This window comes from Aulostomus chinensis, chromosome 6 (assembly GCF_037954235.1).
Source record: "Aulostomus chinensis isolate RoL2024-O1b breed Wild chromosome 6, RoL_Achi_v1.0, whole genome shotgun sequence".
NCBI lineage: Eukaryota > Metazoa > Chordata > Actinopteri > Syngnathiformes > Aulostomidae > Aulostomus > Aulostomus chinensis.
This window is the reverse complement of record NC_141325.1, coordinates 27,981,708-28,125,886: the sequence shown is the minus strand read 5'-3', so window position 1 is coordinate 28,125,886 and position 144,179 is coordinate 27,981,708. Positions and strand designations below refer to the sequence as shown.

The 144,179-nt window shown below is 42.9% G+C and overlaps 1 protein-coding gene and 1 long non-coding RNA gene across 8 annotated transcripts; one reads left to right on the top strand and one right to left on the bottom strand.

The window, feature by feature from the left end:
- Positions 1–25,304: 25,304 nt before the first annotated feature.
- LOC147260644 (uncharacterized) lies at positions 25,305–135,819 on the bottom strand. The gene is made up of 3 exons (XR_015116647.1): positions 135,712–135,819; positions 27,880–28,038; positions 25,305–27,759 (listed from the first exon to the last, which is right to left on the bottom strand). It is a non-coding gene; the product is annotated as an uncharacterized LOC147260644 (long non-coding RNA).
- pbx3b (pre-B-cell leukemia homeobox 3b) lies at positions 29,127–86,656 on the top strand. Of its 7 annotated transcripts, none has more exons than XM_086207329.1 (11): positions 29,127–30,699; positions 31,180–31,259; positions 73,367–73,608; positions 74,966–75,156; positions 76,087–76,222; positions 76,965–76,994; positions 81,179–81,344; positions 81,938–82,015; positions 82,473–82,585; positions 83,330–83,419; positions 84,973–86,656. In XM_086207329.1, the coding sequence occupies exons 1-11, from the start codon at positions 30,452–30,454 to the stop codon at positions 85,063–85,065; spliced, it is 1,467 nt and encodes a 488-aa protein (XP_086063455.1). In that variant the 5' UTR covers positions 29,127–30,451; the 3' UTR covers positions 85,066–86,656. The 7 variants fall into 7 exon arrangements, with proteins under 7 accessions (XP_086063455.1, XP_086063457.1, XP_086063456.1 ...); XM_086207330.1 differs by having other exon boundaries at positions 29,128–30,699; positions 31,186–31,259; XM_086207331.1 differs by lacking the exon at positions 76,965–76,994.
- Positions 135,820–144,179: the final 8,360 nt, after the last annotated feature.

Below are 144,179 nucleotides of genomic sequence, written 5' to 3'. Positions count from 1 at the left end.
GTAGCAGGCCGAGGAGAAAGCAAACAGAGTTCATGCCAGCTCATCCCCCCACTCGACATCTCACCGCTTCCTCCTTGTCTAACTTTGCCAAAGTCCTTGGAACTTGCCAAATCCGGTCATGCCTGCTTAGCTTGCTGGACTGATTGTGCCAGAAAAGAAAATAAGACACAGATGTATACAAACTCTTGGTAGTGCCAGTGAAGAGACAGCTAATGGCTTCATCTCGACCCTCCCCTTGTAGCCGGGCACAGGTGGGGATAATTAGAGCTCACTCCCTCCACTCGAGCTGCTTTTTTCTTTCTCTTTTCGAAAAACAAAAGGATGCAAGGATGCTGCCCCTCCCATCAGCTCCTCAGCCCCGCTGCAACCTCAGTAAGATCAAGAAAAATCAGCGATGCAATTGTGACAACGGTGGACCCTGCCTACCGATGGTTTGTGTTAGCAACAATGGAGGAGTTTTCCAAACAGACACTTTAGCCAAGAGACATCTCTCTGGAAAGAAAGAGCCTGAGCAGACCTTCTCCTGTCAGACGGGTTGTGTCACAGCAGTGGAAGAAATGTAGCTAAACCACAGACTCAGAGACTGCTGGGAGGCTTCATAGCCCGAAAAATAATCTACTACTCAAAACAGCTCAAGCTCTGAGGACATAATAAGTAAAAAAATATTGACAAGAAGTGTAGTGTTCTCAGCCCTTGCAAACCTTCATCATGAAAAACCGTTAGGTGTCTCTCTCCAGATTGCTGCCTCGTTTAATAATTTATGTTTCTTAACTCCAGATGTTTGAATGAGCTCCAAAGTGTGACCCCTGCCCTCTCTCCAGGAGACGTGTAATGAAATAATCCCGCATGAGCAATTCCCGATGCTAAGCACAGTACCATCATATACAGCCCAGGTGCTTCAAAAGGCTCGGGAGCCCTTTTCCCTCTGTTAGCCTGAGTGACAGCAGAGAGACATGTGTCTTCAGATGAGAGGAGGCGAGTCTCATTACGGCGTATTTGGTTGACACTGAGTGATTCAAGTGTTCCTGGACAATTCAGACACACTGATATAAAACACATTAAATGTCTTTCACAGCACTTTACCTGACACTGTTCATCTGCGCTCATCTGTTATCCCTGACGAGACGGCTTTTGTTGCCGCTTCAAGTCTTGGATCAGGACCGCGGTGAGCAGCCAGTAGAAAGGAGCTGTAATGTAATATAGAAACAAAGAGAAAAAAAGAGATAAAATAAGAAGCCTGAGTGGTTGGTTCTCAAGGCAAGTTTCGAAATAATATTCAGCTAAAACTATGATACAACCTGGGGGCGGCATGGCTCGCAGGTTGAGTGGCCGTCTCGCAACCGAAGGGTCGATGGTTCGATCCCCTGTGTCCTTGAGCAAAATACTGAACCCTGTAAATGGATGGATGGATGATACAGCCTTCGTGCAGTACACCAGATATAAATGGAACTTGTAAAATAGGAAATATACGGCGAACACCAGTGAGTGCTTTGTCAAACGTGATTGACCACATGCTGATAAAGTCAAACATATTGTAATATTAGTCGACACGTGTGGCTGTCTCACAAGGTAAACCATACCCAAAAATGATATTTCATGGTGAGCCGTAATCATACATGACACACCATAATATTATTTTGACATCCGGCGATGGAGAAAAAAAAAAGAACAGGCATGTATATGATGTACAGTTGCTGAAGGAGTGACAGGCATGGAGACACAACTGAACTGAGAAACCTGAAAGACAATCACCGTGACAACCAGGATTTACAGCTCAGTCAGAATGAAGATGAAGCTCCGCCTTCTACATATTTGGTACAAATCTGTCAATTAACACTACAGCTGCAGAACAAAGACGGAGAGGTGTGTGGCTGGTGAGAGTGGAGTGGGCAGCTGCACGATGCATACACATGCACAACGTTCATGAGTGAAGTAAGTAATAACAGCCACTTACATTTCAAGAGAGGGTTTGTCAGACGGGACGTTTATTAAAAAAAACAACAGCATACCGAAAGCACTACCTGCGACCCCGTCCTCCCTTTAGACGCAGAGACGTTGATCCTCATTCTCGCCACAAAGATTGTGATGTGAGGGTGAGGCGAGGACAGAGATATGGTGGAGGTGTTGATAGGGCAGGTGAGTGGAGAAGATGCCAAGCCCAGTGGTCAGCGGCTAACAGGGAGAAGGCGGCTGTCACATCCTGCTGACTTAGCCAAGACAGATGAGACAATCAGCATCCCGAGACCTGGACATCTCTTCAACCCTGCCTGCTTCTGATGTTTTCAGGCTCTCCACAACATCTCAACCTCACTTCCATTTTCCTTCACCGGGGAGCTGAGGCCACTGATAGCCTGGCTACAGAAATGTCTGCAAAACTCATTATGAATGAGTTAAGCAGATTAATGAATTAGAAAAGTACTTCGCTGCTCTGTACGAAATATATGACAAATAAAACTTAAGAACTCTGCCTTTAATGTGCTCTGTTTTGCAAATGCTAATGCTATTGTAGCGGACCCCAATTAATAATCCACATTTGCAGTCAAAAATAATGCCAATGTTTTTAGTGATTTTGGTAATAGTTTGTTATTTTAGAGAGACATCACATCACACGCGCTCTCTGTTAATGGCTTGTTTCATTGACAGTGGCTAGCATGCTGCTACACTGCTGGTTTTACATGGTCTAGACACCAAATATTCTGTGTTAGCGAGAAGAGCAATGACCACACCTGCAGCTAATGGTCAGTGACATTTGCAGGTATAATTACATGCTGTTTAATGTGCAGCAGCTAAGCAGCTAATTAGCTATCTAGCCTGCATGCTGACATTAGCACTTCTGCTTTCTCGATGTTTGTTTGTTTGTTTACTTATTAGATGAGTCAAAGAGCAGAACAGGACAAGTGTTTGTGAGGGAATAAAGAGACCTCAGGAAAGCTGGAACAGGTTGTTCAGAGTCTGTTCTACCTATGACATCATCACGTCCTGTAATTTATGCTTCACTGGAGTGGTGAGACATTTCATCTAATTGATGCATTATTGGTAAACAGAAATACATCAGTTCCTGTCGACAAGGCTGGTGGTTAAAGTCTGGTTAACTAAATCCTAACCAGACTGTGACCACCAGCCTCATCACATCAGGTGGCGCTAATGAGCCGTCGAGTCTGAAATGCTTACGTTGTTACTGGTACACGACGGTTTCTGTCAGTGAGGACACAAAAAAATGGATCACCTGAGATTTGGCAGAGTCACCTGACCAACAATGTTACAACATGCAATTTGACTTTTCGGATTTTACTCACCTGTTCCTCAAAACTTTTGACATTAATTGAGGGTAATTGGAAATCATAAAGTGACTGTAAATGTCGGACGCGGGCATTCACCAGGTGACAATATGTTTCTGTGTTGTCCTGCCTATATTTTTTACCTCTTGCATGAATCAACTCTCATCACAAACAAGGTCAGTTTCATGACTTAAATGTGCTAAATGTTTGATCACCGTGTGTCGTTTTGCCTTGATGTTACGAAAGAAAAGGAAATGATTATCTTTCCAGTTCAAACAGACAATGGAGCAAGTCTTCTTGTTGATGACAGAGAGTGAGCTGAGTGAAAGCTGGTGACAGCATGTAAACGAGAGCAGAAACAAAAGGGTTTGTGGGAAATGTGGTCTTAATTTTGATGAACGCTAACATCAATAAAGGTGGCGTGAGACGGGGGCAAGCAATCATCTGGAACCTTGTCTCATTTGTTTGTGGTAATTATACTTGATTATACTCGGTGTCACGATTAATTTGACAATGACATATTGATGTTTTAAAAACACCACATACTGCACCTTTAAACACGAGGGCTTCAGTTTTACTTACTGAACACGCAGTGTTACAGCCAACTGCTAATTACCGTACACCCCGACATACCGCTCCAAAACCAAAAAACTGTGCATCTGTGTGTGAGCGTATGTGTAAATATTTCCTAAAGACCACGCTGGACCCCAGGCCAGCTTCCAGCCTCTTTCCTAATTGCATTGATTTTTAGCACATGAATCTCGCTGTGTCACAATCTTCACTCCCCAGGCTTGATGTACTGCTCCACAGCCAGTCTGTGCGTCTGCACCCAAACTTGCTGGCTTAAATTTTGAACCCTAATGCTGTGATTAATGGTTAAATTAATTAATTGCTAAATGTATGCTAATTGCTTAATTGGTTGCCTGATCTATATAAGATCATTTATAAATTAAATGAGTTGATTTACAAAGTTTATTGATTAAATGTGACAATGAGTTATACGACTGACTACCTGATTTGCAATTTTCCCAATTAAATTCACAAAGCTCTTTAAAGTGTGGTTTTGCAAAGTGTGCCCTATCCCGGTGATCTATACCAGACCTGACACTGCTGTACTTATTTATGAAACTAGACAGCTGATAATGATGCATTAATATTAATGTCAACTGTAAATTTTCATATTGCTCCGCAGAAACCAATCCAGCAACGTTTGTCATAGTAAATCCATCTGTATTTCACATTTTTAATGCAAATGAAAGTGGAGGTCTCCAATAAGGTCAAGTAGCTGGGATGAATCACAGGTTTTTGGTTGTGTGTGCTACAGGTGAATGGGGGGACACCTCAAGGACGATTCGAAGAACACCTTCAGTGATAAAATGAAAACTTCTTATTTGCAGGTTAAACAGTGCAACACTTCGCGAATGTATTCACCCCAGCGTTGGCCCACTCTACCGAGGACCCGCAGACAAAATTCACTCTCAAAAGCTCCATGTGAGATAATCTTTATCGATATTTATTTACAAGGCCTACGGTGATGGATGTAGATTTGCTGGCTGCCTCTGCAGGGCTGATTTATACAAGCTGCTTTATGATATAATCCAGATAAGCTCTCAAAGTGTTTATATCCTCTCAATAAAACAGACCAGAGGGAGGGAGCTGAAGAAAACACACTGACATCCTGCCGGCGGAAATGACAACCAGTGCAACACAACGCCTCCTTTCCAGGTGTTGGAGGAGGATGTGGGTGTGTTTGTCCAGCTAATTGCAACTGAACAGCAAAATTTAAAAAAAGCAAAATCAACTAAAACAATCAGTACAATATCCGTCCATCCATCCATCCAATCATCCATCCAATCATCCATCCATCCATCCATCCATCCATCCATCCATCCCCAAGGATCCCCAACCCTTTGCATGGTCACGTAAACTGTCTGACTGGGTGATCCCAGGCTTGTGTGTCCCTATAGCTGGACCTGCCTGGAGCACCTCTCTAGGGAGCCCCCCTACCTGGCATCCTGACTAGATGCCTGAACCACCTCAAGTGGCTCCTTTGGAGCCCAAGGTGCAGGGGCTCCTCACGGATGACTGAGCTTCTCACCTTCCCTCCCGAGGGAGACAGCAGCCACCCTCTGGAGGGAAGCCATTTCAGCTGTTGTATCTGCAGGGACTAATTATATAGGCTACATTAGGATTCTGCAGTTATAGAATTTAATATTTATAGCGTATAGAACACAATAGGTTAACATAAACTGACAGGGGGCCAAGCTTTCCCAGTGTTTGTTGGAGCCCTCCCCCACATTAGCTCCTAAACATCATCGCATTATTATTCTTGTCAGAGAGGTTGATGTGAAGCATCTTTTAGTTTTAGAAACCTTGAGATCGTAGAAATGTGTGGTTTGCAGAGCTGTATGATGTCAATGTTGGCTCTGGTGACAGAGACGCCAAAACTAATGATACATTATTAGGGAGTCATTTTGTATCATCTTTGAGTGCCACTGCTTGATAGCATTAAACTGATTACTCTGCCATCAACTGTAACTCACAGTTAACTTGTTTTTGCTGTGTGCTGTTTAGTGTAAGCTGGTGTCTGTGGTTTGTCATATTTCGGGGGGATCAGCAGCATGAAACCGTAGCAGACTCTAGAATTATCCTCCTTGGACTGAATGGAACTGATTTTGGGTTTGTAGTGAAACCAAAACGCTCACAAGTCAACTGAACTCAGCAGTGAACTCGGTCCTCTCACAACACGTGAAAGATGGTGAAGTTCATATTAAAGACAAACTCCAAAACATATTTTTTTGGCAAGAGAGGCAAAAGTAGCTGTGACAAGTTGTGGATCCTGAGCATCATCAGACGACTGAGGACACCCGACAAACTGGACGCTGCCCCTCTACTAGCCTGTAGATGGGATGCAGCTCATCAAACCACTTTGATAAAATTACAAAATAATAAATAGATATAAATACATGTTCTGATTTGGATGAATCAACAAACATGATGAGCAGAAGTATTCCCCTTCATCATGTCAATCAGAAAAAGTTGTCGTCAAACTGCAGGAGAACCAAAGATGAAGATCAAAACACACAATCATAGAAAGACAAACAAGTCCCGGCTAATTCTGGCTAACTTGTTACACACCAGGATGTAAAGCACACATCAACTTTGTCTGGACAAACATTCAAACAGATGACTCTCCAAAATGAGATCCAGGTTTTTGCAGAATTCAGAAGCCAAGAGTCCTACCTTCAGACACATTCATCTTCTTCTTTGTCTTGTCTCCCGCCGTCTGTTTATTCTGGCATTCATCAGCGCCATTACTGCCATGCCCGTCAGATCCCTTCAAGGGAAATGAAAAACAGCAGTCATTTTAAGGTGCGGGCTAAAGGTTAGTTCATGTAGAGGAGGCGGACACGTCATTGATTCCCACATTCTGCTATATTCTGTAGAGCATTTTGCATACCAGAGCAAAAATCACACCTGGAAGTTCATAAAACGCCTCCTGAATTTGGAGTCTGACTTTTAAGAAAAAGGTCGCCATAAAAAAAGGAGAAATTAAAGAAAACTGCAGCCACCTGCCTGAAACAGAAATACAAGAGATGCATTGCAATTACTTTTTTCTTTCTTTCTTTTTTTTTTTTAAAGGACATATCAGCACTTAAAATGCTGCAATGATCCATTCATGAAGTAAAAAAAAAAAAAAAAAATCCATAAAAAAATCCAAAAATCAACTTCGCCTGTGACACTTGTGAAAAGATTTAATTCTGCAAATCTTTTCATATGGGAGCATTTTTTTTTTTCCTTTTTCAAATTCCTCATTTCTCTTGTGAGTAAATGAAGAGCAATTAACTCGGTGATATTCTCCAAAAAGGCCACGGTGGCAGTAAACTGGAAAGATTGTACAGGTGGCGAACACGCCGCTGTCTTCGGGAGAGGAATGCACTTTTGCTAATGGTGTTGGTCCAGAGGTTACATGGTAGCTAGTGGTGAAAATGTTTTCAGCTTTTTGTAGTTCCTCGGAGGTGATGAATGGCAATGGATAAAGTGCCAGTAGCGATGTCCCTAGAAGTAGCTTATTCTGTGCTGCCAAGCATGATTTATGACAAGAAAGGGGGCGGGGGGGTCTCTGACTTCACCATTTGCCCTCCTGCACTTTTCCATATCATCCAAGAGGAGTTTGGGGGTATTGGATTGACACAGCAACTGCACACATCTGGTTTGGAGATAGAACGCCAGGCCCATTTTTCTAGCCAGCAAACCCATTTGATGGAAATAGGTAGAAATGGAACTATGGAAATATGATGTAGCAAATTATGGAGTAGTATCCATGACAAAGACGATTATAGTTATTTTACATGGCCGGTGCTGGCTTTCAGGACTGGGTTGTCAAGTCTTTTAGGGGAGAAGTGATGGGCTTTAAAGTAAATGTTAGTGGAGGGTTTCTGCGTGTCGACTGATGGACACAAACACAGACCTCACATGGTGTCGAAGTAGTTTGGAGTCTGTTTCCTAAAAATGAAAATGGTCCAAACGTGATGAATCCTCATTAAAAACAACAACAGAACTAAACAATAATTCTATACAGGACAGGGAGGCAGAAGGCAGGCTTCATATGTTAAAGTTAGTTAATGAAGAAACTAGAAATATTACATTACAGATGTGTACGGCCACAATGTGTAGGAGACATCGACCTTTGACGACCAAATCTATCATCTATCCATCCATCTATCTATACACACACACACACACACACACATATATATATACGAGTGTGTATGTGTGTACTATCACCTATGAGATGAGGCCACAGAGCTCCTTGTTACCATAGCAACATAAACTCCCTGTAAGGCCTGTTCCGTTCGTCCGTTTAAACACATCTCAAAACTAACTTGGTTCTGTGAGTCCACTCTCACACACAGCAGCTCTGAGTGACGTCCCTTCAGTCTCAACCGATCCCGGTGGTGCATTTGTGACTCTGATCCGTTGATGTCCACATAAAAGCCACGCAGTTAAAGCCGTCACAGATTTCAACACTGTGACATTCACAAAACTCTCGAAATTCCAGCGAAACGTGGCATCATATTTAGATTTAATAGAAAAGTTTTTAATGAAGCAGATTGGAGAAGGGACCCCTCCCTCCATTACTGGATGATGGATAGCTGAGCCATGATAGCAGCCACTCATTAACAGTCTCTTAAATTAGGAGAGCACTTGCCTCCTCCCTCCCCCTCCCCTCATTTTTTTCCCTTAAATGGGATAAAATAATATTGAAAGGATGAGTGCTGAATCAAGTCCAACCATAATTAAATACACTGATGGGGTTAAAGTGTTCTCTGGTGTTGTGATCATGTGAGGTTCTTTAATCCGCCTGACGTCTGTGGGAGTGTGATGAATGCACGTACAGAGCTATGGGAGGGACAAGAAAACATATTTTAAAGATGTTAGATAGCAAAAACTAAGAATGCGTTGTGATCTAGTGAAACAGACTTTCATTTTCCCCCTTAAACTTACATACCGTGAGGTTCTAATGTTGTTTCCTGGTCAACTTTTATGCCTCTGGATGCATCTCAGATTTGTCCTCATGGCAGGTTAAGAACTGCACGAGCGACGGGGGTAATAGAGCGACTGATAAAAATAGAGGTCATAAGATATTCTTCATTTTGCTGAGTGCTACAGAACTGGAACCACTTGGGATGTTGGTATATAGGACACCCGTTGCTAAAACACTGGCATGCAGCACCATGATTACGACTTGATCCTTCCTCCACTGAAAGCTCCTGCTGACGGAAATCAAGTACCCCGAGGCTTACAGCACGCAGCCCAAGGCCTAAGAGGTAATAACATGAAATATAGATTGGGAGGTGACAGATGTTTACTGTGCGTTGCGAGATGGCATTGAGACACAACACAGCAGCTCCCTCCATTGGAGAGGAACCTGATGAGAGGTATAGTAGGGAGATGGAGTGATATAGGAGGTGCTCCGGCAGTGTTTGCACGCGGATCATTAGGACCCCTCTTTAACTCAACCCTCAGTGACAATCTATTGCTCTCCTCCCCTGTCAGCGGATCATTATGGTCTGATCATTAGTGACATCGCCACATGCCTATCACTCAGGCTGGTGCCATATTGGCAGATGAACAGCCTCAGCCCCAGACCCACTAATCTAGAGACTTCAGACAGGGAGGATGAAGGAATGTTTGCAGAGCATTACAAAGACAGGACGCACTCTTTTCCCTGGCATCAGCATTCGGAGAAGACAGATAGCGAGTTCAAATGAAACGCAGGCAGGTGTGGCCTCTCCACGACATCATGTATTCATATTCTTTTTGACGTTGCAACCAAATCACAAGCCCTCCGGTTATTTATAGAAGTTCAACGCCATGCTAGTCTCCTCTATAATGTGGCTTTCTTATATTATTTTTGTTCACTGCGCACACAAGTGAGAGATCAAAGTCCCAAATGTTAGAAATGTTGATGGTTGCAAACCTGACTCAAACCAGAGTGGCTGCATCAGGCCAAAAAGTGTTCAAACTCACAGAAACATATTTGAAATTGTGTGTCCACGTTAGGATGAAGCATAGATGCGCGCGCACGCACACACACACACACACACACACACACACACACACACACACACACACACACACACACACACACACACACACACACACACACACACACACACACACACACACAGCTTCTTCATCCATTACTGCACAAGATAAATCACGGTGGTATTCATTCAAGCTGCTCTCCAGCTCCAACATATTGCAAAATTAGTGGAAATTTGAAAGTGGATTCCAGCTTCTTTAAAAAAAAAAAAAAAAAAAAAATGCAAAGCACAATTCAATATACTTAAAATAAACCCGACAGAAATGATAATGAATCAATTACGTCAATCCATGGGATTTGTGTATTGACAAGGACATGCGAGTATAAGTACGGACTTTGAAATAAACTCTCATATCCACATGCGACTGATTCAGTTTCACATGTGAACCAAACAATTTGTGCTGTCAGCACCTTTGGCTCACTGTTACACCTTTGCTGTCGCCTGTAATCGGATGGCGTTGTGAGTAAAGTCTCTTGTGCACCCCAATCATCTCAGAAAAGTAATTATCTAGATGATAATACGCATGTTAGGACTGATTTTATGCACGTGTGTGTTTTCCGATGATGGTGCGGTCGGCCTCTGCTCTGTGACCCGTAAATAATTGATAAATCAATTTTCTTGACTAGAACACCAAATAATGAAGCAATGCAATTCTTATCAATTACATTTTCATCTTAATTGTTGACTTCACTTAGCACAAAGCAGCACGGCGAAACACCGCGCCATTTTTCAATTAAAAGCTCCAGATGTTTTCGGAGGCTTCAGTACACACAGGCAGTTGTGAGAAATGCTTTATCTGCATTGTAATAATCACTAGAACATCAGCTCCAGGCTGCATTTATACACTCATGTATTATTCCAGGACCCTTTTTCCTAACGCGCCGCTTAATTATACTGAGCGCAGACAATGTCAGACCCCAATAGCCCCAAATTTATTAATGCGCTATGTGGAGCAGCAGCCATCAAAGCTAGTGCTCCTCATCACAACACACCCCACTCATCACTGCTCTCACACTATAAAACAGACAGCGTCCTCTTAGTGTGGGCCACAGCTCAAGTTCTCAGGTTTTATGACGTATGAATAAAGTTAATGTGTAGCTATAAGATGGCAACAAACGGAATTTTACACTTCAGTCCCATCCACCGTCCCATGTGTGGAATATCTTTGATAGTCTCTCCATCCGCGCTGCAGCGAGCACGTCAGCGTTGTCGTTACCAGCGTGTGATGATTTACCTCGCACGGAGCTGAAAAAATATCCTGGGTTTGTGATGGTTTGGCTACTAAATTTCCGGAAAAATAATACATGAATCAATAAAAAAAAAAAATCAATAAATTCTACTATTTGTTATAGTTTTGGAGGTTCGACACACACTCTAATTAAAGAGGGACGTCGACATCGTCAATTTCACTCTGAACTATGACGTTGCTAGAATGTCTGAGTCATTTGTGGCAAATGTCATCATGCAAATATTTCATTTCATGTAATAATCATTATACAAAAAGGATCCAAGATGAAAGATGATGAAATTGAGTTACTTTAATTAGTCTTCAAAGAAAAAAAAAAAAAAAAGAACTGTTTATTTCCAGCACCTGACTGATGGAGGACTGCTGGAGCCGATACTGATGTCAGGGATGATTCCGTCATCGATACATCTGATGACGTATGTGTTTATTGGTCCGCTCATTAAAAACAGCTGGAGGATATTTTACAGTCCAGAAGGAGGTGGAAGAACACATTGCAATCACATTGGCACGTATCAATCACACGTCTGTGATATTGTCCAATAAATCGATCCAGCTCGTTTACTTCTATCCTTTGCTGTGATGGAAACATGAGAGAGAAAACTTCTGTTCATGTGTATTAATACACACTTGGATACGACTAGGAAACAGCTCTCCTCGTACGTTTGGATTAAAGAGACATCCTTCCCCGCACAGGAGGTACAAATCCCACCTTTTTTAGGGTGGGGTCACATGGTCCTGTTACAGTAACAAGACCCTCCCCCCCCCCCCCCACCACCACCACCACAGCCGTTGCCGAGGGAACAGCCAAGCGTGGAAGAAATATTCTTATTTGGATGTAGGCTGGGTGGGGGCCACAACAGGAGAGGAATACGACGTAGTGGCACGTTTGAGAGTGACTCCATACAGCTTCCTTTAGAGAAGGCAATCAAATCTGGCAGTCATGTGTAAAGATACTTATCTGCCTGGAGAGGATTTCAACGCCGTATTTCTGGGAGAAATGGAAATCAATGCTGACAGCCGCTTGTCAGCGTTATATATTCAGAACATCTGATCTCAATAGAGAAACTTCCCCTGAAAACGGGAATAATGAAGAGATATTTCATAGCAAAAGGTCAACGCTACACGGTGAATAAGGCTAAGAGGGAGAGCTCATGCTGTAAGTATTCAACGCCCTGATGAGTCAAGAAAACATACTCATCTTATTTTCAGGCTTTTACAGCCCATCCCGCCGTCTTGCTTGGAGCACCTCGCACCTCTCCTCTCACATGTATTTACAGAAATGTGATTCAGGCTTGTGTTCTCTTGACATCTATATATTCTGCATCGACACTAACCAGCGTCGCCTCCCGGGGGCCTTGTGAAATATGACAATACTCCAGTAAAGAGATATTTTGGCAAGGACAAAAGCAATTTTATGAGCTGGTATTCCTGCAAATGTGGAATTATTGCTCAACCAGCCACCCAACAAGTTCAGAATTCCAGCGCACGGCGTTAATCAGATTTCCCCACCAGAGCTGTAGTTCATTGTCATTGCTAATGGAGCTTCCTCCGCAGGTTGTTGCTCTTCACTAAATTAGTGTGAAGTCGTACCCAAAAACATTGACTAATACTGCACTTAATCTTAGAAACTCTCAGCTCCAATGAAAAATCTCATCTGGAATGACACTGATGCATCGGAGCGTCTCCCTGGATTGCATTCATCATGTCCCTGACAAAATTAATCTTGATCGACTCAAACCAAATTACACCTGAGTTCACACCCATTGCTCACCACAATCTCCGAATAAATATTTATCAGCGATATGTGTAATTTCCTCTGCGCACAGTGAAGTAGCTCTGTTGATAAGGAAAATCAAGATGAAATTAGAGACGCTCAAAACATCCTGCTGAACATTTTTCCTGTTTGAAATCACATGAAGAAGACGTTCAGAGGCGAAGAGCCGGGGGCTGCTCCTGCAGGTGGAGAGCATGGAGGAGCTTCCGGGAACGATTCTAAAACTTAAGTTTTTGTCCTCACCAGGCCCGAGTTATAAATGATGGCCTCTTGGGACAGCCTTTGAAATGTTTTATCTCAAAGTTTCTTTGGAGAGTTCGTCTGAGAGCCTCTAAGACCCTGTAAACAGTTTGTTATTTTCAGTTAAAGTTACCTAATTCCCAGTTACCAGTCAGCTGCATCAAAAGAAGAAACGGATGAGGTCACAATGACGGTATTTTCAGAATTAATTCAATTTTTTTGTTCTGCAAATATTACAGTTTCATATGAATTATAATCCTTAATATGATACTGTATTAATAACCCAGTCACATTCTTGTTTAAGTAACTTGCGAAATGAAATTCTGTTTTAATGTGCAAATGTTGTGAAAAATACCCGTCTTTAGTCCTGCCAAGCACAAACAGACACGCACAGCTCCAGTTATTCATCTTCCAAATGAAGCCATTTTTCACGAGTAATTAAAACATGTTGCGATGAGAAGGAACAAGGAAGACGAAAAGCTTTTTTTTTTTTTCAAAATTGCGCAGTCATTCATTTCGACGTGTACGTTTGGCTTAAAAGCAAAGTGATGTACGAACACGGAGCAAGTCGCTGTCACTGCCAGTGAGAGGGACTCGTTTGTATCGCTGCGGCGATGCTGACACACGTGCGGATTGAGGAGCCGTGAAAATATTGGAACATTTGCAAACAGTTTTATGATTTAAATAAAAAAAAGATCATTATGTAGCTTCTTTATTAATCTATAACAGCAAACCAAATAGCTTTAGACGAGCCTTTGTGTTCATGATTAATTGAATAAAAAGACGACGTTTCACAAATCATCCCTTTAATTAGTCTGTTAGCATCAGAGTGACGCCGCCGCCGCTGTCTAGGCCGCGGAGGCAGAGGCGGGGGTACCAGCCAGAGCTCCCACAGGGGCCGGAGGCCGTTTGGGGGCTTTGGAGGGGTGTGCTGGGGGGGAGGGGGGACGGGGGGGGGGGTGCAGAGGCTGGGGCAGCCAGCGCAGCCCCAGGCAGCCTGTGCCACACACCCAGGTGCTGCTGTCAGCCGGAGTCCTCCTCCAGCTGCTTGCCAGAGATTGATTTAATTATTTCCCTCCCTCGTCCCTGCATTTCTTTAATTCTTTGTCTTCGCTACCTCGGTCGCTTTTGGATTCTCACTCAGACTTGACTCCCAAATTATATCAAACCCAAACCTCATACTGAAATATATTTAATACATCGTGTATTTTCAAATATCTACATGAGATTTATGTGAGTTCAATCAAAAATGAAGTGTCCATCATTATAGCACATTAAAGCAGCAGCAGCAGCACAGACCAGCAGCAGCAAAGTCACATTTACTGCACCAGTTTCTGACCCTCACATCACTTCATCCACTTCCTTTCATTCGCTTCATTTTCACACATAATGAGCCAGATTCATTTTATAATTACAGATGTACTGCATTGTTACAGTCCATAAGTGCTGAAGGAGATTTCTGCTCGGCTTGCTGTGTTTGAGGTCGTCCGACTTGTGTTATCAATTCTCAATGATTTAAATGACTAAAGTTCTTTTTCTCTTATCTGATCCTTTAAAGGGCAATGAAAAGGCCCATCTTTTCATTGAAACCCATCCTCAATCACTGTTAATGTTAACTCCATGTACACATAAGAGGGCTGATAAAGAATCATTAGTCTCGTTAATGGAATCGCAGGTCCAATCCCTCCATCCTTTTCTATTGAAAAGCGCTCTTTATTTCAAAGTTGTTCTGCTTTATTAAAGCTCATTACCATTTCTCTTTTAATAAGCACTCTTTAAAGTCATTACCTGCAGTGGAGTTAAAGGCTCAGCTATTAAAAGGTTACTTTAATGTGAATAATGGCCTCCCGATATACTCAAGTTAATTACTATTGGATACTGGTTCTGGTTTAATCTAATGCTTAAACCTTAATGAAAGATATGTCACAGTGCAATGAAATGGCAAAATGGTTCCTGATCAACAGAACTATTTGTACTATCTCTCCCTACACAGATAACCTTCCTCCGTCTGCTGCTCCGAAGCTCTACATTCAGTTTCTCTGTGCGCCAGAGTATCACCCAAGCTTCCAATGCTTCCTTTCTCGATCAATCAATATTTCCTGCAATAGGCAGCCGTCGGTAACCTCACTGGAATGATATTTCATTCGAACAACATGTACCCGAGTGAGACGATACCAGTGGGAGAAGGTCAGCAATTAACTTTTTGTTTTTAAACCTGTATGAAGTGCACGTGTGTTGAATTTGACAGATATTAACAGATGCAAGACAAAACGTGTTTAATGTGTTCAGAACTCGGCCTTTATTGCGAAATATCGCTGCTGAGCTTATCAAGAGAAGCGTTAATTGTCTCTGTCCAATGCTGACTTCTGAGTCGTATTTGTCAGTCTGAGATACCTCAGCTGCTACAATAAATGCGGGACGGTCGTTCGTGGTGCCCAGAGGATGTCTCCTCCTGACCTTTGTGACCTCCACTTCACTTAATGATCAAATACCTGCAAAATAAATTGCAAAACTAGTAAATATTTGACTTGAGTGGCCCAGACACGATCGAGACACTGAGCCCAGAACTGCTCCTGATGCGCCATTAGTGCGCGTGTGAACAGGTTAATGTGTTGTAAAGCTCTTTGATTAACGTGCTTCATAAACACAGTCACTGTACGACGGGGAACATTGTAAAGATGACCACCTGCAGGAAATCAGCATACGTGTGGAGGCACGTTAGCTGGCGGATTTTAATGCTTAGCTTCACGGAGCACTGTACGGCTTCCCAGAGCCTCTGGAATGACATCAGGCACATCCGTGACCCGTCTCGTGGGGGGAGGGGTTTTCTCTATTACCTGTCCACCGGCTACACGTGAGCCACGGTGCGTCAATCGGACCTTCCGAGGAGTTTTCTGGTATTTTGTAAACATCAGTGTGAATACACATAGATATTTTAATGTGTAAAAACAACAGACAACATTGGCTCTTACACTGGGGTGTTAATTTGAATGATTTCTAATCACTTTGTGTTTATTTGCAACACAGGTCTTTGGAATTTTTATTTTATTTATCAGTAGGACTGCTTAGGCGTGTGATGAGGAAGGAACAAGTAGATCACATTCTTGATCGGTATGACTGAAGTAATCTGCGACAACGTTGTTATCGTTTCGGCATTTCATCTCAACCATGATTGTTTTCTTACCTTTACTGAACTTCTTTTGTTGCTTCAGGTTCTGAGCGTCTGTGCCTCGGACCCAGACGTCAAACGTGAGCCCTCCAGGCCACAAGGAAACAAATGTTTAAGCAAGAAGGTTCTGTAATCACAGTGGAACTTGCATTCCCCTCATCACTTCCTCCGCCTGCGAATATGCACAATATAAGTGTCCAATAGGAACCCCTGGGTGATGCATCCACGTCACAGAACGAGAGCCCGCAATGAAAAATAGAATTATTCAAAATGCTCCCAATTAACAAAACCCTGCAAGCAATAACATTTCACTCAAAATGTTTCTGGGGACAAAAAATATGCACCATATAAACCTATTTTATAGACATTGTTGCATTCAGTGCAGCAACTAGACTGAATGAAGGCTGCTGAGCACACATATGTGCAAATATTGACGAGAAAAACACATGCACGCCATGCTCTCAGCCCTGCAATATGACACGCCTGAACTCTGGTATCTTTTCTTCGTCGAGGTCAGACGATGAAAGCCGACCTCTTTGTTTCAAACTGTTTTAGCTCACGTGTGAAAAGCCTAATTGCTGAGGCCTGCACAGACATCCAGCAGTAAAAGATCCAGAGTTGATTAACCCTCAGTGACCTCCACACAGGCAGATCTGTGAAGGAAATGTGGGGACATCTAGACACGGCGACTCTGGTGCTGCCGCAGATCCCAAAAAACTGAAATCCCACTTGAACACCAGCCCCTTGAGAGGCTGACGTCCACATCCATAACGCTCCTGCTGAGATCATGAAAATCTCTCAAATCAGCAGTTTCACCTAATTATCACGAGATGAATAACTCCGACCAGGATGATATCATCAGTTAGCAAATTACACTCCACTACTAATTGCTAAAGAGCAGATTCTCTTCATGTTTAAAATACAGAAAAGAATGATTCACTCTTCATTTTTATTTTTGCAGCAGTGGAATATATGTCATATTCACACACAGAATTAATGTGCACCAAATGAACCACATTAGCATTTCCCAGTGATATGTTTCCCTGTCTCTTAAGGTCATGTGGCTTTAACGGGGGGCTTAAGTAAGACTCATGTGCATGTGTATGACCCATTTCATAAATCCCATTGCCTCGTCGGTGAGATAGCGGATACTAAATGTCACAAACCAGTGGGTCATCTCATCCTTTTTCCTCAGCAAACTGCATTAAGACAGTGATAAGGAGCAGTGGTTATAAGCAGCCGTTGTGCTGGAGGGCTTCAAAATTCTTTGATGGCAACAAACATTTTCCATCATGTCAACAAGAAACGGCGTGTGCATGAATAGGATATTTGAGATGTGGTGGACAGATGTTAAAATAGTCATTGGTCTCGGTGGTTGACAGATTATTTGCAGAACTTCAATGTATCTTTGAAGCCCAGGGGTCGCCCACCGCCGTGCAAACCCTGTCACAGACTCGATGGACAGGCGACTTCCATGATGAAAAGACGCTACATTGTTTCTTGATCAAGAGCATGAAGCTGTTATCGAGCACCGGCTTTTAAGATCAAATATTTCAGCAGAAAATTGGCTGTAGCGCAGACTGTATGGTGCCACTTCATAAATATTGTACTGTATGTTTCACATGAATGCCTTGCTAACAAGACGAATGGGACACGGACAGACACACTCACCTGGAGATGTTTGAAGAAGGCTGACAATAAAATGTGTTGTCTTGTGACTTCATAGAGGCTAAAAATAAAGAAATTGCTTTTTGCATGTATTAAAATGCTCCTGATTACACGCACCAGTCTGACTGCTGAGACACACCTGATCTTTCTTTTCTTTTCTTTTTTTCCCATTTTTCTTTTCTTTGAGCTCAGGACACATGAAGAAGACAGATACTGGTGAGCACGGTCACATTCACACCACTGCCTGTCACTGCTGCAACATTAATGAACTCGCTGTTGACATGAAGGTACAATGGGATTATTATTATTTTGTTTTTATATGGTGTGGCGTCATGAGGAGAAATCAATGACATGTTTTTGGTCTATAAAAAAAAATTGTCTGCTGTGTGGTGTCACAGCAAGAACAACTTAGAAAAACAAACCTATTTATTACAACAAAAGCAAATTTCAAGCTAATAGATATGGACAACAGGAGATTGGAGTTAAAAAAAGAAAAATGTCTTTGATTTAATCCAGATCAAAATCACGGAGGCACTCATGGACTACACGTGCCTACTATTCCATTCAAGTCATACCAGACCCAAAAAGTATATTTTGCCTTTAAAGTACTCACAAATAGATTTTTCCACCCGCTGCATCATGTCTTTGAATGCAGAAGGAGCCAGCGATGTGCATTTAGCCTGATGCTAAGAGCAACTGATGCCAAACAACAGCAATACTGTTTGAGAGTGTCCTTTTACAAACTCTGAATGTGGAGTTTGAATGGGTTGGTCAACTGAACATTCCTTAGCGTTGTATCAGAAGTGTTATTGTTTTCCGCTCAAATCAAAGCGTCTGTGGATTACTCACCGCAGGGCTGAATAAATAAGACTTGGATGATACCAGACGATGCTTTTGAGCGTTTTTAAGGGGTCTCCTTTGGGAAGTTCTTCAACTGTTAGCCATCAGTTGCTATTAGATTCAAACTAAATAAACGTAGCTGGCTCTTTCTGCATTCTGGAGTCACATAGAAGAAATGCAGGGGGGAAAAAATGTAGTTTTTTTATAGCCCTAAACAGCAATTTGTGAGCGCTTACAAAGCAAAATTCACTTTCGTGGGTGATTCATTGCTTTAATACAATAGAGGACATTTGGGTGATGTGGAACTAATGGCAAATATGGAACTTTTTGAGGAGTATTTGTGCTTTGTTTTTCTAAACTGTAATTTTACTCCTCTTTAGTCATTTACTCCATTATGCAGTCGACTTAACTATTTTTGAATTAATAATTCAGCAACCCTGACATCGCCAGACCGGAGTCACATCTGCCAGAGCAAATGAAACATGAGCCGGTGGACTCGTCCGGCTCCCTGGTTACCAACAATTATAACCAAAACTTTCATCTGCAGCTCTGCAGCCAAAAAGGCTGTCAGGGGGTTGCAGACGAGCCAATGAAAACCATGAAAGGAGACGTGGGTTTTGGAGGAGCTAATTTCGAGACTGAAGAAAGCAAATGGTTACAGAAGCCAAAAACTTTGGATGGAGTGAAAATGACAAAGTGCCATGATGAGTGTCCATGAGTGCAGAGGCTTCGGAGAAGGTTGGACTGTGTTTTAACGCAGGTCCATTTCACATTTTGAAGTTTTTAACAAAATTCCTACTTCGTCTGAATATTTGTTTAGAAAGCAAATTGTCTTAGTTTCAATAGATTTAAGGAGCATGCAAACCTTGTAGGTTTCAGTGAAAAGTGTATTTGGTGCCTTTTGACAGTGGTATGCTAACCTGCCCATCCACTACCATTCATTATGCTGAGCTAACTATCGTTCAGCTGGTCTCTGGGGTCTCAGCTCCCTAATGCAGCACCGAGGAGGGAGGGCGATCTTTCCTCTTGTCCGGCTCTGGAAAGGATGGACAGAAGGAGTACTTCCTGCATTCACATCATTTGGGTTGTGTTTAACTTTCATGACGAAATAACTATTTGATATTATGAGCTGATATAATTTCACTATCACATTTAGCCAAAACTACTTTGGTGATTGGATGCAGCACCGATCAAGATCGGACTTCTAATAACATTCGGAAATGTGAGAACGCTGAACTTGGAAGTCAAATTATTTTTCCGCATTCAAGTTAGCAGAAGGCAAACTGGAAGTATTAATGTTATTCTTATTCTTATATCATTTATGGTTTATTCCAGAGGGATGGATACTGTAGACAAGGACACGTTGAAAGCAGCCAGCCAATGCGAGTAGAGTTTGTAGCGAATGCTAATTTACAACGCTCGTCCCGCTAAGAGCTTTTATGGAAATAAGACATTGGATAGAGAGATAAAAGGCTAGTAAGTAGAAAACGACAAAATATTTTACAAGTGATTAAAAAGATTAGAGCAGAAGGGAGCAATAAAGCAAGCATTTTTGGACATCTAAAAAGTTAAAGTTAAATTAACCAGGGTTTGGAAACTTTCTTATAAATGCGGAAACCTGCAATGGATTTAAAAAAAACAAAGTAGTAGGTATACATCAAAACACACACACACACACACACACACACACACACACACACACACACACCGCCCGTGCACAGGCAGACCACACAAACCACACACACCAATACCATCTCGTGTGAAGACCTCACTGGCTGCAATGAGCTGAATGAGCACTGTGTGGACTCCTTTGGTGTAACAACGTGTTAGAGGTTCACTCACGTGAAAACAGGATGCATTATGGCTGGAACTACCTTGGATGAATGATACGTTAGCCATATAAAAGTAGGTTTCCGGCTGCTTGAGTAAAGAGATTCAGCATTTTTTTTCCACTCTTGATATTAGGGTAAAAAATCTCTTTCTGAGGTACGGATGGAGATACAGGCTCCCAGCTCTGTGTCCACAGGCAGTAAAGTAACAGAACTTCACTTACTAATCAAGGCGCACAGCTAAACACGCTGTTGTGGGTAAAATCAGAGGTTACATATAAAATCTACATGTATGATTACACATGTGGAGCATTTACTCCCAGTGCATAATCTACTGCACTCTCTCTCTCCGTCATTTGAAAAAAGGAAACCGTGGCAGCCCTGCACCTCATACAAATAATGAAAGTCAGACGCCTGCTGCTTTTCCTGCTTCCAGCAACACTACATTTGAACTGCATGTCGACAAAACAACAAAGTCATCACTATCTGCAGCGAGCGCTTGCATTATGCTGATGAATGGAAAGCCCTGCCAGATTACTTGATTTGATAAGCAGTACAACCCATCGGTAACATAATACATCACAAATTGTTTTGTCAACAATTTATGATACCATTTATCAAATGACCATCGCAGTGGGCTGAGTTATGGTGTCACAGCTGGCATAATGTCAATACTCAAGCTGAGCTGAGGGCAGTCTGGCCACAGTGATTTAGACACGGAACACTGTGACCTCTTCAGAGATTTCTTCTTCATTAGGCCAGCAAAGTCATGTTGGGGAGAAAACAAGTCACGTTTAAGACTGAGAGCTGGACGTTTCTTGAGCTTCTCTCTTTATATGCAAGCGTCTTTTAGGGTAAGCTTGAAATAATCTGAAATATAGAAATAATCCACAGAAATGTAAAGATTTCAAAATTAAATATGACCATGAAGGCAATAAAAAAAAAAAAAAAAAACCCAATACCAACCTGCAAATACATGCATCAGACTTCCAGTGGATGAAGGCAAATCTTTCGTGTTTAAAAAAGGAGAAGGAAGAAGTTGAAGTTATTCTGTCCTACCCTCTTTTTCTCTGTCCTCTGCTTTACCGAAGACCTGAAGAAATAAAAGTTCAGTTAAACGCCACCAGTGATCCTGACTCTCATCTCAGTCGAACATTTTCAAATCAGACAAACAAGTAAGTACAAACCAAACCGGGGAACCAACGGAACAAATTAATCAGGTCGGCAACAAATAAAACAACCCTGATCCATCTCATGTTCACTCAAAATACTTTTAAATAGGCTTCAGATTAAATCTATGAATAAATATGTGGAATGTGCCCAGTGAGAGTAGAACGAAGCTAAATAAATCATATCTCATTATCAAACCATGTTATGATATATACTGTACTTTCTAGTAATTGGCCAAGCATCCGTGTCACAGGCAGGAAACTGTCTACAGAGCAAACCTGAATTTCACAATAAAAGCAATGCAATCAAGGTCAGATTCCATCCTGCATGAGAATCAATTTGGGTTTTCAGCCTGGGTGACGATTCAAATGTAAAGCCTGAACACGGCTGCGCAAGTCAATCTCTGTCTAGTATTGACCAGGATATATGGCCTGTGTCCACGCCACCAGCGCTGGCCAATCTTAAAGGTTACTGCAACCACTACATGTACCCACATTAACAGGACGCTCACCTCTCTGGGTTTATGGCCTGTGTAATAATTTTAAGCAAAGAGAGAAGTGCATGCAGTGGAGACAGTAACAGCGAGAGTCTAGGGAGGACAAGTATAGTATGATTGATCGCGGCGAGCCGTGTAGCTGTGTACCTCTCACCTTCCTCCCTGATTACTGCCTGCTCTTGATCCCTCACATCTGTCTTGACTTCCTCAAGAAACACATTCTCCTGATATGATATTTTTGGGGTTAAATCTTTATCAAGAGGTTGATTTTTTTTCCTTCTTCTTCTTCAAGTAATATGCTGTCTCTCGTGTTATTCAGAAGTGCCCGGTGCGTCCAGAGTGGGGCAGAGTTATGGTATTGATTGGCTGTATTTCAGGGAGTGGCCAACGCTTGTTCTGGGTGTTCATCAGCCATACTTTTCCAGCAGACCGAGACTGTCAAACTACCAAACTACGAAGCCATAAACAGGTAGAAGATGTCTCAACTCCTTAATTGTGCATCTCTTTAGTGTTTAATAGTCTAACTCCCACGTGAATACTTGAAATTATTTAATAACCACAAGGGGAGCCAACAACACAGAAATGTAATATTTCCTTAGCCTATCAACCTTTCAAGTACTCTTGAGAGTGGAGTACATTTACTCACAGTACTTCACTGCGATTTGAAGTTATGAGTGCTTTACCCAAGTATTTTTTATTTCTGATATTTATGCATTGATATTCAATAGCTAAAAGGTACTTTGCACATGAAGAATTACACACAAAACATGTGATCAATGAAACAGGGGGCGTGTAGAAGTGGCCTAGCAAGAATCTGTTGTATTTTGGGGCAGAGTAGTGGTAGTGCCACCTGGTGGTGACAGGAAATGACATCTTTTTCTATTACTTCCATGTTCACAAGGCCAACATTGATATTCAACCATAGAACAGGAACCAGGATCTTTTCCAGACTTTAAAAGATCTGAACATAAGGCCTGAAGACATCTACAGATTCAATTTAGGTCATAGCGCCACCTATTGGTTTCAGGAAATTATCTTGATGTCAAGAACGATTTGATTTACCTCCAAATTCGATTGTTTAGTCTTTGCGGGATTAAAGAAATACTGGTGTATCACCGTCTGTGTATTGCCTTCTTTTGCATTTGTCTTAATGCACCTGGACTTTTACTTGATTTTCTGTTCCAATTTTTTGTTAATAATGTACTTACTTGAACTACAAGATGATTAAATCTAAGTTTAAATTCATAGATTTGTATTTAGTTATAGACCGCACAGTAAAGCACAGTCTCATTTCATTTAAGTTGATCCTTTGAACAATAAAGGCAACGTACAGCAACACAACACGTGGTTCGTGTGTGTCCTCCAGCACAGGAAGTGAGACTGGCACCACAGTGCAGCATTGGTCTGCGTGTTCATGCAAAATCGAAAGAGCATCGAAATATTAAACACAAAAGTGCCAGAGATGGCGAGTTGACTTCAGCGGAGGTGTGTGAGCTCTCGGCACTTTCAGACATGCAGTATAACTCTGACAGGCTCCATCCGCTGCAAAATCTACTACATTTGATATACAGGTGGACAATAAAAATGGAAAACTATATCATTACATTTCATGGTATTTTATTGAGGTAACAATATAAAAATAGATACCATGACACACCTTTTGGCTGCAAGTCCCAACAGCTTATAGTCTTAAGAGCGCTGCAAACACAAACATTGATCCAGAACATTAATCTTGACCATCATCAAACACTAAAACACACGCCGGCTACACAATTAGACTTCAAATCCCATTCCAAATTCAAATACCAGGAACTGTAGGACTGAAAATAAAACAGCAGGATAAACAGTGAAATGATGTAAAACAAATATATATATATATGTATATTTATATACATATGCACATATATGTATATTTATATACATATGCACATATATGTGTGTATATATATGTATATGTGTATATATGTACATATATATGTATATATGTGTATATATATGTACATATATATGTATATGTGTGTGTGTGTGTGTGTGTATATATATATATATATATATATATAAATATATATATATATATATATTGCTCTGTAAAAGAGCAAATACTTCAAAAAAATAGAGCAAATATAATCATAGCGGTCGAGCACTGACAAGATGAAAAATACTTACAACAGCGAGTATTTATAGGAATATATTGTCATGATACACTTTGGTATCCCACTAATTTGATTCTTGAAGTACTTTTGTTGATCACACTCCTGAATTAGAGGTTTTACTGCGTACCTGGCATTACAAAGTTCTGAATAGGAACTCTCATCAACACCTTCTTTATTTCCCTGGATGTTCTCGGATGTGACTGACAGTCATTCTGCATCTTTTAGCTCTCGCATATGCAGCGGTAATGAAGACGGAGCTCCTGCATCGCGGCGACAAATACCGGGATATAAATAAGAATGAAGTATCCAAACCAAATGAAAGACTGTTGGTAATTGGGTTAGTAATGTCTCTGGCACTGTCTGCTCGCTCATTTCCTCCTATCTCTCAGGGGATCATGAAGGCGACACTCAGACCAGGAGGTATTTCACCGCCTGGCTCCAGCATCCTTTCACCGCCATCGTAAACACCACGTCTGATTCAAGGAAGCTCAGAAAAAGATGAGTTTCCTCCTCGGGTGTTAAACACGCCGCCGTCACAAAGCCTGTCATGATTTGTGACCCCTTTGTGGACAGCAAAATTGTGAAATGATGCACCCTTAACTTCTCACTTAATCTGTATTACTCTCATCACAACAGAGCGAGCCACTCTATCAGTAAATGCTAATCTGCTAATTAACAAGCTAATTAGGCAATTACAGCTTTGCTGAAGGATGCCTAAATGAAATATGACAACACAGTCACTTTCTACAGCACCTGTGGGTCTCCTCACATGTCACAATGAGACGCATGATGACAAAGAGTCGTCTCTGCATTCATGGGTGCTTCCTCATTGCTCTGCTTACATCGCGTGTAAAAATATTGCCTTGCTGTTTACCCCAACGTACAGTACATGTGGAGACAACATGTCAAATTACCTCTAATTTATTTCTCCTGGTGGAAACTGACCTGCAGCCTTTTCACATGATTTACCCCGTGATTTTAAGAAAAGCTGGAAACAGCGGGAAGCACAGCCTCGTGGTTATGTAAAGTTGGTTTTGTGAAATAGTGGCGCCGGAGTCTCACCGTAAGGAGCTGTCACGTACAGAAATGAATTATGTTGACATATGGCTGAAAACAATGGTGAATAGGCCCGCGATGCAATGCAATGAAGAATCATGCACTGCAACAGAGGAGAGGAGCCGGAGCTGTACCTTTGAGCCCATCTTGACAGGTATGGAGTGTGACTTGACAGCTCAGTATTTCAATGATAAATGCAGTAGTCTCAGGACTCCCGTTCACTAAACTCAAGAGTGTGTTGCTCCGCCACTTCAAGGTCAAATAAATGAGCAGAACCACACCAACCGCTAAAGACAATCCTCTGTACAAGTTCTATTAGATTAACATCTGAATTGACTACATACATTTTCTGAATACTTCACTTTAAATACGTGAAGCAGATATTTTTATAGATGGAAAAGATCTGCGTCGCCTACAAGCAGTGGAATTTAGCACATTCAATCATTTCTCATTGATTGCGGGACTTTTTTGACTCTCAGTTTCCGAGGTTTCAAACTGTGAATCAGAAGTAGCAGAAGGAGCGGCGCTCACTTTCCAAAAACGATCAGCTCAAGTTTTCCTCAGTAATGACTCACTTTATCATGGTTTCTATTTGAGAAAAAAAAAAACTATTTAAAATGATATGCAATCAGTTTTTATTAGAAAAACTTCTTCAATGGAAATGAATCGACTGACTAAGGTCAGACTCACCGATGAGTCACAGATGAGTCATTTCAAGTCCAGTACTTAAAACCAATCAGAAGACATCTCAACCCCGATCACTCTGAATCTGTCCACTCAGCAAATCTTTGATACCCGCACTGACCAAAAAAATGAACTCTTCCATTAAACACATTTTCATTTCAACCCTGTTTCACTATCAAATCTTCAAAATGAATCCACTTATTTATTTTTTTTCTAAAAATGGAATGAAAGCGTCACATAGTTTAATTAACAACCTATGAGTACACAACTAATGAAGTTGTATGACTTTCTTGACTGGCAGGGAAAAGCAGGACCCGTGGCAGCGACGTGGTGTCAGAAGGATCCTCCACAAACCCTGCAACCTTCCTTCTCCTGCCATGTTTGCTGAGGTTTAACACATTCACATAAACTAAAAAAAAACCATGCTTTACTAAATCTTTTTTTGTTTTGTTCTAATCTTGTTATAAATTAGTTACTTTATATGTTGTTAATTCAGTAGTTTTCCTGTCAAATCTCAGCCAAAGCCCCTGGACGTGAAACACAACACGGAAGCAGCAAAACCGCCGTTTTCTCTAAAATGCACCACAATGCACACGAAGCTCGACTCCCTCTGAGAAAAACACCGTCTCCACAAAGAAAACGGCTGAAAGAGGAAGAAAAACCGCGAGCAGCAGGACCGCAACATGTCAACAGAAATGGTTTGTCAACAACATGGACGCGAAGAACTCTTCTCAAGAGGATCAGGTTTTGCTAAATAAGCGACAGACTGACGTCTGCCTGGGCTCCAGTCTCTGTTTGGCTCATCAGTAGCAGTACAAAAATAGAGGAATGAGACAGAAGAAGACAGAAGTGGAAAGTGTGGCTGTCAGGTTCCTGCTCAAGATCAAATGCACGGACCATTGAACATTTCTCCAAATGGAATATTTGGCTGGGTTTTTTTTTTTTTTAAGCTGAACTGAAGACAGATTGTGACCCGTTGCTGAGTAATTCTACAACACAAATCCATTTGTTGTGTCTGGTCTTGAGTTTTAGAAGCAAAAACATTCACAAAGGTTTTTTTCTTTTTGTGTTCTTTTTCGTTCGGCTCCTGGGGACCTCATCAGCATCTCGACCCGAAGTAGCAGAAACGTCTCATAAAACAAACAACATCCCCGCATGTACAGCAGCTACATGCTACATAACACTTAGTAGGCATTCACCTGAACCTGGTCTCCAAGGAGAAGTATGACGCAACTCCTGGAGCCATCGCTAACCTCTACGAATGATGTCATCCGGGGTAGAAAACATACGGACTTCAAAAAGCAGGGTCCAGTTGTGGCTTCACTGCAGAGAGCGTCAGCTCGATTTCCTCTGGACAGCGGCCGCTAAAGCACAAAGGTCAAACTGCAAACACTGAGATGACTCTGCACCAATCATTCAAATATCTCTCAACAGCTCTAGGATGACATCACGTACAGAGCGGCTGCTCGGGTCAAGAGAGCGGTGCAGAACACAGTCGAGGGGGCTGAACTTGTGCAGAGCTCCAAAAAAAAAGTTGCTTCATCCCTGAAAAGTACAGAAAAATCAAGCCGAGGTTTGCAAACGGCCATTTGGGCCACAGTAAGGGTGTCCTCAGCGCTACCAACGGCCTGCAGAGGCCTGGAGGACTCAGAGTCTGGTACCAACCATGAGATCTGGTGGAGGGTCAGCGACGATGGAGCCTTCAGACCGCCTTCAACCGGAAGAAAACGCACTTCCCTCTGCTCAGCTGCAGGCGGGTCAACCAAAGTGAGGGTGGAGGATCAAGACCCTGTCCCGGCCAGACATGAACCCCTCAGGAAACCTCTGGAATGGGATGAAGAGGAAGCTGGTCAGGAGCCATCAGGCTGTTTGGATGTCGTGCCAGCAGTGGTGGCCCAACGGCGGAGAGACACACTGCTGGCGACACACATGAAAGCTGAGACTGAAAACCAGCGATTCCACCAAGTATTGATTCCTAAAACTCCCGAGTGAATCAGGAGGTAACCTTTAGAATCACGACTCATAAAACTACGGGACAAACCCTCCTCACCAGCACGGCGTCGCTTCCTGTGTTAACGGCTGTCAAACCAATCGTGACCGAGGACTAAAACCAAACATGACTTTGTCGACTAACTGGAAAAAAATAGGTGAGAGGAATAAAAACGACTGGAGGTACATAAAAAAACCACAGAAGAAGGCAAAAAAAAACCAAAACCTTTGTTGTCAAACTAAAGTTACGGCTCCCAGTGACCGATGAGACTAAACTGCTCCGACTTTTAGTCCACCAACAGGCCAATAAAACCAGGAGGGCGACTAATTAGGATAAAGACTAACAGCAGGGGAGTAAGACCATGACAGTTGCTCATCAAGCGGTCACAACATTTCCTCTGACTGGTCCTGATCATTCTGAAGCATTGAGCAGCCAGAACCAAACAACCTCCTCAAAAAGTTCAGCGTCATTCCTGTCTCCGTTTACACCCAACATGAAAAACTCCACATCTGTGTGTGCTTTCAGGGACTATGCATTAAAATAAAAGCAACACACACACACACCCCTTCTTCTCCCTTATTCTTTATCATCCACTAGCCCACTCATTGTCGGAGGGTACAGTATATTTGCTGCCTTGCATCCCAGCTCAACAACTTGTCTGCTGCCATAGCAACTGCGGAGGAGCACGGAGCAGCGCCGCCTGCTTGTGCAGTGAATGTCACTCGTGGCAACCACCAATGAGAAGTTCCCATCCTTTTGTAGGAGCGGTGTGAAGATGGAGGGATGGAGTGGGTGGGCTCTCAGCATCATGCATCTGCCACTAATAGGACACGCGGCTCGTCCGTCTCCGTCAGTCTGCTCGGGGATTGGTCGAGGGGGGGGCTTCACTTTCCAATAATATAAACATGTCTTCTGCTCGCCTGGCTTGAACTAAAAAAGCTTGCAAGGGGGGCTGTGCTATTCTACATCAAACTGTATAAAAGTCTCATTATGTGTGTTGTTGCGGGGCTAAATCTTGATTATTGTTAGGGAATATGCACATAGCTGCACGTGCGCGCGTGAGGAAACGAGGAGCCGCCGCCGCCGCCGCCGCTGCCGCCGCCGCCGCCGCCGCAGGACAGAGAGAGGAGACTCTGCCATTCTTTCATCATTCTAATCACCATCCTAAGTACTAGCTCTTAACATTTTGTTTTTTCGGTGTTCAGGAGAGAAGTGACAAGAACACAGACCCCTCCCCTGCAGGGCGGAGCGTGCATTTTCATTTCGTATTTTGTATTTTTTTTTCTTCTTCTTCTTCTTCTTTTTTTTTTTTTAACTCCCGTTCCTCGCTCTGACACGTCTGCACTGAGTGAGTGGCATTGGCACACTGTCAATCGCTCACTACCGCTGCCATCAAACAACATAAAGCACACACAGGCAGAAGCTGGAGCTCATAAATTTCAGCAGGGCAAGATATTTTTTTTTTGCGCATCGCCTTACAGCGCTTTATTCTAATTAATTTCCTCTCCTTGTTGCTGCTTTTCTCTCTCCCCCCCCCCCCTTAAATAGAAACATCACAACTTTTTTCTACATTTCTTATTTTTTTTTCTATAATTATATTTGGACACCTATGCCGCATCTTTTTCTAAGCTGTCGTGGGATTCATTTCAGCACATTTTTGCAACACCTGCAAGCTTAAGAATATTTTTTATTACGATTATTATTATTATTATTACTGTTATTAAAATTCGTTTCCACTCTGGATATTTTGCTAATTCACAGGAGGATTTGGACATTTTTTTCCCCCCCTTTGGAGAGGAGACGCGTCGGGAATCCCGTGAAGAGCGCTAATAAATGAGAGATCACCAAGGAGCGATTGTGTGTGCAGTCCAGCAGCCGTCAAACCCCCGAGAAGAAAAGACAGATCGGCGTGAGGAGGATCCGCGCTGGATACGATGGACAACGACCCCGTGTTTTGACAGAGAAGTTCGAAGTTGAAGATTTATGATTTTTTTTCTACGAACGCCACCACTCTTGGCACTTTGGACCGCGCGTTAAAAAAAAATAATTAAAAAAAATTATATATAAAGAACAAAAAAGGGTGAGAGGACAACGGCAACTTGGACACAAGATTCACGCTTAAACATAATTTGTTTTGAGTGCAAACGTGTGCGTGTGTGTGTGTGTGTGTTCGCGTTTCATCGCTGAAGAACCACACGAGCCGTCCATCCCCTCGTCTGCGGTGTGTGTTCCAGCCCCATTTCGTATATGAGTTTTTCAATTTGTGTGGCTCAGTGCACAGACTCTTTAGCGGCTACTATGGACGATCAAGCCCGGATCATGCAGTCGATCGGCGGTGTCAGTCTGGCCGGCCACTCGGTACAAGGAGGCATGGCACTGCCGCCTCCGCATGGACACGACGGGACGGACGGAGACGGACGCAAACAAGACATTGGCGACATTCTTCATCAAATAATGACCATAACCGATCAAAGTCTGGACGAGGCGCAAGCAAAGTTGGTTGTTTTATATGTTTTACTAACTTGCCCCCCTCCCTCCTCCAAACATTATTGAGATGTGACCCGCTTAACTTCACTCCCCTACATGCATAACAATAGGCCTGTAATGATAATCTTACACACACACTTACACACACACACTTACACACACACACAGGTGCATTAAGTGCAGCAAAGCTCTCACACTCACGTGAAAGTTTCAGTGAGAGAAGTGCTTGTGTTAAAAAAAAAAAGTTTGTGTGCACATGTTCTTTAGTTGTCACCTTAAACGGCAAATATTGTGTTGCTAAGAAATACAATTAATCTCCGAGGACTCATGAAGCAGATGAATTGTCAGTGGGAATATAAATCTAATCTAATTAGGAGTTATTGTCTGCTTTGAGCAAACCCAGGCTGCTAGGCTGCTTGATAATTCCTGCTGTTCCAGATGTGACTGATCGGTGAACTTACTTCACTATTTTATCTTGTCTCATACTGAAACAGGAAACATGGACTGAACTGTCACAGAATGAAACCAGCACTCTTCAGCGTCCTCTGTGAAATCAAAGAAAAGACAGGTAAGATCCTTGTGGAAGTGTGTTAGGAAAATACCCCCCCCCCCCACCACCCCCACCACCACCACCACCACCACCACCACCATCACCCCCCCCCCCAAAAAAAAAAAATCATACATATACATCACCTGCACAATCAGACAGGTTTAGCTCCCAGCGATCCCACAGCAGTCTGCATCCAGGTTACAGGGGGATTTTGCCCAATTTAATCCATCACTTTTAAATATGAGCCCACAGACGCGTTCCTGTTGCACAGCAGACCAGGAGATTTTTTTTTAATCTTATTCTTTTTTTTTTTTTCTTCTCAGGATGTTTCTGCTGGAGCTTTGGTTGCTTCCATTTAGTGCTCCAGCATTCACCCCAACCAAACAGGATAGAAGGAGGGGAGGGGGGGGGGGGGATCCGTGGCATATGCTCTACATAGCTGAGATCACACAGAATTTATGCTTTATAACCTGACGACAAATTTTTCATATTTAATATATGAAGGCAAAAACATTGTGGAGCAGCTGTTGTAGTGGGACGACAAATGTGGGCCGTTAATTTGGATAAAACTCAAACAGCCATGATTCAAATTTACTGATAAATTACGATCTGTTAAAAAAAAATTACATGTAAAATAGGTTTTGTTGCATGTTACACGCTTGCCCTTGTTCTCGTGTGCACACCTCAATGACAGCTAGTGTGTGTGTGTGTGTGTGTGTGTGTGTGTGTGTGTGTACATGTATCTGAGAAAAATATGAAATTATACTTTGTGCTTTCAACTTTTTCTTGTATGAGTCACGCTCTACTATTCTATATTTTTGAAACAGTCGACACATACAAACACACACTCCTTCCACGATCCCCAGATTATCAACAATGTTACGTTCTTTGAAAGACAAATATTCAGACAGACGGTTTTTATCAATATTAATTTTACTCATTCTCCTGTGATTGTTCTACTCTTATACAGGAAATGTTATGTTACATCCAAGCTTTTGCACATCACTGCGTACTTCCCCTGAGTAGATGTGTGTATTTCTCAGGCAAACGAAGTAAACAACGCAGTAGTGGCTTTGGTGTCATTTAGCAAAGCTTGTCAGATTTGTGACCTTTGTGAGGTTTATGGGGAAATTGGCTGGGGGGGGGGGGTCATAAAAGTTTATGAACTTCCCGAACACAGGTGGCGACCACAGAGGCAGGCGTGTGTGTGTGTGTGTGTGTGTGTGGGGGGGGGTCCACAGTCGAGCTCAGCAGTGTGTGTGTGTGTGTGTGCCTACTGAGTTTATGCGATGCAAGAAATAGAAGAAAGAACAGAAGGTTGAGAACAGGAATTACGCTCTGCGTCCGTTCAGGAATTTCGGTGCATGTGTGACAATGGTTGGATTTTTTTTTTTTTACATTTTCAAATTCACGTGTGCAAATTCATTTTTGGAAACTTGTGTAACGTTTTCAGTTGTCACCTCAATTTAAAAAGCAGATGAAGATGACAAAAGCATAAACACATCCATGAAAGAGTGCTTGGGAATGAGTGTGTGTGTGTGTGTGTGTGTGTGTGTGTGTGTGTTTGACAGGAATACATGTGTGTGTGTGTGTGTGTGTGTGTGTGTGTGCAACCTGCAGTTCAGAGTCACAGCCATTGACAGAGCTCAGCTGGTCTGGTGGCCTTGTTGACCGGCCTGGTTCTCCAGCACACAGCGAGTCTTTCACTGGCTGCTGCAGCTTCGTTCCCTGGGATTCCTTCACCCCTTTCATGTCTGCTCAAATGGCCCAGGGGTGGCTGCCTTTTAGCCACAGAATCCACCGGCTGACACCACTTTTCATAAGAATACTGAAAGAATCCTGAGTGTAATTACACTGCATGCGTGTATCATGTTCTGTGGCGTGTAGCTGGGTTGTGAGGTCAAGGTTCAAAGCATCAGAAGTTTCTGTTGAATTAGGTGATCCGTGGTGAGACAGGCGAGAATGATCTTAATGTAAGAAGAGACGAGCATCTCCCAGTGATAACAGGATATTTTTTTGAAGAGGCAAGTTTCTGACACTTGTGTTTTTGTGGAGCTGCAGCACATTTCTGCATTGCTAATGCCCTAGAAGTATTAATTCACTTTGATATGCTAATTAGAGAGCATTATGCAAGAAATGAGATTAAGTGGCAGCATGAAGTCATTTGCCTGTCACTAAATTGAGTGTTTTTAGCAGGAGGGTTTTTTTTTCTACCACCCCCCCCCCCCAAAAAAAATCTTGCATTTAGATAAGATAAAGATTCCGCTGGCGAGTGGTGCTCTTTGTCTCTCAGCCTGTGATTTTCTTTTGCTGCAAAAAAAAAAAGCTAATTAAAAATGTTTTATTCTCAATTATTTTCAGACAAAAGGCACATTCATTTTGTGCGTTTTCGCCCCAAAGGCTGTATACATACAGTGAATGCATTCAGCGAAAATTGCCTGCGTCTGAGATGAGTTTTACAGTTATTCCTCTGTGCTCTGTTTGTTTTATCCTGCTGGCTACTCCCTTGTCTTGCTTTCATGCTTGGAGGAGAGGCTCACAGCAGCAGCAGCGGGAGCGGCAAGAATAACAAAGGTGAAAGATTACCTCCATATGGTATTTCTGACCAGGAAAAGAGAGGTTCTGTAGCAGGACTCCTCTTTGATGTGAGGTTTAATCAATAGAAAGAGATTACAGAAAACTATTACAGGCTAAATCACGGAGTGCCACAGAGAGGCTTAGCCCTCTCCACAGCTCTCTCAGCTGCATAGCACTACTTTTGGCTGCGTATTGACTTGTTGTTTTCCTGACCTTTGACTCATCAGGTTCAGAAACGTGGGGGTCTGGAGAGGTAGGGAGGGAGAGAGAGAGAGAGGGGGGGGGGAGAGAGAAAGAGAGAGAAAGAGAGAGAGAGAGTATAGCCCCAGATTCAGGCTGATAAAGACCCAGCGTTAGCTGCAGAGGATTGGGGAGGGACGTCACTCACGACCCGGGCCAGTGGCGGCATTCGCTTCGCCCTCTGCAAACAGATAAAGATGTTTTATGTACGTTCATCAAGGTGTACATGTTGTATGTAACGTTCAGCTGGGAAGTTCACTAAATACAGGATGAGCCTGTAATTAACCACAAGCAAGGGCCGACTAAAAGCATTACCTGGAGTAAATAGAGTTAGGAGTGAGGAGGTAAGCATCTCTGAAATCTGCAGGGAGCATTCATATAAATATTCTCTGACAAAGTTAATGAGCCCTCTCATCTAATTGGTTCATTATTATTATTATTATTATTATTCATAATGTTATTATTATTAGTAATGTTAGCATAATCATTATCCTAATTATGAATGCTATATTTATGATATTATTTGAGTGATACAATTACTTATTATTTCATTCATTTTTCTTTGAGTTTTCATGGTTTTATGTACACTGAAAGTGCTCCAGGAGAAGCACTGCAGAGAACAGAAAGCTATTCAGCAGGAAAGACAATTGACTTTGGCTGTTTTTTGTCTGTGAGAGCCCCAGTGATGCGGCTGCAGAGACTAGATAGTGTTGTCGAATGGCTCGCACACAGCTGGGTTCCTGACTGGCTCAATGGCCAGGCCTCTTGTGCTTCCTCCTCTAAAGCACGGGGGGGACTGGGATGATTTGGCTATTATCTAAGTGGCTTCCAAATACCCTCCATTTCTCTATCAGAAACGATGAAATGAAGGAGAGCCAGACAAAGAGGGATGGGGGAAAAAAACAAAGCGTGCCGAGCAGTTTCATCTGGAAGGGTAAATGCTATTGTGCTGGGGAGAGAGATACCTTTGCACCGGTCCAGCCTGATATCTGCATGGCTCCTCAAATCTGGTTTTTGCACGATGATACACTGCTGTACTTCCATCTGCGCGCACGCACACGCGCACCCCCCCCCCCCCCCCACACACACCCGTAGCCACCCACCCAACCTGCTCCGTTGCTGGGAGCGTTTTCTGCAGGCTCCTGCACAATCAACAGCTCATAATTGTTTTTTGCACATACGTTATGCAAATGAGTCTTTATGGCAACTGGCATAACAATTAGCATCCTCCAACAATATTTTAGTAGGTTAATTGCAAAATTTCTGAATTGTACATCTGAGTTGTTAATTAGGCATGACAGAGGTGGTGAAATAGTTATCTTCAGGCGGTGGCAGCCAGCAGAGGCTGCTTGGGATGCAAAGAGGAAGGATTGATTGAAATTAGTTTACAGCAGTCGGAGCCACACTGGTGGAGGTTCCTGAATGGCCCTCGTGCTCTCTAACGCATCGTTCTGTCCCTGAATGTGAGCTTGACAGTTCCGGCGAGGACCTCTGTAGGAATACGCAGCCCTTCTCTGGTGATTTGAAGACGTTTCTGACGTAAATACAGACGTGAGCGATCCATGTTTTCACGTCGCGACCCCGGCGCACGCCGTGTCTTTAAACAATCCCTGTGACTACACTCAAAACAGACAAAGACCTTTGACCTCAAACACTTAAACCATACTTTACTTGTTTGTTTTTTGTGAAGTCGCTACAGGCAGCTTTCACAGAAGTTAGCACGAGGAACATACATTAGTCTATATTTCTGCCCCCCCCAAAAAAAGTTTGTGCTATCAAAGTATGAAAAAAGAAAGCAAAAAAAAATTAATATGATGAATACCTTTGCGTGTGTGTTATTCCTTCAGCTTTAACGTTTTAGTCATCCTGTTCTTTAAGCTGAACTCCTCCCTGCGTGTCCTGTGTGTGATGTTTGTGTCACTGGATGGCTGAGCTATGTAACGCCGCCGAGCCAGTTATTAGAGTAAAAAGGGTTAGAGTGAAAGACTGGAGCAAAGCAAGTCCTCTCTCAGTAATGACTCGGCTATTTATAGGTCCCTATTTCATTAGCTCTAGTGTTTCAGGGAAGAGTTTTCCTCATGGGACAATAGACACCATGATGTTCATTTACTCCGTACACATTACGTGCGGACAACTAAATGACCTATCATTTGTGAGCGTCGGAACACAGAAAACAGTCCCCTTTTTGTTTTTGCTGCTGCTCAAGTAACGTGTCGTCTACGGCCGTGTCTCTTAAATTTTGAACCCTTTAATTGTGTGTGTTTAAGGGGGCGTTACTCCTACAGGTGAGGAATTTTTGCAGCTTAAGTAATGAAGAAATTACAGACAGAAAACTCATTTGTAATTTATATTGTGATACCTTTCCTTTCTTTACCAAAGCTTTGTTTCCCAAAAGCAGAACATCTGTGCTGTTTTCGCTCATTTGCAAACATGGAAATGAAGCCCCCTCTTTCCATTGTTCCACACGCCATTGTTCTACATGTTTCATACATTAGAATGATATATTGAAGGCAGAAATGGGAAAAAGACTGCAATGCAATGAAAATTTAATCAGCGTCTTCTGCTGCTTTAATAAGGCAAATAATTCTTATTGGCTGCTGTGTTAAGATTTCTAATATTTAATTCATAACAAACCTTGCATTATTCTGCTGTAGCCCAAAGACAAGTTGCACTCTGCTGCTGCCAAAAGGCAACAACGGAAGGGAAAAAAAGACATAAAATGAACTGCACACTCAACATTTTTCACTATCGGTTCAGGCAAAATACCATCATATTGTTGTGATGATGTCTGTGAATCAAACTATACATCTAGAGTAGACTTCATGAAGAATTTTACTGGAGCTGAGAGCCGGGGACCTCGATCGACTGCTGATCAATGCAGAAACACTGACATTCCTCTCGTTGTAATTTTGCCAACGCCCGGTAAAGTACGACCGTTCGCTAAGCATACCCTCTTTTTTTTATTTTTGTAAGTCCTTGAAGTTCATTTTTGTGTCTGAAGTAATGGAAAGATGGCAAGGGGCCAGCAGCTAGGTGCTGGCTCATGTTACAGTGAAACAGCGGGCCCTGTTTTCGTCTCTCGGTGAAATGGCTTAATTGGTGTCAGAGCCCCAGGGATAAAGGCCTCTTGCTCTGAAACGCAGCCACACAGGCCCTGTCTTCCCTCAACCAGGAGGAGCGGCCGGCGTCTGCTGGTGAATGAGGACTAAGCCGTGGCTTAACAATACCAAATGATGTTTGGGATGACAGAAATTAATATGCGCTTGCTCCCAGAAAGCTATGATTAATGACGGCGAGCGGCGGAATGCTGTCCTTCCTTTGGCTCCTCTTTGATGGGGATTGAAAAACAAAACAAGAAAGGAAGCTGGTTTCTCCTCTCTTCAGAAAGTGGAGGTCATCCAGAGTACATTACTGCTATCCTTCTCCTCTCCTCAAGCAGGAGGCAGGACAGGAACTCGGTGTTTGTCAGGAATTTTGGAGCGATTTGCCTACATTGTGCAGAGTCCCATTAAGAGGCACACAGCACCTTCAGACAGGGATGCTCAACAATGACCGCACGTCATCACTACCAGCGGATATTGCTCTTTGTTAAATCTACCGAAAGTCGTTTCTTCTTTGAAGAAACAACAATAAAAATATGAGTAATGACCCTTTCCACATATTGAAATAAAGGAAAATTTGGATTTTTTCCAAATGCACAATGTCTACACGTGACTTTCAGTATCTACATGGATTTTTAATATCGTACGAACTTGTTTTTATAGCATAACATGCGTTAACATTGGCTAAATTTGTTCCAACATATCAGCATATTGGATATCTGCAAATATAAACCATCTTATATTGTGAACTTTCTTCATTGGCTATGATATTCACTCATAATTAGAATTACATGTCCAACGAGCACAATGGTGAATACTTTTTTTTCAAAAGCAAGTAGAATTATTCAACATGATAGTTTAGAGGAATAAAGAAGAAGCTCTAATTTTAATCATAGGGGCTTCACATGGAATTTTAGACACACACACACAGGCACACACAGGCACACACACACACACACACTGAGTGGGAGCCAAACGTGTGAACAAAATGGTGGTGTGCTGTTGCCATGATAATGATCTGTATCTGTTGTGTCCTAGGAGGAGACGCATGAATATTTAATTGTGTCTGCTAGAGAGATCCCCAGACCCTTCTGTTCATTTCTTACTTTCTCTAATGTGTTTCCAGCCTCCCAGGTACTTCCTCACTAAGTAATGGAGAATTAAAATGATATAAATTGCAACGAAAGGGATTTCCAAGGACATTTGTCTCTGCACAACGCAGCTGAAAATTCAAATGGCAAGTTTTGACAGCGGACATTCTGCTGACATGGTGTATGTGCTTCATGTTGGCTTCTCAAATGAGCATTTCCCATGTCAGAGTGATTGATATGTCTTAAGTATGCACCTTCTACATCACGCTGCTCTGGAAGATGATGTGGGTGCACGTGTGCGAGTTTTAAACAGTGAGCGACGAGTCTCCGCTTGTATTGATCTATTTGTGTTGCAGGTGCTATATGAAGACTGTGTCAGCTCGTGTCAGTGAGCCGAGCCAACACTCAGCTCGCTTACTGTTTGTCACCGGCGTCTTGATGAATGACGGCACATTGCACTCAAAAAAACCCAAACCAAACAAAACCCAAAACAAAACAAGAAGAAACCTCTAGTTCCTCTGTGAATCAGCATCTTACACTTTTTCCACATATTTATGTTCCTCACAGGAAATGTCCTAAGGGTTGTTTTTGGCTTTTTAATACAATTATGTAAAAGCTTTCCATGTTAATGGAATCAGTTGTTTAGGGACAGGAGGTGTGGTTCGTCTCCTTCTCTAAATATTCAACATTAGTTGTTAACCTGCGTGTGTGTGTGTGTGTGTGTTGGCAGGGTGTGAAGGTGAGGTACGTGATGCTCGGAGCCTCTGTAAGTATGCAGAGCACGACGGGCCTCTCACGGGTGCTGAAGGAGAGCATGGAGTGGCAGAGTTAATTTATTTAATGACTGAGCGTCTTATATCTCCCAAGCCCTGATTAGAATCCATGCTTGATGAGGGAAGCGATAGAGGGGTGTGCACTGCCCCGAGGCCCTAGCACGTACCTTCACGGTTTTTCTTTTCCCCCCACCCCCAATCCACTGGGTTTTACGCTAAAAAAGAAAGAAAGAAGAAAAGAACACCAAAAAGGACCTGTGTGTTGCGATGTTTTGTGATGTTCTAAAGGATTGAGGCTGATTAAATGTGTGTGATTACGTGTGTGTGTGTGTGTGTGTGTGTGTGTGGCGTACTCAGTGATAAAGACGGAGTGCTGTGTGGAGCTCTATGAACGTGGGAAAGCCAAACAGAGTGTGTCACTTTGGCAGCGCGGGCTGTCAGCGATGGGGAGCTGCAGTTGTAAAAACCATGACCTTCCTCTTTGCCAGCATGTCTCTCGCAGAGCCAAAGTGCTGCCCCGTAGATCTGGGCTGGCTGTGGGAGGGAATACAAACACACAGAAAGGACAGACAGTGGAAAAAAACAGTAAGGAGCATAATTGTGAAGGGAAGAGGGGCAAGGGGGGGGGGTGGTTTTGAAGTAATGAAGTAATGAAATACTTCTTGGAGCGATCATGACTGAGAAGGTGAGGGACGGGAAGCAAGAGGGAAAAATACTCCTAACATTTCCACGAGCCATCATCAGTAATGCTGCAGCCGCCTCACAAACCAGAAATTATTTCTTCAGGCGTTGCTGTCAAGTGTTATTCAAATAACACCAGGCTCACATTTGAATAACAGCCGACATTTTGAATTAATTAATCAGACAAGATAGTCTGGGCCTTTTCTCATTAGTCTACAGGTCAGGCTGGGGAAGATATATGCACTGGTGATGATATACTTGTCTTTAATAGTGATTTATGGAGATTTTGGATTGTACTCGATTTGTCAAAGGGCCGGGAGCAGAAAAATAGGACAGTGCATATTTCATTACCTAATCTTTGATACGTTCCACGATGCAGAAAGATACAGTCCTGTTGTTTGGATGCACAGGAAGCGCTTTTACATTCACTCTTCTTGAGTGAAGAGGCACGCGCACGCACACACACACACACTCGCACACACACACACACACACACACACACACACATTTAATCTCCTCTCGTAGACCTCTCCCATTTTACTTTTCCTATGCAATTAAGCGAGGGCTGTAAATTATAACTGTGTCGTACTTTAATTATCATGGTGTAAAAATAGAGTTCCTGTCTTTGAGAGGATTTCATTAACTTACTCAATATTCCATGTCAACTCAGAGATTGCAGGAGGATTTGTATTTAACATGTCGGAAATAGTCCGATTTAAAGATGTTATTTACACTCCGAAACATTCGAAAATGAAGATTTACATATAAATACACACCGTATTTTCATGACTTTAGTATTTATTAGGTTCAGATATGGAGTACATATGGTCACAGATGGATATTTTCTAAAAGGATGCTTGCTCTCATGTGCCTTCCGCTTTATCAGGTGTTAAATAATTAAATAAATTTACACAGGTTTTAATTATCCGACGTAGACATGCAGCACATGCATTTGTGATTTTGTACTTGTTAGTGAGTGTGTGTGTGTGTGCGTGCACACACGTGTCATGAATCTACGAGCTGTTGCCATTCCGGTGAGCAGCCCACACAAAATGCACCAACACCAGTGTGACAAAACATTCAAATAAATTGCTGTCAGGCTGCCGAAACACCAAGTGCAGCGATTTTTATCTGACATGTGGAAGACCCAGACATGCAGTCCTGACACGTAATGCTGGAGCACCTGTGAGAGACGGGCGATAAAAATCAGGATGTGCCTGATCCTCGGCATAACAATACTCATCATTATTTGATATTATTCTTTAAGAGGGACTTCAAGATGGAAAGATAGTGTGCATGTGGTGGCGTCTGGATAATAAATGATCTCAGGTCACTGTTTGCATAAAAGTCGAATGCCACTTCAACAAGAAGTGAACAAGCTTAATATTCATACATTGTTTATTACCGGGAGCAAAGGGCATGTTTTTGTTTGCATGCTCATTGTAAACAAAGTCCAAGGTTAGGACATTAATTTATTCTGTATCCACAGGTGTATCATGTAGTGAACACAGTAAAATACAGATGTACATGGGGAGGGATGCATGTGCTTTTTAAAACGATAAATTGTGCACAAAAACAAACATTTGTTGTTCTGCTTTTGTTTCTGTTGACCGCAGTTTAATTTAGTCCAGAGTCAGAAACACATATTGATGTTATCTTCACGCGGCAGAGCAACATCCAGGCTGTGTGGAATCGACAAAAATTGACTCAGTAAATCTTGAATCCAGTTGAGAAGCGTCACAAAAATCCAAATCCAAATCTTTTTAAAGAAAGTCAGGGACAAAAGCCTGAGCGTGGATGGCGCCATCCATTCTCTGCTGTATTGTTATTTTCTCCCTTATAGGTTACTAATGAGGATTCGGCCCTCATTATGATTTTAAGGATGAGAGAGGAAAGCTTTTAATTAATGATATGTAAATGGTTCTGAATTGATTATGTTAGAATATCAAGAGAGATGGGTAGAAGCTGTGGTGTAATATATTTTAATTAAGAATTAATTAAAAATGATGGCAATTTTATAGAGGCTCACGGAAAATAGAAGAATTTATTCTCTGTCACAAGTAAATCAGCTCTTGATTAAATAAACAGACACATGCTGTATTCACTGAGGAGTTATATTTATATGTTTCCAGGAAGATTATCCTCCATATTAAAAAAAAGGAGGGGGGGTGGTGGGAGGGGTGGGATCAGTGCGGTATGTCAGTGGTGGACCACAAGCTGGGTTCTCTGAGGTTAATGGTGATTTATCTCATTCCTAATTCATGAGATCCTCCTGGTCTGTGTTAGGTGGATCAATAAAGCTGTGTTTCCTATTTGAATTCAGCGTCGACAATTAGATTTGCAACGCGGAACGCAATTATGAGTAAGATACGTGTTTTTATCACATGTGGCAAGTGAATGTGCACCTCAAAAGATATCAATCTGTTTATGGGGTAAAACGATTTGCGTGGAAAAAAAAAAGATGAGTTGTAACGAGACATGCACCCTAGTTAACCTTTTTAATTGCTATCTGCTTTCTTTCATTCATTCTTCGGGGCAGAGGCAACAGAAGACATTAGCTGCATTAATGGCGTGAGCCACTATTAAAGGGAGAGAGGTCTTTGTTTTCTGCTAATGGTGGCATGCTTGCTCTGTGCTAAACTCTGCGATCAATGGCAGAGAGGCTGCTATCACAGCACTCGGAGCAGGCGTAGCTCAAGGGGAGGGAAGAGGGGGGTCCCTGGTGGTTCATTTTGATTGGAGCGCAGAGTTTTGTGTTGAAAGGCGAGGGAGAGACAGGCTGTTGGAAGCAAATCCCCCTGGATCAGTTAGAGCTTTGCAACAAAAACACCTTGATATTCCTGGGAACATTTGCTTTGGAAAAGAATGAATTTAAATAAACAGGCACCAGCGAGTGAGATGATCTAAAGCATTTCTGAAGCTTTGTGTGTTCTGAGAGAGATTGTGTATCTCAGGCTTAGAATTAATTTAGGATTCAAATCACAGTAAATAGCTTCGGCGTGCAAGAGAAGATCTAACTGTATTTTGTCGACACGTTCCTAAAAAGCTTTCTTTAAAACAAATCAAGACGTGCGGTGGCAGAGGTTTGAAGATCTTGATCATGCTGTTGCATAAAGAGCAGACAGAGGATGTGTGTGATTGTCAGCAGAGAGATTTTATGAACTAACCGATGTGTTCCACTGCTCGAGTCAGAGGGAGTGTTGAATGGATTATTAGCCTGAGCGCCCCCCCCACCACCACCACCACACACACACTATACCAGGTCACATGTAGCGGCTCGAAGGCATCATGAACAGTCACACACCTACACGATACGCATTCAGAAGAACACACGGGGGCACAGACGTGTGCATGCATGCATGTACACAGCGCATGCACACCAATGTCTGGCAGAGCATCCTGTTTTTGACACCTGCAACTAGTTGCAATACATCACTGTCAGGATTGCTTTCTCCACCTATCCGCATTTGGGCGTTAGTTATCCGTGGAGGCCTTCGTCAAAAAGTTGAGTAGTCTTGACACCAGCTCCCTAGCGGGAGCAGAAAAGTTGTGCTGGGAGGAGCTGTGGCGGGTGTCATCGCCAGCCTGGAGGCTCAGCACCCACCAGAATCCCAAAGACAACTGAGAAGACAATTAGGGGTTTTTATATATGAATTGAATGGCATGTAACTGGCACGTGAAGGGAAATTCTGTATGATAAAACCAAGTAGCACCAAACCGTCTTTTGGTGCTAGTTTTAATCAGGGATAACACGGATAACTCGCCGTGTTTAATGAATGACGGGGGAATGACAGGTTTTTTTTTTTCCCCGTAGAGTTGCTCGCAGCCGCCGCCGCCGCCGCCGCCGCCGCCACCGCGTGCGATAGTGTAATTGACAATAGTGTGGAGGAGGTGGCCCTGGTAGTGGTGAGCACCGACAGCTCCGGCCACAACAAGAGAGGAGGTGGGGAGTAAGAGAGAAGGGGGGGTGGGGGGGTGGGTCAGCATCTGAACTGGCTGATGGGAGCCAGAACATGAAACAATGCCGGGGGAACGTCTGGTGGGTTCGCTGCACAGAATTACAAGCGAGGGAGCAGGCCTGCTGAGGCAATTACAGCTTAATGGGGTCATTTGGAAGGCAATTGCCAGGGGTTAATGTAGTATGGAGAGATGAGGTGAGATTGAAGTGAAATTTTTGGTTAGAAAATGTGTTCAAATGAAAAGGGAGCAGGCAGACAAGTTGTGCGTTGATGGGGTGGGAGGTTGACTGGGGGAACGTGAGTGCAGGCTGCCACACAGACAGACACACGGACCCATCACCTCTGAACACCAGTGAGGGTACACACACACACACACACACACACACACACACACACACACACACACACACACACACACACAAACACACACACACACACACAGGTGCACTTCAGCTCTTCACCTGAAGGCCAAGCAAAGTTTTCTTGGCCTCCTCTTGCTGGCTTAAACAACATCTCCACTGTTGCTCAGCACGGCCCGTCTGACAGGTGCCGGCGTCTTTAGTCCGGACTCTTAGTGATGTCATGAGCAGGTACCAGACGTCCCGGTGCAGTCCAGGGTTTTTTTTTTTGGTGTTGTCTTTTTTTTTTTTTTAATGATGCAGAGGAAGACGTGTCAGAGAAGCTACGAGAGGCACCTTAGAGAGCGAGGATAAAAAGGTTCATTATACGCTGTTGCGTTAGCCAGTTCATTACCTTAATTGCCCAACATAATCTGGTGTTGGAAGGGTGCACTGGAGCTTTGGGAAGGAATCTTTGCCAGGACCTCCTGGCCCAGGTCTCATCTCCCTGATCCCCTGATTTGTAGCAAGCAGACCAATCATGCTAAAGCTAAACTTTGATCAAAGCCAAACTTGTTTAATGTCAGCCATGTGAAATCCCCTGGGAGCTGCCGTGTGCGCCCAAGCGGACTGTGTTATATAGGAAGTGGTGCACTAGTGTGCCTTGCTGCTGCTGCCTGTGACCGTGCTGGATCACTGGACAGCAATAGAATTATCATCAGCCCTTTCAAGTCTTCAGCATTTTTACGGGATTATGCTCAACACTGGAACTTAACATCCACGGGTGGAGATTCCTTGAGAGTCTCTCGTTCTTGCTCTCACTCCCTCTCTTCCCGTCATCTCTGCGAAGCCCCCGCCCCCCCCCCCCCTTCACAGGGTTTTGGCCAAGAGCCGGCCACTTCAGTGAGGCAGATTTTCCCAGGCTCCCCAAAGGCTATTTTACCAGGATTCCCATTAGGTCTTTACCCATTACCAATGTTCCAAATCATTTACAGAAGAATCTATTTACTTTATGTGGTAATGGATTCATTTGACATGCCTCGCTCTGAAGACACTGAACATTTAACATGCACTTTAACTCAATTACAGCGTTTATTGTACTTTTTATGTTTGTTTGATTTTTATCTCTTTTCATGGCATCCTCACGCTATGTTTTCTATCACAGTGCAATATTTCACAGTGTGGAGGTGGCGGAGCGTTGTGTCACCGCTGCAGGAGAAACAAGTATGATGCAACTCTGTTGTCATTTTAGAGTGACAAATAGACAGTGGCAGACCATCAGAAAGGGGGAGAGAGCGGAATGGTGTCGCTGACAAACTGCTATGACCTTTGGGTCCTTTGGCCTCTAGAGTGCACAGCACATGCAGTGTTTACCTCAGGTCAGCAGCAGTGTGAACATGCCAGGCCTCGGCGGACAGAGGGCCAGCCTATTACACTCATCACATTAGAATCAGTGAAATCAATAATCAGCGAGAGAAGCTAGGCTCAAATGAGACGCATGTTACAGGGCCCGTGTGTGCTCACCGTCATCCTGCTAAATCATCCCAACAAACACTCCATAAAGCAAAAGCTTTATAAAGGCGACTGAGGAGCGTATACCGCCTAAAGCTAGTGAGTCCTCCTCCTGCCCCTATTCCATGTCACCAAAGCATCCCATCAAAGCCTGCCTCCTTCCTGTTGTAAGGTAGAAAAAAATCAATGCTGCAATCTTTTCTTTTTGCCTCCTCCAATCCGTAATTGAAATGGAAAATCAAATGAACGGCAAGCAGATAATTGTTTTATCAATATTCCCTGCCTGCCCTACAAGGGTCAGTGCAGAATGATCATGAGTCGGGGATATGACGAGGACAAAATGTGAAATTGAACAGCTAGGAGGCAATAAATCAGCCTTGACAACTAAGAGTGACCAGCATGTAGCTGCAGCAGGCAGCTCTGCCTTCAGAATATGTCCTAAAGCTGCTCCACTAAATAGGGAATATTCATCTCATTATTGTTGCACTTAATATGGCTATCAAATATGATTCCTAGAGTCCAGACGGGAAGTCAAGGTCACTTGTGCCTTTATTGTTGTCATTCTTGCTGTGTGATATTGAGGGTATAATAGAGGGCAAAGCCATGCGGGCTGCAGGATCATGACGAGACAACCGACACATTTAGTTTGCTTAATTTGTTACAGCGATGTTCTGTTTGGGTTCCTTTTGACTCGTTCTTGACCAGCACTGCTGCGTGTAAATAGCTCAATTTTTTTTAAAGCTACAAACTACCAATTGCTGCATCGTCACCAACAATAACATTTCCTGACAGACGAGCTGCCAGGTCCCTGACACGGACGCGCTTCATCGGGTGCGACTGATATGGGGCCAATGCCGATAATTGAGGCAGAGCACTTTATGATTTAACATTATACAACATGTTCAAATGACCACGATGACATCAGCGCAGCACTGTCTGCACTACTAAAAGTACTCATGTAGGCTAACGTCTGCCAGCTGATGGTTCAGGTGTCGAAATCGTGGTCGTAGTTCTTGGAAACCAGGTTGAATTGATGTGGACAAAACATGAATAATTTATCCTCTGAACTGCAACTCTTCAATTAAATTCGACAGATATTTGTTCGGTGGTAGATTGTTTTTTTGGGTTGTTTTTTTTTTTAAGAAAATAATTTGGTGTAGTATTTAATAGATTTTTTTCTCAAATAAATATTAAATGTCTCATATTTGTAAAACATTCCTCACCAAAATCTTCATGACGTCTGACATCTATCAATCAAACTCCTACAGCTCGAGCACGTTTTCTCACTCTGATGTCTTGAAATGAACCCATCGCGCCGTCCAAGTCTTGTAAAAACTGCAGATAAAACTATTGCCACCAAATCGACATCCTAAGTCATGTGACGTCCTTTTCCATCTGCCTCATCCAGTTGCGAGGCATTGACAAAAATATGAAATTGATTTGGTTGAAGGGTGTTAAAGAGCCGACAGGAGAATGTCACAAACAATGAATGGTCACAGCTTGGAAGAAAATCAATGATGGAGGTTGAAGCCAGTCTCGAGTGCTACTTGGCAACGTTACTCTGTTGCTGGGAAAGAGCTGTCTTCCTGCCTCGGTTGTCTGATCAAAAGCAAAACTTGATGGGTTGAATGAAGGAAGATAGAAGCACACTGACACGTTGCAGAGAAGAGTGTTTGTCTTTGCTTTAGGTGGCGACTTCACGTTTGAAGTTTGTTTGAATTTGCTGCTTTTCATTCTTCATCCACGTGATTGCAGTGTAGAATCACAGCGAAGGGCAGCTTGTAAAGCCAATATCTGATATATGATCTAAATACACAGAGCTGTGGAATATTTGCAGATACGGATGAGAAAAATATCTCTATTTTACTGACAAATTATGGTAATTTCTCAGTCTAGATTTTGATCATTGAGGAGAGAGAACAAAATAATTGGCATAGCATCTTGCAAAATGGACAAAGTGATGAAAATCCCCCCTACTTTGTTGGGATTGCAGTTGTAAGCTTTGCACCATATGCTACTTTCCTCTTTAGCTGGGATTATGCCATCATTATTGCTGATAAAAGCTGTTTACTGCCTTGGCTCCAAATCGATGCTCGGGGCGCTCTGAAACTGGCATCCCCTCTCCAGAAGAGTTCATTCCATGCCAGCTGCTCAGGATTCAACCCCTTTGTTTAAGATTTCACAGTTTTTGTAATGTTTATTTTCTATTTAGCCCCCCCCCCCCCCCCACCACCACCGCCGCCCCTCCCCTAACACAGGAGGGTTTTCCCCGTATTAGCATATGTTTGGAACAATTTGACATTCACATTTGATTTGCTTACAGCAGATTGAAGGTGTCTCGGTTATAAGCAGTTGTGCTCTTGGAGCTACACAGCCTGGTTAACACAGTGATGACATAAGAATGGAGATGTGTTTGCTAGCTTGATATTCAGAACATTAAGGTAAAGGCTCCCTTGTCCCTGTGCTAACAATCAATGCCTTAATCAGTCAGATTCAGGCCGACAGCTGTGTTAAGATAACAACTGGTTCTCATGACTATGGCGGCCTCAATGACCTTGTGCGCCTCAAATTAATAATGCAAAATCAACACAAGACAACCCCCCACCCACCCTGGTTCCCATGCAGGCCATGATGAACTACCTTTTCTCCCTACCATCAAAGGCTGCTCACACTAAGCCATGTTTCAAGTCCATAACGTCACTTTTTTTCTTTCCCGTTTTTTTTTTTTTTTCCGAAACCGAGGCTCCATGTCCCTTAAATAATGTCTCTCACTCTTTCTCTACAGCTCCCCGCTACCCAGGGAAATCATACTGATCAATATTTCCCATTTTAGAGGAACTGCAGCAAACATTCACATAGGATTTACTGTAGCCCTCTGTTAGACTTTAATCAAGCTATAATTTAGATCCCAGCAAACAAAAGATCCTGTTAAAAAATAAACAGAATAATCTATCTGTCTCTCCATGCATCTATCTATATCTATTCATCTATCTATCTGCATTGTTAATGACGTCACAGGACATAAATCAGAACATGCTATCTCAGTACTTCTTCATATCGGTCAAGGGCCATTGGGCAAAACAGCTTAATGCACCTTTAACCATTTCAGCGGGGGCAGGGAGCCTGCTGACTGGCTGGCTGAGGCGAACATCCTCTGCAGTCTGTTTACTGTTGAATCATAAAATGTGTCTGGTGGTCTCACCAGAATAGCAGCGGTGGAGACAGTTATATTTTCAGCGTGCAAGGACGTGAGGTGAGGGTACTGAATACACAAACCTCATGAGCGTGTATGTTGTTTTTTTCATCTAGGACAACAGATGATGAGCGAAGGTATAAATAGAAGCCACTAAACTGATGGCAATTTAAAATAATTGATATCTGCTAATATCGATGATCTGCCAATAGCATTGTGCCTCCCTCATGGAAATCCAGCCTGGTTACTCTTCTGTGCTACTGCTTCTCTTTTGGTGGGCTTTCATCTAGTAACCAAAAGGGTTGCTAGTTCAATCCTCATTTGCCCTGGTGTGTCCTTGAGCAAGGTACTGAACCCCCAATTGCTCCTGGTGTAGTAGGAGGGTGGCACCCTGGCACATGGGTGAAGGAGGCAATATTGTCAATTTCTTTCATGACTGCTAAGGAAGAACTGTGCTGTTGCTCTTATCCTCCGGGTACCAGACTGACGAGCCTCCATCACTACACCGAGTGAATACTTCATATTTTTGATTTGTAAACTGTTTGGTAACTCCCAGATTTCCTTCCAAACCTCATCAATGTCCCTTGTATGAAAAGTGCCGCTCCGCCACCTCTCAACCACGCACATTCATCTCTCACCTTGCTAGCTGTTTGTGAAACAAGTATTGAGTGAAACATGCACATATTTTTTGGCAAAAATAAATAAATAAATAAATAGAGCCAGCAACATGTCACTGACCCATGGAGGAGTTAAACACCACTGATGGTGTGCTAACAGCTCCCCAAAGGTTTGGTTAGTTCAGACAGGATGTGAGGGAGGAATGCAACCGTAGCTTTACATGTGTGCTCGCCGTATATGCAGACAGGAGGAGACATGTGAGAGGGGTTCATAAGGAGGGCTGAGGCGTGTAGGAGGTGCTGAAATTTTTTTTCCTAAGTTAACAGTTGATGCGGTGGGCACTCTTACTGCCAAGGTGTGAAATCTCTGAGAATGTTCTTACAGAACATTTTTGTTTACGAGACATCTGGTTCTCCATTCTGAGTCTCGCTAAAAGTTGTTAGTGGCCGGTTGACCAGAGCGCGGCGTTGACTGCTCGCCATGGCAGGTGGTGACAGAGCATGTGTGGTCCCCATCACAGGTGTGTGCAATTAGCCTGACAGAGGCTAGTCCTGCAATGCCATGAAATAAGACCCTCTACTGTTTATGTGGCTGCTCTTGTGTGCGCGCGCGTGTGTGTGTGTGTGTGTCTGCTCTTGTGCGTACATGTGTGCATGATAGTTACCAGTAAATATAAGCCGCCATGCTTCCGCACAGCCCTTTCATGAAGCATCGCAGCAGTGTAAAATGATGTTACACAGCACACGAGGTCGATCCAAACTGTCTGGCTCTGGTTGCAAGGCTGGAGAATCTGTATGTCATTTATTCAGCCTCCTGTAATGGGAAATGGACTTGGAAGAAAAGAGAGGGTAATGTATTGGAAAATATCCCTTTCAGCACCTCAGCATTACTTGTCATAGGTCAGGCTTAAAACGTATCTTGATACAGTTATTAACTCTAATCCGGGCATAAACACAAATCCTCAAGCACCAGCCCAATTAATAATTTGCATAATTAACATGCATTTTAAATAGGAGCCGGTCTTGTCGTTGCCAAAGCGAGGATGGAGGTAATTAGGGCTAACGGAGCAGCGCCTAGGGCCCTTACCCACGGAAGTGCTGCAGTTGTTTGCAGCGGAGGGATTGACAACTGCAAGACAGGCTCTCTCGGCTTCCAGTGAAACCCCCTTTGACAGAATTAATAGTTGACAAACTGCTCCTAAAGCCCTGGCATTGTTTCTGTCACTTGTTTGGTTTGATGTCACTGTTAGACATTATAAATCAATAGTGTCAGGATTTAGTAATGTTTATAGCCAGCCATGCTTTATTATTTCATGTGACTGTCATGGACAAATAGTATTTATCATAGCTGTCTATAAATTACTGCAGACAGACTGTTGGTTTACCCAAACCCACTCTGCTCTTACAGGGCCCATTCCGACGTCTGCTTACATATTTAGAGTAATTTATTTTCGCAGCCGTAGGCCCACATTAACCCTCTGCTTTCTCACACTCCTCGGGAGACTTATTGTGTCTTGATTGCCGCGCCTCCACTGACACCTCAGCACATCAAAAAAAGCTGATCAAAGCTTCTTCAAAACTGCTCGTCCCATCTTCTTCCCAGGCTCGACATGTTACAGCGGCTTTCCAAAGGTGTTAAATACTGATAAACAAAATTGACAGCCACTTCTTTTCATGTTTTCATAGTTTCACTTGTCTTTCTTCAGCGGGAATAGGTGATTAGATAGGTAGCGTATCATCCAAATGGTCTTAACCTTTGCTTCAGCGCGACACTCATCCAGAACAATTAGTTTTAATGAGATGATTGATTGATTAGTCGGCTCAACGCTTCACTTTGTAAACACACGACACGTGATTGATGCCATCATATCGTTACTTACTGTATATTAACGTGTAGCTTTAGCTCGTTTACATTCTCGGTCATAAAGAGATGTTGCTGTGTTTGGTGCTCAGCGCTCGTCGTTCAGGTGTGTGGCTTCTGTTCAAACGCGCTTTCATCCAACTACTTTAACATATTTTGTAGAAGGATTTTGGTGGAAACTAAAAAGAGACGAGAGCTGAGCTGAAGCGGCCACATTGATCAGCGGTGCCATCGACTATAAGGTCTACTTTCAGCAGGGAGGTCATTAGTTACTCCTGTGTGCTAATTCATCCCCTGGTTGAGGCGTATCCGTTAGAATGCTAATTCACTACTATGATCTGACAGCTGGGGTAAAGAAAGGGGCAAGCAGCCTGCCGCAGAGAGGCTCTGGGAGAGGAGGGGGGTGGGGGCTAGCGGTCTGCTCTTGAATTTTGGTAAATAGGAGGGTTTAGGTACATGGGATGTGGCAGAGTGTGCATGGAAAAAGGGGTGCACAACTGACCCCTGCTGTCTTTGCCCCCTAGCAGTAATGATATAAAAGAAAGATGACATTTGGTGTCCACATTTAACTTGCATTTGCAGTCCACTTGAGAGGTCCAGTATGCGTGACCTACCTTGATTAAGCCCGGGGCTGCCGAGGACTGTACCCTTTAGACTGAAACAAAAAGTGGAAGCTCAGAGGAGAAAGCTGAGCCCGTATAATTGGGCCAAGTAGAGCTGCGGGAGGCAGCCAGTCTCCGCTTTGCCTTTTGTATATTCATGACCCCCCCGACTTGATTGATGGAAGGATAGCATTTGGTGACACTGTCATTTGCAAGTTGAAAAGGTAGTGCAGTGGCTGGAGCGGAGCTGTGGCTGTGCCTTAGAAGGAGCATCGAGAGGAGGCTCATTTCTATGCTGATGATATCCAGCCCCCTCTCATTTTCTTTGTCTCCGTTAGAAGGACATCTGCTGACAACACCGAGTTGAAAAAGAACCAAGTTAAAAATGAAAAGAGGAGAAAGAAACACAGAGCTTTGTGTTTGCATGTGAAAAGCACATGGATGAAGCATGATTTTAATCAGCGCTCAAGTTTGCAATTTCATATCTGCATAATTGTGTCTTACATTTCAGTGAAACGGAGAGGCTCAAAGTAGACGGCTTAGGAAACATATACAGTAATAGGCCTTACGCAGACTGGCTTTTTGATGTGTTGGCTTTGAACTCGTGTTATTTTAGCTGTCAAAGAAACTAATCAATCAGTGCTAAGTGAGGGGAGCTTTGATTTGTACCATCAAAATATCTCACGTGTCTTATTAAACAGCTTCTCCACCCGTATCTCCACATCAGACTAACTAAAGATACTTTGGTGTCTCCAGGCTTTTATTAATTTATAATCTAGATAATCAATGAATGTTGACTTCTTGAACTACTTGAACTCAGCAGAAACACATTAAGCGTAGATTTTATTATGGATGTTAACCACCGATATTACCAGGTCCAGCTGGATCGCACATCAGCTCATGATCACACGCTAATGGTAGTGTAATAGTCCATCTGAACATATATTTATAGCAATAATAATCATTTTTATCATACATACACATGCATACATATATGTTGACTTTTGTAAAACGTTTGGGTTTTCTTCACAACACACCACAACATTCTTTACATTTGATTGCATCGGGATGAAAATTCAAGTGTAAATCTTGAATAGTGTAGAGTGGAGAAGAATTCCAGAATCCCAGTTGTCATGATCCTAACGTATTTTTGTGGCTTGCAGTCTTCCCGTAAATGCACATTGAGTCTGAATATTTAAATTGTGTTTGATTTAACGTGACTCAAGTAAAGCGGTTCCAGATTTCACATCGAAATGCAAAACCATAGACTAATTTAATCCAGAACACACACATTCGTCACGTCTTTACAATTAAGTCTTGAAGTAGTCACTGTGATATCTGACGTCCAAAGGTAAATATCACTGTAAAAGCCAGACCGTGCAAGACATCTTAAGCTGTCTAAATATTTTTCTAGCTGTTCTGCGCTTTCAAAGTGTAAAGAAGGATGACTCTGGTGACAGAAATATCGGTTTCCTGGAGACAGTTTTGCAATCCCCTCAGCACCACAACCCACACTTATCAGAGCCACAATTTATAGCTGCGGTGTGAAGTGTTCGCCTGCAACTCCCATCTTTGTATTTACACCAATTAGCGCATAAACTCTAATCACCGAGATCAAGGCAGCCGGGAGTCCATAAATGCAAAGCGACATGGAGGACTGAGGCAGCTGACAGAGAGGGAAGGTGGCAATAAATAGGGAAGTATCAATTAGGCATCAGTGACGATGATGCATGTGCATGCTGGGAGGTGTCACGCCAAGGGAGTGGGAGTGTGAAATGTGTGGGGGCGGCAGGTTCCACGGAAAGTTACACAGGCGGTGGGGTCCTGCGACTCTCATGGTGACACGTAGCACGGTGACACGTAGCACGGTGACACGTTGACTGTAAAACACGTTTCCATATTAACACCACAGCACAATTAGAAGCTTCTCAGCTAAAACTACTTATCGCAGTATTACGCTTCTTATAAGATAACAATTAATGCATGCTAATGCACAGGGTACGCTGCAGGTCAAGGGGTTTACAACTGAGTGCAGAAAAAGAAGAAACGAGTAAGAGGTGATTAAAGTAGCATCGTAACCGGAGGACAGATTTGATCGTCGTGTTTAATTATAACGACTGAATCCTGAGTCGTCTTATCAAATGGATCACAGGCCACATTCAGATCTCAGGTTAATGCCAATAAAGTGAACTTGATCAAGGAGCGTAGCAGTAAAAAAAAAAAAAAAGAAAAAAAAGTATGGCTCTGCACACTAATCTAACAGCCGCATAAAACAAGGCTGGCTCAGCGCCATAAATTAAACTCTGACTGCAATAATGCTGATCAGGGAAAATTCCGCCAGCATCGGCTCAAGCCACTTCTGGATGTCTGGATTCTTGTTATCCCCTTGTCGCGATCGGGGAAGTTATGTGTTCCCTTCTCCTTGTGCAGCTTGGATTTTGCAGGGTGGCCCAATGCTGGTTTTGGAGGAGGGGGAAAAAAAGCTGTTTACAAGAGATTGTAAAGCATTAAAGAGGCGCCAGAAGGGCCATTAACATAAATGTTTAAATCAGACACACAAACTTATGAGACTGAAATGAAGATGTTTCCTGCATTAATCGGCAACATCTACGTTTGATTCAACCATTACCCCCCCCGCTATGCACCTCTCCCTCAGTGTTTATTAAAAAATTTCATAAAAATGGAACAGCACGCACACACACACACACACGCACACACACACACGATGCTGAGGCAGCAGCTTTCAGAGTCCCCACTAGGATCCCAAAAATAATTGTCAGTCTTGAGTATTATGACAAAGTTTAGCGCTGCTGTGAGGTCTCGAACCTGTGAAGCAGCAGACCGTCCTTCCTTCATCGTCGTCATCCATCAACACTCGGCTGATTTAAAGGCGTGTAAAAATGTCTAAATACTCTTTGCATGTGGCCCCGGGGATGACATTTCATACTCAGCAGATTTGCATTATAAACACTATTATGATGTCATGATGCTGTAGTTTTTATTATTCTTATTTGTCAACAATAAAGCCCCGTCCTACTGGCCAAGAAAAGCACACTAACACCTGGTTCTGGATTTTTTTTTCTGCAAAAGGAGCCGTCTTCATGGGGATTCACTCCCAGGCAAATGACTCTGCAGTAGACTCGGGTGTTTATCGGCGCACTAATGGGAACGCAAAACCCGAACGGGTGTAGTAATTTGCCAACACACACATGCGACGAGCAGTCGGGGTCCAATATCGACAATATAGCGTTTTACCAGCGAACAAATGAAAGCTCGTTAGCTCAGTCAGTGACTGCCACAACTTTTTGTCATCTCTGCTACAAATTAAACTGTTTGCATTCAAGCAGCGCTGGAACCTGAGTGGAAAATAGACTGGGGCGAAATACTAACCACAGAAACACTGTCCTCCATGCTGCTTTTGCTGCAACACTTCCCTCTGCAGTGATGACTGCATTCAACATCGTTACAAACCAGAGAAAACAACAAAAACCAGACAGGCAACTCCTCGTCGAGCCGCTACGGGAACGAGACCAGTGGGCTTTTTACCGGGTTTACATGTTAAAACAACAGCATGTACACAGTGGAACACGAGTCGGATTCCCTCTCCCGCCAAAACCTTGAAGCTCCAAAGCTCCAGCCGTATTTTAAGGCACCGTCGTCCTCCCAGTGGGAGTTAATGACTTGTTTCTCCTTGAGCCAAAATCAATCAAGTGGACTTACCAGAATTTAGGGAAACAATTAAAACCATGTGCCACATGAATGGATGCCCTTCCAGTTTTCCAGGCATTACTTTAGTCGTGGCAGATTGGTGTAAATTTTATCACAGTGTCACGTGACTGATTCTCCCCCCGCTGACATAAATGACATGCAAAATGAATTTGCTTCAATTGTGTCTACAAACAAAACAACAACAACAAAAACTTTTGTTCAAAAAAGTCACAGTTTAGTGCATATTTCTCCAGCATTTTCCTCTGTCTGCATGATGTCTGTGAGCAAGTGAATGCAGCTCGGACGTATAAAGCATGTGAATTGATTCCTCCATCACCTGGAAAGGCTGTTGATTTTGGGGAGAGTTATCACTGTTTTCCTAAGTGTGGCGTGGAGATTTGCTGGAGGGCTGAGTGATCGATTCAGCAGCCTGGAGCATCCTAGTGTGTTTATACATGGCTTGTATGGCAGCTTTCATAAGACATTTACCCCATGATTTGCGATGAGCTTATGTGTGAATAATTAATGGCAATTAATCCTTAATTACAGTAATTAGGCAAGTCACAGGAAATTAGGCTGCAGCTGGAGAAGCCCGTGCCTAGGAAAGGGAGGACTGGGGCTGAGAGAACGTGCCATTTAGTGACAGTGGAGCTGCACTATTATTGTATGGCAGGTCTGCACTATTGTGCTTGCTTGCCAGCAGAGATAACACCAGCGCAGAAATGCAAGGTAATGACAGGCGCATAAAATCCACCTATAAAAGTCTTGTGAACTCTGACCTTAGCACTACTTTCGGTTCCTCAAAATTACACATTAAAAGTGGTGATCTAATTCTACAGGCTGTGAGTGATGAGCTAACTGGCTAATGCTACGCTCTTATAAATCTAGTTTTACCACTTATTGAGTCCCAACGGTTGCACACTTTAGTACCCAATGTGCTGTTAACACCAAGTTTATGAATGCCTGGAAGGAGAGAAGGTCCAAGAAATATTTATTTGTACCTCTAATAAAACAATTAGCCTCCTTAGAATTCTTGTAGGAAGCTATAGACAGCCGAGTGGTTTGGTAGCGGCTTTCATTGTTTGGTAATGGTCGTGGAGATTAGGTGGGTCTGTTCATGGCAAAGACAGGGAAGAAGAATAGGGATGGGGCTCTCTGCGTCTCGCTTAGAACTCATTTGTGCTTTTCCATGCTTGCCTTGATGAATTTCCGCTTCTTTCTGCTCCTGTTGCTTTCAATTATACTCTTATTCACATTCCTAATTGATATGCCAGTCTCAGTAGATGAACCGTGGACTTTTTACAGTCCATTTTTCTATTCTTAGATCAACGTTTTCCCCTGGCAAAATGGAACCGGGTATATCATTTTTTAGACTTTTGTTGTCTTTGAAATATCATTGCTAATATTCTAGTATTATGTGCCGTGAATCAGAAACATATGGGATACCCGGCTTAAATAAAATAAAACACACAGATGTGGTTTTTGTTGGCCCTGTCCGCCACCGCCGCCTCCTTTCACTGGCTGCATACGTTCTTCCACAGAAGGACTTTTCAGCTAACAGGGAATGTAAGTGAGTTGAGGAGGCATCCAACTGTGATATTACATTAACCCGTAGTGCTTGGCCATGTCTGTCAGTGACTGCAGTATAAAGAGAACATGCTCCGCTGTACTCTTTAGCCTTCACAAGTGCTATTAGAAATAATGAGGATTTATAGTAAGATAAAAGACGCTCGCCTTGCTCCTGAGTCCTGAATCGCGCGCCTCATATTCCGCCGCAAAAAAGCCAAATAAGGCTCATTGGTGATGCATACACAACCATACTAATATGATAAGTGTTTGCATTATATTATATATGCCGCAGCCTCTCATTTTTCAAGCTGGTACTTCAAAAGCAGATATTGCTCTTCGCTGTGCTCTCAATATGTAATAAAATCTTTTAATCAGAGCTCAATGGGCATGTTATGTTGCTCAGCCATTAGATAAGCAACTTTAACAGGAGCAGGAAGCCAGTGGGTACCTGAACAGCTTTCCTCCTCGCTAGCAGGGAGAGATGCTGCTACAGTGACAAGGTCAGCATGTTCTACAGGCCCCGCACATACATTCTTCACTATAAGTAATATAAATGAGGCTGTGTTAGCTGTAAACTCACAGCGTGTTGCCTGTAAGCTAAAGGGTAACTACACTGGAGCAACGTCTCCAAATCTCCTCTTGAGCACGTCTGACTTTGCTCAGAGAGAGTGTGCAGGATGAAGGATGGAGCCACCTGCTTGAATCTCATCTTCTGAATAACTTGACCACACCACAGCGTAGCCGATTCCCACCGCAGCATTAGCTCGTATCCACAGATTCGCCCGGATTTGTCGAGCATACAGCTTGAAGTGGGAGCTGCACAGTTTGTGTTGATAGGGGCATTCTTGTATCTACACTGGTGTTTACTCACATTGGCAATTAATTATTAATGCAGAAGCACTGAGAGGTTACAGCGATATGGTGCTCAGGCTTTCCAAGCACTGTCTATAAATGAACAGTCAACACAGTGAGAGCTTCAAAGGAGCCCTCTGAAACGTTTCAGACTCTCGTGGAGAGGGCTTATTACAGCTGAAATGTTTTTCTAGGAGCCCCAGATATTCTTTGTGAATGCTATTGCCTGGAAAATGCTGGGGTTTTTTTTGTTTGTCTATATCAAGAGACGTGTAAACAAAGAGACAGTCAGCACTTGCAGTTTACTTGAGTGTTACAGTTCACAAGCAAAAACTTGTTTATGTAAAAAAAAAAAAAAAAAAAAAGGGAGGAAAAACTGTGAAGATGTGACAAAAAGCTAAAAGATAAACATTGTTTAAGCCATATCGATGATGAATGTGCACGGTGCAGAGCTAATCAATTTAGCTTCAGAGATCATGTGTCCAAGCAGGCGTGGGCTGTTTTGATAAGATGTCCAGAGATAAACATCAGTCGGCCCTTTTTGAGGCCCCCCCCCATGACACCTCCGCGGGTCTGCTAATGGAGGAGGACTTGTAAGGCTATCCCCCTGGCCTTTGTCTGACCCCTTTGTGGAGCTGAATTCTTCAGATGTTTGCAGGATCAAGTCACTTAATCTGTAGCACAGGCTAGGTCCAGAAAAAAAAGAGGACTGGGAGAGCAAGGGAGACGAGGTGGAGGAGGAGAAGGAGGAGGAGGAGGAGAGAGGGCAGCAGACAAGCGCCTCGTCTGAATTCAGGCAGGGCATTGAGCGCGCCAGATAAAGAACTGCAAATGTCTGCCTGTTCTGTTATGCACCATTGTTTCATGCTAGAAATAGAGAGAAACAGTGTAGCAGGCGAGCTGTCGCAGGTGGTGCGTTTTATTACTGCTAGACCGTAGACTTTAGTGAATATGGCTCATTAAATGGCATGGAATGTTACCATTTTACATAATTCCTCCTGTACTGTCGTCGTAAATGAGATCCTGTTTCTGTCTGCACTCCAGTCACTACACCAACTCCCAGCATGCCTCGGATGCATTTCAGGTTTGTGTCACACACAGAAATGTGTGCATCGCCAGCCTAATGGATGGCTGGAGCAGAGAGGGTAAATAGGAGGAAACCTGCTGGAATATTTAAGAATTAGGTGATGATGTGTGCTGGATCCTGAGCAGCAAACACAAATACTGTATGGCAGGGCTCTGAAACACAAGCTGGAATTTGCTCTCTTCCTTTTTGTTCTCAATCACCTTGATGAAACAATCGTGAGCCGCGGCTGTGTGAATGAGACCACTGACAAGCTGATTTTCCACCCCTGGCATGAGGCTGCTTTCTCCACTTAATGTTCCCCGATAAAGTGTTGCATAGAAGTAAACTAGAGGAGCCTCCACTCCTGACACATGTGACAGTATTTGCATCAATTATGCAGTCAGTGGCAGGAGCGAGAGGGAGAGAGGGGAGGAGATAGCAGAGAAAAGGGTTTGTGACAAGATGCAGAGGCAGAAATGAGAATTTCTTCTTCTTCTTTTTTTAAAATGCGTTCTTTAGAAAATGGCGTTCAAGATCATTTACATGAAAGCGAGCGCGGCAGCGAACCCCACAAAGCAGCAACAAAGTCTGTGGAGCGTTTTGACACTAAAGACTTTGCTGAACAGAGTACAGTATAACGAATAGTTCTTTGTCTCCTCTGTATTCACGGAGTATCTGTGCTGAGCTGGAGGCGGCAGAGAGGCTGCTGGAGGGGAGGTGCCAGTCTCTTACTGCTAAATTCACACAAAGTAGAGTGTTCAAGGCCTCATGAGCAAAATAAACAGAAGAAGGCTGAACTTGAACTGAGGGGTTCAAAAACAGGGCTGGGTGTTGGCAAGGACGATACGCGGGTCAGTCAAGACAGAGCGTGATACTCACACACTCCAAATATCATTTACTGACAATTTCACAAAAAGAGTGGAAACTGTTGAGCTCCACCTGCATGGTCTCATGATATATACCTCATTTAATACAATGAATAATATATACCATCATTTTAATACAGTCTTGCCAAAAACAACCCACAACTATTGCTGTAGCAATTCTACTGCCTATCCTTTATCAAAGATATACAAATAAGATCATTTTTAGTGAATACAGTAAGAAAATAATTGTGTGAGTTAGGATCGTGGGCCGAGATTGCAAGTGAAGATGTTCTCTTGCTGGCTAACAACTATTTACGGTGTGAGACAAACACCATTTGTGATTCCTTTAAACCCACAGTAGTGGAGAGAGATACCCGCTCTTTTGGCAGAGAGAATAACTTTGAAACCGTGTCCCAGTTTCATCAGGCTGCAGCACAGCATTTTATTTCACTGTGTCCAACCCTATTTCACATCCTAGTTAAGCACACTTACAAATCTGCTGTGCCATGGTTTCTAACCTCACACGTACACACACACACACACACACACACACACACACACGCGCGCGCGCGCGTCCACAGACACACACACACACGCACAGACACATCACCAGGCCTGTCACTGCCTTTTATCCGTCGTCAACCTTCAGCTGTATGGTTTATCTGTAGTGACACTATAGCAAAGTGCTTGACTGCTTTTTGCCAACAGACTGCAACACTTTAACTGTACTTAGTCATGCATCATTATGGCAGACTCAGAGCGGTGTGTCTGGGAACGCCTGCAGATGGTGGAGGCTGAACCATTTGGAGAGGAAGGCTATGTGACAATGATGCTTATTGCATGAGTAAGTGGACGCAGGAGTGTATCTGTGTACTTGAATAGAGGGGAAAAAAAGAAGGTGCTAATTCAACAGGCTTGAGAAAACAGTACATCTGATATATGAAATCTACATGGAAGTCTTTGTTAGAAAGAAGCTTTTATGTGTGTATTGATCAGCGATTGTTTACTCCGAGGGATGCTGACTTTGTGAAACGCAACCCTCGTCTCTGTTTGTTACGGATATTTAACCCTCTTCCGTCGCCTCCGCTTGCTTTGTTCTCCTCTTCAAACCTTCCTCCTGCTCAAACTGTGATAGCGTTACTGTCACTTGTCACTTTCTCTTTATTTCAACTGATGACAAAGCTTTTACATTCTTCCCCACACATGGGTATTTTCAACAGATCTCTTCTGCTATTGAAAGATAAATGTTAACTTCATTCACTAGAAACTCATTCAAGGTTCATACGAAGCCGGCGTCTTTATTCTTTCAGGAAATGAAGAAACCATTAGCAAAATATTCACTCACGGAGAAAGAGAATCTTATCTTTATTCCGCATGACCATGCAGAGCCATATTCCTTTTGACATCATTATGTAAAACCAATTTCTCTTTCATATCATTTCCGCTGTGCTGCATTACCACATCTACACACTCGCTATTCTTTATTACAAAGTAGGTGGCCTTGAGGAAAATATATGCATTTGTTCCCTATGGCATAAAATATGCATATAGGTGCCTCATTTCATCTCCAATCTGTGTTATTCCTTTAAAAATTCACCACTGCCTGCAGTCCCTCTTTAATATTTAATGTGACAAGTTTTTAATCTGTCTTTATGCGATGATGAAGTAATTGTCAGCTGTCACTGTAATGATTGAATTATACAAAGGCGCTAAAGTGGCTCATAGGTTGTAGGCTTTATTATTTGTTTTTGCTTCAGCTCCAACATGAGCTCGAGGGAAGGAATATTTCTTTTAATGTATCTTCCATATTTATTCGTCTTTTCTCCCAGGCCACACACACGCACACACACACACACACACACACACACACACACACACACTCACGCAGCAAGTATAACATTCATACATCATTCATAGTTTGTTTACCAGCTTTTAGTTTGAAGCTAATAAAAATACTAGAGCCAGAAGGTAGAAAGAGTATTTAAAAGACAGAGCATTTAATATTGCTTTTGCATTTGGAAAACAGACCAATAATCATTTCTTCAAATGTTCTCATCTGAAAAGAAAAAGTGTTGCAATGTTTGTTTTTTTGTACCAAGTCCATTTTTTATCGTCTGAAAAAGAAAAGAACACATGCTAACATAAACATGTTCAAGCCCAAAATCATGACATCCACTCTTCAGGCTTCAGCTTTCAGCAGCATGTTGTTATGTTGACAAGCTAATCAAGTCGTTAGCTAGCTAGAATATTACGCCGGTGTTTCCCTCGCTGTTAGCTGCCTCAAACCTTCTTCTCTTTCCCCAAAATACCATGGTGATGAAAGCGGAATCCGTGGATTATAATCCGGACATTTTATATTTTACAGATTTAGTAGCTTTACTGTGTGTTAGAACTAATTAAAGCTAGCTGATGCTGTCACTCGCCCACAGAGTCAACTCAGCAGCAGATACTCAGAGTATCCACGGCACCTTATGTTCAATGTTTCCTGCTTTTCTGTCCGTTTCATTCCTTAATACGTCACGATATGGCAGTTACACACTCTCTGGCTGGGTTTGGTCAGTCATGCTGGCTCAATACTTGGCTGAAGTGTGTCATGGACTTCAACACCCACAAGGTGAACACGTAGCACTTTTTCCTCTAATGAGAAGGGAAAGGGAAAACTAAACAAATAGATAATGGAGCAACTTCAATGAGAGTTGCAGCAGATGAATGATCCAGAAACCACCACCTCTGATGGCCTCTCTGGCAATCTGGTCATGTTGGGCCCCCACTGTGGAGCAGCATGGCACTGGGAGTTGTGGTAGCCAGTCCCCCCATAGCCCCGGGCTGCCTCTACCTTTGCTATGCTGCTCAAGGTTAAAGGGATCCCAGTTGGGTGTTTAACAGTGTTGTTCTCACATCCAAATGAGCTTTTTTTTGGTTTTTTTTTTTTTGAATTGCACTGCTGAGAGTAAACTCTTGCATTGCTCAGTTTAACATCTACAATCCTGTTGTCCAACTAGTTGTAATATTTCAATGGTGAACCTTTAAATCCCCGCACCGCTGTAATACTCTTATAAAGTAGTAGGGGTAAGTGATTTGAACCGTTTTACTGTGAAGATCTGCTGCTCGCCGTGTAGCTTTTGCTGACATTCATTTTGGAGCCACTCGGAGCTCCTGCGACTCGCAGTAACAATGCTATGAGGGAAAAGTGCCTGCTGAGCTCTACAGTGAATATACCTCTGACCCAGCCCGAGGAAAGGGAGATTTATGAAATCCACATGTTTAATACATTTCATTTTGTCCAAGGGATTTGTATTGCTTACCACAGTATTTTAGGGTTGAAACATTCTGTATAGTCACAGCTTGTATTGTCTGAGGAGAATAAACCTTGTCCGGTTCTGGCTGCTGCAGATTTGTTTTATAGCACTTTCTTTTCCTCACACACACACACACACACACTCTCTCTCTCTCGCTCTCACACACACACACACACACACACACACACACACACACACACGCATAAGCCATGCATTTTCTGAGATATTGCATTTTGTTGTGCTGAGGTGTTAGGCATATACACCCTTAATCTTTAATGCATAATCCTCTGAAAATCCACTGCATAAATGAAAAAGATAACCCTCATATCAGCGTGGTGACAGAAAATAAGATAGCTAGGTAATTTAATAAAGGATTGACGCTGGCCCCGCTGTGATACGGTGTGTGACCTTTGTGTATTCATTGTGTAGCTCCGAGCGAGCGAGCCACTGCTCATCGAGGAGTAGCTCTTCCTATTCTGAAAATCCTGGGAGTGTAACATCTGTGGTGTCAAACAGAATGCAGCATATGGATTAAAGCGCAGGGAGGGTAGTCGCTGAGATATTTGCTTTCCCAAAGTGTTGACACAGTATGAAAAAAAAAAAGGAGAACTGTGGCTGTGCTTTCCCGTGGTAATCAGGTACAAGTTATCGCAGTGAAGTGTTTGCCTACCTAATGGTGTTTCCATTTAGCCCCAGTCTGTGTCATCAGCTTCCCATTTGGAGCCCAGGCAGGAAGGATGTGCCTCCGACTGCATATAATACTTCTGTGTTTGTTCTGTCTTTGAGAATCAACAGAAAGACAAACTGATGAATTGAGTGAGACAGAGGAGTCCTTTAAAAAAAACAACCGTGGTCAGTTGCTGCTTTAGCATCTGACCACATGAAGTCATAAATACTGCCCCCCCCTCCCCAGCCGACGCGTGTTTTACATCTAAAATGCACTTGAGTGTAATGTTGACAGATATAGCTTGTGACGAGTGATAGTCAGAATCTATGAGCGCACATAATGCTGCTGTCAACCTCTGGTGCCAGACTGAAAATAAGCAGTTCACCTCTGTTTTCATTCAGGAGAGTGCAGCAGACAGCGGCGGCTTCTCCGCTGTATTTATTGACTTGTTTTACTAGCCTGAAACAGGGTGCTTTTATACGGGCCTGCTCCGTCTTAAGACTCTCCAGACATTTACATTATTTCTGACTGAGTTACACACACACACACACACACACACACACACACACACACACACACACCCGTAGAACTGAGAACGTCTGTAGGCTCAGTTAGATATATATGCTCTCTTTCCACCTCCCGTTCTCTCTTACTCCGTTTTATTAACCTATTCTAGATATTGTTACACAATGTCCCCCTTGTGATTGCTAACTCTGAATCATTTTAGCTGGTATTTAGATGAAGTCGTGATTTTTTTTCTTTATATGTGTATGAAAAGCTGCATACCGTTTTTCCAGGTGCAATAAAATCGATACAGCAATATACTGCAACATTTCTCTTCACAATACTCTATCAATATTCCACTCCAGAGTATCATAATATATTGTGATATAATCATATTACCACCCATGTGTAACGGCAGCTATATTTATGTGTGTTTAATTGCAGTGCAACAGTGCAACTTTGCAACTATTTTGATAAACTGTGACAAAATTAATGAAATAGTGAATTAATGAATTAAGAATTAATAAATATAATATGGATGGGAAAAGTTGCTGTGATGCAGCGGATGCATCTCTGAATTGGAGGGGAAAAAATGTGGATCGTTGCTTCCCCTTTATTGTTCTAATAAACTTGAACGGAATCGTTTTAACGGTGTTTGTCCGTTGGGTTGTTCATCTGATGCGAACACAGCCAGTTGGATTTTCAGCTCCATTTCGAATTTTGCAGATGTGTCCCATCATGCTGCACCCTATCGAGACCAAATGCTGTACTGACCCGTGAATCGTGGCACGTATCGTGCGGTCCTTGAGGAGACCCAGCCCTGTTTCAGGGTTTTATAAATTCATACAGTAATTGAATGCTATTTTTTGTTTGTGCCGAGGATGATAACTCTTAGATTTCGAGGCTCAAAAAAAAAAAAAAAAAAAAATCATCTTTCGCTGACTAATCTGCGCAACTGCTGCAGAAGATAATAAATGGCGGCACCAAAGTCCCAGCCAATACTACGAACCCCCTCACCACCCACCCAGTCTAAACCTCCAGCAGTATTTACATGATATTTCATTTTAGAATAAACCTCTTTTCTCTCCCACTGTGAAGATATTGAACTCTTTCACACAGATGTCATCTTAACCAAAGCTTATTAAAAAGATGGACATCAAAGTTGTGGGCGCCCATTTATCTTATGGCGCTCTAATTGGCCACCACAGGCAAGAGAACAACTCACTCCAAAATAGGAGGTGTTGAGTCGTCGGGCTAAAGAAGAGGATGTCTAAAGACCTCTCAGTGGATTCATCGCCGCTAAATCCTCCAGAATGAAAGCGAGGCTTTTCGAGGGGGTATGGAATTTCACAAATACATTACGAAACCCGATACGCTGAATTAACTGAACGCTTACGGCCGAAGGGTTTGCTTTCTTTGTTCTGCTGTGTTGTCATGGCTGCATTGTCCTGCTCCTGACCTGCAACTTCAATGTCTTTGGAGCTTGACTGGCGACACGAGGCAATACGCTCTGAAAAGGTCATCCGGCGTGGTAGCCACGAGCGAGCTGAGATTACATTTTGCTAACTCCACATATATACTGTGTTGTTTCAAATTAACCATTCAGAACGATGAATGAAACGGATCCTTCAGTCACTGCTACTCCATCAAACAGCACACACAGGCCCGAGGTGAATAATGTATTATGTTTTCCACTCAAGTGGGCAATATAAACACAAAAACAAAGTCATTAATTGCCCACATACAGTAACCAAATGCCATCAAGAGCCTGTGCTCTCATTAACCTGGCACCTAATTATCTGCCTCCAGTCTGAGTCCTGACAAGCCCCACCGTCTGAACCCTCAGCTAGGTTGTGTTGTGTTGTGTCAGCACTCGCCGACCGCAGCCACAGCGCCATTAGGTACGGAGGAGACAAAAGCGTCTTGCAGCAAAGGTTCCCTCTGCACGCATGGCCACAATGTTCCTCCTGTTAATGCCTTCCCTTCCAATTAAATCTGCAACTGTTAATTATTGTAATTATGAGAGTGAGCTCCCAGCACCCCCCCCCCCCCCCCCGCTCCCAGCAGCCCCCCACCTCCTCCGCTCTCTCTCCCTCACCATGCACGGAGACGCTACGGGAGCTGTTGTGTTGCTTCACTTGTGCCTCCTCGTCTCTGCTCCAGTGAAGCTCTAGCAGGGAATTGGATGCGGAGGGGGATTTGGTACACATGACAGGGGTGACGTGAGGGAGATTGCACGGTTCATCTTGGATAACTGGGCGAGCAAGTCACAGCCGATGGCCACGCCTCCAGTCTAACTCATTAAATGGTGTGTAAAGTACATGCTGGCAATAATTAGCACTAAATCACCTTTTTTGCTACCTTGTTTCTCGGGGTATTACACAACAAAAAAAAGGTTGCATATCATCTGTAGGTGTACAATAAAACCGGGAGATTGGATTCTCACCCCCTGCTTATGTGATTCCTGCCATCCTCAGTGAGAGACACTTGCAATGGATCTGAAGTGATGTGTTGAGTATAAGGAGAGCTGAAAAAGAGAGGATGGCAGGCCGGCTGCCTGTTAAGTCTATGCGTGTCTCAACATCCTCTTTGGCCTGCTTCTGTCACAAGCAGTTGTTTGGCCTGGACCTGATCTGCCCACCCACTCCTCGCACTGCACTCTGCAAACCTAGTAGTAGCCTAACCTGCAACATCAGGATGCTTCCAGAAACAGTTGCTCAGGTGCGTGCAACCTAAGACGTTTGAGATGGATGTGTTTTTGTGAGCTTTATCAGTCCTTGCAAACGGAAGCGCTGATATTCCGCCCGTCAAGTGCAGTCTTATTCCAGTGTCATAACCTCAGTTGCCTCATAGCAGAGCTAGCAAAGGATTCTGGCTTTGCCATTCGGAGCTGAATTCTTTTCTATAAAAGACACTGAAGGAAAGAGCAGCTCCTTCTGCTTCAGGCAATGCAGCCTTTTCGTGGATACACTGCAAAATCTAAATGATGGACTGTCAACTCTCTTGCAGAAATGCCACTGCAAAGAATAATCTCTCTGGCAGTGGATCATGGTTGGCTGTATGCTACCAATGTCGTTTCTTTGTCTGTGCGTGCATGTAGTCTTCACACGCACACAGGCCGACATGAGCGTATGCATGCACACGTACATACACAAATACAGAGCAGATACACGAAAGGCTTCTAGCTGAAATCCTTTCTTTGGAATAATACAGTAAAATATATGGGATTAATAACCTGAATAGCATTATTTTTTCACCTCTAGCCTTTAAAATAATGCATGCTTGGCTTGGTGTCTGGATGAAGTTTTGTCTGCATATTTGCCTGGTTATCGGTGTGTACAAGACCTGCTGGGTGACCTGGTTTCATGCAATCTCCATCTTCTAATTAGGAGGCTGCAGAAAGGCTGGAACGAGAGGAGGAGTGATTAGTTGCCTTTGGGTATTTCATAAGTGGCTTTCAGTGCCACATTTGCATTATTTGCTTGGGGTCTGAATAACAAATCAGCCTACCTTTGCAGCAAATTGAGGCTAGCAGCTCAAGACCATCAATACATGAAATATACAATATAAAAAAAAAGCAGAAAAGAATGCGAACAAAATATAACAGAGTGAAATTAAATATTGCAACACAAGACGCAATAAAACTCTAACTACATAGCAGAAACTGAAATATTCCTCCTTCGCGTTCACGGTAGATGGGATATGTCTGGCGAAAGCACCCGAGTCTGTGTGATCATTCTGTGACTAGCAGACCTCGTGAACCATGCGAGCCCTATGTTGAAGCCCCATGCTGGATGTGTCCTGTAGGGTCAGTCGGTTTGCTGATCTGTAGCGGAGGTCCTGTCCACTCATTTGGCCGCTCTCCCCAACCGCTGCGTGCGGCCGCCACCACCAGGCCTGGTCAGCCATCACTACACCACTTGGCCGTTTGCCCACATTGAGTCTTAGAGGGCAGGAAACAAAGCAGGCACTCACATGTCCAAATATAAACACACACACACACACACACACACATGATCACAAGGAGTGACAGTGGCTCTTGTTCACCCAGCCCTCCCACCCTCACTCTCCTTTCATCCTCTCCCTCTAGTCTGTCATGTTGTGTGTCACTTCCCACAAATGTCAGTGCCACCGTGGGACAGTGATTAATTTTGGTGTGCTTGGCAAAATGTCTTCAAGATATTTGTTTGGGTTGTCCTTACCCACCCCCTTGCCTACCCCATCCCCACATGTCTCGGCGTCACGGGTCGACGGGGGCAACCCCCCACCCCACCCGCCCCCCGCTCACACTGCCCCTCTGGAGGGGGGCTGGGTCGGGGGGCACATGATCATCATTGAGGGGACAAAGGCTACCTGAACTGACAGAGATCTTCTTTTCGGACCACTCGTGCGTCTTTTCATCACTCCTCCTCTCACGACCACCTCCATGGTGTCTGTTTAGTGTGCTGGTGGTGTATAATGGGAGAAGTCTTGACCCAGATCTGGGGGGCTGCAACACTTCACTGTCAGTACAGCTGATTAGCTTATCACTCACCGCGGTGGGAGGAAATACATCATCGTTCTAGACAGGGATTCCCCAGTTTGGGGCCCATTCCCTCGCTCCTTTCTCTCAGCGTTTAATCACCCAACTGGCTGTCCACTCCAGCTCTCAGTGGTTTCGGATGATGCTTGTTTCAGGTGTGGCTTGTTACAGTGAGCTGAAAGAGCTACACTGTGTTTGTGAAATGCTGCTTACTATTTGAAATAGTCATGACAAAGGTGAAACTCGTGCATGGCTAGTGTTAAAAAAACTGTTTGGAGAAAAGCAAAATGAGCCGCCCGCCAAATGTATTCATTTCACTCACTCAACAGAAAAGGGAGAAAAGTGAAACGCAAAATGGCAAATGTGCTTCCCCACAGTGTGGTATCAGGTATGGTAATTACTCTGCCATTAACATTGGGAATAGTTAATGTGTATTAATGTGTTAATGGCATGTTAATTACTGTACATGCAAGAGAGAGCCCGCAGGCAGTCTCTCAGATTCTTTGTGCCATGTGGATGTAGGCCAAGCTTAAAAAAGCCTTTAAGAACATCAATGAAAGAGAATCCTTATGTTTCATTTGTCAGAACAAAAGATTTTCAGTGGTAATTTGATCCAGCTCTCAGCTTCTGGAGCTGGAAGTCACTGATCCAGGCGCCATGACAAAGGAGATGATATGAAGTCAAAGGAGACGTGGAACACGGCTGCGGTGACACTGGCCTCTTTGTGAAACGGATACTCTAAGCCCTCTGTAGTCTCTAGTGTGTTGCTTTGGCAGCGGGTTTTAATAACACGGTGGATTAGAAGCCTTGGATCCCGACTGCCAACGCGGAGTAAAAGCTCACCTTGGATGAGCCTCAGTAACAGGCTGGATGCCACGGTCCTCCTCCTCATGGTCTACTCCGCGGCTTTAAGGGAGATGACCTTTGCAAATATTGACAGAAAATAAATTCTGTTTCGATTAGTTAGCTTTTGGAGACCTTTGGGGATCAATGCAATTAGATGAACAGAGTGTCGATATGTGGCTGGAGCCATTCGCTGAAGGCAGTGGCTCGGAGAGGAGCAGCGGGAGGTCAGGGTTACTTGTAATGAACAGGATGTTTTGGAAACAGCGATAGAAGTAACAATGCCTTCAAACACTAAACACACAGGCAGGAACAGTTTCCTGCTACACACTCTGGTGGGCTTTTACAGCATTATCACAAATGCATCACAAAAGATTATAAAAATTCCTTGTTTTATCTGCAAGAGGTCTTCTTGTGGATGGTCTGACGGAGCAGTCATAGCAGCAGAATGAGGCAGAGAAGCCCAGAGCTGCTTCTTTCCCTCCTCAGCTGCCCACATTAACCCAGCAGGGCTCTGCCTTTATGGCTCTCCTGCTCACACTTCAGTGATGAGAGTAAACAAGCAGCAGGCCAAAGGTCATCTAAGCCCACAGAATAAAGGAGGGCACAGGGGGGAGAAGAGGTGGGAGGAAAGGAGAGCGGCCCGAGGCGGTGCTCAGATCACTGTCAGGGCTTCAAGCAGGGAGTGATGTACGAGACAACAGCTGCAGACCGGAAATTATTATAAACAGAGAAGAGAGCGAGAATATGAGGGTAAAGGCTGCATTGTCTTTATCTCACAAATGTGTTACTTCCTTGTTTCTGATACTGTGTGGGAAACCTGTAAAAAATGAAAAGAAGACCCACCCCTGACTGATAGGGAGAGATTAATCACAGCTTTTGTCTCATGCAGAAATGAGGAACAATCATACAGACCAGTGCTTTTTCCCACCTGTATTGTCGAATGACGAATGAGGCCGATTAAGGACATGTTACATTATTGTTACCTTTTTTCTTCTTCTTTTAACGTCATTAAATGAATCCTGGCAATTAAGCCAGCCAGCATCGTATAACTGGTATATGGATGTAATATGGATTCTTATTCTCAGGTTGCTATCGCGTGCAGGGTGTAGCAAGGTGACACGACTTTCCCTCGCACCCAGATTAATCCCACTTTGACTGTTGAGGTGGATTAGCGCTAACTCGGGTGCCCAAACTTGTTTTAATACCCATATCATCAGACAAAAAAAAAAGAAAAAAGAAAAAAAAAAAAGGATAAAGATTTGAGCAGGCAAGCAGCATTTCAGAATGTGGCTTTGCAACTTACTATACAGATTTGTCAACCACACAGCAAATTAAAGATATTATCTAGCCGAAGCCTATTTGGAGAAAGTTGTGTGATGATGCTGAGCTGAGACAGGGACTCTGCTCCCTAACAAAGGTGCGCAGCAACAAGAGACAGAGTTGCATGGTACTGTTTTTATATTATATATATATATATATATATATATATATATATATATATATATATATATATATTTCTTCTGCTTTTTTTTCTATAATTTGCAGTGTTTATCAGCTTGAATGTGAGACAGGCACATCATCCCTCCCAACATGTATGTTATGAATGGCTCGCCAGAGCTGTCGTGGCACAAATACACCCTGGTGGACTCCTGCAGGGCCGTCTACTTCTCAGGGCAGTGCAGTAATCATTTTTATCCTGCTGATTTTCCAAATAGAAATGGACACGTATGATAAAAATGTCACGGCCACTCCACATGTCAGTGAACTAACAGGATTACATGTCACTTTCTAATGTCTCGCTCTGGTTTCCTTTGCTGTGAATGGCTACATTATTGCACACGGGAACTTTGTGGTAATATATGGTAAGAGACAAGTAGCTCTTTATGGTCTGTGATTATTTAGTTTGAATGAAACCAGTGATTTATGCCCATTTAGCTGAAAAGCCCTGTAAATTCCCTGAGCTGCATTTCCCCTGGATATAGAGTGAGTGGAGTGAAAGTGACAACTGGGTTTGGTGTGGAAATGTACACTGCGTCCCAGAGTTATATTTAATATACCTGACATGAAAAACGTGCCTACCTACTTACCTCCAGCCGCAGCACAAAAGAGAAAGTACAACCTGCTGAGCTCATGTTGAATCAGAGAGTGGGAGTAAATACTGAATTAGGAAAATATGAGCTATAGTGGCAGACAAACCACCAGCTATTAGAGCACGGTGAGATATGTAGCCAGGCGTCCGCTCAGTCCACATTTGAGTCATGTGCCGTTTTGTTTCACGTAGCACAAACTGGAAGAGAAACAGCCGCGGCGTTCCAGAATGAGGGCTTTGGGTGGAGTATGATGTGGATGAGGGTTAGTGGAGCAGCGGCATATTGTCCACATGGCTGGCTTGGCTCGGCGAGCCCGATGAAGCCTTGTCCAGCATCTCAATGTCTCCAACACAAATAGCCACATTCATCCACTCCTCTCACACCATTACACCTAAAAGACTCGACGCCAGCCAATCCAGAAATAGAGGCAAATTTGTTTTTCACTGACACTGTGGCTCAACAACAGAGATGAAAACATCAAGAGGAGTGGCTACAAGATGATGTGTTTCCTGCTCTTTTTCTTACTCCGGAATGTGTTTGTAAGAACAAAACAAAAGAGGAAAGGAGTGTTTACTCCTGTGGGTGGTGTGTAGGGTCAGTCGGTCAAAGCGTGGTAAAAGGGCTTCTCTGATTGCATGCCTACTGGCTGACACAATAGAGCAACTAATCATCTTATTTAGAATCCAGAGGCCAGCCATATCTTAATGTAGCTGTAATGAGCTGTTGAAAATCCCTGAATTGCGGGAGGGATTATTGAATTGAAACAACTCTGGTAATCATAACGTTTGAGTAGCCACTCAGTATTTACTGCCCATTGAGCCGCATTTTTATCCACTTATGAAACCGGATCGCTCAGACTCCTTTGACCCACAGTGGAGCCTTTTGTTGCTTTGTTTATCGTTTGGGAAGCCCTGTGTGGTAGTCGTACCGGCGAGGCGTCCAGGTGTGCATACGTGCAGGGTGATTATGACTCGCTGACAGACCGGCGAGACAGAAAACCAGACGACATAAACAGCAGGCTCTGATTGCATAAACAGAATTAATGAAGGCGCACTTTACATAAAACTCACTCTGCACTCATTTTGCCGGAGCACCTTTGTGTTACTCAGATGTTGCAAAATCAGGATTGAAATCTTTTCAGGCAGATGAGGAAAGGAGCAGTAGCGTGCAGGAGTTCCTGACTGTGTCAAAGATGGAGACACTTGCTAGAGGTTTTTGTTTCAGATCCTTTCACAGACTAGAAGTGCCACTTCACCATTGAGCATTTGTCAGTTTATGGATGTTGCTGTCATGTCAGCCTTCCTGTACACACTGTGCAGTGCAGTGTGTAAATAAAAGAACAGGCATAGACACGGGCGACAGGAACATAGCGCATATGCAGGAGGCAGCCACTATGCACCTGCAGGGGAAACGTCACACTGTAGTAGACGGCTGCACAGACATGATGCTCTTAATTGCTCCTAACAGATCAGTCTGGCCTTATTACTTCATCCGCTTCCTTATTTTCGATATCTTACTTTGTTTTCTTTTTCGTTCTGAAACACTGGACGTCATAATTTGACCCTCTGTCCCCGTCTGTGTGTCACTTCAGGTCTGAGCATCCGCGGCGCCCAGGAGGAGGACCCTCCAGACCCTCAGCTCATGCGTTTAGACAACATGCTGCTGGCAGAGGGCGTGGCAGGACCAGAAAAAGGTGGCGGATCTGCCGCCGCTGCAGCTGCAGCCGCAGCCTCGGGCGGAGCGGCTGACAATTCCATTGAACATTCCGACTACAGAGCCAAACTCACCCAGATCAGACAGATCTACCACACAGAGCTGGAGAAGTACGAGCAGGTACGGAGGAGCCAGAGCAGCAACATAACAACACCAAACATTCAGAGGATTTCTTATGAAAAGGCGCGTACAGTTTTACATCTGAGCCTGTTTCTATGAATTTCCAACAACAGACGACGTGACTGATGACGCTCCACATACTTGGACGGTGCTTTGGTTGTTTCCAACATGGTGGCCAAATCTTATTTTACAACCCAAGAATACACTCAAATATATTTCTTAACACATTCGGGGTGAGAAATATCCAGTTCGGTAACAGATTCTGCCTGGTTTGATTATTTTGAGGAGATTCTCCCGGACAACTGTGCCACGCTGCTGCACAAACACGGCAAAAATAACTGTTTTTGTCACCTGAAATACGGCTGCAGATCTCCTGGCGTCTCGCTTCTTTCTCCGTCTGCCTCACAATTATTTTTGTTATAAAACAAATGACACTGGATTACTTTTTACAGCAATAGGTGCAAATTTATCACAAGAAAATCTTTTACGTAAACATCAGGGTTTTTTTTTTTAATCCTGCACCTCTTAATGCCTTTTGCTATTAATTGTGTTCTCCTTTCACGTTGACTTTGTTCGCATCATGGCCAGTTTAAGTGCACACCATGTTGCAGGAGAACAGCTTCTCCCTGCATGAGAGAGAAAATTGTATGCATGAGAGCAGAGATGTGTTATCAGCTTGGAAATAATTGAAAAAATGTAGATGATTATATCATCATTATGTAGATATATATAGAGATTCCAGGCATGCCTTATTGTTAAATGGAGGTATGATCAGCTCTTTTACTGAGCACTTTGAGCCTGTCATGAAACACAGAGGCATTATGGGAAAAATAGAAGGTGCAACAGTGATGCCTCAGCAAGCCAGCGAGGTAAATTAGACTAATTTACTCTCTGAGAGAGGAGGTGGGTTTGTGGGGGCATACAACACTTTGCCTGGAGTGAATGCATCTTTCTTAAGGGTGTTTCCAGGTTTTAATTATCTAAATGTAAATACTTAACGAATTTTACTCAGAGTAATGAGCTAAAGTGTGCACTACGTAAATGAGTTATTCTAATTAATCATGTATGAACTACTGGTTTAACGAAAAGCTGTTTAAATTCGATCTGCATTAGGCCCAAGCCAAATTGCGAATTGGCATTTATATTCATAGATGACTTCACCTATTATGCCAAAGTAATATATAAACACCGCACTATGTTGAAGCTTTTAACAAAAAGAGCCGCTGTCTAATGAACTCATTTCTATATGCAACTTTAGAAGAACAGTCAAAAGGGCTTTTGGAGTTCTAACAAGCTGACTGCTGTGTGGTGTATTACTACTCACTTTGGCTGTTTGTGTCTCCGTTTCACTCGACAGGCGTGTAACGAATTCACTACCCATGTGATGAACCTGCTGAGAGAGCAGTCTCGCACGCGGCCCATCTCTCCCAAAGAGATTGAGCGCATGGTGGGAATCATCCACCGTAAGTTCAGCTCCATCCAAATGCAACTGAAACAGAGCACCTGCGAGGCCGTCATGATCCTGCGCTCCAGATTCCTCGATGCCAGGTCAGTGGTTGATGTGTGTTCGTGTGTGTGGTTTTAGACTCTAGAAATGGCCCATGGAGCCCCATTCTGAGGCTCATTTCTACATTTGGTGCAGGTCTGTAGTTTGTTTTTCTGCCCGTGTTCCATGCGTGATCAGTTTTCCAAGACAATCGCGGCCTTACACCTGCGAGCAGTTAGGAGCAGATGAAACGAGGGCTGAATCACGTGTAATGGATGGAGGGGAGGTCATAGCAGGTGTTGTGGATTACTCTAATCGCTAACAGCGCGGCATTTTTGCAGGGAGCAACACAAGTTTGGTCCACACAAGCAGAGTGGAAGCACATTTGCTGCCCACTGCCTGTGTGAAGCGTAGTAAACAAGGCAAAAATAAGCAAATGCTCAAGAACATGATAAGTAGTGCCCTTGGGAGGGAAGGGGACCCAGATCTAGTTAGAGTTGGCTTGTTTCTACTGGAGATCCCTGGGGCTGTGGCACTTCAGGAACAATGCTCAACTGTGCATGCTGTGATTTCTATAATGTACCGAGATGCACTCCGACTGGGCTTTGCGCTCCATCACGAAGCCCACCCATCCGCTGCACTAAACTCTACACATTACACGCTTGGACTGGAAATTGGAGACCAACAGACCAAATTAAACAGTGTATGTGTTTTGAGGTTGTGTACGTGTGTGTGTGTGTGTGTGTGTGTGTTTTGGTGAGTGTGTGTGCGTGTCAGTTTATTGGTTGGAGTCCGGTCTTCTGTGTGTTGACGAGCCTCTTGGAGCAGGACACGATATCCTGCTCCTGAGGGCCCTTAGAGCCCATTCCTCATTATTTTCACCATTTATGTGTGAGATTGATTGCGCAATTTGTGCGATCCAAATGGATGGGTTAATGCTGGTCCCGCTAATAGGCTCGCTCGGCCTCTCTCTCGTTTTGCTCCCCACTCAGGCGGAAAAGGAGAAACTTCAGCAAGCAGGCGACGGAAATTTTGAACGAATACTTCTACTCGCACCTCAGCAACCCTTACCCCAGCGAGGAGGCTAAAGAGGAGCTGGCCAAGAAGTGCAGCATCACAGTTTCCCAGGTGGGTAGCACTCATCTAATAGTAGCTGGTGGGTAATCAGGGTGGGAACGAGTGAGGTGTAGAGGGACAGTTACCGTAGGTCCCCGCCACCAATGTCCTTAGCTAACCTTGACATTGTGATTGGCTAATGATGCTTCAGTCAAGGCTGGTCCCAGTCAGTCAGAGCAGGGCCACAGGGAGGGGAGGCCCATCATCTTGGCCTCAATCAAAGCACTATGCTGTTCTTCCTGAGCTGCCCCGACGCTGGGTCCCCCGCCAACCCCCCCCACCCCCCCACCCCACCCCCCCTCTCATTCCCATCCACCACGTGTGCTCTCTCTCTCTCGCCTGGTCAGTCGCTCAGGTCATAAGGGAAGTAAAAACAAAAAAAAATAAAAATAAAAAAGGAAGCTATTTAATCTGCACAGGGCTGGTATTTTTTACAACTTCCCCTCTTAATATTTAGCATCGCCTCTTTGCTGGGTAAACCTGAAGGCAATATCTCTCCCACACCCAACCCCCCCACATCTAAAGTCTTATTATCTTGTTCTCTCTCTCTTTCCTGCTATATGATTGTGACTATATTTATACTCTATTGTTCTATGGATGTCCTTATGAGACACAATATCAGAGGAACATTAATCTATACCATAACGATTAATCTGCAGTGTTTTGTTCTGTGCGGGGAGGGGGTGTTGAGGGGTATATGAGTGTAGTCATGAAGAGTCAGATACTGTAAAAGCCCATTCTTTTTTGCCTTCAGGGGGTGGGAAGCACCATCACAGTATCACAGGTATGTCATAACTTCTCCTGATCCACTGTTTTTCATTTCTCTGTACCTCCTTTTGTTGATGTATGTAATAGCCTCACAGTTTCTCACTACACAGACCCCCCCCCCCTCCCCTCCCCTCCCTCCCTCCCTCACACGACTGGATCAATGCTAATGCTATCATGAATATCTAAAGCTTGACTTTTAGAAAGAGTGGATACGAATTCTCAGCATTCACATCCCACCGTCAGTCACACAAGTACACGACTATTTGTGATTCTTTTGAAACCACACCAATGTTATCATCATTATGTGTACAAACTATGTGTCACATGACTTTTTTTTTTTCCCTGCTATTGTTTGCCACATCTATTTTGTTTCTTGTGTAGCGTCGACAGGTTGCGTGGTCTTTTGGATCTTCCAGTTAGTTTACTTACCCCCCACCCACCCACCTGCAATCACTGTCTGCTTTATAGCAGTTAAAGAAATGGGCCTCACAACTGGAGCGCTGCTGTGTTGTTTTCTGAGTGCCTCGCTAAACAGGCTGCTGTACGACTTCCCATGAGAAGGAATTAGTCTTTGGAGAAATTAGAGGGCTTTTAAAAAATTCACTTGAACTCCTCTCAGGCCCCATTAGTGGTGTACTCCTCGACGAGCAGAGTCCACGGCAGACATTATTATTGACTTATTCTTAGTGCTTTGGCTCATTTTAATGGCGTAAAAAAGTCAGAGGCTCGACGTGACGCCTCGTACACCCTAAGTGTGTTATCCCTCACAGCGCTCCGGCCGCTCAGTCACAAACCGCTCGCTGTGGCTGCACTGAGGGCTCAGCTACATAATTTGTCAAAACTCTTTTGTGGGCTTTTGTTGATTACACAAACACTTCATTAAGTAAAACCCATCCATCGTGAATGGTATGCCAATAGCCGTCGTCGGCTTCGCTCAATACATCATTGCTGACGAAACCCCCTGCATCATTTTAGCAGGGATTAAATGCAAATGCAGATTTCTCCGATTTAGATCCAGTCTTTGGTTTACATTTTCAGATGCCCTTAGGAAAATGCTTCTGTTGTAAATTTTGAATATGAATATTATTATTGAACTTTTTGATGTGCCTGATTTGATTAATTAGGAAATTTGTTGGCTATAACTGAAAGCAGCGAGCGTCTGATGTTACTGCGGGTGCCGTCATATGTCCTCCGCCACATGCCGGGGCTGCTGAGTGTTGCTGTGAGCGAGGGATGCCACTACTAGTGCAGGCTGAGGACATTCTCTGAGGTTTTGCTGTTGGTTTGTAAAACCAATGCACAGTCACAGAGGAAAACTATCTTTGTTTATTGCAGTTGCAGCAAAAACCTATCAAAAAAGCATTGTTTTAGTCATTAATTTTCAGATTTGGTTGGTTTTTTTTAGGCTCTCTCTGTGTTGCAAAGGGATTTGCTCTGTCCTCTCTTTGTTTCAGTACAGTGGACAATTTAAAGTGTTAATTTCCCACAAACTGTTGATTAAATATAAGCGGTGTACATTCTCCCCGACATCCAAACAACTATCTGGCCTGTAGAAATCACTAGACTGGTGGAGGAGATCTCTGATATCATGAGACTCGGGGTTTATCTGTTCCAGAGGCAATATTTGATGTAATCTGTGATTTGGGGTGTTCAGCGTTTTAAGCAAATCCCAGAGCTGATATGAATTTGCATTACCATTAGACTTTCTTTGTTTGAGCAACGACTCAATATCTCGGATCACTGTAAATTTAGAGAAACTTCATTCATTATTAACAGAGCCTGTATAATTGATGGTATCACAGCTAGCAAGACCTTCTTTATATTTAAGGCGTAGAGCTCTACAACCTCTGTTATACTGGGATCGTGGACAGATCATGCATTGCCTTTCATTGTCTAGCGAACAGTATTGACCTGAAATGGGGTGAAATAGTCTGAATTATTAACTACGGCTCCTCAGCCTCTCTGGTGGGGAGCAATGAAGGCAATGGTATTGTGTTCTTTGCACGGTCATTATACAGTCACTGCCTTCACGGCGCTGATGTCAGGTAATTCAGCCTCACACCCTCTCGCCAACACACACAGGAGGGCGACTGAATGCACGACCCTTCCACGAGATAAAAGGGGGATTAGTTCTGTAGATTGGGCTGTGCTGAACACCTTACGCAGCCTTACATTTGTTCAATATTTAGCTGAACCAGAGAATCACCAACGCCGGAGTTCAGTGGGCAGGAGAGAATGTGTGTGTGTGTGTGTGTGTGTGTGTGTGTGGGATTTGATGACGGAGTCTGCTCTGGCCTGTAACACCTTACAGGGGTAGAATACAGTCATGACACACTTAATCACAGTGGACATGAGCAGAATAAAAAAATGTCATATTTAAACTGTCATATTGCAACATAAACACGTAGGATTTGTTTCTTCGTGGTCACATTAGCGAAGTCAGTCTCCATGATGAATGTCTTTTTAGAACCAGGTTTGTGTGTTGTTAAATTAACACCATGGGAAAACATTTTCAAAGATTTCTGGTGTTTTCTGGGCACTGTGCGAGCTGTCTCCAAGAGTGAGAATATTACGTCATCTTTGGCTCTACAATCCACTGTAAGCGGGTTAAGTAAAAAGGATGATGGCCAGGGCTTTCATTGCTTCCAATTAAACCTTGCTTGTTAGTTTAACCTCTAGGTAAACCCATCAAACAATTGATGTCAAGGAAACCCTGCTGCCAACAGTGGGGCTCGCCTGAATGGTCATTAATTTTAATTGCTTAGATATTAAAGATTTAGAGCACAGAGACATGCAGGATAGAAATGATCTGTTGTCCTGCAAATCCAGTCAGTTTTTACGCCACAACACTGGCAGGCTGCTGGGGATATTAAAATTTAAGCTTATGGGTAGAAATTAAATAAAGCATCATTAGGGGCAGCTGCTCTTTGGCTGGTCCAGCGGTGGGCTGCAGGGTCTGAGAGGGGGGTGGCGGCAGCACAGCGACAAGACAGTCTAATTTATAGAACCATTAAAAGCAAGCATCATCGCATTATTATTCCAGTGTTGTTTCAGAGCCAGCGTTTTATACACACACACACACACACACACACACACACGAGGTTCATACTACTTTTTAGTCTTTGACCGATGTTTGATGTTATCATTACAATTCAACAAAATTAGCAATTCCCAACTGCACAAATCATTTGACTTCAACGCTTCCCCCAGCCTGTAGAGCTCCGTTTCTCTATGGTAAAATATTCATTTTAATTAACACATCAATTAACACTAACTGCCCCAAATATCTGTTTATTGTGTCTCATGTCGACAGGGTCTTTACACTCCTTTTTTATTAAATAAGAACAGTTTCTGTTTGAATCTGAATATGTATAAACACAAGCACGCACACACACACACACACACACACTCCCAAACGTTTACTCTCCTCACTTTTAAATTGTAAAAAGACAGCCGTGATGAGAGGAAACAGGAGAAGATAACATGGTGATCTGCAATTGTCTCATAAACATGCGTGCACAGATGGGTAAAGAATTACAGGAAAAACTGTCTTCATGTGCCTTACAAAAAGGCCACTGATGCTTCACTGAGTCCTGGCATGAATTCTACAGGACAAACCTCAGAAACTCTATTGGAGGAGATTCTTCCAAAAGATATTCACTCATTTGGTCTTTAGACGGTGGCAGAGACCTCCACCTAACACCTCGGTCCAAAATCTCCACCAGACCATCAGCAGGGTTGAGATCTGCAGTTTATAATTTACACAATTTCATCCCCATCAAATCATGGATCGCTCTGTATGGAAACATCTGCGTTCGTTATGTTTCTACATTCATTTATTCAGTTTTTTCCTTTCATTTGTCACCCGTCTGTGTCTCACTGAGGGGAAATTTGTATCCTTAACAACGAGCCACATACAATAACTGACGTGTTACGCAGAAGCAGCCCCTTGTGTTTTCATTTTGTCAGGAGACAGAACGGAGAGCATGTCATGCTCCCATCCTTGGGAAGACACAAGTGGCTCCTGATTATGGCTTAATTAGCTTGTGTACCCGGTGGACATTACTGCAGGGGCTGGGAATTGGGTACTTGATGGACCCAAACATGACATCTTGAAACAGTCACACTGCTCAGTGCACGGTGCTGTGGCTGCTTGACGTCTGACTCCTCTGCTCCTCCTCCCTCTGCTCTTCCACACAGGTATCCAACTGGTTCGGCAACAAGAGGATCCGGTACAAGAAAAATATCGGCAAGTTTCAGGAAGAGGCCAACCTGTATGCTGCCAAGACTGCTGTAAACGCAGCACACGCTGCAGCCGCTGCAGTGCAGAACAGCCAGGCCAACTCCCCTACCACACCGAACTCCGGTAGGCACTCCTGCATATCGTCAACAGAGAATCAAAGATATGCCCTGTACCTCAGCCCTTAACCTGCTGCCTACCTGCCTCGCTCTCTCATGCACCATTCACGCAGGCGAGAGTGACAGGCTCTGCTCCCAGCTTGGGGATCACAGTGTCTCCTGTCTATAAGACAGTTGATGCCAAGCAAACTCATGCATAAAGAGAACGTTCCTGACTTGTGAACCGAGAACACTTGTATTTTTGGCAAAATAAAAAGAGAGAACTCAGAAAGAATGTGATGGGATTTGTTTTCCCTTGACTTTCTGTCAACTTCCTGTCATCTGTAATGTAATGGTATGTAGTTCCTCTGAGTAGTGGTGCCTTTATTTGCTAAATAAATGTGAACATGATTGCTGGGAGCATTTTATCTACAGTAATAGTATTATATCAAAATGGAATAGTATGCTATTCGTATTGAGCACGAGTCACATAAAGCACAGAGCCTAAAAGGGCAAGCTTAGTCCCCAGTAATGACTATAACATAATGCTGAGTTTGGACTTGGTTGACCTGCATCGGGATGTGGTAAGCTTATGAAGTGGTCCCTTTTTCTTGCACCCAGGATTCCAGATGAAAGATGAAGAGTTTCAGCTGGATTCTGCAGAGAGCAAAAACACTCTTTTAACCAACATGTTTACTGGTACTGGTCTTTTCATAAGCTTCTTATTGTCCTTGTCATTTACCATGTGATACCTCCCACCAACGTTAGATTGGAAGTAGGTGATGTGGAACAATTGGGAGCTTAAGCGACCAACCACATATAGACCCGGTCCCTTGTGTCATGTGATATTCATTTCATTTGTGTCCGCCGCATTTGTAAAAAAAACACAAAAAACAAAAAAAACAACAAAGATCCGTAAACCCTCCTGCATATCGTCCTCTTCTGTTGGTTTATTTGCCTCCCTTTCTGTCCACTCTTGTAGTTGCTTGCTTTATGGGAGTCTTTCTTTAGTGTATTTGTCTGCTTGAGTTGGGTCGGTGTGTTCAGACACGTGTGTGTGTGTGTGATTGTGCGCGCGCGCGTGTGTGTGTGTGTGTGTGTGCTTTCCCTTGCTAGCCCTCTTATGTATTCAGCTACTTACATCTTCCCTCTCCAGGTTCTTCAGGTTCTTTTAACCTCCCAAACTCTGGGGACATGTTCTTGAGCATGCAGAGTCTGAATGGGGATTCTTACCAAGGGGCACAAGTCGGAGCCAATGTACAGTCACAGGTAGGATCCGCAATCGGGGACAGTTCCTGACTACCAGTGCAGAGAGCTGTCCTTGTCTTGCCTGTGTACTGAGCCATCCACAGTGCAGTCTGAAGCACATTAAAGCAACAAATAGGAAAACGCCGCTCATGCGAGGACGGCCCAAATTACCGCAGCGAGGCCTCCGATAGCGCCGATAAGTGTTTAATGACTATTTCGCTTTGGATGGAATATTTTGGCAGCCAAAATATAATCCCACCCCACTGCTATCATGCCACAAAGCAATTCCTGACATCTTTAATGAACATTTTGTGAATGCATTTGGCTTTGACTTGAGCTCTTGGGTTGGTATTGGGTTTTTGGTACTGTGCCCCCCCCCCCCCACCCTCCTCTTTGCTGTATTTTTTTCCTTCTGTCTCATCCTGTTTGTTGTTGATGTCTTCCATTTTGTTAGTTTAATGCAGCTACACAAACATACACTTAGGAGAACAATGTTGTTTCGTGATTAAGGTCAAACACCAAAGCCCGTTTGACGCAGCCGTAGCAGTAGCAGGTTTCAGCATGCGAGCAATGTCTTTTATTTTTCTGTTAGAGAATCTATTAGCTGTGTTACAAATCTGGTTAGCACGTTTGCTGTCTCGGGAGTGCTTTTGTGATTTCACACTAGTCAGTATCTGTTGCTTCACCGAGCATGTTTACACTTAGTGTTGGCCCGCTGCGAGACACCACGTTGAACGGCTTTGTCCACCTTGTCTGTCCCCTCAGGTGGATACCCTGCGCCATGTTATCAGTCAGACGGCAGGATACAGTGATGCTCTTGGGGGGAACACAATGTATAGTCCACATGGTTTGAATGTAAGTAATTCCTTCATTGTTGACACGCAGCCAATGTGACAGGACAGCATACTCTTTTCCTAATGGCATTTTATGAATATATATTGAACAGGTGCATTTCATGCTTTGAGCTTTCCAAAAAAAAAAAAAATTCACCTGACAGAAATAAAAGTTGCATTTCATAAAACCAATTGCATGACAGCATTGAATCTTTTAATACTTTGACTCAATTAGATTAAAATATATACACACACACACACACACAACACATAAATTTATCTACATATGTTTTGGATGCCTGGTATCTGTTACATTTAGGTGTTTTGAAATGCTTCACAGAACTTCCCTTGGTCTTATCTTTACGATAAAATATGAACATGTGATTGCCTGCAGCCCTTTCCAGACGTGAATTCCATCTTCCTTGATGAGGTCTGATATGGCGCCTTTTTGTAAAGCAGTGCATAATCTGAAGCTATCAGAGTAAAGATTAATTTTGCTGATGAGAGAGGATGAGGAGGGAAAGAGTGAGAGAGCGAGGGAGTGAGAGAGCGAAGAGAATAGTAGCAGACAGCTTCTCTCTCACTCCCTCAGTTCACTGTATCAGAGCCGTGTTCGCTCTCTTTATATCGTCACGCCCGTTGGCTGTAATGCATGAATATTCACAGTCAGTATTATTTGAAATATCACAAATAATACATTTAATAATACATTTTTTAAGTTATTTTAACACCGTTGTGTTTCGCAACAACAACAAAAAAAAGGTATGAGGCAGAAGAGTCGACACGTATGTAAACAAATGCTGCAGGATGCTGCCTGAATTCAAAGCTTCTGGTGTCATTTCGGTTCTGCTGAAGCTTCATTGCTATAAGACATGTCAGATCTGAGCAGGATCAAGTGTTTTTCACTTTCTCACCAGGTTTCTCACTTCCATGTGCAGTGTAGACCTTGTGGCTCACTAGAGCTTTCTACCATCTCGACTAAAATAGAAACTGACAGTCAAACTTTGCATCCCAGCAAAGAAAAGCTGAACAAAAAGACTTAAGTAATATAATATTTGTGGGTAAGTGGCGCTCCTGTTTTGTAGCAACAACCCAGAAAGTGCCTTATAGATACATTAGCATAGACTAACCTTTAGCTTTGTTGGCTGTGACGTCGAAGGATCCAGTAAAGGCTAGGTCACGCCTGGAGCAAAGCAAAGTCAGACTGGCTAAGACTGGCTCCCTCCTGGAGAGGCCCTGCCCTGTCACTTTCACTCAGCTCTCCCCACCTCAGCCATGCGAGCCCTCCCCATTCCTGACTGACAGGAGAATATGCAGCGACAAGCTGCCGGACGCTGCTGAAATCTGCTTAGACACTGATTTCAGCGACTGCTCCCATTGGTTGAGACCTGAGACAAATTTGTCTTTGCTGATGCATCACGCAGCATCACTGTATCCAAAACATGTTCGTATCAGATAACACATGAGAGCTTTTTCTTTATTTTTGAGTGTTTGGTTACATTTTGGGGGGATAAAAGGGACCCAAGGTCATGTTGCAGTGATTGTAATCTCACCCTTTTCCTGTTTGTGTCTCAGACTAATGGGGGATGGCAAGATGCAACGACTCCGTCTTCTGTAATATCTCCGACAGAAGGACCTGGAAGTGTGCACTCTGATACCTCGAATTGATCCGCTGTTAATGTATTTTACCCTGGAGCTGGGCATGGACTCTTTCACTGGCTGACCAACTACAGAGGATATACAAACCTTCACACATCCCATTTGTTTTCCCGTATGTTATAAACCACGTATGAAAATGACCGTCACCAACACCCGGCGTTTCCTCACCGTTCCTCACAGTGTTTTCTTTCTGTTTTCATCCACCAGCTTGTTTGTTGTAGGGGTAAGCACACACATACACACACGCACAGAAATATAAAACAGTCCTCAGATGCTACTCATTAAACTTCCAGGATAATTATCTCCTCTCAACTTCAACTACCGGATGACACTTGTATATTTTACATGACAATTTAAATGTCCAATTATGATTTTCGATCGCTGTTTTCCATTTTGATAATTGGTTTCCCTCTCAGTTCATACAATACATAGATTAAAGCAGCTGCTTATTTGACTGTAATGTGCTCGCAATCTTGTCCAGCAACTCAACAATGCTACTGTTGACAGCTCAATGGCAGCTTTGTTGTTACTTCCAAGATTTATTTTGCCTTACAGCTGTATACATTAGTACAAGCAAATAACTATTCAAAGTCTGGAATAGAAAGAAGTGTAATTGATTGCTTGACTATAACATGACACCATTCCATATATTATAATTTGATGTTGAGTATGTACATATGTAAACTTTTTTTTTTTTTTTTGGTACTGCTTATGGAAATCATCAAATCCCCCCACAGTAGATCATTCCCTCATGACACACACACACACACACACACACACACACGATCAGGCCCAGATACACACGAAAATTTGTATATACAGTAATATAGTAATTATACGTCCCACCAATCAATACACAGCTTTATTACCTCATTGAGATTCATACAATTTCCAACATTTCTGTAGCTTAGAGTGCTCACTTACTACCTCTAAACAATATCACCACCATTGTTCTCTTCCTTTTTTTTTTAATGTTTTCTAATTGTTTTGATTACATCTTGTAACACTGTAAACTTCCTCATTCTCTATGTAATGTAATGTATATTTTAATCTTTTAATAAAATGCTGCCATACTGCAGCTTAAAATGACACAAATAAAAAGTGAAAATGATAATATTAATACCATGAAAAATAGCCTGGGGAGGGGGCGGAGAGGTTGTTGGTCTGTGGCTTTTATGAAGGGGGGTGGGGTGGGGGTGGGGGGGGTGTGATGAACATTGTTGATAAATTAACACCAAACAGTAAAACTGTTGTAAATACTAAAGAAGAAGAAAAAAAACATTTTGAATGTTGCTCATCTTGTTACTAAATCATACAAAAAAATGAAAGAAAAAAAAAGTCACTATAAAACTGTAATGCATAGAGGTTTCAGTATTCAGAACTGTATATTTCCAGCTCTGTTCAACAGGGTTCAAACTTCTTTTCTCTTTTTTCTATTGTATGTGATTCTGAAACTGAAAAGTCATGACAAACGATTTGTGGCAGTGATTCTAATGTATTAAAGATGTTTAGTGTTTCTTTCTAACCAGACTACACCCTGGACTGAAAAGTCTTCCTTGTGGTAGTTGTGTAATTTCAAACATGAATAAACCTTTTGCTTTCATGACAGAAAGTCCTGTTTTATTTCATGATTCCTTACGAGAGAATTCAAACTGCCCCAGAGAGGTGGGTCCAGAGAGCCAGAGGGTGAATCTTGATCATATTTGACTAGAAGGTGCCGACTAATATGTCCACTAGGGGGCATCAGTGTCTCTTCCTTTGTCCACTAGGTGGCACTAGAGCTTGAATATGCCCTGAATAATTATGTTAATGTACGTCACAACGCTTTACAGTCCAGCAGCTTAGAAAAGGCTCATTCTCCTCCTTCTACTGCTGAGGTTTTCTGATGAAGATTTGGTTGGAGTGACCGCTGGAAACATGTTTGCAGGTGTTGAGATGCTTCGTGTTCCACCCAAACGTTGTGACGTGTGCTTAATATACTTTATGATTTGTACGTTTATGTGCATGAAAGGTCTCAAGAGTTCTGAGCAAATTGAGGCCCTAAAAATGTCATTCAGAAGGAGAATAATAAAACTAATTCCTTCAGTTTCAACAGGGCACCAGTCAAGGTTGTGGGAGTCTGTTAAGCCAGCGCCATCAAGTGTGAATTTTTCTGTATCAAACCAAATTCCTTTTTATTTATTTATTTTTTTTTAGAGAGTTTTAATATAGTGTGAATATGTAGTGTGCCTTGCCAATAAGCATTTATTTATACATCATTTGCATGCAGTAACTCTTCTTTTGTATGGTGGGAAGAAGGTGAGGATGAAACCTGCTTTGCAGCTCCCGCGGATCTGACATGCTTAGTGCAATTAACTGAAATGTCAGGCACTTCTAATTCGGGCTATTTTGTCTGTCTGTTGTGGAAAGGCTGCCTTAATGGATCATTGGTTACCAATTCCACATGGAAATTGACATCCATTTATTCTCATTTTCTTTATTCCTTGTCTTATTTCCGTGCTCGTGTCTTTTCGGTCGTGGGCCCTGCTGTTTGTTTGTTTGTTTTTTTCATATAAAAAGGGCAGAATTTTGTGCTAAATAGAGTGAATTTGTTTTTATTTCAGCACGCTAGATAGACAGGAGAGGGAGAAGTGAGATGTAACAGCGTAGCACGAGTCTAATGCACAGACGGGTTCCCAGGAGAACATATTTGTCCACTCAACCAGTGCAGAACTTCATTGAACACCTTTCTGCTGGAATCATATCTTTATCCCCAAACTGCACACCCATGCCACACGTGTCCACATCGACAGCACCGCCCCACAGCTCTGAGTGCTACAATTATCAATGTCCAGAATAACTGTCTGTGTCTTTGTTAAGATTATTACCAATCACTAAATACTGCTTCATTCGATGTTACTGTAAGTCTTTATGGTTGCATTTCATTTTCAGGGCATCCACTCAAGCTGCATGTCAGTAAGGTTTCTAATAATTCTGAATATTTGAGCTCCAGCACCGACGCATTGTGCATGTGGATTGCGAACTACTGTATAGGCCTTGTGTGCAAATGTACTTTTAAAACATAAAGTATTGGATTCTAAGGACCCCACTCAGCAGAACTGGCCCTAGAACCTCTGGAATAAAGAAGTTTCATTTACTGAGATGATGCCTATTAGAGATTTTTCAAAGGTTCATTAAAGACGACATTTTCTAAGTAAAATTCAGCATGAAAAGCATGCATCATTAAATATGGAAATCCAGAATTACATTAGCAATATGCACCAAGCAAATGCCAATTAAATTAGAGAAAGATATCATTTATATTATTAGGGTGGAGTTCATATTAGATTACATATAAAATGTAATTTTTTCCAGCGTTTGATTTATTGCTCTAAGTGTATTGTTCACAGACCCATGCAACAAGGGTTTCAATGGAGAGGATGTTTATATGAAAATGTAGAAAAGAAGTAATTGTATCACAATATTGTTAAATTTCATCTAGTATGAGGATCAGTATCAAATTCACGTACTCAACATCCGTTTATCCATTTCTGCATTTTTATTGGTTAAAATATACATGCAGAGCGATGCAAAGATAACCCACACATGCAGTCAGATTTAATAGAATAATTATTAAGTCATGTCTTTAAATGTGAGCTCAGAGAATAAAGTCAGCTGGTCTGAGTGGAGCACAGACATATTGGGGCTTTGTCCTCTTTTTCTTCCCGAGAACGTAGACACACGTGGCTGCTGACATGCTCAACCTTCAGATCATTTACTGCAGACACGGAGGCATCGCTCCAAAATCCCACGACTCCCAACAAGATCTGAGACCAAGAAACGTTCACACGCACGAGGAAACTTGTTTAGTAAAACACCAAAACAATCGCATCCATATTCAGCGTTCTGAGTGTGTAAACAAAGCCACGACACTTTCAGACAACCCAACGCAGAAATGTGCCGCAATTATACAAAATACCACTGGAACTGTTTCTGCAGGACACTTAAGAGTGCTACACATGTCTGGATGGGCACTCTACTTTGTTTTTAGGACTGCAAAATGATTCATAATCAGCATCTTTGTTTGCCACAGGTGCCCACAGAAATCACGCCACGATCAGTTCAACTGTGTTTTCGATTACAATGAGAATAATGATGTAGGAATGACGATTCCTACTAATAGCGCCAAATATCACAAACGCAATCCCACTCAGAAATGATGAGAGGTAGGTATTTTTTCGAAATCGTGCAGCTCTACGTGTTTTGCATTGTGAGCACAGCTCGTGATTGGTGATGTACTGTAGGTTGAGGAGATGTGAGGAAGAATACAGCAACACCAGCCGAGGAAATAAAAGAAATTCAAATGGAGCTGGAGACATTTTCTTGACACTGGTTGAGCAGAGGTAATGGATCCGATCACATCTGCCTGCTTTGCCTCCGTCAATCAAGGCCGTGAGTCAAAAACCGTGTAAAAATTAATCATTTACACGTCGCACTGTCTGTATTTGCAGGATTTCTTCCCAGTTTATGTGCTTTCATGTAACACACTATGATGGTCTCTTACCTGCCCCCCATTCAGTCAAACTGGAAACCTGCCTCTCCCTCAACTAACAAAGCAGCTGACAGTTTCACAGCCATAAATCAAACTTTTTACAATTCCTAAATGAAGTTCTGTCAAAACATGATTAATGCTGCTATTTACATTAAATGAAATAACGCAAATAGCTACCAAGTGTGCTTTGCAGAGGTTGATAAGGGTTTCTCGAGCAGATTCTGGAGCTTTTGGATCCAAACCTGTTAGATCCTTACTTCTCATCACTTTGTTGGAGAGGCTGAGAGGCTGCAGACACCGGTGTTCCAGTGGTGTACAGCAGCGTGATTTACTGAGCAGCAGTATAATGGACCAGAGCCTGCCTGCGCTCATCTCTTCTTCTATTAAGAGTCCGGCGTGACCTTTGAGCTTCAAACAGTGCAGTGAATTAACATTTGATCCTTCCTCTCCTTACATCTTTACTTAAGTTCATTTTCTATTTAATTTCCACCCATTTGCCTTTTTCTTTTCTTTTTTTTTTTTGTGCACTTGAAGTCTGTGTTGAACCTCATTTCTGTACTGATGGTGGCTCACTCAGACAGATGAGGGTCATGCCACACCAGACAGATCTTTGTTTTACCTCACAGCAGCTGGAACAGGCTGACAAACCTGACCCAGAGTAACATTACAGTCAGTTCCGTTGCCTCGTCATCAGACACAGTAATTAAATAATTACACCACGTAACCTGAATATCTGCAGCTATCCAAGTTTGGAACCTTTCGTTTTGGCACCAACCTTCAGCTGCTTGTGTGAAGTGACCTGCACGAGCTGATGGAGCCCATGACGGAGGCAGCTGATGGAGGGACAATGAGCCGGATGGTAATCTGCTACCAAGGTGCAGAATCTGCTTTTGGTGACATCACTCCTCGTCGATCCTACACAATTTTAACTTCATAATATGTGAAAATGTCTTTGTATAAAACGATGACGATGTCCGATTTAAAGGTAGGGACATCAAGAGTTTCCATGCAAGAGCTTTGACTGAATACCCATGACGTCAAATTCAGGGAAAAATGTACCCATTTGTTGTTAAAAACTGAGCGTTTTCACTGAATCACTTCACAAATTCATTTACAAAGTTTTAAAAAAAAAAAGACATACAGTGGCAAAGCCTATAAAGCAGACATTTATTTGAAATGTTTCTATCAAAAACACATCAAATAGCCACTTAAATATGCTCTGCTACATGTACATGTACATGTTCCCTGGCTCACCGGGATGAGGACGACCTGACAACACGCTGAGAAAGATGATCAAATATCTGTGGAAGTAGCCGGAGTCGTTCTGAGCTGCTAAAGTTGTCTAGGATGTTTGCTGCTGCAGTAACAGAAGCTTCATGCACGCGTCGGAGCTGTCGTTTCTTTCCCGCACACACAGTTTGAGTCTCACTCTCACAACTTCCCCCCAGCAGCTCAGGCACTGATCATTACTTTAATTTTTCAGCTTCTGTTTAGTTTACATGCGGTACAGTGAGTCATTTGTGTCTGAGCTCCTGAGCAACTGAGCCCTGCTAGCTGGCAGGGAACATTCCTGGAACACCAGCTAATGTTACTTTAAAGATTAAATGGAGAAAACGTTTTAATCCCACATCTAAAGAAGATTTTACTGATGTTAAACGTCATCAACCTGTCTGGTTCACTTCCTGGCTGACCTGACCACGTGCAGCATGGCGTCTCCCGAACAACATCTTCAGCATTGTCGGCATTTTAAAATACTTTTATTCATTTCAACTGTGCAACTTTTCCTGCAACTGATTGGTCCCAACATGAATCAAGAACAAAAACTAAAAATGTTGTGATACGCCCCCGTGATCAAGACCTTTGACCCCCAACATCAATCCTCATGGCTTTTTGTGGCAAATTAGAAGAAATTCCTTCAAGGTGCTCCTGAGCTATCATGGTACTGAGGACGGTATGGACGGACGAATGGACAACCAAAACACCTCCGGCCCGCAGTCGTCACCAGTGAGGAGCCACAATTAAAAACGATGGCTGTGTTGTTTACGCGAAGCTACGCTAACCTGCTCACCTCACCATTAACGACGTACATAAACAAGTGTTGCACGGTTCATAGTTATCATGTTTATCAATATAATAAACAGGACTATATTCACTCAGTAGTACATTCCGCCCAGAATATCGGAGCAATCTTAAGAAAGCCAATATTGTGTAGTAGTAAAAACAATAATGCCTCTCACAATAAGTTAGTAAAATATTAAATTTGACTGAACTTGATCCAAATCTGAGACGGAGCCGCCAGCTGCTCTGATTCTTGCAGAAATGACGACTAATTTTCAGCAGACATCCCGGCTCCGTGCTCTGTCTGCTGCAGCGTGGCTATAGGCTACATCATGTAATGGGAAGTCATTAGCTTTTGGTCTGATGCAGTTTGTTCTCAGTCCCTCGCTGCAGCATTTATATTTCATATCTTATGTTTCACAACGTATTAACAGCTGTGGCTTGTTTTTGCCATCTGCAGACAATTACTTTAGTTTACTTGGCTTTGTAATAATAACATGTTTTCTTCTTGCAACTCTCTCAATAGACAACATACTGCAAATTCTTGACAGGTGCTGAGGCATTTGCTCGGGAGACATGGCGAGGAGGATTATTACTGCATTATTTAGTTCTGCTGAAATAAACAAACACATTCCCTTCCTGGCATCATGTGCGACTATGAAGTCAGCGTTGTCTTCGGCATCCTCCAGCTACGAGCAGCCAATTATGATTTACGTCGACTAAAAACCTCAGTGCCTCCTCTAACCTCCAACAAGACCCACTTAGTGCGGAATATTCTCCCCCCATAGCCTCTCATTTGCTCAGGATCTCCTTCTTTTATGACCTTTTTACAATCACCTTGCCTTGTTCCTGCAACTTGCTATCACCACAGTGGCTCAGGTTCCACTCCACAGTCTAGTTTCGGTATAATAACTTGACACTTCACATTGCATTAGTCTTAGTCCCGACAACAAGGTTATGTGACCTATAGTGTCAGAGAGCATACACCATACTTGCTTGGAGTAGCTATTTATCAAGACAGCTTTGGGCCACCTATGATTCAGAGCAGAACAAATACAGATGTGAGGCAGTTATACTGAGGACATATTTGTCCAGCGACTAGAGCTTTAGCTGGAAAACACAATCGTGCTCTTTTCTCTCACAAGGACACGCAAGAGATGCTTCGTCTTAAATATGCATGTTATTAAAAAGGCATCAAGGTGCCAAAAATAACTAGACTATGACGTTATTTTTGTGTATCTTTTTATTTTTCCTTCCTAAATCACTGTGAAATCTTAACTGCTTTTCTCCTCCAAAAACTAGTGAAGACTAATGAACAGCAATGAGAGAAGAAGCTAGCTGGGGACGAGAAAGAAGAAGGCCAACTCTGAACCCCGAGGATGTCATTAGGAGACCAGTGACCCCACTGGTGCAGAGCTGAAAAAGAGATGCCCACTGGCATTGTGTCATATTTTACATGCCATCAGTCATTCCACCACTGCTGGCCATCAAACGTAACATGCATACTGATTTTGGTCATTGGAGAGTAATTTTAATGTGTAAAATTGAGCTGGCACTCTACGTGGACTTTTCCCACATATCTGATCATCACATCTTGTCACTTTAGTCCAGTGATGTGCAAAAAAAAAAAAAGCCTTTAGGCGACATTTTCCACCCGACAATCGAGTCATCGTCTAGTTCTCACGACAACCTCGCACGATATGAAACAACAGACTAGCAAACTGGTGTTAGACATGAAGCTGCACTGTGAGATCACCTGTTTACACACCAACAACCTATACAATCTACTTGTTGCTTTTTCCTCAGACCACACAACGGTCACACGTCGGAAATGCAAAAGGTTTTTTTTCTAGTTATATTCTTATTATTTCCATCAAGGACGTTATTTTTGGCGCCGTCTGTCAGCAGAATCACAATAAGTTAACGGGGAGAAAATTCCTGAACAAGGTTGATTATGGCCCAGAGAAGAAGACCTTATATTTGAGGGGAGATCTGATAAATGATTTTGAGCTTTCATCAAGATTACAAGTCAGCGCACTTAATTGATGGAATGTTTACAGGCTGGAGGGTGTGACATCACGGAGAGCGAAGGCGGTGTCCACCAGACTCGTCGGCCAAGTCTCGCTGCACATCATGTCGGAGCCATGATATCTAAAGGGCAGGAATTCCTCATTTTCATGAGTAATACATTTCAACAGCTCCCTTACAACATCCCTGGTTCAACAGGATCTGGTGATGGGGGGCGGTCACATGATGGGCGGCGGTCAGAGCAGTTTAAGACCTCACCGAGGGCAGGTCATGGTGGTGTTTTGATCCAGACTTGGACACTAGAGTTGGGGGTTCCGAGTCCCGTTGTGTTTCACCGCCACAGTTTTGTCTTATATGAAACAAGTGTTTCTGTATCTCGTCCTAACCGGACCTTCACCGGCACATCAAACATGTTCCAACGGTGATGCTGCTGGTGAGGAAGGATAGAGACTTTTCTTCTGAACAACATTCAAGGCCACCTAGCTTCTATAATCAATGATTCTACATTTCCACCACAACATTTGAACACAGGGACAGAACCATATTGGAGTTGCTGCAGTGAGACGGTCTTGGACTCAGGACTCTCCTCTACTGGTTTCAGTGTTCACTGAGACCGGGATCATCAGGAGGGAAGGTGCAGTTTGCGTTATAGCACCTTTCAGCTCATTGTTTCGGTTCTGGGCTGCAAATTTACTGATATGATTCAATCTCAACCCACTCTCATATCAGCATCATATCAGCGTCGGTGGACAGCTGCCCCCTAAAACTCTCTCTGCTTTGGCGAGTAGCAGTTTGACTTTCACTAGAACCGGCGAGAGCACACAGCTACATATGTCTACCAGGAACAAGGTTTTAAAACAAAGTTAAGAGGAATTAACTATTTGCTTTTTATTGATTAGATGGCGAAAAATTCAGTTGAGTAGTAACGATGCTCTCGATGGCCTGGGTGTTTTTCTGCCGCTACCCTCCATGTGGGGGAGACGGGGACTGCAGGGACTGAGTGTAGCCAGCATACGTTGTATGGTTAGCAGATTATTAAGGGCTGTTGAAGCTCCATAGATACAGAACATCTGTGGTAAATCAACAACATTTATAATCTAGCTTCTAGCTCAAGTGTGGTAGCTCCGTTTTATGACTAAATTTCACAATCCTATCGCTCAACACTTCTATTGCCAGCAGAAACGTCTGTTGCATAGGTTTTAAGTGAGCAGGCTTGATCAGTCTGTTCTGATCCTGAACTGATGAGCCTCACCTATAGCCTGTACGTAATCAATGGATCAGACCACACCGCTACAGCAGAAATAAACCATCTATCAGTCGGGATGGGAATTAGAGCTTCCTTCCAGGTAGCTAATCTCTAAAGCTAATGTTAGCCATTTGACACACATGATTTCTTTCACACCAGGGAAATTTCTCATAGATATTCAGGAATATTTGCCTAAGTACCAGTATATTGATAGCATTTTTCTGTACATCAGCCCTGAAGAAGTCAAGGTAACAGAGGGCATAAGAAAGCGCTCCATTCGTAGCAGGTCACTGTGATAGTGTGTTACTGCAGCCAGTTAAATACATCATGTTATACCGAAAAGAGAACAATTGACAAGGAGGTGAACAAGGCACTGTCATTCACACACGCGGGCATTAGCATTCCCCCAAACGCCTGGAGACACTTCACATTTCTCTATATTAAGGCTCAGAGTGCATTCAGAAACAGCCAGTGTGACCAGTGTGTGGCTGCTCTACACAACGTTAATCTGTGCTACAATCTGCACCACTGTGCTGCATAATTTATTTTATTGCACGAGAAGTAAACCTCTATCACTCTTCCACACAATCGCAGCCTTAGTAAATGTGTTTATCTTGTTTATTTCCCTCTCTCACTCCCTGTCTCGGTCTCTGGGGTCCAAGCGGCCCCTGTCTGCTTCCTGGTGGTGTCTGGGAGCCCAGGTCTTTGAGGCACCAGGATCATTTTCCCTCTGTAGCTGTTGTCACTAGCGTGGACCCAGCTAATTCATCTTGCTAATGGCAGGTGGGTCAGTTGAGCGCTATAATTGTGATTTCCATTTTTTCCCCCCTCGCTGCAGTTCCTTGATCTCATAAAAATAGCAAAAGCAAGTTTAAAGGAAGACAGCTCTGTCTGCCATCCACGTCTTTTACCGTGTATGCTAATTCAGCTTTCAGTTAGAAGCAAATATATTGGCAGGGTTGAATATCTTTAAATGACATAGGCATTTGGCCTTTGTTGAATCGTAGCTGTAGAGACTTTTGATTTATTCCAAACTGAAAAACCCTCTTTGTGACAAAGAAAAGATAAGTAGAAAACAAATTCCACCATCAGCGAATTAATTTCTTGATTGACACTTATATTGGTTTGCATTTTAGAGCATGGAATACTGGTCATCAGCTAATGCATGCAATACTTTCCCTTTTTTTCCCCCCAAGAATGAATATAATGAGCTGTATGCTTTTTAGCTAACAGATTTTTTTTTTTTTCTTCCCAGAGTTACCAGAATGAAGTCAGCACTCAGTCGGAGTCGCTGGGGCATGAATCTCCAGAGAGCGGTGGACATGAAATGAGCCCGGGCTGATTTGAGTCAGGAGGAAGGTCGTCACCACACAAATGAAAAACATGAGAAGTGGTTCAAGGTCTAATCAAGTCCTCAGACTGCACTCACTGGGAGCAATTAAGTTCCTCCCTCTCTCTCAACGTAGGTAACCAGATCCTCCTATTGACATTCTCAATAAAAGGTAATTTATTATATGGATAAAATGATCAGCCGCCGTTGCTGGAGAACCTTACAGCAAAAAATTACTTGGAAATTGCACTATGGCCAAAAATAGTATTGAACACTGACAAGAGCATAAAATCAATGAATTGATTCACACAAAGGAGCAATGAATTTAGGAGCTGGTTCAACTATGACTGAACTGCATATTTAGAGTCAACATGAATTTCAACATGTTGGCATGAAGTCCAAGCCAACCGCTGGAATTCATTCCCATCATTGCTAGTCTGACACAAATGAAGTGCTGGGGCTCTCGGTCTTTCTTCCCAGACCACAGGAGTTGATCAGAAGTCCTCCTTCATTCACAGCGTTGTCATGGGCACCAACTGTTGGCTCTGTTCGCTCGTCAGGTCTGGACGGTGAATTTCACACCAAGACCATCGACACAACTCCCAGCTAAGCATCAAAAATTAAAATAAATGCTTGCTTGAGAGGGTGACATCACAAAGGGCACCTGTGTACCATCAGCATTGCCTCTGGGTGGAAAGTTTCCAGAAGATTTCTGCAAATAGCAAGAGAATTTAAGCTCCAGAATTTAAGAAATTCTTCCACGTTTTTATTTTATTACTTTCAGTTTATTTTAAAAGAGTTGGAAACTGTCTACTGGACTACGACTGAATTAATGGGGATGGTAACATGTTAATAAGGGCAACTTACTGGTTAATTAATAACTATGTGTCTAGCAATCATTTACTCGTGGTTTTCATTTCCAGGCTATAGCAAAGATGGATGGAAAAACTGAGGGAGGTCGGGAAACCTGTTCCCCACATCACAATAGCTGTCACAAAGAGCATTAGTAAATGGTTAATTATGCTAAGCCAAGCTTATTCTGCACTCATATCTAACTAAGCGTTACTGTTATTAATGTTCTCTTCTTGTAAGCGTTACCGAGGGAATTGACGGGAATAAACTGGACATTTTGGGCACTGTTAACTCTTTAAACCCAAATACAGACTGTAGTGCCGTTAAGGCCACGCCCCACTGGATGTTCTGAAAGAATTAAAGTTCTAACCACCTATAGGTGGGGGACAGAAATATTTGCATCCATCATATTTGCTCATGAGAACGTGAAATGTTCGTAATTAAGTCTGGTCATGATGAGACAAACGGGGTTAGTATGAAGTACCCCAAAATTATTACCGTTAATTCCCATTTATTTCTCTTGATTCCCAATGCAGGTTATGAACTTTAAATACTACAGGAGCTTGGCGTCATATACACCATAAAACAGATTCCGACTTCACACAAACTACGTTTTAAAATCCTGACTTGACAATGACATCCATCTCAAGCCCCACCCACCACCCCCACAACCCCTCCACCAGGAAGAAGCAAACCGTCTCTGCTCCTTCTCAGACCATCTGGCTTTTAACAACTCGTCCCTGTTCAAATTAAATGTAGCTTTACAAGGAGATGGCCAGTAAAACTGAACACGGGGGTTGAAGATGCTGACTGATATGATGCGGACTCTTTTATGCGATGTTAGGCTTGGCGAAGGTTTTATGCACGGAAAATATAAGAAAAGACGCTAATTTCTGTGAGATTATGAACCAGTGACATTAGAGTCAGTGTGGGTAATAATGAGCAGATATAAATTCTCTTGAGCGTGTCTGGATCATCTTAAGCTGGAGCAGAGTGAAACAGAAGACCACATATAATGGCCTTACTCGCCGACAGCTCCTGACTACTACCAGCTGTGTGTCCCTTATCAAGCACACACAACGGAAATGGGATGAGAGGGTTCGGAAATCATCCCTTCCGACCAAAGAACTGACATCACCTCTGAGAAAATTAACAAAAGCCTTTGACCAAAAAAAAAAAAAAAACAAGAAAAAAAAGCCGAGAGGAGGTAAAGAATGCTCGCCACTCACAGACAAAAGAAAGAAAAAGAGACAAGAAAAAGCATTTGATGGTGGGGGGTCAGTCTTCATTTAAATGATTTCGCTGCCACCCCTCGGTCTCTGTTAGCCACTGAGCAGCGGTACATAAATTATTCTCAGCTCTTAAACAAAAGGCAGTAAACCCGGTATCCCACTGACTCAAGAGCTGCACAAGAAACCAGAATATCAGCGACTATCAGCCTTCACCTGATCAGTGAAACTCAATATTTGACCTCAAGACATCTTGTCGACGCTCTTTTGTCCTCCATATGCAACTTTCTCAAGGCTAATTTTAACTGTTCATGTCTGATATTAATTTACCATTTACTTGCATGCACTGATGCGTATTTCACATATTCTTTCTCAAAGCAATACTTTGATGGGGGGGGGGGGGGGGTTGCGCGAGAATGCAAGGCTTTAGTTGGCCAGCGACTGATTACATCTCACACGTTTAATCCATATTAGGTATCCAGTCTTTGGATGAAGCTCCTGCAGGCTAATTGGCTGCTGGCAGAAGACTTATGGACACATATGACAATGGTATGAAGTGGAAGGAGATATTTCTGGTGTCCCTTTGTTCCAGAGGTAAAAATACTATGAAGGTTCCATCACAGATGAAGTTTTGACCTCTTCAGCTTGGATCTAGGGCTGCGCGATTCTGGGAAAAAATAAATATCAGTAATAACATCTCATTGTATGTATTTTGACTGATATTGTAACGATATGATTTATAGCATTGGAGAGAATGATAATTTTTCCAACATTATTCTCATTTTCACTGCATAAACCCATTAAAGAGACAATAATGTGATATTTGTGGGGATTTGTTTCAAACAAAGATGTTTTATTCTGTCTGCAGAAGATGATGTGTAGGCAGGACGTCTCTGCAGCACAATGCTTGATTTTAAACCGTATTTTGACACATACTTAGCCTTCAACAAATAATGAGCCATCCTGCAATTAGAAAATGGACTTGCAATTACTTGTGAATAATTGTGCAGCCTGAATCTACACTCGTGAGTTTACACATCACGCAAGACTAAGAACTGTGTCAAAGAGGATCTGGTTCTTTGGTAACGGCTCAAGCTCATAACCATCTCAATTATGGGTCACGTGTGAATTTGGAAGAATCCAGAAAATACTGTGTTGTAACTTGTTTTGTTTTTTTCTTAATCTGCTCCACAGTAAACTGAGCCAAATGATTGGAGTGTATTCTCAGGCTGCAGTTTGCTCCTTCCTGTCCGTTTGCTACATCTGAATCATATTAGATATATGAAGCTTGTTACTGAACTCATTAGACATGTAACTGAATCTTTAATTACAATACAGTCATCATGTTTGCTTTTAAATAAGATCCATGACTAGTTTTCAATTCCTGCAGTTTTCAAGGTGCTTGGTGTATCTTGTAATTTAATTCCGAGGCAATAGGGGGAAAAAAAACGAGATTCATTTTTTACAGACTACCACATATTTCGACAGTGCGACTGGAGCGGAATGTGCAAAATCTCACAAAGCATTTATTACATTAGGGAAAATGGTTTCTAAAGCAATAAAACAAATTGTGCTGCATGTATCAGCCTTCAGTTGTTGAATTACTGTTTTACAGATGCAGCTCTTTGGAAACGTAGTTCATCATTGCTGATTTTTACAACAAATTCACGCGCAGACATGTATGTTCTGCTTTAACTGAATCAAGGAGAAGAGCAGGCCGAATGCACAAATGGCAGATGTTCATTGTTTTCTTTGATTTTAAAGCACAACAAGCGGCCCAGCAGGCGGCGTTGGGACTAATTCAACTGTGGCAAGAAATTAATGCCAAGTTACTTGTTAGCCCTCTGGTGTTCCTCGCATTTACAAGCTTTCTTCCACTTTTGTCTCCGTTTAAGGACACCGGGATGGTGTTTGTTGGTAGCAGAGGAAGAGCCACAGTCAGCAGCAACATTATCTGGCTACCAGCACCTAAAAAGACCACGGGATTAAGGTGCTTTATGTAATTGCTTTACTTTCCACAAAACAAAACCGAGGCGGTCCTACTGTAGCAAACACGTTTGTCCCTACTAGTCCGGTTTGGGTGACGCGTGTGGCACAGTTCTGAAGATGTGAGCTTCGGCACGGTAGAGTTGCAAGGATTCACAAAAACAACCAAAAACCATCTCAGTAAGAAAGAAGGTAAGCGCCGTCAGTTGTGGCTTTCAGGTGGTTGTTCGTCAGCAGGAGCAGTTGCTCACTGGCTCCGTGACTCTGCTCGGCTGACAAAGAATACTAACATATCACCCTGTAGGGCTGTAAGTTCTCCTGTTGGATAGAGTCAACCCTTTGAAGGGTCTGATATAGAAGCAAATCATCTGTTTCCAGAGACTGACCCTCGTCTTTGTCCCAGGGGTCCGCCAAGGTATTTTCTGTTGTTTTCGTCTCAGACTGTTTTCAATGAGAGTGACAAAAATATACATACCATGTTCAAAACCCCAGCAGCGTAACGAGGCCGTGAGCGCCTACTCAGCAATGAGCATTTGATCTAATTTTTAAGTTAAAAAAAAAAGGTCACTGTTGCTTTATATCCAGCCATCCAATCCCAGTGGAGGAGGGGAGGGACAAATATCACCAAGTGCAAGCATGGTGGGTCCACCTTCTCTCCCTGTGTGATGCAGCCTTTATTTAACCAGAGCAGAGACTTGAGCAAATACTCTTGCAAAAAGTCAGTATCATAGCAACCAAAGCATCTGATCTGGAAAAAAAACAAAAAAACAAAACCTGCTCTACTTCTGTGGTCACAAAGCCGGTTTAGGAACTTAGTTATTAGAAACCAGCCACCAGGAGCTCCCCCAAGAACCACTTTCATTTAGGGTTTGCATTCACACGTCCAGGATGAACAGTTGAGTGATGTACAGCCAGAGTTCCCATGGCAGGTGGAGGCCAACTTCACAACGCCGCTTAAGAAGGAGCTGCTGCTGTTTACGCAGCTTGTTAGCACTAGCTGGGCCTCACACAGGGTTCCTGGAACTAAAAATCGGTACCAGTTCCTCCGGTCTGGACACTCCAAAAATGGGGGTACTTTCTCCAATATAGGAATTACGAAAAAGTTCATCTGCTCCAAAACCCCCTATTTTCAGCTGGATAGACCAAAGCTGACCATTTCCTCATCGTAGATTATCCGCTGACTGGTTTGAAGTTTTATCAGACGTCTTTCCCCTGTAAATCTGAATCAACACTTAAAAACACTTAACTATGAATTCCTTTAACTGAGGTTGTAAGTATCAGACTATCAGCATCATGCATGTCTGTGGTATTCAGCAGAGAAAACAATGAGGCTGAGTCTTTTGCTGATAGTGCCAACATTCGTGTTGGCACTATCAGCAAAAGAGTCAGGGACGCTATGAAGGGATGTATTTATCTAAGAACAGGACGGGGACTGAAGAGGGTTATCAACAGTTTCACACTTCAATTGATTCCCTTTGAAGTGAGATGTACCATAGAGACGTGAAAATGTGGACAGCAACTGTCACAAAATGTTGGCAAAAACCGTATCCAGTAATTATTTATGGAGTGGAGCATTTAAAATAATTACTTAGGTGTTCCCACACAACAAGCCAAGCTGTGAGGTCTTATATTTTTATTGTCAACTGGTTTGTTCTGATGGCTTCAAGAGGGGAAAAAAAATGCATTTCAGCAAAAGGTGTCACAGCCATACATCTCGTGTACATGCTCATTGTGCTTAGTTGCAAAGTGCCATTCTTGTTCACGTCTGAGAGGGCATATGCCACACAAAGGAGCCCTCACACACCAACGACTTGACTGCGAGCGTGCACAGTAAGTGGAAGGAAAGTAGTCGCGCTGATGCGCTGACGTGACATCAAAGCAGACCTCAACACTTCCTGGCTATCTTTGGAAAGTGATGATGATCTTAGCTGTGCTTCTCATCAAGAGTGAGAAAGATTGCAATGTACAGCCGTCGGTGAGATACATTCATTTGACATGTTGACACAGTAGGTCCTTAAAAGTGCATGTGTCAGGAACTTGGGACTAATAGTGCAATGTGGAACTTCAGAAGATTAGCCAAGCAATGACATGAGCGCTGGTGTTTAGAAGCAGTTTTTGAAAAATGTGTTTGTCAGTCGTACGTGAGGTGAGAGAAATGAACGCAACACGGGAGGGCTCTGTGAGAGTGGAAAATAAGTGAAATGCAAGCTGTAGGTTGCAATATTTTGATAAAGTAATCATGCTTTAGGAGCAAAGCTCAGACTCTGATAGGAGCCTTTGCTGATTCCGCGGAGCTCCTCTGAACATGGCAGCATCAGATTTACAAATTGAAAATCATTAATAATTCTAACCAGGATGTGATAAATCTGGAATCACTCCCGATGAACCTGGACACACTTTCATAAATCAAAAAGATTACTTGGAAATTTTTTAAAATCTGACGTCAGGGTGTCAGGCTTACTAATGGTTTTTGTAGATCCCTTACCGTGATATATCATTAATCTGAGATACATTTGAAGTGTGTCACCGGGGCAATATGTGATCCCTCCAACATTAGAAACACGCTGCACGGTGTCAATACAGGAGATGGAGCAGATGAAAGGGACATGCTGCAGGTTACATTTTAATAAGGCGGTTCAATGAATGTTTTAAATGACCACACCAGACAGAAAGTGGATACTATGACTTAAAGGTGTAGTAGATGTAAAACAAACCCTACATAAGCTGCACATTGATTTTCCTCATTTTAATGCAGCGCCATTCTCTTAAATCCTGAGATTATCAACACAGTAAACTCCCCAAAATCCACATCACTGGAGAAATACTTTCTTTATTCTGAGAGCAGGGGTTGCTGAGACTTAGCAGCGCTATTGTGAAGAAGGAGGTATTGACCGTGATGGCGAACAGGGCACCTCTGTAATCTAAATGTCATTCACTGAAAAGCATCTCCCACACAGCCAATGGCTTTCATCTGAGCGTCCAAAAGATTCAATTACTTTTTCTCTCCTTCTATTTCTTTCACCCTCTGATCTGCGCCCTCCTTCCCATGCACTAGTTGCTTATCTGCTGTGATTATAGTCATTATGAAGCAGCCGTGTCTGTAGTGAGATTTCATCAGGAGCCGACATGCTCAGCCAGCTGCCTCTGCAACCGGGTCTAGTTTAGCACAGGAGCTGTGCAAAGAGCTGACTGGGGATCTAATACTGCAGATTCCAACTACACTTCCTGGTTTATGGATTTATATAATCAGGGAGAAACAGGAGAGTAAATTACACATAATAACATTATTCCCATGAACAATATTCTAGCCCTCCACATAAAGGCTACATAGTGTTAGTGCAGAGCTCTGCCTGTATTACCTGGCGAGGCAGGAGGAGAACGATGGCAGCCTGAGGATAGAGAGCTGTATCAGACAACACAGCTGCTCTTTTCATGTTCAAAATCTGTTTCTCGCACGTCTCCGTCTAGGTTTCAGCGGAGAGGGAGGGGAGGGGGGGTGGGGTTTAAATGCGATGGAACAAAACTCATTTTTTGACAATGACATCAAAGGAGATGGCGGCTTTTGTGTTTGAAGTGGAGCATGTTTGAAGTGTTCTGAAGACAGTGGAGTGGTAGGGCAAGTTCATTGTTGCTGCGCTATGGGGATGATTATCTCTGCAACAACTGTCAGCGTGACATGTGAATAATGATCGCCCTTTCTCAACTGCTGACACCTAACCTACTCTGACACCTAAATACCTACAGTACCACTACAGTTCACAGATCCGTCTCCCTGCCATCTTTCTTTAGCTGCAGCTATTGTAGACGATTCATTGAAATTACAGCAGCTCTCGCCCTGATATTTTCATCTTTCCGCATTTATAAGTAAGAGTAACACACAGCTTTAATTACGAATTCCTTTCCAACACGTTAGTAGTAAACGCTCAAATGGTATAATCTCACTCTGTTCTCATGCACTCTTTGTTCTTAAACCAACAAAAACTATAATTCATAAATAATCAATGTTATTCTGCACCAGGAGTGAAAGACGGCTAACTGTGCTTCTGTATTCATATTTCAACCCAAACCATGACCTTTGCTAACCCTAACACAGTTGTTGTTGCTGGGCGTAAAGCCGACCAAACATTAACTACGGCGTTGCAACAACTAAATGATGGGGTTTTCCACTGAAAATGAATGGAACATGTCGACATTTAGCTGCAGGTTCTCACTCCAGGGGTTTGTGCAGGTGCACTGGTGGCTTGTGTCACTGGACATTTGCGGGATTGCACATAAAATATTATGCATAAGTTTGTGCGAGACATCATACTTCGTAAGCCTACGCTGACTTACAGCGAGCAGTGTTAAACCTGCAGCACGTAATCGATGTGTGCCAATTTTTCATCAGCTAATATATTTGAATATGTATCTGATGTACCGTCATAACAGTATCACAGGTTATGGATTTATTTCATAAAAGGCTGGTAAAGGATTTGTGCACATGCATAAAACAGCTGTAACTCTGGTGAAAGCTGGGATGCACCTTGTGTAACCCTTGACTAGGCTTCGTTCACTGAGAAATACTTGAAGGAGTCAACAAAATGATACCCTTGTAAACAGTGTCTACTTTGGATGCTTTGTGGTTTTTTTTTAGTCTTTTCATCTTTATTTAAGGTGATAAATACCAAAACTCAAAACAAATAAAAAGAGCATGTATTACACATCACGTACAGCACTACCTGCACCGCCAGCGGAGTGGGAACCTCAGGGGGGCCAATCTGCTCGGAAGCTCCCCTGAAAAACATGAAATTTTCAGGATTCTCTAATACTGACAGTACGATTTGGGTTTCTTTAACCATGAATTTCAATGTGTCCGTATCTTTATCATCGGGGATATTTGATAGCTTGGTTGTGACAACAATTATTGTTATTATGTGATTAGTAAATATAACCGTGTGCAGGGTGGTGTGATTTCTTCTAGATTTCAAGCTCGCTCTCATAAATATGCCCGTCCATCGACTGCTTTAATATTTGGTTTGTTGTTTTGTGCTGATAGACAAACAATTAGTTCCCATCATACTGGAGATTTGATGTGATTATTGACTGATTATTTCATATCAGGTGTGCATTCTAGAAGCAAGTAGTACATTCTTGCAGCTCAGAGTGTTTGCAGTTTGCACAGTGGGAATGATAATCAAACAATCTGTCAATAATATTCATTAATTCGTGCTGATGGTAGGACCAGTTCTTTTACACCACGCCAAACATCAATGTAAGCAGCTCTAAATATACTGCTAATAACTGTTATATAGGGGTTGAACTCGAGTAAACAGCCTGTTTTCCTCTCCTATAATGGCGGGAGTCAGAGAGCAATGGCCGACACATATAAAGCAGTCTTTCATATAAGCCATCATATAACTGTGTGTCCTTAATGGTTACATTTACCTAGTAAAAAAGACACGTTAACAATCCTCCCAATATGTCTAGTGAGCTCTAGATTTAGTTGGGCCTCTAAAACCCTCCTCCACTAACTATTATTGTACATGGGTTGGCAGTCTATAGTCCAGCCTGTAAAATCTTTCAGGAAGGGTCATTAAGGATATTTCATTATCTCCATATTGCCAAGGTCAGGTTGTCCATATATCCACTTTACGGCTGCTAGGGGAATATGCTGCGACTGTAGTATAATAGACCAGAAAATGTCCACACCAGGAATGATGGGAAATCAATATTGGGTCCAGCTCATCAATACAAACCCCATTTTCACAGGCAGGAAGAAGGTACTCGGGGAAAAAAATGTTGAGGAAAACAGATTGAATCAGAGCGAGAAAATAAAATAAAACAATGTTTTACTGTTAATAAAATGTTTGTTTTTTTCCAGCGTACAATATTCTGGGTGACTCGTCACAGAAGAGGTTTGAACCAGTTTGGCTTGATTTCGTTTTAATCTGCCAGCACTGGATCAGGCAGTCCATAAATGTCCCAGCACAGTCATGTAACCACGTTAAAGTAGAAAGAAACATGGCTTGTGACAATGATTTGGCCCATTTGTTACAGCACTGGCAGCCAGGGGCCTCAATCTGCCTTTGGTTCGTTAGAAGAATGTTGATGCCTTCAGTTTATTGCGCAGTAATGGCAGGAAGAAATGTAGGATGCTGACAAACAAAGGAACGTTTATATCATTACGACTTAGGGAGGATGTGTAGCACAAACCATTAAATCATGACTAAAACAATCCCGCCATCATGCTCAGATGATATTTGACACCATTTTATGTGTGCCATTTTGATGGAGTAATTAAAGCCGGAACATTAAAGATTCACACTCTTCTAAGGCGCAAGGTGTAAAATATTGTAAGGTGGAATTGTGGGTACATGTCGGCGATTTGTTAAATAAACATAGCAGTGCATGTTGTGGTCCAAACACAGAATTTACAATGTGCTCTGGTGGAGAAAAGAGAAAACAGCCTGTGGTTGTTTAACCAGCCAGCGGTAGCCTTGGGCGTTGTTTGTTTATGCAGCACAGCTTCCACCAAATGAATATCATACTGGCAAACTGATGTTAGACAAAGTGCAGTGCATACAAAAGCTTCTCCTTTGCTTTCCACGCCAGCAAAATGATACTTGAACATTGTTCTCTTCCTCGATTTTACAGTAAAATCAGCTCCAGTCCTTCGGCAGGGACTCACAAGTGTTACTGTACATGGTCTGTGTGTGAACATTACACATTGTCTGCTGCATGTTAATGGCTTATTGACCATGTATAGTGTAATGAGACCTTGGGTGCAGGGGCAGCCATGATATATGAGGGTGACAATTGGCCTCTGCTGCACTGATGACCTAATTTCAATATTCGGGGACTTGGGGATAGAAATGACACTTTTCACATTTACGTGCTTTGTATTAGCCCCTGGCTTACTGTACCTCTGCCTAATGCCAGACGGTGAAGTGCACGCACACGCCAAACTACGACCCATTCATTGCGAGCACAGCGAGGTGTACGCCCTACAACCTCCAACCGCCGACAGCGTGCACGGAGAGAAGGCATTCGACTTGTTCTAGGAGTCACCTTCATCTTTTCTGTTCAGCTGACTTGATGCATGTATTCAAGAAAATAAAGCAGAGGCAGATTCCAAAAGGGCTCTGTCTTCAGAGATAACCTTGAGGATGTATGGCATTTAGCATTCCGCTCAACCCCAGTCATGGCTTCCTGAGAGCGGTCATGGCTTCCCTAAAGCACATATTTTGATCCCTCGCCTTACATTGGGAAACGGTAATACCTTTTCATGCTAAATGGAAGTGTTCCCTATATTTGTTCTGAAGGAAGCTGGCTTCAAACAGAAATAAAAAAACCCTGTCATTGCATGTTAGGGCAAAAGGGGAATGAAGCTCAATGACCTATTTGCATTTGTGTCTAGGAGAGGAGGAGAACGCCAGGGTGGGGTACAGCGCAAGGTTATAAAAATGCAGACTTCCTGATCATTCATCCTCTATTTCTCTTGTATTAGTGAGTGGAAGTGTCATGTTTGGCACATGGAAACTCCGCGTTCTGCCAAAGAGATGTGACGCCAAGAGAAATAGGTGTTGTTTTAACCTTGAGCCTGATTTAAGCAAACATGAATATATTACATGCAGTATCCCTCATACCCCGGCTGACGTGCTCACGCAGTATTTTCACCATGCTACTGTATATTAAGTGCAGTTTTTTACAGCAGACGGGAATATGAGCTGTCAGATTCTACACAAAGGACAGGTGAGCCACAGCGCGGCAGCTTTGCTCTGTTGTCAAAGAAAAAAAAAAATTTATATCTGAAAAGCTGTAACAAAAAAATCTGCTTCATAGATAGACGGACAGATAGACAGACGGAGGGAGTATCTATTTTTCACATACCTGAGATGCTAAACTACAGATGGGATACAACGCTGGCCGTGTGTGTGTGTGTGTGTGTGTGTGTGTGTGCATGCTAGGGGACAGTGCAGTAGCTCATAGTGCTCCGACAGGTCCACTGTGTGTGGTGTTCTGCAGCATCAGCAGCCGGACAGGGGCCAGACGGTGGATTTATGATGCCAGAGAACGGAAATGACCTGCTTCTGTCATTGGGTGTGTGCCCCATCACGAGAGGCTCTAAACTATATTGGCACAGCGCTGACAGACATGTTTGTCATCCAGTCAGTTTTGAAGATACCAAGCAAGGGGTATTACTCCTTTGACAAGCCCCTCCACTCAATCTTGAGTGAGTGTGTGTGTGTGTGTGTGTGTGTGTTTGTGCCTTGTCTCTTTTCTGCTTAGTCTGTTTCTCCTGTGGGTTTTTGCTTTCCCTGGTTCCCCATCAGCTGTTTGCTTGTTGGTCAATCAGGTGTCATAACTGAGAAATACACACGTGTCCGTGACACAACGCTGTGATGTAGCGTGCGCTCCAAACAACGTAGCTGAAACTGATGGTCTTGTGTTGATACATAAGACTGGAAGCTGTTTTGGCCCTGATCACATATCAGTGACTTCTCATCTTATATTTTTCATCCGTTATTTGTTTTATGATTTCATGCACACTCCATCCATACAGACTGTAGCAGGAGGTTGTTCTCAACTTTCCACCAGGAGGATGGAAGTGTTGCATGAACAGTGACACCTTCTGGCATTCTGGAAAAGCCATGTATGTAATGTATGAGTGGACATGAATGCAAATAGTCACACAAGCACAATATGCATTAGAGTCAGAGCGGCAGCTGACTCCAAGTACCTCTGCTGTATCCTCACTGGAGATGATTTATCAGCTGTTCACATAAATCAGCTAACAACAGATGGGTGACAAATTAAATAAAAAAAAAAAAACAAGGGAGGAAGGGAGGTGTTGGTCGAATACCAGCAGCTTCAGTGTTTCTTGGCATTGATTCTATACATCTCTGGAACTCTGACGGAGGGATGAACAGCACTCTTCCTGAAGTTCTGCCCTCATTCTTTGTTTTCATGATGCTGGTGCAGTCAGGACGCTGTCCCGTTGGTCCAAGACCTCGCCTTCAATTAGACTGAGATCTGCTGGCTCTGAAGATTTATAGTTCTACTTAAAACAGATGTTTGCTCTGAAAATACTCCATAAGGCACATACAGGTAAGACACATAGATATAATCACGTTAAAGCAGGGCTGGGATTGACTGGACAGTGTTATCGATACTGGATATTGTTTTATCGTGGTATCCATATTCTAGTTCCTCTTTAACAGTATATCAATGTTAAAGATTATTATGAAAAATAAATCTTAGTGTTAATATTTTGTCAATTTTATCATCACTCACAATACTGAGCTATTTAGTCCGAAATATTCCGATATTTGATCCTGTCCATATATGAGCTCATGCTCTAAACTTTAATGAACCCTAATAACGATAGAGCAACATGGAAAAAATGAATTGCTATCGTATTTTTTGCCACATCTTACTTTCCAGCACTGAGTGTTGTCACGCTGTCTGTTGATGCTGTGTAAATATGTATCCTCATAATCATTTATGAATCATGTCATCATTGTGCAGCAGTAGCAAAATTCATGTGCAGAAGTTTAGATCGTTGATCCTCTTCCCAGAGATTAACGTTGATACGTCCGTGCCAGAGAGAGAAATACAAAGAACATTCAGCCTCCGTGAGAGGACACGAGCTAATTGCTTTAGCATTTAAACCTCCTGACTCACCATTCATTATATGAGCCAATTATCAGATCAACAATCTGTATTCAGCCCAAGTGGTATATTCATTTCTAAATGTGTTCTGTAAGTTAAACAGGAGGCCAGATGGGAGAACAGAATGAAGTGGAGTTTTCTACCACGCTGAAGAAGATAGTTGATGGCTGGAATCTCAGCACATGTAAGCTTGAAGAAAAACCCCAAATAACATGGACAACAAGAGCAGGGGCTCGCACGCGGGTAATAAAAGAGCCAACTGTAATTAAATCACCATCATATCCTAAATCAATCTTTTGTCAGCGTAAAATGGATGAAAGATGCGGTAAGAAAAGCCGCCTCTGTCTGGGACTCATTCACAGCAGTAAATCACTTGATCAGCTCATTTACTAAATGCACATCATTTATTAAATGACTTTAAAAAAAGAGGGAGAGAAGCCCATCGTCAAATACTTTGGGCCGTATCTTTGACATGGAAGTGGAATTACAGCTGACTTTAAGCAGTTTGGGCATTAGAATCTCTGGCCTACTTAAGTGATTTATACAGCAGACACAAAATTCTCTTTCCATCCACTTGAACTTCCAAAGATTTCTTCCATCACCAAGCAACCATCGAGAGCCTCGCCTCACCCATCCACTCCGATGAATATTTTATAAAGATGCAAAGATTTCCTTCTTCTCAGAGTGTAATCAAATGCACACAGTGCTGCAGGGATTTAAAGAAGAGATATAAAGTCACATCTTAAGGAAGAAATCCATTTTTCTCGAGCCTTCCATTCATTTAGGAATCAATGTGCCTCCCGAGAGAGCAGCTATTTGAATCTCTCTCTCTCTCTCTCTCTCTCACACACACACACACACACACACGCACGCATGCAAACACCCACATACAGACACCAACACGCACACACACACACACACATACACACATGCATGCGATCGGAAACCTTTTTGTTATCTTTTTTACATCCCAAGCTGTAAATGCTTTTAGACAGCATTGACTGCAGGTAGTTAGTAATCAAAATGCTATCATGTAGGGCGCACACTGAAATATGCTAACCAGAGGACAAATCGGGTCAAAGCAGTCAAGCAAACAAGCCTTCATACACACTTCTAATTCCTATTTGAGTAATAACTAGAACTAGTCTTACTTTGTATAGCTGGTATTTGCAATTGTTCTGCACCCAAGAGTAAAAACTGCATGTGAATGTGTATCAGCGACATCTGACTTTCAATTGACACAGTAGTTTTTCTCCTCTTTTTCTCTGGCCTAGTTCTCAGCTCAGATTTTTAGTCACAGTTTCGATTTACGGATGCCATCAGAGGAGGGAAACATGGACAAGGGAATACAGAGAGAAGTGATTGATTTAATAAAGGGTTTTTTTCTGCCAAGCTGTATTTCCATTAGAGTGAATTCAATGCCCTTTTGAATATCTCACACCGTGTCTTCCTCAGAACTCTTGGCACAGTGTGCAATCCATTTGGGTCCTCTTGTTATTTTTATTGTCATGTTTGAAATGCTGTAATGCCGAACTGTTTTAATTAGTACTCTGCACTTTATGGAGATCATTGTTCACGCTTGCCTAATTATATTTAGATGGCCCAAATCTCCATCAAAGGAAGCCATTATCCTCCATCGATGGTGAAGCGAGGGGATTCCATCTTCGCCCCCTAGACAAGGCTATTACTGCTCTGCTTTGGCTTGGACACGCTAAATAAACACATCAATTTCAAAGGTCTGGAAAGTTAGAGACTGAAGGGAGATTGTAGTTATCAGCTGCATATGGTTGATGATGATACCAGTATTCTACTGTACATCACCAACATTCTGGCTGCTACCACGAGCACAGACCTGCAGTTCCTCTGATCCACAGCGTAAACAGGAGAGAAACTCTGCACTTCTGTGACTTACTCTCATTTGAACTGCTGCCTTCTCCAATGGCTGTATTTAAGAGCAGTGGGGGAGGGGCATGTGATTGGTGATGTACTATTTTCTTTTTTTTTCTTTTTTGCATGCATCCTCGCCTGAGAGCCTAGTGAATGTGATGGTTTCAGATTTGATTAGGCAGCCCAGGGGCCTCAGCAGTCCCGGCTTGCAATGGGCCGGCAGGGGCCTTGTACAGGCGTCTCATTGCTCACCATGCCTCACTGGTGATGTACACATCGAGTGTGACCGCCCGCTTGATTTAAACAGCAGTCCAGCCTCAATGTGGGAGTGCACTCACTCTGTGCGGTATTGTGGCCCATTCATCCAGGAACCAGTGGACATTGGTCTCTGCCAAATACATCGGCCTCACCACCACATTTATGTTTGGAGCCAGAGAATTGATGGTCCAAGAGCACGGAACAATCCTCGCTCCCTAAAAACTGCACCAAACTCATCAGAACCGACATGTTGACAAGAGCACTGTTACACCGTTTGACCCGCTGGGTTTGTGCTTGATCTGAAAATGATGCAGCTGTGGCTCAGGAGCCTGTAATTTTCAACAAATCTTCTTGACACCACTAAAATGTTACATTCACATCATGCGATCAGATTAAATACAGCTGATAATTTCTCACATCACCACAGTCGTCGTCTTCTACGGCCACTGGAATTAATATTAACTAATGTCAACTTTAATGAGGCCTGTAGAGTTCAGTGACTCTCTGAGACTTAAACTTTTATGTTTGAGACTTGATTAATGTGACATGGAAGTGGTTCAATATCAGTAAGAAAGAACATGCTGTAACTAAGGCTAGACATAAATGTCCTTTTTTAAATTATTCAATTAAAGAATGAATTCATGGTCATTTATACAATTTCACCACACAATACATCGGATCTCAGATAGGTCGGATCATATCTATGGGAATAATTAATCCTTACAACAGTTTGTGATCTGCCCATTTTTCGCCAAAAATACAAATATGGTTGACATTAAAGTGTTGCAGTGTTGTAAAACTCAAGTGTTTAACAAAAAAAGCAATAGAAAACTGTCAGAGATGTTTGTGGTCTTTGACATTTAAGATATGTTGAATTTTGCCAGGTTAACAGGCTTTTTCATACCAAGTTTGTTTCTTCTGGAAACAAGGTTCAGTTTCATTTGAACATCAGAACTTTAGGGGACATACAATACAGTAGAGGATGTAGTACTGATGATACTAAAAGCACAACAACAAGGGTGTAGATACCCGGATAAATTATTTACAAGGAGAGGATCAGACAATGACTTCACAACGTTCCAACCAGAACCAAACGAGAGCGGCAAGCTAGCGTTGGTACCACTCCAGTCAGCCGGGAACTCGTTGATGTAGCATTAACCAAACACCAGATGCAGCAGCCAACTACAACAAAGATAACGCCAGTAAAGAAGACCAACCTGATCTAGTTTACTCATCTCGTCATCGCAAGTCTTTCAGTAAAATGTCTTCCTGTGTACTGTTGACTTTGGCTCATGATCGGGGCGCCTGGGTAATGCAGTTTGCAGTGTTGGCACCTTTTGAGAAGTGAATGTACACTTGGTACACCAAAGAGAAGAAATGTAGAGGTACTCAATGCTGTTGTGTACTGGCCCCGCTATGAGCTGTTGCAGTATCCTGCTTCTGATCCACTATGAGCACAGCACTGATCTCTAAATGGATCTGATGAAAACTGCACCAAGGAAGCGACTCAGCTACTGATGCGTACCAAAACAAATAGCTCATATGCCTCTAAGTCCCTTCAGAATGAGCACATCTTCATCTGACATCAGTTCTCTGTGTCCAATGTTTGGCATTAAACATCTGTTATTCACCATTAAACCCAATATCTTGTGTTTCACCATCATCTTAATGCCGCGTGCTGATATTTAAGTAGCCCATCAGGTCATTACTGCAAATGAAAGCACAACAGCCTGCAAGCATGTCAGTTACATTTACAAATTCTTAGCAATTCTTTTATCAAACGCGCAGCCTTGAAACCTTTGCTTTACACGAAAGAAGTCATTTTCATTTCCTAGTGGTCATCCAAGTAGAGCAGTAATAAGCACAGCCTCTGAGGATTGTTATTTTCTTAAAGGAACACGTTTAAAAAAGGAAGAAGAAAGAAGAAAAAAATAAATCCTAAGTAGTTCCATCACTGGAAAGAGAAGCCTAGAGGAGAGTTTGCAGTTCATTAGTCTACACACTGGCTCGTCCTGCTCTTACAGGGTGTGGGAATATGGGTGATAAATTGTGCATCCATTCACTTCCAAAGTGCAAGTTGTCATTAAAGGCCCAGTCTGGAATTGGAATATATGGAGCCACCTTTGAGCTCCAACCGCCGCTATAGCTGTGTTTACGTTGACTCTGTAGGGCTGGAGACTTTTATAACTCCCCAAAGAGAAGAGAGACGACCAGAAATACAGTATAATAGCCTTTAAAAGGTATTTTGAAGTAGGCAATGATTTTATAAAAATAGGAGAAGGGGAGTTTTCTCCTTGCAATGATGTGGATATATGAATATCAGGGAGATTAGTTTCTCCTGGATCAAAAAGTAAAAAAACAAATCAGTGTACAACAATATGCGCATGATGTATGTACACATCCTTGGGGCTTTAACGCACACATTCATTTTGGGAACCAGGGTAAACAGATTATTGTTCAGTGAATGAATGGTCGTAGGTGCAGCCACAGCTGCACGTCAGGAGCAGATACAGCTGCCAGGTGCATGATGTGGTTTTCACAGTTTTGGACTCTTCACCATGCTGCCATGATGAAGGTTGACATGTGAAGTATGACATCATGCCAGTGGGCAGCCTTTTTGAGCTCTGCACCAGTGAGGTCACTGGTCTCCTAATGACTTCCTCAGGGTCCATAGCCGGCCTCCTTCCCTGCTGCCCACAGGGTCTGGCCCCCCCACCCAGCGCTCAGCACACCCGACCTGGGCTTCTCAACGCATGGTTAGCTGCTGTGCTCATTGTTCTTAATCAAGAGACAGAGGCATAAAGATGCAGCAAGTCAGTTAATGCATGCCCACTGGGGTCAGTTAGATGAAGCCGAGTGGAAAAAAGTCTCTCTCTTATGGTACACACACACACACACACACACACGCATAGAGCAATTGTGTAGGCAATAAGGGTAGCTGGCTCATCAGTGTGTGTGACGATCAAGTATTTGGTTCAGCTGAACATACAGCACAGAGTGTTTTTAATGATTATTTGATAGGATAGTACAGTATAGAACACCTCCACACCTCCTCAGATCTTCAAAGCAATGCCTCTTCACACACTATATTTATTTATTCCATTGCAAGTGTTTGACCACAGGCCTTGAGTGGTTTTTTTTTTTCTTACTTCTTGTGTATCTAAAGGCAGGATGAGAGGCATGTAAATCAGCCAGCCCATGTTCTTCTTTAATATTTAACATAGGTTATTAGACAGGGCAAAGATTTGACCCCCGAGCGCTTCTGCACATCACATGAATAACTAATGTTGGCTGATTATGTTAATCAGTAGTACTAGTCAGTGACAACCAGGAATGCAGCACCACCGCTGCAGGAGAGGCTATAATCTCTGATGCATCACAAAAAAGCCCAGCCCAAGCCCATCATTAGCTCTGAGACACAGCCGCTGCACACTATGTGCAGCACGAGGTGATTTACACTTCACATGCTCACTATGAGTTTTCCTTTAATATGTATGCTGAGATAAACATGCTGCATTTGCGAGGCTGCTGGCTGTGATCTCTCTTTACAGATAATCAAATATTTGCATAATGATAAGAACAGTGAAGCTACACCAGGCTGCTCCAGAGATTGGCAGCTCCACACGGCAGCAAGGAGAAACTGAAAACTTTCATATCAAAAAGATCATAAAATGAGTCCAGGAAGTCTAAACAATCCAGCTAGCATGACCCACCACGCACGATGTAACATGTTCTCATGAAACATGCATTCCTCGGGTACTCCAGCCCTGCATTTTCTATACCGCTTATCTGTGGGTTTAAGTCTGGTTAGTAGGGGTGTAACGGTTCATCTGCTACATCGATGTATCATTTTATATTCCTATGATCCAACTATATCGATCTGCGCTCGGCGAGTTGGCCTTGCTGACGACATTCAGTGTATGGATCTAAAATGTAATCACTCGATTGTATCGATACTAGGAAACAACACTAGAATTGAGCACGGCAGAGTTTATAGAAATGTGGGGTTTTTTTTTTAGGACTTTTAATGATAAAGACATTAAACGTGACGCGATTCGGTCTGCCTGTCCGTGATGTCGTCGCCATGCGCCAGCAGCAGCGCGAATTTCAGAACAACAAAACGTAGCATGGTGGACGACAGAGGAGAAGCCAGCGAGCGAGAAATTACCAAGCCACAATTGCGGTCCAGTGTGTGGAAACACTTTGGCTTTTGCGAAGAATAAATAAGTCACTTGCTGTTTGTGGGAAATGTAAAAGCAAAAGCAGCAGGCAAACCTACTGTTAAATCAACCTGAAGAGATGCTGGCTGCTCTTTAAATTTGATATGAAATATTGTACTTTTATGTTGCAAACCAAAAGCAGAAGTTGCAGGTAAACCTACTGGTGAAATGTTGGTTACACTCACTGTAAAATGTACTGAATACTGAAAATGAGAGCAGAAAAGGTTCACCTCCTGTTAATTCAACCTGGAGTGTTGGTTGCACTTTATTCAAATAACACATGAATGCATTTGCCATTCACCGTGGTTTACCTGTGTTTTTTTTATATCCATAATTAGTTTACGCCTGATTCCCTTACAAGAGAAAACAGGAATCTGGGAAACGTCACCTGCACTGTCCAGTATGCAGGTATTTATTTCACAGTCACACTGCTAGGATTTTTGACTAAAAAGCTACTGAATCGATGTCAAGTCAGTGAATGGTATCGTTGTATATGAACCAAGATCATCCTTGAAATCAAATCGGGAACCACAAATGGTGATACGGATCGCATTGATGTTAAAACCAATGGTTACACCCCCACTGGTTAGGCACAAAGTCACTTGGTTAGGGTGGCAGAGAGTCATGGTTTAGGTTACAATACAAATTCAAAAGCTCCTAACTAAACAGAAGCATCTGCTGTTGCCCCGTTGTCTCACGAACCATCAAGGAGATCAACAACTGATATCTGGAAATTATCGACACTAGCAGCAAAATGAATATCGTGGTGTCAAAATTCCAAAAATTAAAAACAAACAAACAAACAAACGTGTTACTCTCACCATCACTGTTGAAAAGCTATTACTTGTTATGTGTAACCAATCAGATGAAGCTGTGGGCGGGACTTTGCTGGAGATGGAAGAGACAGAATCCGGCACCGCGGCCTAAAATACTGATCTCCTCCTTCTTTTCCATGTGGGTAATGACTCGCCGATGCAAAGGAAGTAGAGCAACACTCAATTTTTGGGGACACGACCTGACGTCATGCTGCAGCAGCCACTCACGGAGGACGGCAGTGCAGAGGGTGGCCACTGTGTGTCAGAAAGCTTTACGCCATCAGAGGCAGCAGCGTTCTGCTGTTACACTGAGAAAGAAAGATCATGACAGAGACAGACGCGTCACGGCTGCGGTCCCGTTCCTGAGCTGTGCCACCGGCCTTAAGAGGCAACACATATGTTAACCACCGTGCTATCGCTTGCATCGCTACTCAAGATGGGATTTCTGGTTTGCATATCAACCTGTGATGATATCAGCACAGCTAGAGGATGCTAACGTTAGCAGCATGTTTTATTTCACTGGGTTTCACCGGTGGTCACTCAGTTCACACTCATGTACTGGGAGAAGATATTGGATAGATGCATGGCTTGTAATGTAGTACAGCTGTTTTACACATCATTAACTTAAATACAACAGGTCCCCCAACTAGTTTAAGGACATCTAGTTTGTCCATGTTTGGTTTCTTTGGCAAAGCAGATAATGTACTTGATTTTGTTGGATTCAAGTTCGGAATATTTTCTGCCTTGTTATGCTGCACATGTGGAGGAGGAGGCGGCGAGCTCTTGCCCCAAACCCACCTGCTTCTGCAGTGACCCTGAAGTTATTTTATCCGCACAAAATGGAGTTTATTCAGTAGTGAATAGTGGTTTGTAAAAGACTCTGAATATATTTTCATGTGTATTCAGTGTCACGAGTGGTTTCAGTGTGAGGTTGAGTAGGTTCAGTGGTTGAGAGAGGTTGAGCTCTTGCCTCTTTGTCACTGGTTCTATTTCCTGTAGTGGGAACCTCAGTGTTGTTTCCTGTAGAATGTCAGAGTCTCGGTTGTGGAAGCAGCGCCGGTGTGTGTCAGTGTGGAGTTGTCATCAGCAGGTCTGGCTGTATCTCCACAACTAAGCCGCAACATAACGTGAAGTGCAAAACTCCTGCATTCTTTTCCTGCAGAAAGCGCTGAACTGTAAAGACTCCTTCAACGTCCATGACCCGCCGCCCTGCTGCACTGCACAGCTACAACACAAACGCTATGATGTGCATTACACCTCGTAGGTTGAAGTACAAAGAATGAATGAGCACAATGTGCATGTGACTTTAATTCAAACCAAAAATGCAAAATCACCGAGGGTTCGATGCTTGACAGCAGTTCGTAACTCCCTCTTAGTTCCTGTATCTGTTAGAGCTTTGATGGAATGTATCAGTTTGGAATATTGTGTAGGAAAGATCTCAACATGTGCCTCCAAGCTCTGACATTTTTATCACAAAAGTGAAGGAGGTTAACGTGAACTCAAAGGAAACGGCTACATTTGTTTTTTTCTTTGAAAGACGACAGTGCGGATTTTAAAAGCTTATTGCTGTGTCATATAGCAAGTGTCTGTCTTCTTTCGTGTTTGTTTTGAGCCAAAGATAAAAACATACTCTTGGAAAACCATTTAGGGGGAGAAGCGGCTTGATCGTGGCTATATTCTATCCCCATCACCAGAGTTCTTTGGCCTCCACCATAAAGAATTCCAACGAGACAATTTTGCGCAGTGTGGGGTGAGCTGACAGGGAGTGTTATTAAAGCACAGGGTGCTGACCGCTCTCAAAGTTATTAAAGTGCTGTGAGATTGTGTCTGTGATAGCCCCGCCGGTCGGGATGTCCTTCACACACAGGTACATTACAGTGGGGATGCGGTCATCACAGGGAGCGGGGGTGAGTCGGGGGGGGGGGGGGGCCACAGAGACACACACACACACACACACAAGGAGCCTCTATGGAGCGCTGTCATTGTCTTCATTCCTCCATTAACGATAACCATAGTTAACCCCAAGCTAAAGACTCCCTCCAGGCTATCATTAGTGTAAATAATTCTGAATTATTGCCTCCGAACACGTTCCATCGTTGTTCAGGACCAAAAGTTAACAAGATAAAACCTGCTCTAAAATTGCATGCTCAACTTCTCTTGAATGATGTGAAAATTTAGCCCAGTGTAAAGGAATACTGGCCATTTAGTAACTTTGACAGGTTTCCTCTTTGCAACTTGACATTTCCGTTCATGTTCAAGCCAACACAGTTTTGTCTCTACCTGTACACCCCTAGTTATATATTAGAATGAAATGTACCAGAATTTAGATTGGTGCTGATGTAATGGTGCTGTTGCAGGCACATTTCAGTGGAGCCTAAAAACTGGAATACAGACGTTTATATCAAATTGGAAAGACGAACAGTGTCTTCACATTGTGGCGTATTAGCAGCTCCGTAGCAACATGCAACATCTAGCAGGGCCACTTTTCAGTCCAGCCTCTTTCACATTATCTGAGAGGAGCAACTAGTTAGTAGCACTAAGTTATCATTCCTACTCACAACAGCAAATGTGATCCACGATTGGGATTCAGTTTCTTGACCCTCTGACCTGAAAACATACAAAATTGTGCGAGAGTGATGACTGATCTGAATCATTCTTGTAGTGTTGCTACTGGCTGTCTTCACTGTCACGGTGACCGCAAATGTTACAACTTAAGTAGTGACATCTAAAAGGGCGGGGCAGAGACATGTGTGACGTGTCGATGCTCAAGCAGCGGGACTCCAGAGTCACAACAATTAGTTCAGTAATAATTAGTGGATGGACAGAAATGGGATGTTTAACAATTGCTGAAGTGACTCGAAGACAAAATTCTTCCCAAATGTGAATATTTGCAAGTTGATGTTTTAAAAATCAACTTGTGTTTCCACTTTTTCTCTGTCATTTTATGCTGTCAATAATCAAATGATTGGTTGCAGCCTTGCAGCACTTAATGATCGAAAAAGACTTTACTTAGGTTGTACAAAAACAGGAGGGATGCACAACATTGGATTTTTTGCAGATTATTTTCATACGATAGTTACATGCAGAAAACACGTGCCAACATTGAGAATGTCAAAATTTGTTTGTTTGTTTTTAATTTCCAAACATCTGGATAAGCCTACTTGAGCAAAACCATCAAACGGTTCCTGAGACATTTCCAAAAAAATGATATCTGCCGATACCAATGATGTGCCGCTGTCGTCCATATCAACGCTATTGTCATTCATGACAGTGAATTTTTTTAAAACTAGTTTTAAACACAGGGTTCAACCATCAAGATCAGCACAAGATGGAGGACCCATCTTAGTCCAGACTATTCTATAAAATTTGCAATTCATGGTATTGTAGTCCCAAATCTTACAGAGTAAACCTGGAGCCCGAGTGTTCTACACCAGTCTTGATAACAGGCAAATGGGAAGACAGCTAATAGGCAGAATCTGTGGGTTTAAGAAGAGAGTGAAGAATCCCGGAACATAAATCTGCTGTCTGCACCCTCTCAATCTGTTTCAGCTCCACTCTGACATGACAGCATGGGGGACTACAGCCCTCGATTCATCACCAGGTCTGGAAATAACAAGACACCTCCAGTTTGTCATACGAGATTAGTCTGTGGTCCATAACCACTGCCCTTAATAGAGTCTCCTGTGTTTCATCGGAAGTGTCCACTAGACCACCGCTGTAGAGCTCAGGGGGGGGACCACAAAGGGTGTATCGACATCCCCGTGCTGGCTTAAATGCAGAGACCTCTGTAGTGCCACTGAGACACAGAGCCAGAGCCTTACACATACATCCTTTCTGTTCAAAATTTAGAAACTGCTTCTGAAGCAGTCTTAGTTATTAATGAGTCTTTGCTTGAATTTTTAAATGTCAACATCGTCCAGGCAAACTCTCAGAGGCTCTCCTTAGCTTCAGGCAGTCTCTTGAGCTTGTCAGTCTGAATCCTGCACATAAACTCATTTGATTGGGATCCATAATATTCCTCTGTCAGTGATTAGCTGCTACTTTGTGGATCACAGGTCCTGGCAGGGAAATTAGCCTCCATCTTTAATAAGTGCTTGACCAGCTCGTGTATAATGGATGGTGCAGGGTTAGGCCAGGGCTGTGATAGCTCCTCGCTGGCTCCCCTCTTGACCTTGACTGGCAGTATGGCTCTTTGAAAATCTAAGTGCCCATCTTACAGTATGCCTGAAGCAATTTAGGAGTCCATATACATTCATATAAGTCCTATTTATTGATTCTTTTGCTACTGTTCTCACAGTCCAGCAATGTAGAGTTTCAATTATCAGGATGTGACCTGCCATCGTGTTGGCAACATGTGATCTATGGCCCAGGAATATAGAACTTTGCAGGAAAAAAATGGGATGTTTCTGACCTTGTAGACATGATGTAAAAATGGCTTTTTAGACACACAAGTGATGTCCAGGCTGCCACACAGGGGAGACTGGGACTTTGTAGCTATAATTCAAATGAAACCTTAACTGGACAAAAAGACCAGTTCATGTATCAAGTAAAAACTCAATTATTTCTCCATGTAACTATTGTCATTTTTGCCGGCAGACATCCAAGCCCCTGATGGATACAGGACTGCTGGGGGGTTGCTTATTTAGTCTGGAATGATGTGCGCTCTCCCTGGCTCCAGAGGCTGCCCTCTTACTGTTTACCAGGGAGTCCTTTGGGGGTGAGGTTGAGCTGAAAAGCCCAGTCAGAGCCAGTCAAAGGGAGCGGGGTGCAGTCTTGACCCTGGCTCTCCACTCATTGTGTAGTGCAGCGGTGTAATGAGGCCCTGTGTGGATATTGATATGACAGAACAAAAGGCCAAGGTGCAGTAAGGACAGCAATCCACACGTTTCACACCATTTGTTTTTCACACCGTATCCATCACATTAATGGGTCACCTTTCTGTGACAGCTCATGATTACCTGCTTACCCATGGAGAGAAAAGGGGGTGAGAGAGAGAGAGAGAGAGAGAGAGAGAGAGAGAGAGAGAGACGGGTAAGTGCAGAGCAAGAGATGGGCTGAAAGATAAGGAGCAAGGGTCCTCCAGCACTGAGGGTAAAGGGTGAGTCGGGGCTGGAATGGGGCTCAGGGAGTGGGGGGATGGGAGCCTTGTGCCTTTTTTTTTTTTTTTTTTTTTTTTTATTCTTTCATGAAGATTGGCTCCGGCCCTGTCATCATCCCCACAGAGTGAATTTATGACAGGTCAGCTCTCCATGTAGTCACCTGATGGATGGAGAACATCCAAGTTTATTTGGGGCATAGTGGAAACGGCTGAACAATTCCCTAAAGCACCACTTACATCCAGCAGAAGCAAACAACAAAAAAGAAAAACCTTCAAAATTTGTAAGACTATACGTGTTTTGTTTAGTTCTAGAGAGATTCCCTTACAAGTTTTATGTGATCTAAAACCGTTTTTATTATCATTATTATTATTATTATATTATTATTATTATTGTGGAGTTTATGAGGAATTTGAATGCATCTCTTATGCTTGGTAAGTGAATAATTACTGGCAATAAAATACTTGAGAGCAAATGTTTTTCCCATAGATCAAATATCTGATATGAAGCTGTGTATTTGCTGGGGTTTTTCTCCATCTCTTTGTTGATTATTGTCCATGCATGGCTCATTTACTCTAATGTCCAGTAATTCCACATGCTGGATCTCTTGACTTGGATATATTTTATTGCTGGAACAATGAGTCTGCTGCTGATACTTTGGAAGGATTTACACTGAATATCTTCTTTTTTTTTCCCTAATGAAGGCAGTTCTGACACTCGCTCTGGCCTCACATGAACATTCCAGGCTACTGCAGAGGTTAGCGCTCAGTCTTGCTTCAAGAGTCAGAGCAGAACTAAAAGGCATGCAGTGAATGTGAGGAACACCCTTTGTTCTCAACAACTCCTTGTATTTGACAGTGTTTTTGTGAAGACTGAATCTTGCAAATCCTGTATTTTATTTAGCTCAACAGCTATAGAGAGATATAAAAACAGCCCAGAAATAAGTTAGCATTGGTGAATGTCCGGTTCCCCGTGTCAAAGTTTTGAATGGGTTCTCGTTCAAGTACCTGCCAGTCTAGGAACCCATCAACGGGTTAGCATCAGGAAAACTAGGGCCAGTATTTTGGGGTTCCGATGTAGCTGGCAGATATCCACTCCAAGACCTCCTTACTCTGTCTGCAGCTCATGTTTACAGTCCATATAACAAGTTGAGACATTTTCATGAATTTGAAGGACAACAAATACAAGCAGATCGTTTCAAAAGTGGCCGGTGCAGCTTGTACTGACAGCTTGTCAAATTGTCAGTCAACAGCAATTTTTCTGTTTTCTGTTCATTTTCTATTTCCCAATATTTCAACACGGACTGTTTACCTGGATACAATCAAGGCTCAAACGTGATTGGTTGAAGCTACTCAAAGAAACCACTTTCTCAGTATTGACATGCAAAATGTGTTTGTAGAGATCAAGCATGTCTAGATTACACACCCTTAAGCATAAAAAAAACATCAGTAAATTTCAGTGTCAGTGACTCTTATGAACAGAGATTGCTAACAAGTGGCTTAGCGGGACAACGAAGGTTATCATGGACAAAAAACATCATCATGCCAAAAGCTACAGAGGCTTGAAGCTAGTTGTAGTAACACTGATGCCACATGTCAGTGGTGTAGCTGGTTCATAGCGTTCTGGTGGCTTTGTACTTCTAACGATTGCGTTTACACCCCAAAGATCATACGATTGGTGTTCCCTTTGTGTAAATTCTATTGCTGAAAAAAATGTGTTGGTCTTGTAAACTTTGCAACAGAGTTCATTTCCTGCAGTGATGGAAACCCAATGTGAAAGCTCCATTGGCTTTTGGTCGAGGGAACCCACTGTGATGCTAACTTCCGGGTTGGCTTATCACAATTCGCCATCCCCTGCAGCACTCTTAATAATGCCTTCCATTCACAAAGCTCAACCACCTGTGCCATCTATTAAAGCTTAATTCTCTTAAGCATTTGAACTTATAGTCATTGCAAGGAAATGGCAAGATCTCATCTTATGATAAAATGAAACTACCGCTATGTATCTTTGAAAAGGTCTTAGCTCAGCATATCAGCTGAGAGTCAGGGGAGGAGAGAGAGGAGAGGGAGAGATCACTTTGTCCCAAATTAAAAGTCAGAATGTCATCTTTCGGTCTAATTCCCCAGAAATCTCATTGGAAACCAGAAGAAAAAAGTGTCCGCATACGCATTTATTTTGTAATCCATTGATGTACCTCATTCTGCACGCCGTCTATGGGGATCAAACCCCAGGCATGCATATATGCACTTTTTGTATTAATGGGGGAAGCATTACAGCCTGTACAGCCAAGAGACAGTTTGCCATATGTCACAGCAATCCAGCGGATATGAGGTGGTGGTGTCAATACATCTTGCGTCTGCCCAGTGGAGGCTTACTCTGCATTACACTAAAACATGAGTTATATGAGTGGAACAACACTGTGTTGGGCCGCGACGTAAATCAGAAGGGAGAGAAATTGCTGACAAGTTTTGCTATTAAAAGATAATTGTAATCAAGGTGCAAGACGAGCAATGAAGTGGTGATAGCAGATAGATAGACAGCTGCAAAAGATGGATTGTTTTAATTTGCACCAATTAAATTGAAGTTCACTGGATCATCTTCAATCTTCATGAATACTTGATTTTCTGGCCGCCATAAAGCTATTAAAGAGAGTGATTGGACTCTAAGACTTGGTATACCAAATTTCATGCTATACTTTCATTAACATTTGAAATAACAGAGGAACTAAAGGCACACCACTAAGTACAATTCATTTGGTAGTCGACATAGATGCATCATTCCACGGTTCATTGTGACCAGAACCACTGTTCAAAGACCCCAGTGGTACGGTTGGAATTTGTGCTCTTAGAGGAGAAGACTTTCATAGGCGACATGTTACTTACTGTCTCCGATCTTCATTAAAACACACATCACAAATATGCAGTTGTGTACAGTTACAGTAACACAGTTGTTGGCTTACACACATCTTTGCTTTTGTGTATGTTATTATGCGACCTGATGAGGTGCACACAGAAAACCAGGAAGTAGGAAAGTACCAACCTCCTAGTTGGGAGAATAGCATGAAGGCAGGTCAACTTGGAATATCCCAGAGTGGGAGAATCCAGATACCTGGGTTTGACGTCACTTACACTATGTAGCTAGTTTTGTGTGACTTGCTGCAATCAGTTGAAACATCCACCTCGCGGGTGTTGTTTCGTCACAGTTGTGTCCATGAAGAGGTGGTTTGTTACATTTCTGTATTCTAACAGCAGAAAAAGAGCAGATTTCCTATCTGGTCTCTTTGTTGTCGTTAGGTGAACGCTCTTTACTTTCCTAAAAGGAACTTCCCCTCTTCCCAGCCGAGTGGACACATTATTACTGTCCTGCTCCGAATCATACAGACTTCATTTCAATGGCAGACCCCCTACAGTACAGCAAAGGTAACTGTCTGCGAAGGGGAAACTCAAGTGATGTTAGGGTGAAGCAGTGACAGGAGCAGGTTTATGTATGAATCCTGATCTGACAGTTACTCTGCTCCCTGAACAAACCTGACTGACGACATTACCTGTGGAATAATCACTCGAAGGGCAACTGTGTGGCCGGTTTCTACACTTTTAAGAGCTGAGATGTAACTATGATTTATTATTGGTTTTAGCTTTTTAATGAGATGAGAACAAAAACAGAACATCATTTCTCATTATATTTTTATCAATGTGCAATTTAATGTTTCTTTTATCCGTATGATGAGAAGAAAAACATACTGTGCATTTAAGAAAAATGCACACATTAATAAAAACGTAACTCCTTACATTGTCCCTTTCAAAGAAAGAAACATGTCTGCTACACTTATCTTTTATTCTGGATGAGAAAACGTATTCATGGTTAATTTAAAGAGAATCTACACAAAGTACGTGGACATTTACCAGTCTGAAATATTTCAGTGTTTAATAGAGGCTGATCTCCTCTCAGTGGCAATGTAGCAATTTTTAAAGGTCAGTGACCTTCATGTTTGTTTAACTCTGATACATCATATACATGTATGTATGTATAAGTACGTGTTTAAATGACCTCCAAGGGGAGAAAATAGATCCTATAGAGCAGGAATCTCATGGATTTAAGGACAAGTTATTTGGTATTGGCAGATGTAAATTGATGTTGTAAATCACAATTTCATACAGAAGCAAAGGCAGCGAGGGTGGTTGTGAGAGTGTCGAGGCATCGCAGTGGGGGCTGGGAGCCATGTTCCACAGTGTTTGCTTCTGAGCCAGACTCGCTCCGAGGCAGGGGTGATTAGTGCTTGTCGGTAATTTGGCAACCTTGACCATGTAACCTTGCTAAAGCGGGATTAACATTTTACCCTGCTAAAAGCCAGAAATGCCTTAAAACATGTTCCATTTCTCTGCTGCTTATTATGAGACAACAGCCTACAAAGGCTATTCAAATAAGTGCCCATAGAACGCTGCCTGGGCAGTCAAGGAGAAACTCTTATTAGATTTAAGCATGCTGAGTGTCACAAAAATGTTGGTAAATCCATCTGATCGCTCACTGGAAACATCAGATACACATCACTTTACATTCTGCACTGTAACACAAGAAAAGGCGGCACTACTAGTTTAAATATTTATTCAATAAACGGAGCGTATATGCTGTAGGAAACCTCGACAAGTACCAAACTTTTAACAGCATTGTTAGTAGATTTCTACAAACCTTCCTTTTACCCAAGTGAAGACCTGAACACCCCAACACAACGTCCCAAAGACCCAACAGAAGTACGACGGGCGTGAAGTGAGAGTCCCACACGGCAAAGCGCTCAACCCCTCCGCTTTGTCCTGACTCTCACCTGCACTCATGAAATACAGGGCATGACCAAAGACCCAGATTACAAACAGTAGTGGCAGAATTGGGTTTTCTTCAGGCAGGAGACTGCCGTCTCCTGAGGGATAAGGTGAGAGGCTCAGTCAGCCATGAGGGACTGGAGTAGAGCCGCTGCTCTCTTGTGTCCAGAGGTTCTAGTTAGCATGTCACCTGTCGATAAGCAATTGAAGATGGATGGATGGATGGCAAAAGAAAATACACAACAGCGAGTTTTCATTTCTCCTACACACACCAGTAACTTACAGTACAGAAAAGGTGGACACCTGTATTTGTCAAGATCGTCACTGATTGGACGAATATACGTTCAACAGGAATGAAAGATTTTTCAGCTTATTTTCCACAAATTTTCATTCCTTCATCCTGGTTTTCCTTCGTCTGGCTGCTTCTACTATGGTGCAACATGGAGTTCTGAGAAAAGAAGTCTGTGCATCCATCCAATCAGCAATAATTCCTTCTGAATACAGGTGTTGTACCTATTTGTCGTACCAAACTGTTCCCACAGCAGTTATGTTATCATTTGAGGACATGGCATTTTTTTTTTTTATTTGTTATTGTGATTTGCACTTCATGGCCTCCGTATGTGACCGCCGTGAATTAGTTCAATTAATGGATACACGTGAGAACAAAATGAAAATGCTATACTCCAGTTCACTTCAAACTACAGTAATTCTACACCAACACCACCCTCCTCCAACCTGTTACGTGAAAGATTTCCTAAAGAAGCTTCCTGCCGACAGAATATTCCACTCATTCTTTGTTTCTGAAGCCCGACACTGTCACTCTGAATGACACATTTACATTTTGTCACATTTTAATTTACCTCAGGTCTGCTTTCTGTTAAGATGCAGAATTAAGTGGAAGCTGCTAAAGGATAGTGACAAATGACGAGGTCTCCGGAGAGATAACGTTCAATCATGAAGACCCTCCCCCACTCCCCCCCCCAAAAATTACACCACCCTGCCTTAATAATCTCTCCACAGTCCCTTATGTGATGAGCTCTACACAAGCCTTTTGTATTAATTGTTCCCTTTAATGCTTGAAGGCTTCTTTTTCCACTCTGCACCACAAGGTTGTTTGCTCATTTCTAAGAGTGGCCACACAGTGTTTTTGTGACATTGGTGCATCTGAGGTAGCTGAAACATTACCCTCCTCCAAAAAGCTCTGGCTTATTATTGAGCCTCTTTATCTTTACTGAAGCTAAGTTGTTAATTAGCTAGACCTTGAATTAGATTATTTGCATGTCTGAACAAGGGCTAAGGTATTAATGCTCCCTCAGGACAAACTGTAATAACCTCTTCGGTGGCTGCAAGATCCCTGCGGAGGAGGCTCCATGGACGCTAGCCCCTAGAAAGCGGGAAAGAGCACAGCCATTTCATCCAATTAGCTGTGGATTATACTGCTCCTCTCCCTTTGAATCCTATTTGCTGTGATAAGGTGTTCTCCTACAGGGACCGAGCTGAGCTTTACTATCAGGAAAAATGATTAATTCACAACCCAATATTAAAATGCAGGGCCTTCCATTTCACACTGTCTGACATAGGAGGAAGAAACAGCTCAGAAATCAATACAGGCACTAAACAACCGCACAGGAGAAGGAGAGGTTTGCCAAGTAAACACCCCTAAACACCCTTAAGAATCTTAGAAGCAAGCTGCATTTCATTCTGCACATCACACTTCTAGTGCTCTCTGTGGTGTGGTGTGTCCTTGAATTATTCAGAACCTGTTAAACTGTGGGAATGGTTTTAAGACTAATGTGGCACAATATCCTGGTCGCTATTGTTATTGCATTGTACTGTGCAATTTTCACAAATATTTATCTCTTTCTTCTGATCTTCCCAAGGGCGTGTATTGTAATGTCACAATCCCACACACTCCTTGTGCCTCCCTGAATAGCCAACAAATGTGATGGAGTGAAAAGGACTTTTTCTTTCTTTCTTTTTTTAAACAAGATTTCCTGTCTTCTCTGAGCTGCAACTGGGATGGAGAAACTAGAGTCCAGATTTATATTTTCCAAGCCCTCAGACGCCTCACAAATGATGTTTAAACACCCAGCACCTAGGGTTTAATTAAGTCCCTCTAATCGTGTTCCAATCAGAAGCTTGGACTGATGGGCTGGAATTCCTGATGTGCATTTCTGTCAGTCTTAATTGGATAATTGATTGCCAATTTGAACCTGGCCACACACTGCATACACAATAAAGCGCCTGGCCATGTTCCTGAGGATTCATTTTCCATCCGAATAAAGATGCTGCTTCGATAGGCAGAACTCCAACTATTGGTCTTTCTGAAAAATACGCCTTGGCTGCTGATGTAGCCTGGAAGTCCACTTATAAATGCCTTTAGAATATTTAGTGCCTGATCACAGAATGATGTTGAATACATTAGTATTGCCATCAGTATCCTCCGATTGCACCGCACAGAAACCGTTTCTGTCCTAGAACCTTTTGCACTCTCATGGACAAATAATCAAAAAGCGGAGTTCTCCATCAGGACCTGACTGATTAATCAGCCGGCCGATACTGGCCCATCTCAGATATATCGACACCGGCCCTGGTGAGTAATTGGCCAGCCGCTACTACCCATAGATCTGCAAATGTAAATTCATCATCTGATGATATGAATGTTTTTTTACCGCGGGCAAAGTGGCTTGGTATCGTTTGGATTAGACATCCTAGCATAAAGGAAAAACAATGCAATCCCCAGTATCAGTATCGGCCCTGACAATCCATCGGGCACCATCTCTATCTAAAGTGCCAACTAACAGCTAAATTCTTGAGTTACAAATCAGAGCAGATGGCTCAGGGTGAATTCTGTTTGTTCAGATAAAAAAAGGAGTACAACACTGTAGATTTATGAGGGCAAAAAATGAGAGTACAAACATCAACAGCAGCATTTATAGCAGAGAAAAGAAGAGAAAACTAAATGTTTGAATTGTATTGTTAAAATGTTTGGATTTGCAAGTCAATGGACAGGACGTTGACCTCCAACTGTTATTATCATACTCTTCGATATCCATGTAGGAAAGTGTGGCGCTTTAAATATGAAGCATTTTAATTAAATTGCATCAGATTGTGCCACAGAGTGAAGTCAATAAACAAAACAAGTCAGGAAGCTTTATTTGCAGGCCAACTGTGTTGCACTGCATTGCATCATACAGGTGTTTGTCGACTCGCTCCGTTTTGTTGTTGTGTATTTTGTTAACGCAGCAATAGCTTGGAAAGAATCAAAAGGTGATGCTGGAAGGGTGATAAAGGAGCTCAAGGAGAACATTAATATTCATCAGGTACCTAGAAGATGGCATTGAAGGGCTTCACAAAAAAAAAAAAGAAAGATGACACGATATCTGTTGGCAACAGATATCCAGGCAGCCTAGACCTATCTACACATAGGCCATACACGTGCGTATCTACATCTACAGCACCTGCATGATTGATTCTCATAGGTACTGTACTCAAACTATGCTGTATACCTCTAGATATCCCGATAATTGTTGGAAAGCCGACTGAAAACTGTATATACTATCAGTTTGGAGCAATACATGATTTATAAACTATAATTTGCAGTCATGATTTGAAGAACAAAATGAACTACGTACCATGGCCAAAAAAACAACAGCAAATCTGAATACTGACTGTCATTCATGTGCAGACAATGGGAACTCATTGGCGGGAACCCCACACTCGGTTATTTGAGATTTTTACTGACGTGCAGACTGCTCCACAAAGGAGAGAAAACAACGTGATTTAACACATTTAGGCGTCTCGTCACACCATGATAATAGGCTATGATAATGGTGAACACATTTCTATATATCTGAATGCAGTTAAACGCATTTACCTTGTCAGAGAACATCTGAGCCTAAGTGGTTTGATTGGAAGCAGATCTGAGGAGTCACCAGGCTGATCTCTGCTCTTACTCATCAGTGACCACACAGCTCTCTTCTGGGACAACATTTGGTTCCATTTAACCTCCCCAGCTAAAACGTTGGTGTCCTTCGTGATCAAAATGTCCCCAAACACGTCACAATTTAATAATTTGTGAGAATAACATTTTCTCAGCTTTTTGGGGTGAAGTGAAATTCTTTAAGGTGCCAAAAAGCTTTGACATGCCGATGCGGGAGCCTCTGGAGGCCTAATTTTGTGTGGACGACTGAGTCATGGACTGGGAGAAACATGTTGGGTGGGCTTGCACTGACTTGTCTCTTTCATCTGCTCTGCATTTGCTGTCCGGTTTTCTCACAAGCTTTTTCCCCTCTATAAAGCTTCTTGAGAAGAGCCAAGTGCAAGAGAAAGAATTCTCAGATTATAAATGGCTTTTCTCAACCCTGTAACCTCGCTACAAGTTTTCGTACTAAAGTGCAACCCCTTTGTGGGATTAGATATTTTGGCCACCATTTGTACAAAGTGAAGTTTCTTTGGAGTCTCCTTGAGACAAGTGACCAGTGCAAGGCAAAGTGAAGGCCTTATCAGTCACCCCACAATGGTGCCACCCCATGAATTATATTAGGGCCCGATGTGGCTCACCAAGCCACTGCATTGTCGACGATCTGGGTGACAATAAACATGTCGCCACATGGTTTCCTCCATCATTCAAGTCCAGATAGCAGATCTGGACCTTAACTATAGCTCACTATCTCCTGGATCTCGGTGTGACCTGTTAGAGAGATGGAGGTGAGGCTCAAGGATATCTCTCAGAGAGTCTGCTCCAACACCAGGAGGTTATTATAGCCATGCCGGGGGGGAGGCAGTCTGTCTCTCTAGGGTTGCTCCCCCTCCCTCTCTCCCTCTATGTGTCTATGTTACACATTAAGAGCAGACGGTGACCAAAAATGCTCAAACTGATCAATAAACACCGTTCCATTTTTGTAGCTGCGCAAAATCAGATCTGCTGCAAGTAAAACAAAACACTGTTTTTGCAAAATGCATGCAAAAAGCTCAGAAATAATCCTGTAATAGTGTTTGGCCACTAGGGGGTGGTGAAAACAAGCTATGGACAAAACTCACATGCTGCTTTTAGCTCTGTTTTGGGCTCAACCAACGTCATAGCTGCCAAACTTCACTAAATTCACCGGCTGTTTAGCTTTACTGAGGAAAATGGCTGCCTGACATGACCAAAAAGAAGCTACGAGAAGCAGAAGAATTCTCAGTGCACCTCTGGAGCTCGGCAGAGGGTGATTTTATGTTGACTCTTGCGGCTCATTGACGTGATCCATTGCGTGTACTGCTGAACGATATCGGTTTAACTTCTCAGAACTTGTGTTTATTTCATTGAGTCGCTGGTTTGAAATCATGGTTGGGATTTTAATTTATTTATTTGCATTTACACTTTTAATTTAAACGGGTGCATTCTGATTCATCATTTTCTGATTCTGAACGAAGCAGCAACTGCTCAGACCTGTAATGGAGTGTTGCTATAAATGCTTGTTTGATTTGGTTCCTCGACGCATTCGACTTAACTTTATCAGCCCACCACCGTGAGCCGCACATTAAAAATTACTGGTGTAGGTGCTCATTCTCCCTCTGCTCTAATGCTATGAGCAACCTGCCAGCAATTGGATTGTTCTGCTGGCTTAAACCAACAGAAATATCATCAGTACAAGTTTTCGCCAGAGTAAATCCTCCCACTCGAGCAGCTGCTGCGTTACCGTGGACTACTTCCTCCTCTGCCAGTGTTGCCCGTACAGCTCCATGAGAACCATACAAATCAATCCAGCACAATGATTCAACGAGCTAAAATAAAACCAAAACAACAACAACAAAAAAGGTCCCACAACTCAGGCAAGAGGAATAATTGCTTAATTTGACTAAAGATGCTAACGCCTTGATGATGAAACCTGAAGTGAGACTTAAATGAAGCGTGCTGAGGGCATGCAACGGGGAAGAAAGCCGTGGAGGACCAATGAGGAAGTGAAAAGTGAGGCATAAACAATGGCATTTAATACAATTTCATAAAACCACTTATAGCACATGACAGGAGTTCACATGTAATCACTGTAAGTGGAGACAGGGATGGGGGCTGCCGTGTCGTCGTCATGATGCCAGAACACTTCTCTATGACACGTCCCCTGCTTCTTCTCATTAATCCCCTGAGCTACATTCATTAACGGTCACTCCCTCCACTCAGCGAGCTTCACACCCGACTGAGGGTACGCTGGCCATCACAAAAATAACCTGCTACTGAAACGCAGCAGGATAATTAGTTTTCCAATCTTACCATTTCCAATGTATTCAATTAGTAAACAGTTATTTATGGCAACGTTTAGGGATGTTGGGGGACTGCTAGGAGAGAGCCTCGCCTCCCTTTATTTTACGAGACAAACCGTGAAATCCAGCGAACATCTGACACAGAAGGACAGTTGTGCAAGGATGACCGTCAGGGGGGAGAGGTACAAGAGCAGATGATAAATACAGGAGATTTACAGGTCCTGGGAGTGTCAGATGCTCTGTGGAAATAGTGCTGGGTGTGCTGTTATCTAGATGGGCCAGTTAGTGGCTTTTGGAAGATCCCCTGTTCTGAATAGGGCTGCAGTTTCGGAGGGCAGCCTTTATGGCTCACCAGTGCACTGACCACAGCCCATTAACTCAAAGAGCCTCCACAGGAGCACTGGAGCAGGGAAAGGGGCCATGACCTGCCCGAGACCATCTTATTACTTTAACACATTATGTCTCCCACTGCGATCTTTTTATTTAAGTGACTTCAGCTGAACGCATCATCTCGGGCCAAGACGGGGACAGACAGGGGCTTCTAGACAAGTGCTGAGAGGAGGGGTCAAATGATTTATTGGAAACGTCTGCTATGGGTGCTAGAAAGGGAGTGCAAGGATGGACAGTAGTGGGCAAAAGTGTGGAAGGGAAACAGTTAGTGATGAACCTGACTGCAATGGGGGGGCTGTTTATGGCGAGGGGAGGCAAAGCTGACCCCGGAACAGCTCCTGTGAGGATTCTCAAGTTCTTCCTGATGAGCTTTTGCAGCCCTCTGATGGCCACATAGCCCAGACAGTGAGGAGTGACAGGAGTGGAGGGGCTCCAGGGTTGGGATGTGATTTATCTTACCGCCATGTCACTCTTTATGAGCCACACTGCTGGATATGGCCTCAAATGTTACAGTCCTCTGGAGGAATATCAGCACACTTTGCCTAAGTGTTACAGCAGCTCACACCGACTTACTCACCCATGTGTGCCCCTCCTGGCGATGTGCGCTCGCACCCGCCACAGTTCACGACGGAGGTTATGATGCATGGTGGACGGCTAATTTACAGAGCTGCATGCTAATAAAATAGCTTTAAATTCCATTACTTTCTCCTTTGTTAAACGCACAAGTTCTCTCAATCGAAACAACAAAGCATTTAGTGCGACGACTGTAACAGTGATACATCAGCGGATCGTGAGTTTTATTCTCCACAATACTGGATCAACACTCCAGCCCCTCGTTTCCATATCGTACCGCCATATAGCACAATAACTGTACCACGACCAGGGTAAACCGATGCTTGGCAGTTGTTGATGGGGTTGTAGTTTTCCATATCTTCTGGACAAGGAAATGTTTGTTCATGTTCAACATATCATTAACCTCCTCGCCTGGATGGGTGTGGACCCACACCTCCTGAAGCCAATTTTTAGTAGGAAATATAATTGAAGGGTAGCTGGATAATGTTATTAGCTGTGAATCTATAAATAATTTAATAAGTATGTTGTCAATGGGTGGCACAGTAGTGCAGTGGTCAGCACTGTCACCTCACAGCAAGAAGGTTCCTGGTTCGAGCCCCAGCTCCAGCACTGGGTCTTTCTGTGTGAGTCTCCATGTTCTCCCTGTTCCTGCTGGGTTCTCTCTGGTACTCCAGCTTCCTCCACAGTCCAAAGACATCAAGAGGGGACCAGGTTAATCCAGACTCTAAATTGACTGTAGGCGTGGCTGGGAGAGCCAATGGTTGTCTGTCTCTGTATGTTGGCCCTGCTATGGACTGGTGACCTGTCCAGGGTGAACCCCGCCTCTTGCCCGAAAGCTGCTGGGATAGGCTCCACCCCCCACCACCCTCAAAAGGATAAGCAGTAGAAAATGAATGGATGGATGTTGTCAATGTATGTTCCGAAAGTGTACGTGCACAAGAGAAGGTTCTTTTTGTTTTACACAGCATGTAATAATCCAGACAACAGCAGATGCATATTCAGACAAACCAAAGCGTAAACCGGGTGGAGGGTTGTTGCAGATGGGGGCACCAAGAACCGAATCATGGACGAGTCAACAAACAGCAGGCTGCAGAAATGAGCCTCAAAACTAGCGACTCAGCGCCACTTCTCGGGTCGATCCAATAACTTGCTCAAAAACCAAGACTCAAGCAGGACAGAACAACAAAACCAGAGGAATGAATCCATCAGGCGTTTCACCTTCAGTGCCCCCCCCCCCGACACACACACACACACACACACACACACACACAACAACAACAACAACAACAGCAATCCACAAGCATCAGGGTGGACTGGCTCAGCAGAAGAAGCAGACGCGGCGGTCTTCAGCATTAATCAACACCATTTCTGAAACAGCAACACAACTTAGAGTGGAAGACAAACTCTTGAAGTTAAATTAAAACAAAAACAAAACCAATGTCACTCACCAGAGGTGTTTTCATCCAGCAGCTGAGATAAAACATGGAGTCCAGGCCCCTGGAGGTGAGCAATGTTCTCGGTGTGGCATGCAATGCCGTCATTTATCTCCTCCTCACCACCGCCACCGCCACCATCATCATTATCATCATCATCATCATCATCATCATGGTGCACAGCTGGGCCCTGAGCTAGCTGCTGCACCCTGCTAGCATGCACACTTGTTCGGCTAAGTTAGCAGTGCTGCTAGCAGCAGGGCCCTTCACGGACGGTCGACTCGTTGAAGGTGAGGGGAAGTTTGTGAGCAAATATCATTGAAACACAAACTTTTAAAACTGCGATAAATGCGCAGCGGCGTCGCGGGGCCCTAGCAAGGGGAAAACGACGGGACGATATCAGCGACGATCCCAGGAGGCCAGAACGTCCTGCGGGCGCCGTCCAACCAGAATCTCCCCGGCCGTGATGAGGGCCCGTCTCTGCTCCTCGGAAGACACGGACGTGAGTTTGTTTGTTTGTTTACTTGTTTTATATCAACATAAACAAACCACTCTGAATATTGAAATAATCAACAAGCTCGTCCCGTAAGCAGGGCTGGCCAAAGCCACGCATAATCAGGATTGACAATAATAACAATAACAGATCTGTCAATAACAATTATGAAATAATTTATTTAAATGATGGTCGCAGTTTATGCAATGTTCTTTTCTTTGAAGAGAAAAATGCTTTTTTGAATATTTGGAACTAATTTAGTCGACCCATCCAACTCACCAAAGTTCACAACATAAACACGAACAATAACAATAGTAATCACAATAATAACAATAAGAAGAAGAATACCTTTGTTTATATGGCACCTTTTTTTTTATATAAGGAAAGCAGCCCAAAGTGCTTAACAGTGAATACAAAACAGTTTGCTGTTGCCATAATTGATATGACTTAATGTGGAACTGTCACGTACCATCTATAAATGTACAAATGTTACATCCTGCCATTGCATCTTGCCACTTTCCTAAAATTATTATTTGCATTTTAAACAAATTTTGTGGATTTACTACACAAAATCGTAAGGATAGAATAAATGTCTTAGAGGATGATTATTCTTTGTACCGGAGGACATCTGGCCAAGAATCAGTCAAAGCTTTGCCCATAAAACCACAACGAAACACATTTGATCTAATAGTCAGTGAGGGATTCCCCAGAATGTTGCATCAGAGTGATTTAGTGGCCTAACCACAGTGGACTTTTCCCAGCCAATGTATAAATATTGTAGAAACTGAGGGAATCTGCAAACAAACGGAGTATATTTAGACCATAATAATTTCAGCCACATTCCTTCGAGTGCATTCCTGCTGCTGAAAGTGAGGGGAACATTTTCCATCTCCTGTTCGGATCTCAGGCGGCCTCTCCGGTTCCAGACGTGGGTCATGGGCATTCCACTATGGTTGATTTATCTGGAACCATTAGGATTACACAGACTCATCTGCAGTCCTCCCATTTTCAAACTGTGTCCCATCTTTGTTTTGTTTTTTTTCTTCCACACAGCCTCCCTGACAACCCACACATCAAAACCACCATTACGTTCTTGTTAGTTCACACTGTCGATTAGAGAAGGGCAACATAGATTCATGCCAAGGGCTAAATGTGTTTATTCTAATTCCTCCCCCGTCTCTGCGTTGTCAGAGACAGACACCCACCAACACCGAACATCTGAGTGGCTCCAACAGCTCACATCAGAAGGACTCAATCCTTCAGGAAGTGGAAGTAACCGATTAGATTATGTCATTGCCACAATCTGTTAGGAAAAATAAACACTGGGCCTTTTCATTAACCTAATGAAGACAAAGCACGTTGATGAGCTCTTAAGTCAATTAACGATATTTAAAAACAGGCGGTGCAGCCCCAAGGTAAATTAGTATGCAGAGAGTGAGGAGGACCCAGGTTCAAACAAATTGTGCGTGGAACCCTCTGGTTCAAGCCGCTTGACTCTCTCTCCCCCCTAAAGTACACCCCTCCGCTTCTGCTCAAACAAGCTTTCATTAGCCATAATTAACTGCATGCTTTCTGTCTTTGCAAGAGAGTCCGAGTTCAGACGGGGAGTGTGGAAGCCAGAGTGGGATGGCCTTTTACTGGCGAGCGGTTACATCATCCCTCGGAACGTTGTAATAGTTTGATGAGAGTATGATGCAGTCCAGGCTTAATCTATAAGAGAACACAATATTGCAGAAATAATACCCACAGATCATCTTCACTCTGCTCGCTCTGTTTTCATGCCTTTTCGTCTTTCTCGCTCCCTTCTTTCAGTAAACTTATTTTAAATCCTCCTGGGTTTTAAACCTCTCTCTTGTTTTTTTCACTCTTCCCCTCTCACTCTCTCTCGCTCTCTCTCTCTCTCTCTTCCTCCTCTCTCTCTCTCTCTCTCCCACACACACACACACACACACACATAAACTGGCGTGGTCTCTTGGCTGCAACAAGGTCTGAAAAGATTGCGGTTCATTTCGACCCACACTGGATGGAGGCCTCGTTTAGTGGCTGCTGGCAACTCAATCAGCCTGCCTCACACTGATGAGTGAGTGACTACTTTCAGAGCACCAGTCAATATGTGTCTGCTGTGATAGAATGTCAGCACCCATGCCCTGTGTTCTCCTCACACAATGTTATGGCTTTTTTATTTTGTCTAATCAATGATATATGAAACAGCACAGACACATTTCAACAATACATTTTTTTCGTGTGTGTGTCCACACATGCCCATGCCCGGCATGATTTTTGACCAAACAACTGCAGCAATGTTCAGGATGAAACGAGCAGTTTCCATGGTTTTCTAACTGATTCCTCTTCCCTCGCTGTCTGGATTGAGACAGAATTCAATATAGATGGAAAACAAGCAATAAAGCATGTAGCCAAAGTGATCCAAATAATTGAAGGCGGTTTGAAACTCTTTAAGCTCGCTCATTTTCGAAGGGACGTACCTCTGAATGATAAGCTTCAAATTGTTTTTCACCGTTGCACATGCAGCACCTTCATACGATGCACAAAACATCATATTTGTAACACTCCGCAACCCAAAGCGGGAGTAGTGTCGGTGCCTTGTTGAATCAAGTGAAACACAACAATATTTTCTTCTCAGGTTTGTTTATCTTGTGTTTTTGTGCTGTGAGTAAAGAACAGCCTATATTTTGAGGCTGGTCAGATGAGCAGAGCTGACTGTCCCCTGTGTCCTTTATTTCACACAGCCCGCTGCACATGCTCTGCAGTCTGCTGACCTCTTGACCCGCCTGTCACTGTGATGGCCTCTCTTATCTGGAAGTAGTTATTTCATATAGATGGTCCCCCTCACTGCAGCTCTTTTATTGAAAATAATCATTAAAAAGATTACCCCGCCAGGAATTGGAGCAATCGTCGATTCAGCAATATTTTATTTAATATTGAGGGATTTTATGATCTATACATTCTAATAAATCCACTAACGGTCAGCCAACACTGAGTTGGGAATTCCAGATCAAGTCCAATGATTTTATGATTCCATCTATTTTTCAGTCGGAGGAAACTCTGATTCGCATTTTTTTTTTTTTAATTTTCGATTTATTTTCTTGATGAAATGTTCAATATTGCAAAGTCATTACTTGGATGTTGATTGGTGCAGTTGCAGGGTTGTATGATTACTCAGCACATGCATTCTACACATGCATATTCATGTGTTTATGTCCAAACAGTTCGCAAAAAACGTTTTCTCTGCAGTTTTTTTTTTCACACCTTATCTGATCCCCGGTTTGTAGGATCTAGTGACATCTAGCAGTGAAACTGGAGATTGCAGCTCCTCCCTCATGAAAACCTACAGTAGCGTCAGGTCACTCGAGTATATTAACATTTTCTCAAACATGGACTCAAGCTTCTCAAACCAGGAAATTGTAAGCCCCGCCTCCAGCAGCCACTTGTTCGATTACCGCCCAGTCTTAGGCGATTGAAATCCTCAGAGACCAGGAGGAAAGTGCTGAAGTCCAGCGTCAGAGAGAAGCAGGTCACGAAAGGTTACTGATAATCCACTTGTGAGTGTTTGCCCTCCTTGTCCAGGAAACAGGAGAGGAGCAGAGGTCTCATACCTCCAGTTACATGCATACACGCCGTTTCTTCCTTCATTCATGGCTGTAACAACCACAAGGTGCGCGGAGTCTTGAATTTCACCGCCATTCTAGGAGCTGAAACTGGACGACTGCTTCTTCCAGCTTTGATGCGGCCGCAATTCAACTGGAGTAGACACATAGACATCATGGTCCAAACTGACACGATACTGATTTGTACGAGTAGTCGTGCTTTGCCACATCTGTCGCCAAGACAACGAGCAAAAAAAGCCTTTTCAATTGCGTGTTTCCTGAATGGATTTTGATTTGGGGATACGGTTTAAGTCTTCTCTGTTGGGTTCCCTCAACCAAAAGCCAGTAGATTTTTTTTTTTTCCCCATTGGATTATTGCTGAAAATGGCAGCCGAATTTTTTAGACTTCCATGGTTTGTTTGGTAATTTTCTCAAAATGAACACAAATTTGTATGACATTTAAAGTCTGAAGTGCAATCGTTAGAGGTACAAAGCTAACGTTATGCGATAAACAAGCTACACCACTCACGCTTGACTCACCACACGCTTCTGAAATTCCTGAATGGGATGTTCACTGACATATTTTATGACACAGAACATGAAAATATTTGTTTTTACCACAGACTGTAAACCCATTCAAAACAAACCAGCGGCTTTGGCAATGCTAACTAGTTTCTGGGTTATAGGGTTCACTCCTGCGCCACTCTATTTATGGCTCATTCTAACGAAACAAGAGAGCAATAATTAGATCCAGGTGATTTTACATTCATAAAAGCGTAGTTGTGTTTGTTCAATTTCTGTTAGAGGAGCCCACTAAATCTTACACACTGTTCCTTTAACATCCATGCTTGTTTGTAGCGTGACGCCGCGTTTCAGTTGCTGTTTGATGACCAGCGGCATTGATGGTGTCAGAGGAAGGTGAAAGCTTCATAAATTAATGCTATGGTTTTAAATCATCACACTTTTACCGTAGCCGCTTAGCACATAATAAAGAATGATTTTAAAAGTAAAACATGAAAGTGTGGAAATAACAGTGGCCTGATCTGGAATGTAAAATCAGGTTTATTAAAACAAAACAAAAACAGATTTAAACAACAATGTAATGTGTAACGGTTTGTGTAAACGTCATGTAATCTCTGGTAGCTCTGATCGTGGGGAGTGTGATGACTCACTGCTTTTATCAGAGGTTAAGGAAATTAATAAGTCATTTGAAAAAATTTATACCTCCCATTAAAAAAAAAACCTCGAATTTATGTGAGGCAGAGGTGGGAATTACATTGCTAGAGTTCAAATATTTTTTTCCCAGTCTGATTCATCCTGCAGACCTTTAGGTTTAATTGGGTATTACCAGTGCCCAGGAAGCAATGATGACTGCAGACATGCGGGATAAATCAGGATGAGAAGTCAAAGGTCAGAAACCTGCACGAGGGAGACATATGTAGAGAAAGAGAGCAGCCAACCGGTGAAACTGACATCAACGTCCAACTAAATCATCAGGTTTCATGAGTCATATCAGCTATCGGAGGGACGTTATGTAAAGCAAATATACTTTTAACTCTGCGTGTGTGTGCGTGCGCGAAATATTAGAAGAAAAAACGCACTAATGGAGAGTAAATCAATCAACTTTCAAAGTCTTCAAAGGCCTTTTTATGGATGTCCTTTCATGCCTGTCTCCTGTGTCTACTGGTAGATGCATTCAGCAGAGATTTCCAATTTATTTCTAATCAAGCTTTATCTAATATTCTCCCGACAGGCAATTAAAAATTCAAACTGCCCTGAAAAGCCATTGCTCACTTTTCACTCTCTCCCTGTGTTCATTTAAGGATGTTATTTCATTAAAAGCTCTTGTTGATGAGTTTGAGGTAATTTGCAAGCACATTTGATTACCATATTCTGCACCATGTTCTATTGCTAATATTGAGGCTTTCTTTTTTTTTCGTTTTTTTTTTAAGCTGTACAATTTCTGTCCTCAGTACAGCGAAGATGAAAAATATGTGCAGCGCCAGGCGGAGAGTTGTTTCTGGATCCAAAACGAGAGCAACACTGATGTCCTAAGTATTGCATTTAATCAGTAATATTGCTTCTAGAGAGTATATCACCATACAGGCTCGGGCTCTACCTCACCATGTTTATGGCCAACCAAGTGAATTCTCGCTCTGCAAGATATAGCTTGGAAATGGCAGCAAATAATTGCAAAGGGTGAATTTGTCATTAGGAGTCATAATGAGATTCTCCTGGTGAGAGGCTTTGTCTGGCGGTAGGAGAAGCTGCACAGTTTTAGAGCCTCATAAACAAAGTGACACAGTGTGCTCTTCCCTTCCTGAAGGATCAGCCGCGCACTCTTTTATTCTATACATAATTCCAAGGTGTTTGTTTAGAGAGTAATTTCATCCTTGTTTATCCTCTCAGGGGTAAAGCAACATGACTGCATTTCAATTAACAAAACGAGATTCATATGGAGACTTAAACTCCTGGTTTTGCTCAAGATGAAAGTTGTGTTGTTGTTTTTTTTAATTTTTATTTTACCCACAAATGAATGTAGGCTTCAGTTATGGATTACAGATCTTCATGTGGAAACTGTTGCCAAAAGAAACCTCTGTACCACGACAATGCCAAAGTGGAAGCAGGGACCCTCAGGCGGGTTCACAAGGTGATTCCATGAAATCAAAAAAGATGAAAAAAAATTACTGCAAATGCCTTAATTGTTCCTAAAGGTAAGAAAAGTCCTCTAGCTACGATAAATTTGTCTGTCTTTGAATGGACTTATTAGTGTATGAGTGTATGTTCGCATCGTCTGTATGCTTCAACCACCTCCAAGCTTCGTGGAGGTCGTGCGTCTCTGGTTCTGGTCCTGAGCTGGAGTTTGGGAGCTCCTGCTAAAATCCTCCCTCACCTGGTAAAAGCTGACAAAACGTTACCAAAGGTGAACCGTCCTGAATCCACTTACCCTCTACACACCTTTAGCCCACAGCGGAGATGTTTGTATTCCTGTAAAGGTGGCTCATGCTACTTTAATCATCAGCTCCTGTATACATATTATTAGCTTAAGGAGTACTTGTGAGAGAATTGTATCACTGTATTGCATTACTGATAAAAACCACAGTACATGGCTGTGGTGGTGGCTGTTGAAACGATGTACTCACACCACCAAAATAATGGCCAAAAGAAAAAAAAAATTCGATTCTTTCCTGGGGGAAACACAAGATCTACTGAATCAACGACACATGCCACTGGTATTTATGATGATTCCTGTTCAAAGGCATCCTTGAATGAACTTCAGTAATGGAAAATAACATATGATGATGGGTCAGATACAGTTAAGGGCTTCTTAGGGTTGGATCCAAAAACGCTTTAAGGTTAAGAAATCATTGTGGTTTGACTTAAAGGTGTTCTGTGTTGTAAACAGGACGCAAACAAGTGATTGTGAGGTAAAAGAACACGTGAAGGGAAGGACAACACTGTGAATCAGGTTAAATAGACAGTTTAAGCCAGTTGGATCCCAAATTGAAAATTCAGCCATTATCTACTCGCCCTCATGGTGACGGATGGTTGGGTGAAGTTTTTAGTTCACAAAATACTGCTGGAGTTAAACAGCAAAAGGTATTGCAGTAATCCCCCAAACAGCTGAAGTGAATGGAGACCAATTTTTAAACATAAAGAAATATATGGTAGCAGTAAAATGCCTCTAGTTGCACGCAGTCGTCCAAGGATTCTGAAACCTTGACATTCTGAAACGTCACTGATGCCATGTTAGCGTCACTGAAAACATTGTATGAATTGGAAGTTTAAAAACATGATTGATAGATAGATAGAGATAAGATAATTTGGCTTTAGCAGTGATTGTCACGTGCTACGCCATCCCGCTGTGATGCTGATGGGTACCCGGGGCATGCAGGGCCTCCTACTAATGTAAAATAAATGCCTTGCAGCACCTCGATCAGTATGTGCTGGAGGTGCTTGTGAGAAAAAGAAGAAGAAGAAGAAGAAGAAAAAAAAAACCACATGGAAAACAACCCACCCTTGAGTGCTGCACGCTCTTCGACTATTTAGGGCAGCCATGTCCAGCAGTGGATTTGAATATGCATGACTATCCCAGCTACCCTCGCAGCACTACTCCGTATCCAGGCACCAGCCTCCTCTCAGAGAAAGAATACACATGCATCTTATTTGAATATGTTACAGGCCCTGTCATACACCATAAATACATGCCCATGAAAAATACTTATTGAGTAAATGATGATGAAACAGCCCCCGAACGACATCAAGTGGCACGCACGCAGATGACTGCTTTTAACTGTAATTTGAGGATTTTAGAATCACATTTTGTTTTTCATCTTTGACCATGTTGAAAGTCTTCAGTGAACTGTATTAGCATTCTCCTAACA

Excerpts from the sequence above, each read along its gene's own strand:
- pbx3b (XM_086207329.1), top strand. The coding sequence starts at position 30,452 with ATGAGTTTTTCAATTTGTGTGGCTCAGTGCACAGACTCTTTAGCGGCT. Across the intron at positions 30,700-31,179 it reads CTGGACGAGGCGCAAGCAAA|AAACAGGAAACATGGACTGA; the intron begins GTTGGTTGTTTT and ends TGTCTCATACTG. Across the intron at positions 81,345-81,937 it reads CCCTACCACACCGAACTCCG|GATTCCAGATGAAAGATGAA; the intron begins GTAGGCACTCCT and ends TCTTGCACCCAG.